The sequence below is a fragment of the Molothrus aeneus genome, chromosome Z, assembly GCF_037042795.1.
Source record: "Molothrus aeneus isolate 106 chromosome Z, BPBGC_Maene_1.0, whole genome shotgun sequence".
NCBI lineage: Eukaryota > Metazoa > Chordata > Aves > Passeriformes > Icteridae > Molothrus > Molothrus aeneus.
In genome coordinates this window covers 49,264,201-49,406,901 of record NC_089680.1, presented here as the reverse complement: position 1 = coordinate 49,406,901, position 142,701 = coordinate 49,264,201, and the positions used below count along the sequence as shown (strand labels likewise).

General features: G+C 42.1%; 6 protein-coding genes across 7 annotated transcripts in view; 3 read left to right on the top strand and 3 right to left on the bottom strand.

Annotated features, from left to right (window-relative positions):
• CHRNB3 (cholinergic receptor nicotinic beta 3 subunit) overlaps positions 1–12,735 on the top strand; it is a 13,094-nt gene extending 359 nt beyond the window's left edge. The window contains exons 2-6 of one of the 2 annotated variants that reach the window (XM_066568830.1): positions 2,889–3,040; positions 4,090–4,134; positions 8,626–8,735; positions 8,960–9,489; positions 11,134–12,735. In XM_066568830.1, the coding sequence (XP_066424927.1) occupies positions 2,889–3,040; positions 4,090–4,134; positions 8,626–8,735; positions 8,960–9,489; positions 11,134–11,381 (1,085 nt within the window). In that variant the 3' untranslated portion in view covers positions 11,382–12,735. Of the gene's footprint in view, positions 1–2,888; positions 3,041–4,089; positions 4,135–8,625; positions 8,736–8,959; positions 9,843–11,133 lie in introns of both variants that reach the window. The other variant, XM_066568829.1, reaches the window with a different exon arrangement.
• Positions 12,736–14,807: 2,072 nt separating this feature from the next.
• CHRNA6 (cholinergic receptor nicotinic alpha 6 subunit) lies at positions 14,808–25,742 on the bottom strand. The gene is made up of 6 exons (XM_066568921.1): positions 25,649–25,742; positions 23,225–23,364; positions 22,042–22,086; positions 20,298–20,407; positions 19,176–20,160; positions 14,808–16,219 (listed from the first exon to the last, which is right to left on the bottom strand). The coding sequence occupies exons 1-6, from the start codon at positions 25,725–25,727 to the stop codon at positions 16,097–16,099; spliced, it is 1,482 nt and encodes a 493-aa protein (XP_066425018.1). The 5' UTR covers positions 25,728–25,742; the 3' UTR covers positions 14,808–16,096.
• A 22,643-nt stretch (positions 25,743–48,385) lies between these two features.
• IDUA (alpha-L-iduronidase) lies at positions 48,386–94,434 on the top strand. The gene is made up of 14 exons (XM_066568672.1): positions 48,386–48,538; positions 51,677–51,817; positions 80,650–80,732; positions 81,327–81,434; positions 82,086–82,181; positions 82,737–82,939; positions 83,375–83,554; positions 85,224–85,440; positions 86,037–86,252; positions 86,861–86,982; positions 88,220–88,345; positions 88,945–89,021; positions 89,806–89,906; positions 91,489–94,434. The coding sequence occupies exons 1-14, from the start codon at positions 48,414–48,416 to the stop codon at positions 91,587–91,589; spliced, it is 1,896 nt and encodes a 631-aa protein (XP_066424769.1). The 5' UTR covers positions 48,386–48,413; the 3' UTR covers positions 91,590–94,434.
• Positions 54,093–67,708, bottom strand: SLC26A1 (solute carrier family 26 member 1). Its single transcript, XM_066568671.1, has 3 exons — positions 67,634–67,708; positions 60,256–60,907; positions 54,093–58,917 (listed from the first exon to the last, which is right to left on the bottom strand). The coding sequence occupies exons 2-3, from the start codon at positions 60,874–60,876 to the stop codon at positions 57,397–57,399; spliced, it is 2,142 nt and encodes a 713-aa protein (XP_066424768.1). The 5' UTR covers positions 60,877–60,907; positions 67,634–67,708; the 3' UTR covers positions 54,093–57,396.
• A 1,332-nt stretch (positions 94,435–95,766) lies between the features above and the next one.
• On the bottom strand, positions 95,767–102,775 carry LOC136569391 (purpurin). Its single transcript, XM_066569785.1, has 5 exons — positions 102,659–102,775; positions 101,074–101,210; positions 99,568–99,680; positions 98,344–98,556; positions 95,767–95,846 (listed from the first exon to the last, which is right to left on the bottom strand). Exons 1-5 carry the CDS (start codon positions 102,773–102,775, stop codon positions 95,767–95,769), a joined length of 660 nt encoding a protein of 219 aa, XP_066425882.1.
• Positions 102,776–115,805: 13,030 nt separating this feature from the next.
• PDE6B (phosphodiesterase 6B) lies at positions 115,806–136,461 on the top strand. Its single transcript, XM_066569386.1, has 22 exons — positions 115,806–116,216; positions 118,120–118,272; positions 118,606–118,695; positions 120,981–121,121; positions 122,271–122,345; positions 122,436–122,500; positions 123,472–123,538; positions 123,680–123,727; positions 123,927–124,076; positions 125,068–125,211; positions 125,781–125,846; positions 126,377–126,523; positions 128,062–128,169; positions 128,964–129,073; positions 130,078–130,165; positions 130,736–130,836; positions 132,233–132,340; positions 133,038–133,101; positions 133,857–133,931; positions 134,744–134,827; positions 135,110–135,266; positions 136,403–136,461. Exons 1-22 carry the CDS (start codon positions 115,806–115,808, stop codon positions 136,459–136,461), a joined length of 2,511 nt encoding a protein of 836 aa, XP_066425483.1.
• Positions 136,462–142,701: the final 6,240 nt, after the last annotated feature.

Genomic DNA, 142,701 nt, shown 5'->3' with positions numbered 1-142,701 from the left:
TTGTGTTGCAACCATGGTCAGTTTGACAACTAGGTTTTAATAACTGGTGGTGGGGCAATTGCTGGCTAGAAATTAACAAAAAAACCTAAGCTTGACTTCTGGCTGCGAAAGGGAATTAAGGGAGAATTTCTGTCACCAAGAGAAAACCTGAAATGCTTCAGGCAAACTGATAAAAGGCTAGGTGTCTTGTCTGTACTTATTGGGGTGTTTTGCATGTTTGTTTAGCAGACTTTCTGCCCCAGAGCTCCTGTCCTCCACTCATGGGGAACTGCTACTTGGACAGATCACGGAGAGAGACAGGAAACTGGGGGAGGGGGGAGATGGTAGACAGTGCATGAATGCTTGAATGCATGTTAACCTGCCAGGCAGCTCCCCAGTTTTTGCCTCTCAGTCCATCATATGGTAGATTCAGGAATGTATCTGTCCTATGGCTGCTTCTCTTCTTTTTTTCAAAGGCAGTGCTACTTTGTTCAATATTTTCTCCATGGGTTTATCTAGCTTAACCATAAAGTGGGGCTTGGTCAAAGGAACTGTTAGGCTATTTTCCCACATGATATTTCTTATTTCTCATTAATAACTTCTGCTTTTAAACTGTCTTTGTGCAAGTACTGAGGCTTTCTTAAAAAGGCAGCAATCTTCTTCCTTCTGACTTTCTTCCTTTTGAGACTCCTCAAGTATTTTTCACTTTTTCATGGCTTCCTCAGCAGATGAGATTCAACATATCTAGCCCCAAACCCAGCTTTACCACCTGTCTTCTATACCCCCTTGGAGCATTAGGTACCTGAACTTTATGTGAGATGTGGGCTGTGAAATGACACTCTTTTCTTTTGCGGGGGAGTCATACACACCCACAGACACAAAGGGTGTGTGGCTGCATATATGTGTGCAGGATGTCATACTCAGATGAAAACAGAGCGATGTATCCTGGCAGTAAGAGCTTGTTTTGATTGCGCATATTTTGGGGTTATGGATTTTTCTATTCACGGGCTTTTCTGTTAAATTTCTTGTTTTTAACAACCATACACCCCTATGAATCTCCTAAAGGGAAAGCGAAATGTCTAGGAGATAGAGGCTCTGCAAAGATTCTTAGAGTCAAGAGGCTGGACCTCTGAGGCTGTGGGTAGTGAGGGGGGAGAAATGTGTTCTTTCTCTTCCTTTGGTTGCAGATGCAATACCCATCTGCCATGTTTGGGCAACCAATCTAGTTTCCTAGGACAGACCACAGACTCTGTCCATTATTTGCTGTGGAGGAGCTAGGGTCAGCTCTGGCATGAGAATAAACCCTGGAACAAGCAGAAGGGGCATTTCTGGAAATAGCAGACCTCAAGGGCTTGTGACAAAGTGACAAGACAGAGTGTGGCCCTATAGAGGACTGCTATAAACTGTGCTGACAGCTTCATGAGCTATGCCTGGCTCTGGGATGGAACAGGTAGAAATGAGTGTGAAAGGTCCCTCTGATCAGCCAGCCTCTGCCTGCCCAGGGCTTGGCAACCCCACCTCACTAGTATTGCAGATACAGAGGACAAACACAGCTTGTGCTAGAACATCTGACAGTAAAGTTGTTATTTTGTGAGTGCAAGCACTAGGTTTCAGAGTTTATAGCTCCTTCAAAGAGGAACGGTATCTTGCTGTGTCTGGAAGTGGGGATGACAGTGTTGCTTGGACCTTGTGCTATCCTGAGAGAATCCAGAGAGCATTAAAGAATGATTTTGTCCCATGGAAAACTCTGTTGTGAGATCAAGTTTTTGCTTTGGGCAGTTCTTCAGCTGTGTTGCTTGCTGTGAGGTGTAGCCCTGTCTGCAGCTTCAGACAGACCCTGACCAAGGTGGAGGAGGCTGCACAGCCTGTCATGCTCAGGAGATGGGCAGCAGCTGCTGGGGAAGGGGACATGGGCAGAGATAGTGGTCTGTGGTCACATCCTTTCCTCCATGTAGAGGCAGAGCATGATCCTCTGCCTCCAGTTTTCTCTCTGGAAGGGCTGCTGTGTTTGATTGCCCTTTCTCTCCATGTGGTACAGGGTCCCTGCTGGGGGCTGCCTTAACTCTGATCGTTGATGCTCATGGTATGTGAGCATATTGACTGTGCCCTCCAGGGCTCTCCCACTGTCAGATCCTGGCACTGCAGATCCATGGGCCTGCAGACCCTCCCAACCTAATGCTTGGCAATCCAGGCACAGATGTTCTGCTCATCCTGGGACTGTCAAGGCACAAGCTCAGTGTCCTGTGAGGTCCCTTTTGACTGCTAACACAGCAATGTTGGGTGTGACCCCTGTTGTGTGGGGCCAGTCTTTTTTCCTTCATGGTAGCTTTGAAGAGAGATAAGATCCTTCTCACTCTTGTTTGCTGTGTTTGTGCACAAGGGAAGAGATGGAGATCATGTCAGAACCTCAACACCACAGGGAGTGGGCTGAAGTTTGGGAAAGGATGGATGGTCTGCCCTTCCCTCTTCATGGTAGTAAGTGGAAGGGGGAGAATGGTGTCAGTGATTGTGGGAGTCACAAGTCATGCAGGTACAGGCCATGATATCTCTGTGCTTGCCTGTCAGATCTAGCTCTGACTGCATCATCCAGCTCTTACTGCTGCCTGATGGGCTCTTTTTGCTTTGGCAAAAAGTCCATAGAAAACATAAACCTGGTACAAAGTCATCACTGCTCTGATCATTTTTTTTTAATGTGAGTTGGGCTTGGGCTTTCTTGCCTTTCCATTCACTTGCCCTGGTTCTGCTGAGAGTCTGTGCATCTGAATTCCTGCAGAATTTGCTGTACAAGACAATTTGCTGCCCAGAGGTGAATTTTCCTTACATCATTGCTCTGTCTCACTTTTTCAGGTCATGGCATTCTCTATGTCTGCTTTCTGGCAATGCCTCCACTCTGTGTTGCTCTCTTCCAGATGTGAATGCCTTCAGTTCAGTTGCTGAAAATGAGGATGCGCTCCTCAAGCACTTATTTGAAGGCTATCAGAAATGGGTCCGCCCTGTGGAAAACTCCAACGACACCATCAAAGTCCTTTTTGGGTTAAAGATATCACAGCTTGTGGATGTGGTAAGTGTTGTGTTAGTAAAACACCACTTTTATAGCTAGTTATGCCTCCACCTGGGAGGACTGGTAGTGTAATTAGCTTTTGCCTTCTGACACAAGAAATGCACAGTGATGGTTGGGCAGCAAAACACTGAGCATGAAATGCTGCTGGTGATACAACCTTCTCCCCGCCCTGTTCCCCTCCACCCACAGCATGGACTGTAGGACTCATTTGTTTTGAAGGAAATCTGAAGGTCCTTTTTCCCCTATTGTTCTTAGGGAATATGGCCTAATTTCCATAAGGTTTTGATCAAACAACCCATGCCAGACAGTCCTTGACATCTATGTTGCAATTTAATGACAAGACATCTGCAGGAGAGGACTGAGGAAGAGTAAGACCTGGCTGTATGTTATTCATTCCAAGCAAGCTAGCATTGATGCCAAAGGTAGTTCAAGTCTTAACCCAGCTGGTCACTAAGATAAAACTCTAGAGGCAACATAGCTAATCCGGTGTTTATTCCCTTGTGGAAATTTTCCCTTCTCTTTCTGCTGCAGTGCATGGTGGAATTTGCACAATGCCCAGAGGTACCCACACAACAATGTGCTCCTTACATCCCCCAGCCCCTGGTAACGTCCCTTTGTGCTGTGGAAGACACACTCTAATTTTGTGCTTTATTTACATATTTAGGGCAATGTTTCAGCTTGTATCTTCCCAAACTCCCTTCAGGCTGAGCAGTGTGGGGAGATGAGCCATCCTATGAGCCCACAAGCATGTGTAACCTGATACCACTTTCTTTCTGAGCCCTGGCTGCATCCTGGGTCTTTGGCATATGATTCCTTTGAGCTCCTGTGAAATGCTGGACCTCAGTTTTCAGAGGCTCCCAGTGGTAGCAGGGACAGCACCTAGCAAGTCAGTCACTTTCCCTTAGTGGTGAGTGAAGAGCCCAAGCCCATGGGGAAACAGGACCATAGGGATCTCCTCATCTTGGCACAGGGTTGGACTCAGCAGGCACAGGGGTCTGTTTCTAATGGCTGCTTTGGTATTACAATCCTCTCTCCCTGTCTCACTCTAGGATGAGAAGAATCAGCTGATGACAACCAACGTGTGGCTGAAACAGGTAAATTAGACTACATCAGACCTCCCTTTTCCTCATGGAAACTGCTGAGCTGAGTAGCCATCTCAGTTTGCTGCCCACTGTGCCATCCATCCCATTCCATGATGCTAAGTGGCCAGCACCAAGATACCTAACCTGAAGTTTTTCTTCACTCTTCTCCCTTCAGCCTATGTATGGAGACAGAAAGGCAGGCAAGTAGGCCTTTAGGACATAGGGTACCCTCTTCTCCTGACCTGCACCCCAGCTGTGTGCTCAAGCCAGTATTTATTTCAGGGAAGCTGGTATTGCAGTGGCTATCCCTGGGATGTTGTATGTCCCCTGAGGGACTATCCTGTCTCATACTTAGAGGTCACACAAGTACTGTCTCCCTGAGTACTGACACTCTACTGAGCCAAGAGTGGTGCCTCGGATAGATTTCTTCATTCCTCAGCATATGTAAAGAGAAAGAAGAGGCCAGTATGTTACACACACACACACACACACACACACACACACACACACACACACACACAAACACACACACACACCCCACAGACCTTTTCCCATTAAAAGCTGTAGCAAATTAATCAGATCTCTCTATCATAATTGCTTCTGGAACAGATGGTGATTTATACAAATGATGGAAAGGTGCAAGTTGAACTGTTTGGTCTCCTTTCTTCTTCACTCCTGAAGAACACTGTTTTTGGTTTAGATTACATTGCACCAGTTTATTGACCTTGTGACAATTATTTTAAGTCTCTCAGCCTTGTGAGTATCTGTAAAGATGTCAGCTGATCCTGGGCAGAGGACATAAAAAACAAACTGTACTTGAAATCATGCCATGAGGAAAAGTTCTTGGGGGTCACTGGGCTGGTGGATGAGAAATGTGACTCAATTTTTGTCTCAGTCTGGGTACTGTACTGCTGCAGTGAGTGTGAGATTCTGGCTGGAGCAAGACATCTAAAACCAATATGGATATTGCATGTAAAGATGATCTTTCCCTTGAAGAGGGAGAAGCTCAGCCTTTCCCTCACTGTGGGGAAGACAGGATTTTCCCCTTTTGCTGGAGAAATTTCTCTCTGGTCCAAATACAACTGCTGGGAACCTGCCCTGAATTATCTGCAGTATTACGATTTCCCCACCTTTTCTACACCTGCAGTTGTAGAGCCCCTTTTGTGCACAAGGCCACATCTTTGCTCCCTTTGAATACCCACTTAGGCAGACAGCAGAACTCATCTGCCCTCATCTGTCCTCTCCCCTTTCCAACCCACTCTCCTGCAGGCTGTAGGACCCACCTTCACCTGCAGATCCAAGCCCTGTGGACTGTAGACACACTGATTTCTCTAGAAGCGTTTGGAATCCTCAGATTTTAGCTAGGGCAGCTCAGGGAAACTCAGGACTGTGATTTCCCAGAGTTGGGCTCTCTGGGGTTGTTACCATTTCTAATACCACTTCTCCATTTAATGAGCTGAGAGCATCAAGACCCAAGGTAATGCACGGGGAGTGGAAAATGAGGCACTGGCTGTGGTTTTCACATGTATAAGTGCCCTCAGGAGCTCAGGCTGAGCACTAAATACCTGTTCCTGACCCAGGTATCCTGCTGTGGAAGTTGTGTGTTCATGTAGGCCCAGCTCCCTCAGTTTTTCCTTGTAAGAGGGATGATTCAGTCCCCTCATCATCTTTGTTACCCCTGGCTGGACTTGCTTTGTCCATGTTTTCTCTGTCCTGAGGAGCCCAGAATTGGACACAGAGCTCCAGCTCTACCTCACCAGATCTTCTGAGTAGAACTCCAGATGTGCTGAGCAGAGGGACAGGATCACCTCCCTTGACCTGCTGGCAATGCTCTCCCTAATGCACCCCAGGGTCCCATTGGCCTTCTTGGCCCCCAGGACACACTGCTGGCTCATGGACAGCTTGTTGTCCACCAGGACCCCCAGGTCCTTCTCCACAGAGCTGCTTCCCAGCAGGTCACCCCCAGCCTGTGCTGGTGCCTGGGGTTGTTCCTCCCCAGGTGCAGGACCTTGAACTTGCCTCAGTTGAGTTTCAGATGTTTCTTCTCTTCCCATCCCTCCAGCTTGTCAAGGTCCTTCTGAAGGGCTGCACATCCCTCTGGGGTATTGACCACTCCTCTGAACTTTGTGTCATGCTGAGAAGGCATCTGTGCCTTCATCCAAAGTTAAACAACACTGGGCCCTGTATGGAACCTTGGGGGACACCACCAGTGACAGGCTTCCAACCTGACCCTGTGGCACTGATTACAAGCTCTTTGGGATCTGCCATTCTGCCAGCTCTCAACCCACCTCACTGTTCACTCATCTAGTCCAAACATCCTGAGTTTGCCTACAAGGATGTTCTGAGAGAGACAGTGTTGAAAGCCTTGTTGTAATCAAGGTAGACAATATCCAGTGCTCTCTCTTGACCATCCAGGGAGTTGCTTAATCATAGAAAGCAATGAGGTTGGTCAAGCATGATTTACTTTTAGTGAATCCATGCTGATTGCTCCTGATCACCTTCATAATTTCTCAGCAGGAGTCTTAATTTTCTTGGATAAGCAAACCTCAAACACAAGCATTTTCTTTTCCTTTTTTTGTTAACCTGAAACATCCTGGTGCTCAAGATGGTGAGACTTGATACACAAGCAGGCTGACACACAAGGTTCAGAGGAGCCTTTAGTGGTTGCTGAGAAAGTGTCTGGATTCAGGCAAGCTATGACCCCCTGCTAGCAAGGGTCGAGAATCTGAATTTCATGTTTTTTGTTCCACTAGCAGTGGGTTAAACTCTTCAATGACAGCACAGAAATGGAAATTTGGTAGAACTGGAGGAAGGAGAGAGCGATTGCAATGTCTGGAGCAGCTTGGAAAAAATGGAGAAGAGAGGAAAGAGCCTTATACATCTGATGCTATGGTTTATGTCAGCATAGCCCACAGGGAGATTCCTCTTTTAAACTGCTCATCTTCCAAGTCTGCACTCAACCTATTTTCTGCTCTAGTAAGAAGAAACAACCATTTGCCTTGCAGACACGAAAGAGCACTTTAGCTGGGAGAGAAATCAATGCAGGGCAGGGAGAAAGTGAGGAGTATTGCAGATGGAGCAAATCGCCCAGGCCAAGAGGCTGCTCCAGTTCACCTCCAGAGGGATGATTCTACCCTGGCTCACAGGGTATTTGCTGCTCTTGTGTTAGGAGGCTACAAGATGACTGTGTTGGTTGCTGCTCGGCCCTGTCCATCCCCTTGCATGATGTATGTTTCCAGCCTAAGCCTCGTTGTACCTATGCAGGAAGTGTCCAGGACATAGGTGAGACTGTGACCACTTAACAGCCTAGGCTTCTGGAGACATCTGTTAGAAAATCATCTTCAGAGAAAAGATCATGCTAAAAGTGGTGTACTCTGTCCCTGATTCTGAGGCTATGAGCAACAATGGCCCCTCCTCTCTTTCCACACCTGAACAATAACAAATCTCTCTAGTATAGCTGTGAAAAGCATGTGGAGTCAAAGAAATAAGAAGGGAACCATATGGAGAATTAATAGACAATATTGCTTTTTTGGTTCATCCTTAAGTCATGAAGGAAATTATCCAGTGAAGGCTGAGACCTCTGCATCCCTGGAGATCTCTTAGTGCTGCAGCTTAATGGAAACTGGTTCATCTTCCACTTCTTGGTATTGACCACAGCCTACAGCTTTTGTATGACATTGCTGCTATTTCTGTGGGCAAATGAATATCCTCATCAATAATGAACAAGGATCAGAGAGCTGTTTTTCCATTGCCTTTCTGTGGAAATCTCCAGGTTGTTGGAGCCACTTTGTTATGACCTCCCTATCTGAAAATCCAAAAAAAGAGACACAGTTATTCTAGAGTTCAACGTGATGAAAATGGAGAGGATTCTCCCTGCTTTTGTAACCAAATATTTTACAATAACATCATATTATTTTTCCTGCAACAGTCTGCAGATCTTTCTGATTAAAGACCAATTTTTTTTTTTTTGCAAGGATGGTGTACAGATATTAGGTGTTGTATTACATTTACTGAAAAAAGCCAGGTCTCCACTGAAAAGTGAATTAAGGCCACCTCTTTGTCATTTGAGTGCTAGTACCCATATCACCTAGGGTCCATGGGATCTTCCTTGGGGTCTGTGCCAGCCAAAACCAGCTTGGGCTGGTTCTCAGAGGGAAGGAAAGCTGCTGCACTAAAAGGAAGTGGCTCCTTCATTCTAGACTACTCTCAGGTGGGCTGTGCAGGGTGGTGAGTGAAGTGAGAGTCAAGTGCTCTCCAGGAGTGCTGGCTTTGAGGTTGCTAGCCTAGGGATGGGTTCTTGGGTCTCACCTGTGTCTGGAGGAGCAGTGCCTGTGGGGATCAACGCCTCCCAGCCATGCCTGTCTCGCACCCTCTCTGCAGCTGAGCAGCCTCATAGCAGGTTCTGCCTGCTGTGCTGTGTGTGCAGCTGTTGAGGCACATGCAGGGGTGAGGAAAGAGGTCACTGCTTATGAGTGGGCAGAGGACTCTGCTGTTTTGTTATAGGAATGGATTGACCACAAGCTCTCCTGGAATCCAGATGAATATGGTGGGATCACTGCTATCCGGGTCCCCTCTGAGTCTCTGTGGCTTCCTGACATCGTTTTGTTTGAAAAGTAAGTAGCGTGGCTCCTTGCTCTGGGCTTGGGCCAGAGCTTGGGCAAGGCATGTCAGCTACTGTGAGGCTTGTGTGTGCTGTCAGAAAGCTGCTTCTTTAGGCTGTGTGAATGTTGTGCACCTTGTGCTCCAGGTGAGGGATAGAAAACAGAGTTCAAATGGGGTATGACTGGGGCAAACATAGTCCTGAACTTGGTACTGTTTCTTCCTGTCCAACTCCCAGTGCTGATGGACGTTTTGAGGGATCCCTGATGACCAAAGCCATAGTGAAGTACAATGGAGTGGTGACCTGGACACCACCGGCCAGTTATAAGAGTTCCTGCACAATGGATGTGACCTTCTTCCCCTTCGACAGGCAGAACTGCTCCATGAAGTTTGGGTCGTGGACATATGATGGCAATATGGTGGACTTGATTTTAGTGGACGAAAATGTAGACAGGAAAGACTTCTTTGATAATGGGGAGTGGGAGATCTTAAACGCCAAAGGTATGAAAGGCAACAGGAAGGATGGGCTGTACTCTTACCCATTTGTCACTTACTCCTTTGTGTTGAGACGCCTTCCGTTGTTTTACACTCTTTTCTTAATAATCCCTTGCCTGGGATTGTCTTTTCTAACTGTCCTGGTGTTTTACCTGCCTTCAGATGAAGGTGAAAAGCTTTCATTGTCAACGTCAGTTCTAGTCTCCCTCACTGTTTTCCTTTTAGTGATTGAGGAAATAATCCCTTCTTCTTCCAAAGTCATCCCTCTGATCGGTGAGTATCTGCTCTTCATCATGATTTTTGTGACCCTCTCTATCATCGTGACTGTGTTTGTTATCAATGTCCACCACCGATCCTCAGCAACTTACCATCCCATGGCACCCTGGGTCAAAAGGCTCTTTCTCCAGAAGCTGCCTCGTCTGCTCTGCATGAGGGCCCATGTAGATCGCTACTCGTTCTCAGAGACTGAAGAAAAGGGAACCACCTCGAAATCAAAGTTTCTGGGGAAGCAGAAATACAAGCAAGCAAAAGACGGAGAAAAAATTGTTATTGCCTTTCTGGAAAAGGCAGCAGACTCCATTCGGTATATTTCCAGGCACGTTAAAAAGGAGCATTTCATCAGACAGGTAGGTGGAGGGAGGGCAAAGAGGGAATCACACTTTCCTTGGCAGCAATGGCTTCCAAGTGCTTTCCTTTTCTTCAGGCTTTTCACTTTGCCTCTTTCTCCTGCTCTCCTCTGAGACATATTCTTCCTCAGACCTTGATAAATGTTTCTTGAGACAACCCATAGCTTCAAGGAGAAGCGTATTGTTCTCTGAGTCCCTGCTCTTTGCAGATGCAAGAGACTCTAGGAGCCTCTCCTGGAGGAATTCCTGGTTTGGGTTTATTTGAATAACTTTGTCCTGTGTAAGTTTGGGATAACACAAATCTGGAAGCCTCCAAACTCATACGCTCAAAAATGTAACTTTTATGCTTACAGGCAAGCTCTATGGCGTTTGCCAGGTGTCAGTCCTGGCCTCCTAACACATACTGTGCACTGCATAGTTGCTCATTTTTGAGTGAAGGTCTTCTAGATTTTCACTCACACCTGTTTAGATTAGTTCCCAACTACTATCCTTCACCTCTCAATGAGCCTCCTGGCTTTTAAAATAGCAAATTACTGTGTTTGCAAACAATGAATCTCATGCAAGGGTAGGACAGTAGAGCAATGCAGCTGACAGCATTTGAAAAAACGTCTGTTAGCATCCTCCTAGCAAGAGCTAGGGCTTTTTAAACTGTGCTGAGAGGACTACAGCAGAAAGAAGAACAGTAAATCAAACATGTAGTATGTGAACACATACTGTCCATGACTAATACCTGTTTGAAGCTGAAATAATTTTAATAAAAAGGTTCCTTGAATCACTTTAATAAATAGCACTTTTCTGTATGCATAGTTGTGCCAGCACTCACCATTCAAAATTCCCTTCCTGAGTGTACCCAATCTGAGTCAACAAATCACTTAAGCAAACACAAGTAAATCGAACTGCTTGTACTGGAATCAATGCCTGTGTCCAAGTGCTGTGCCAGAGCTTCATCCTGGCATTTACAAGGAGATGCAGATCTCCCTGTAAAAAGTCCAGTTCACTGGAAAGCCATCCTCAAGGTTAAGTCTGTAAATTTTCCTATATGCACTTAACTAAAAGCTTTTGTGCAGGCTGAGGAAGTCTCATCACCATGTGTGTAGAACCATGGAATTGCTTTGGGGGTTTGAGTGATTTGCAGCTATGAATGCTGAAAATGTGATCTCTATTAGGCTACCACATACTACAAATGTCTAATTTTAAAACCAGATTTGGGGAGCTGAAATGTATGTAGCAGTATCAACATGGTACAAGGCACTGTTCCCATTTATGTTTATCCTCCCTCTGTCCTTCCCAGGTTGTACAAGACTGGAAGTTTGTAGCTCAAGTCCTGGATCGAATCTTCCTGTGGTTATTTCTGGTGGTGTCAGTGACGGGTTCAGTTCTCATCTTTACCCCTGCATTACGGATGTGGTTGAACAACACTTTGTAGAAAACACTCCCTCAGTAACATACAATAAGTATGGTGCCAAGGGATGGTGGTGCGTTGGAGCTTGGTCTCTGCTGTACAAGAGGGGAAGCAGCAGCAAGAATGAGGGAAAGTGATGGTAACAGTGGGCATTTATTAGTAGTGCTTTCAATCTTAATAATAACTCTACCAGTTACAGATTTTGCTGAAATCAGAGAAGAGCTTGGTGGACAGCCAAGGCCTAAAGTGAACTGGGATTGCACAACTGGGTTATTATTTTATTGTTAGCTTGGTTGTATTACTATAAAAGCCAAGATTATTAGTTAAAATTGGAAATAGAAGGTGTTGCAGAATCATTGTATTTAAAAGGCAGATCTGCCAGTTCAAATGCTACATTGTAAAAGAAGTTACAGTAGGAACACAAATCTCTACTCAGTTTGTCTGTGTTTCCAATTAAAAAGCAGTGTGTCTACAGAATGCGTTATGTATGTGTCAGAACTGGCAATTGCTTAGCATGTGCATCAGAAAAAGTATAAATTCTTCTTCGATGGGATGTTCAAAACCTTGACTGTCTAGCCTCACCTTGCTGTAGAATTAGCTTGATGGGGCAGAACCTACCACTGCCCACCTGCTACCAGCCTTTATGGCATGCACACTTTTCTCTCACCTCAGCCATCAGGAAGCTACAAGGTATTGCCCACTTTTCAGGATTATTTGCAATTTTGCTTGCTGCTCTGTAGTGTACCAGAAGGCTGACAAAGTGAGGAGTTTTCCCCATGCTCCACATTTAGAAACTATTATTCCTTCACCTGCTTGTTCACAAGTGGAAGATCACCTAAGCAAAGGTGGCTGTGCTATTCCATAAGGCGACAGTGATATTCCTGAAATCTTCAGCTGGAGGGAAGCTGCAGACATCTCTTTTGGCAGATGAAAATTTTGGTTGTTGCAGGAGTGGAGCTTCTCTTGAGAGCTATGGGGTGGGCTGGTCACCAGGAAGATACATTTTTAGATGTTGGCTTGTCCATGTTTCCTAGGCAATTTGGAATTTCACTCCTTTGATTAATTTATTGTGGGATCCTTTTGCATGATTAGAAACAGCTCTTAAGAGTATTAAAAGTATTAATAAGTGAGATGTCACAGAAAACACCCAGGTGAAACTCCTGAACAGTTTTTGCTGGGGCAGTGTTTTCCAACATGGCGTGCTTTAGAAAATCCCATTCAGAACTTGCAAATATTTTCAGGGTTAGCAAGGGATTTGGAGATCCAATTTTTGACAATCTACATATGTGTTAAAATTTTAGCTAGCCTTGAAACTGTCTCTCTAGAGATGGAAGTTAGAAACTGTTAAAAATACATAGAGGTGTTCTTGTGCTTGGATTGTGCATGGCATCAGACTTCCATGAGTTAATGTAACCCCATCATGTTCTGTCAATGCAGAAACTTATGTTCAATTGTGCAATTATTATTAATAAAGATGTATTTAGTAAATGATTCCTGGGGTGTCCATACATTGGTGTTTGCTGTTGATTTGTTGTCAACAAAGCCAGACTGTAGCCCATTTTAAAAGTTTTGTCCCAAATGTATTCAAACAAAGGGGTTTTCAGGTTCTTGGAAAGTCCTTATTACTTTTTATCTCTCTCTGAGTTTGAGCAAGAAGCATTCAGATGTGGTTATTATATTGCTGGAATAAACTCATTTAGTTTGAGAAATATAGAGAGATATCTTAGTATAAGATACTGCCATAAAACTTGACCATTAAAACTGTAAAACACATACACATTGACCATTCTGTGAGTTGCTCCTCTCTTTTTGGATAAAGTGCATTTGTTCCCCTAGACAGTACTGTGAAATATCTGCAGGAAAAGAGCCAGGAAGCTCTTCTTTCCAGTGTTTCCAGACTTTTGAGGTCCAGTAATGATAGGTATTCCCAATGGGCACTGTGTCCAGGAGGCTGCCTGTTAGCCATGACAGATGACAACCTCCTCTCCTGGGAATCTGCCTCAGGTGTCCATCTGACAGATGGTCCTGTCTCCACCATGCAATACTTTGGTTGCCCACCTGCAGGCAACACATGGCTCTGTCTCACACGTCTGTGTCTGATGCCAAGCTGCTTTTTCTGGTTTATGCTGGTGAAGATTAGCAGAGCTCATGTGTTGGAGATGTATGAAAATTTCACAGGTATGGCTTCTGGCCTTGAGTCTTCCTAGCGCTGCATCTGGTACTGCTACATCTGTAGTGTCACTACTCATTCCCTTGTGCTGCCTGATCCGGAGCTTCTCTAAATCTCTTTGCTGCTGGCCCACAAAAGCATTCAACATGTTCCCCACAAAGGTCTGCCACTAAACACACAACCAGGGAGACAATCCTCCAGTTGGCCCTTCCCTCTGCTCTACCTACTCTGCCTGTGGATGACAATATTGCAAATGACAAGTCTTAACAAAAAACCAGTGACCTTCTGCCTTAATACTGTCTCAACCTGTGCAGCCTCAGTTTCTGGGAACTGGTTTTCTGAGACATTGGCACTGCTTTTGGCACTCACACATATGACCCACTCACCAAAAGACAAATACAAAAAACTCTTCTGGGCCTTTTAGTGGAGGCAAACTGGAAGAATGGTCTCCCCTTGGGAAGAGAATGTAAAGAGATGTTGACCTGTGGTTTCTGTGCTTTTAAAATTAATTCATAGATGCCATCACTCCCAAGGAGAGGAGAATTCTTGCTGCTACACTCATCACTGAGGCATATTAATAAGGGATGTTGCTGATGTGACTTTGAAGCTGATGGGGTGAGAACAGACCTTTTCTGTGGCTGTGCACAATGTGTGATCCCAAGTCAACATCTGGGATGGCACCGGCTCTAGTTGTAACTTTTCTTGTTATTTCATTTAGAAGGTCCCCCAACCTTCAACAAGAGCTGGGCAAGCAAAACTGTCATTTTTGTGTGGGCTCTTCCATGTCTGCTTGCAGGGGTACACCTACTGCAGCCTCCTTGATGCTGATATGCTTCTTGTATCCCCCATCTCCCCTCTCAAGTACTTTCACAAAGCTGGCAGTGCTATATTAGGCTCCCAGTATTGAATGTGTCAAACACAGCTGAGAATTGCAAAAGATGGCTCCAAAAGTTACTGAGTTGGAGAAAGTAAGGGTAAATAGTACACTAAATAGAGACAGGAGATGACTTTGTAAATCAGGGATTTTGCTGAAGTCAGATTATTCACTGTGGGGTTGTAGCTGTCATGCTTAAGATACCAATGCAATGCACCTTCAACCACAATGTTTTCATGGTTTGGATGGTCATAGAGTAACAGTGAATGCTAGCAGTCAGATGTCTTTTCTGTAGAAATGAAGTTTTTAGGTTCAGAATTCAGCTCTCCTCTTCAAATTTCCTTTCTTTTCCCTCACCTTCTTTCTGATTAAAGAGCCAATAGTAGCATCTATAAACACATTGACAACAAGAAATCTAAAAAAAAAAACCCCAAACCTCAAATTCTTCAAGGTGTATCTCAGGAGTGACATTTAATTGACAGGCTGACAAAATAAACCATGCTTTTTCATACACTTGTGTGTCAGTTGCTACATAATTGAACAACATTCAGGCAGATTACAGAAAATAATAGTTTCTTCTACTTGTTCTTCTACAATCATGACTGGGTGAATTAAGACTGTTATATTCTTGTCATTCTGCCTTTAACATATACACTAATTCATTCCTATTCTCTTTATTATGAAACATCATAAAAGAGGAAAAGGCCAGCCAGTGACTTCAGAAACAGGGAGTCTTACTTTCCAAGGATTGGTGATGTTCAGGGCAGAGACTGATGCATGTCAGACACTGAAAGCACTGCATTGACACTGTACAGTTAAATTTAGAGGTTCTTGTAAGAGACAAGGGCTTTGTATTCTTGGAGCCATTTGGTTTAATTGTAGTGGTGCCTTTTAAAGAATAACCTTTCACCACAAAACTTACAGGAATATAAACAAATGAGGGACTCAAGAGTAAACCACCCACATTTTATAGAAACCACATCAGGAACACATCTATGAAGTGTTTCAGGAGGAAGCACACTAGGATTGAGACTTGGTTACCAATCAGCAACCTCAGCCCCAAAGGACTTGGCCCTAAATTTCAGGTTTGCACACACAGCACAGACCCATGAGGAGTCAGGAAGCAGAACACTGCTGCACAGCTGTTTGAAACAGGGTGCTCAGCTTTGCAGAGGATTCATGGTATCCATCCTTCTCCTGCTGGGATATGCATAATTTAGGTTGGTCTTTGGCATTAAAAACACAAAACCTCAGATCAATCCAGTGCTGTCAAACCAATTCTGTCTATGGCAAGTATCTAGTCAGGAACAAACCCTTCTCTGTTGGGTTTATGTCCCTGAGCAAGCAAGAGTTTTCAGAGCAGAACCTGTGGACTAGGACCACTGTTAACCTGGTGAGATATGTGGCTTAGAAATCCTACTGAAGCTTATCAAGGTCTTGGTACTTACTATCAGGAAGTAAAGAGGACTTTGGTCCCCTTTTGGTGCCCTTAAATGGAAAAGTAAGTGGCAGATCAAACTAATTTAAAAAGATTTTAGAAGCATGAAGTTTTCAAATGTGTATGCCTCACACGGTAACCACATTCTAACTTTAGGTCCATTTGTCTTCAAATATTATTAAATGCTTAAGATCTGTCTGATTTCAAACATAAATGTAAACACATACTTTATTGTTCTGGGACCTTCTGTGGCTGGGTGCTGACGAGGTGGTGAGCAGAGGCATGATGTTAGAGGAGAGAAATAGAAGGCAAATTTCTATGAACCGAAAATGAAACAAGAGCAAAAGTGGACAAAAAGCAATGGATTGAGTTATGTTTCTGCTATTAGTGGCTGGATAAAGAGCCCTACAGTCCCAAACACACACAGGATTATAAATACCCAGAGAAATACTCTGTCTATCACCATAGCTACATATTTCCAATCATCTTCCACCTGCAAGAGAATAAAAAAAGAGAAGGATAAAATACATGTAATGTTACATACAATTGTGAGTTGACATTATGCAGTAGAAATGCCCTCTGTGCTTTTGAATGTAAGGAAGAACACACATGCAAGTCAGGAATGTGCTTGTCATGCTTATAGTTGCTCAGTTTTCACTCTCTTCAGAGGGAGCTGATTTTCTAATGGTATTTTACCACTTTTGGCTGAGAACATACAACACTGTCTGCTAGTCTGCTGAATTGTTCTAAATATTCGAGTCTGAGGGCAGCTAATCCATGGCTGTGGTGCTGATATTAACAAACAGGATCTGATCATGTGGTGGTGCAGAGTGGGATGGTTTAACAGCAGGCACAGCCGCCACAGCTGCACATCACTAAACCCTGTTGAAGGATTTATCCTGACAGCCTACACAAGATGCAGTTTGCTATTCTGGTCTGCTTTGAAACACTGTCTCACCAATCAAGCCCCACTGATTTCTGGAAACTGGACACGTGGACACATGGACTATGGTAAAGCAAGGGTTCCAGCAAACTGCAGTGTCGTGTGCTAAGCAGGACAGAACGAATTTTGCATGGCTGAGAGACAGATCTTAGAACCACATTCAATGAAGTTCCTGTCCTTTAAACTGTACCTTTGAACTTGTACTGCACAAGAAACACTGCATCAGAAGAACATTCACACATATAAACTAGTGACTAGTTAAGATCTCCCTGCTGAGGGATCTTCCACTTGTTTTTCCAATTTTATTATATTTGCCTCCAAGAAAATACTGGCTTTAGGATTTTGATCATGTTGAGGGTAAGGAATACAGCAGCAGGTATTGGAGAGTATAAGTAAAATTTAAGTAGGGTAAGTTTGAAGTTGTAGAATCTGATAATGGCAATTCAGCCAAGGTGAGAAACAGATAAATAAGGTAAGACTTTTCAAGTTTGTATTTAGTTTAATCCTATCCAACCTCCCAGGGCTACTGAGAGGACAGCTATGATAGTCATTAGTGTTGGGTTGAGTGTTAGGGATGTTATGAAAAAGAAGTTGGCCATGATAGTAACATGACCATGAATAGAAACATGCTGGTAGCCAGGGAAGAACCTTGGAGGACTTCTGAAAATCAGACATGGAAGCTGCACTTCGCATGAAAGAGCACTCAGGAAGAACTCCAACAGCTATAAATGTTTCTGCAATTTTTAAAGGGCTTTGATTTATTTAGGACTAGTACATAACACCACCCATTTGTATATCTGGCTGAAGCAGAAGCAGCCTCCAGAATAATTTTTTCTCAGTGCTTGCCTGAGAACAAATCCTGATTTTTCCCTGAAAAGGAGATTTTTTGTAAATGAAAAATTATGCTTCCCATCTCTAATATGTTCTGAAAGGTAAGATACGAAGCTGCTCATGAACACACGGGACTAAGAATAAAATTTCATGAGGCAGGAGAGATTTGCAAAATAGAAATCAGCAAAACTAGCAAAAGAAGATTTCCCTTGAGCTGTATAATCAAGACAGTAAGTTATTTGGATGACTGCATGGAAAACTTCTTTTTGGGAGACCATCAGAGAAAGTAGCTGAATCAGTACATGGATATGTTTTGTGCAGCTGGTGTGATAATGAAAGCAGGGCTGGTGTGATAATGAAAGCAGGGTGTGAGTTAAGCAAAGCACTAAGGCCATAGGTACTAAGCAGGGCTCAGCTCAATCCTCATCCTCCTCTATGGTAAAAGATTCCTCCTGTCTTTTGCTTCAGACTGGCATGTGCTACATTCTCACTCTATGAATTCAGTCACTGGCTTAACTCTAGTCCTTTATTCAGAAATGTATAGATTTTGCTTTCAGATGAAACGTCTTCTGCAGGGCATAAAGAAAGGGGGGAATAAAGGTCATCTTTAGGTTTTACTGAAGTTGTATGAATTTCAACAAAATATTCTGATAGAAATAATGCATACCAACATTTCCCTTATAAAGTTGTTGTGATTTTCCATATAAATACAGCAGTACTTAGCTTTAAGATGGATTTTACCATCATAGAGCATCTAAAAATTCAAAACCATAAGCAAAACTTCCATGACAGATCAAAGATATATATTGCATTAGTTTCTAAACACTTTTATAAATATCTTGAAGTGTCAGAGAACTTCTGCTCCTTATGAGTTCCTGGTGTCAGAAAATCCTTTTGCAGCTTCTTTTAGTTTGTGTTTACACAGGAGGATATGGCCCCAGAAACCCTTAAATTCCAATGTGCACCATTTTCTATGATAGTAATCCCAAATAAGAAAAAAATTCATGACCTCACACAAACAACCCATTAGATGGTCTTCTTCCCCAGCAACTTGTCCTACTGCTTCTATACCTTAAGGATTTCCTTTTTAGACCATGCCCAGCCTTTCTGGACTCCTTTGACCTTCAGGACTCACTCCAAAGGGACTCTAGAAATCAATTTCTAAACAGGCCAAAGTCTAGCTGCTGGAGATCCAGTTCTGCTGGCACCCCTCACAACTAAACCCCAAAATGAAAACTCTATCATTCTGTGGTTGCTGTGCCCGTGGCCTCCAACTGTCACATCTCCCACTAGGCCTTCTCTGTTCACAAACAATGAGTCCAATGGGGCACCTTCCCTGGTTGGCTTGCTTCCTGTGTCAGGCAATTATCTTCCACACACTTCAGGAACCTCCTAGATTGATTCTTCTCTGCTGTGTTATCCTTCCAGCAGCTTCCTGGCAAGCGGAAGTCCCTCAGGAAAACAAGGGTTGGTGATCATGACACTTCCTCTAGCCTCCTGTAGAATACATCATCTACCTGTTCATCCTGCCTAGGTGGTCTGTAACAGACTCCTACCAGGACAAGTGCCCTGCTGACCTAGCCCCTGATCTTTACACACAGGCACTCCACCTTATCATCACCATTGATTTCAATAGAAACAAAACCAGCCCTAAAGGGATGGTTATCTCCCTTACCTCTTTGGTTTCATTTTGAGATCTCATGTTCTCTGCGATGAACTGGACGTTGCTGATGACATCCTTCACCTCTGGAGAGTACTCCATGTGCTCTGCCATCCATCTCAGAGACTGATGGCTCAGCTGTCTTTTGGTGGTACGGAGTTCAGTTGCCTGATCACAGTGACTGCACCGCTGCTCCTTGTGCAATTTGGTGTCTTTGTGTTTGCTGTGCTTTGACTTGACCAACTTACTGTCTGATCCTTTCTTGGTTTTTCTGGAGGTGTTTTTTTTCTCCTGTTCTAGTGGCCTCTGCATCAACAGGACTTTGGGGAGCAGGCGAAGAAAGACGGTTTTTACCCATTTGGGCATTGTGTGTGTCATTGGGGTCCTGTAATGTATATTGAGGACAAACACTGTGATGACAATTGACAGAGTCACAAATATCATTGTGAAGAGTAAATATTCACCAACTAGGGGAATTACTAAAGAGGTGGATGGGATTGTTTCTGTGATCACCAGTAAAAATACAGTCAAAGAAAGAAGCACTGAGATGCAAAGATTAACCTTCTCACCACAGTCAGATGGCAGGTAAAAAACTAACACAGTCAGGAATGAGATGAAAAGACAGGGAATGATCAGATTTATGGTGTAGAACATTGGCAATCTTCGAATATAAAAAGAATATGTTATGTCTGTGTAGATCTCTTCACAGCAGTTATATTTGATATCATGTTTGTAGCCAGAAGCATCAACTATTTCCCATTCACTATTTTCCCAAAAGTCATTCATATCTACTTTGGATCCAATGATCAGAAGATCAATTTTGGCTTTGTCATAGGTCCATGAGCCAAATTTGAGTGAACAGTTCTGATGATCAAATGGGAAGAAAGTAATATCCATAGGACAGGAGCTTTTAAAAATAGCTGGTGGGGTCCAGGTGATCATTCCATCATAGCGAAGGAGGGCTTTGGTCTTGCCTTCAACTTGAAAATCTCCCACAGCACTGGAAAGACAAATGAGGCAAAACCAAAAAAATTACCATGAAAATAAAATGTAATGGGTGTTTTTATAGGAGCTGCAAGGGGATATTTTTGAGAGATTCAAATGAGTCAATAAAATGGGTAAAATGAATCATCGTACTTATTATACAAGACAATATCTGGTTTCCAAATTTTATCTGCTGGTACCCGAACAAATTCGATGCCATCATATTGTCTGGGATCCCATCGCAGTTTGTAGTCATTCCAAATCTGAAAGAAGAATGGACAAGGATTATAAAACTTTAAATTATCAACAAATATCTGTTTCTCAGATCTTCCTGTAAAATGACACACTGTAATGAAATGTAGCATGTGGAAAAGGGGACAGTGGTCCAAAAGAGAGGAAGGCCATGACCTGGAGAAACACTAGACATGTGTGAATACTGCTCTCTTGATTGCTACTCTCTTCTCTGTGATGGGATGGGGTGCCAATTACTATGAACTGCTGCCATGCTGAGATCTCTCCTCTGTTGTGGGACATCAGTAGAGAGCCTTGTCTGTGAAAGGTTACCTCCCCACTGCCAAGAGAAAATAGGGACCTTGCTGCAGCACCCCACAGGTGAGAGGAGGACAGCACCAGAGGAGACCAGCACCCCCATGTTTGGTCCACCTGCTCGCGAACAGGCAGCTGCTGCCAGAAGACAGTATTGGTTCCACAGGAGTACTGACATACCAGGTCAGGGCAGTGAGGGATGCACAGCAGCTCTCCTGCATTGCTGCCTATTGCCCTATCATGGGGCCATGCTCCATGGTCTCTCACCTATTGTTTTACAGAAAACTCTGCATGGACCATAACCAGTGCCTGAAAACAATGGTGCAAGTTAGCTATATTTTCTCAGCAGTTTAGGATCCTTATCCCTAAGGATCCTTATCTGTTGTGGTGTGATGTCATAGCCTGTCTCACTTATCCCGGTTCCTTTCCCAGGTGAGAGGGCAATCACCTCTCCCTTCCCCTCCCCTGCCCCCTTCTGAGCGCTGTCCGCCAATCTTGCATTCCAGCAAGGGTGTTGTGTGATTGGCAAAGTTCAAAAGATGCCTCTCAGCCCTGGGGACTTTGGGCCATCCAGGTGTCATTTGTCCCCTGAGACTTCCCCCCCTTACCTGGTTGGTGGGACCCCTACCCCTTCCCTCCCCCTCTCCCTGGGGTTAAAAGACACAACAACCACGCGGTTCGCTGTTCTGTTGGAGCTGTTGCTGCATTCAGAGGCCTGTGTGCCAGGAATAAAGCTCTGGATGGAAACCCTCCAGCAGAACTTGATTCCTTTCCTTCACCTCGCCTGAAGCCTTTCCACCAGAGATAAACCTGAGCTCCTGCATGCCTGGACTTGTCCCAAGCACCGAGCTGCAGCATCCAGCCAGCCAAAGGCATCTCTGAGGTGAAACCACCACAGTGCCGCCTTTGGTCAAGCAGCAAGGGCCAGACGAGCCCAGGCATGTTCCATCTGGCTATATTGGTATTTAATTCCAGTACTTATCTATGTTAAAATACTCAAAGCTATCAGGAACAATGGAGGCATGTTCCTTTTTCTAATAAATATTTTGATGGGGATGACCTAGAGTGGCATATTTAATCACTCTTTAAGGAGTACATCCAGCTCGATTTTCCAGAAAAACCAATCATCATGAAGTTGGAGAAGAATATATCTCACCGGAAAGAAAGAAGATGTAACTTCTAGGTACAAAGAATGAAGAAATTACTTTTTCAATTGTGGAGCTTCTCATTATTTTTTTAAAATCCTTGTTACAAAACAAAAACTATACTATCGTATAGATGTGAGTTACAAGTAACACACATTTAATCATTTCGATGCAAAATGCATGAGAAATGCAACACAGTCACTTACGTGTCTTAGCCACAAATTTGTTTCCATAATCTGATTGACTTCATCCTATAAAGAAACACAGGCATAAACAGTTTTAGTATCCTGAGATGGCCAAAACCTTAGCCCATAAAACTGGAAAATAGAATTTCACATTAATTTCACTGATAGCAGATTTTTTCTAGCATCTTTCAAGAGGTTTACACATTGTACATTGTTGTGTGCAACCCTACTGAAAAATGAATAAAACTTTACTGAAAAATCGTGCTCCATAAATATCAGGTATACAGAAAGCTGCACTGTTTTGCCAGACATTTGAGTATCTGGAGAGCACACAACCTGGAATTGCTCTGACCTGTACCAAAAGAATGAGATTCTTCTTGTGGCTGTGTATTTTGTTGGATTCAGTGTTTAAAAAACTCTGATTACACAGTACAGAATTGGTTGAGATTCAAGGAAAATGACATTTGTATCACAGCATTTTGAATTTCTATGCAAACCTCTAGAGCAGATACACTTGACTAGCACTAAATTAGGTAGCTGCCATACAGAAACCTTCTTTTTACAGTCACTTATTGCAATTGCCAATCAGTCACAAATCAGAAAGGTGATGTTTTGTTTCTTCCACACTGGCTCTGTCCTGCCCAGTATGTTTGCCCCACAGCCATTTGCATTCCAAAACATGCAACATTCATCCCCACCTCCATGCTTTCTTCCACTTTCCACATTTTTCCCTTACATCATTTTGAAAACACATAGATTGAAAAAAAGGAGAAGATTTTTCCCCTCAGGACTACTGGGAAATGACAGTAGTCCCAAAGCAGAATTGGTCACATGCTACACAGAACGTGGACACACTAGGTGTCTCTGGAGTGGGCTAGCCCTGTGAAGAGGGCTAGCCTGGGCTTGAACATTTAGTGCTTCTGCCCTGGGCTCTGGAGGCTGCTACCTGAAGCAGAGGGGTTTGATTCTATAGAAGTAAGGAAATGAATCTGTGTCAGTCAAACCACTTCTTCAAGCAACTGGAACAACTCATCTGACTAAAAGAACAGCAAAGGTTTCAGCAGGTGCATGTAGAAACACATGAAATGAAAGCTAGGAGAGTTGTAGGTATGTGCAGCCATCACAATTACATCTCCTGCTTCAGCAATTTGCATGTGTTTACAACAATCCCCAAAGCTCAGCAGTATTGTGTAGTGAGTCTTACCACATTTGTAAGCTGGGTGATGGCCAGTTCAAAATACACCGTGACAGGATCAGACACATTTTCCACCGGCCTAATGAACTGGTTGTACTGGGAGAAGAGTTTGTGAAATAACCGTTCCTCTGATTCGCAGGCTGTGGTATCTGTATTGGGAAAGACAAAGAACAGCTAAGCCAGAGAGAAGACAAAGGGGGAAGAAGGTGCTGGATAACATACTAGTCTGTGCTATATTTCTGGACCTTGTGCTTGTGACCATGTTTAAAGCTACCAGAGCATAGAGAAGAGAGGTTGCCAGTATGGCGTCAGTTGAAAGCATCCTCCTGCAGAATGTTGGCTACTCCTTGTTTCCTCAAATAGTAAGGTAATGGCTTCGGTGGTTTTGTCTCCTAAGCTGGATTTGGCCTATGAGCCTCCATTTGGCCCACCTTGGTATCATACCAAAGTAAGGTGGTGTGAAATATAAGAAGTAGAAATGTGACAGATTTAATCTTTGTGAATCTCCCCAGTAAAACAGGGTGTTCATGAAAAGCATACCTACTTAGAAATTAAAAGCTTGAGGCTGCAACTACTGTATCAAAATCTCTATCAGGTGATTAGAGGACTACAATGATGCCTCCTAATCTTAAACATGACTGAATTTTATCCTCACAATTGATATTTCCACTCTTTAGATAGCACAATTTTTCTTTGCAGAAAGTTCATTTATTAAGTTCTAAGAACAAGAAAAAAGTGGAAATATTAACATTTCTTATAGAATAGCATGCACCTATGTAATACAGAACTGTTCTTTGGGAACAAGCAGATCACAGCTGTAACCCCTCATTAATGAAGAACAGACCAGATGGCTTAGAAGAAGCAAGATATGTGACAGGCACTGAGCTGACTCACTGCAGAGTTAAGAATGCTCCTAACCTGTTACACATAGTCTAAACCTGAAACAGTTATTTTCACAGTGTAAAAGGCTATACACTTTGATTTCTAAAGGAAAATATAAAATTTTATTTGCTCTGGCAACAACAGCTCAGAAGAACAATTTTCTTGAAAAACTTTGCTATTACATTACTGTAATTTGGCACATAAATGAAAACATTTTATAAACTCAAGATTTAGAATTTCTGTCTCATGCTGTGCACAGCTGTGTTATCAAAGCTATATGATGATCCCAAAGATATTACTGATACAACTGAGGAAAAATTTGTTTTCGGACTCATTGTCATAAGTTTTTTGCATTAGTCCCAGATTGCACTAGAACACACCAGACAAGTAACCATGACAAGCCTTTATGATTGCAAATATTAAACATAGAAGGGGTTTGTACCAGGCAGCATGGTCTCTGGCACATAAATTTGCAATTTACCTATCCTTCAAGGGCCTGTGGATGTGCAGATGTCCTGCAGGGAGACACTTGGTCTCAGTATGCTGCACTTTCATGATTAGACTGTCCTTCCCCTGTTCTTGAAAAAGAGATTTCACCTCTAAGGTGAAATCACAAAGCATCCTGAAATTGCAGGGGATTATCATACTGCAAGATGAAATGCTGCCTACTGGTCACTTACATGTATGGAAAGAAAATCCTAGTAAAAATTTTAAAACTTGATATTTTATTTCATCCTTTCCGCATCATTCAGAGAAGACACATGAATATGTCATGAAGTTTGGATTCTTTTATATCATGTATTGTTTAATTCAAAAAAGAACTAAAATTTTTCTTTTCAGATTTCATCATCACCACCCATAGCGCTGTGATTAGAAGTACACTACTGTGGGAACATAAAGTAAATGCATCTAAAATCATCTTTCATTTGAAATTTTCCCACTGGCTTTGTAATAGATACATGCTTTAAAATAAAGTAATGAAACCAGACAAGTATTTAGGTTTTACCCTATGGTGCTGCTTTAAAACAGTTTCTTATGCCTTGCTAAGACAAGCAGTCTTAGCAAGGCACATCTTGGTCATCTGCAGAAGCGAGAGTTTCAAAATAAATGTGTCCTAAATGCAAAAATCGTACTAAACTCCATGAGAGTTGTGAACAGAAATGACTGCAGCATATTTAAAACACAGATCAAAAACAATAGTGAGCAATAGTTAAAGTTCTCACTTTTGAAAGTGTGAGTACTGACCATGCACATCCATAGCCTGCATTATTTAAGCACTTGCAAATTCAAGCATCAAATGAAACTACTAGGAACCCTAATCCATTTCCATTGTTTTCTAGAAATAGTTCTTCCATTAGTTATCAAACACAAATGAACAGTTTTACATTGGAAAACTAGTATTGCTTTAGCTCTTTTCAAATACTGTTGAAGTGTTAAAGATTTCAGGTTAGAAATAGCTGGTGGAAGCTTTACATTGAATTAGTTCAAGAAAACAGAAGCAGAGACAGTAACTAGAGAATATTCTAGAAACTGGTATCAAAGAGAGCCTACCTTTAATCAAGGATGTGAACATGAATGACCACACGCAGAAAGCAGGGCAACACCAGCATAGCCACGTCTTAGGATGCATTGCTAGCAGCAGAACAGAGCTTCCTTTTGAGAACAGAGGTTTGGGGGAAGGAACAAGAGGCAAGGAGACATATAACCCTCCTGGTGGTAAGTAGGCAGTAGAAGGATGGATTTCTGTTTTGCATCTGCAGCAAACTCAGCAGCCTGCTGAGCAGAGCAAAGCCTTGCAGAGTTGCTTTCACTACCACTAGGCAAGGAGAGCTTATGCCGCGCAGAGCGAAGGGAGTCAGGCAGCATCCTATCAGGTGACTTCACATTTCCAGTCACCCGCACCCCTGCCTCAGGGAACGTGCAAGAGTGCAGGAGAGAGAGGCAAGGCAAGACACAGGACAGCCATCATGGAGCAGGGGGAGCATTCACTCAGCCCCACACCAAAGGGTTAAGAATTCTCATCGTGCTGAAGCAGCTGCTTTATAGCTATTGCCCGATGATCACCTGAGTGAGTCCGTCACAATACGCAGAGGTGAAACAGCTTCATTTTCTTAGCTGAGGACTGATTCTTCAGGTGATAGAAATGGATGTTACATGGTTTTAACATGTCTACCAGAAGCCATACGAACCTTGAAATACACACAGCATCAAGTGATAGAATTGCTTGACAGCATTCTCAGTGAATAAATCCAAGGCAAGTAGACTTGTTATTGCCATCTGACAGGAGCAACTAAGCATGCTAAGATCATTCCTGACAGTCCAGTCAGCTTACAACATCAATTCTTCTAACTTTTTTATTTCCTCATGTGTGCAGCCTCCTGTGCCAGTATGTTAGTGTGAAAACGGAGGAGCAGAATAAAGAAAAAAACCCACCGGGTGCTGTTACAGGCCAAGTTCTCTGCAACAGAGTGTTACTCTTAATCACAGAAGTTAAAAAAAACCTGATCTCACAATCCTTTAGAGGTTGATGCATGTTCTCTCCTCAGGTGTTCACTACACATGTCCTTGCAACAGGAATGCCTGAAAAGAATCTGTAGGAAAAGGATCTGAGAAACTGAGGGTCCTGTTTCTCAGGAAGGGTGAAAGGCACCACAGGTGCCATCCAGCCTCCCAGAAAGCAGCTCGGACAGGGAATCTCCTTTATGTGTGCTCAATCCAGCATGATCAAGTCCGAGTGACTGGATGAATGATTTGATCAAAACAGAAATGCTGCTGCATTTTCAGGCACTTACATTGTTGTATAAGTGTAGAGAGAAGAAAAAAAGAGCTAGAAAATGAAAAAAAGATATCCTTCATACTAAAAAATACAGAGGCCAAGCTGCAGTACAGAATAAGAAAGTGGTTTGTCATTTATACAAATTGTTGAAGTATGGATAGAAAGCAGGAAAGAGGACTGTCTGGAAGAAAAAGGCTTAGGAATGAGTTGACTGAATAAAGAAGATCCCTGAAGTGGACCCACGTGGATCCCTGAAGTGGCTGCCCATGACAAAGTTTGAGGGATGAAAAAGAAAAACTTTAAAGATTACAGGCACCAGCCTTACTCCAGAGCTCATTAGAGAGAGGGAGCCTTCTGTAGAGAGATGAGAAAGCAAAAAACCAAAACTATGAGTGTTTGGATGTCTGTGAGTAATTTTGTCCTCTCAAAACAACAGTGTAAGTGTAGATCACAAGGCATGGCTATGAGGCGTCTCTAAGCTGAAGTTAGATAAAAATTCTCCTTGCAAATAATTTTAAGATGAAAAAGTGGGTTTCAGCATGATGATTTGTCTTTTAAGTTTCCATTTTGCAAACATTTTCCTAGGAAAAAAGTAAAAGCCACAAAAAATTTCTACTTTATGCCAAATTTTCCCAAGTTGCAATGTTTATTAGAATGGTTAATAGTCCAGGTTCATAAACTTGCAGTTTCCTCACCTTACCAAATGAAGTTCATAGATTCTTCTTGAATTGATGTGCCTGTGGTGCACTGTGGCTAACAGAATTACACAGCCATGTGGCATCACAGGATGCCTGTGGCTGGCTGTAGTCATGGCATATGCACTCCTGTTAAAGTCCAGTGCTTCTAGAAGGATGACATATGGTAAGATAGATACAATTTGAAAACAAATTCACCCCAACTTTAAATGTTTTGACATTTTCAAACTTTTTGCTCTTTCCAAAAATGTAACAGGCCAGGGAATCAGGTGGGAGAAGTTAACAGATCAGCACATGCATGTCTGCACACTGAAAAGTCTTCAGAGGTGAGGGTAATGAGTGTGCTTCCCCTCCAGAGAGGAGACTAGTGCAAGGCCAACTGGCAAAGATGATCCCTGCTGCCACACTTGAGGGAAAGAACTGCTTTGTTAGGGGGAGCAAGGGACTGGGGAAGCAGTCTGAATTTGGAGGCAATATCAGTTATTCAGGGAGCAGATGCCAGGGGGGATTATGCTGCTGACACCCTGCTGGAGTGGGTGCTGCCTTTGGGAAAGGCTGAAGAGGAAGGCAAAGTTCAAACCCAGCCATGAGAAGAGGCCGATGAGGCATCCAGATGGAGAATGCAGAGAGACCAGCTGATGCACTGCCTCAGCACAAGGATGGCAGCTGGAAGCAGAGCAAAAAGTTGTGAATCATTGCTGCTTGGGAAGGTACCTAATTTAATTTAACATGAACTGGCCAAAAGAGGTGTCAAAATGCCAAGCTGAAACAGAAAGCATATATACAAGCTTTCATTTTTCTTTTGCCCCCTAGGTGTGAAAGAAGAGGCTGATTTAGTCCTTCCACATGTACTTTTACCCCCAAGCATATATTCACTCAGAAAAAAAAAAAAATCTTTGGTTTCTTCAGTTATGATGGCTCAGGAAAAAGAGGACAAGCAGCTTGCAGGGATGCACAAAATCTGCACAAAAAGGTTTCTAGGACCTAGATGCACTACTTAACTGGAACTTGATGTTGTAAAAGCTGCATGGTACTGACAGTGAAAAAAAGAATGAGAGGACCCATTTGCAGGGTTGCCTATGCACCCAGGAGCTGAAGGCATGCTCCCTGGTGCTATTTGCAATCCTAATGACAGATCCATTTGGAGTCAGGCTCAGATTTGAATGGCTGATTTCCTCCTCTAGAGCCAAGCAGTCCTTTGTTGGAGAGCTGTATCTGAGTTGTTTGTAAGGATTGGTTAATCCAATGCAATGGATTAACCTGCAACAGGACAGTTACAAAGAGCTCTGTGACAAAAGCGTTTTCCATCATGAGATACTCATGTCCTGATCATCTGCTGAGAAGCCCCTGCATCCAGTGGAGAAGTTCACAGTCTGTCAACTCTGCTAACGACCACCAGCCAAGTTTGTACTAGGGTACAAACAGTACAGCCTAGTTTGTACTAGGGGCACTTTTCACCCTTTGCTGCTCTGGAAGCACTGTGGGGATCTGAGCCACTTCTCACTGGCTTCTTGCTCAGGTCTACCTATACATTTATTTGTGATACCTCCCCTGAAACAGCTGAGTGGGATCTCAGCACCATTTAATGTTAAGTCTACTCTGCTACTTACTGCTTTCACAAGCAGATAGCTATTAGGGACTCAACCAACTCATCTAGGGTTTGGTCCTCTTTGCATATTCACACACATTGCTTCCTTGGGCACAGGACACCTACTGCTAGTAAAAAGGGATGCCAGCAGAAGGAAACTGTAATGGAATAATGAAAGAATCGGTCAAGTCCTGCCATCTGACTGACAGTTCTGTAATCAGCCTTGGATATCTTATGCATTAGCTAAATTAAGGTAAACAGGAAACTCACTAAAGCTCACAGAGGGGAGATTTCTGAGAAAGGGAGGTACTAAAATTGAGCAGGCAATTGAAGGACAATCTCTAAAGGCTGGAACATTAAGCTTCTTAGGTTCTGAGTGATGAAGGAATTGTTTAGCTTGAAAAGTTTATATGGACTAGTGTTTTTTCCATGTCTGTACTGCATGGGCAATTCATCAGCATGTGAACGCTGATATTTTACCTGAAAATGCTCTGTTCTCATTTGTGGCATTTGGATACCATGAAAAGGTATTTCCAGATCTTTTAAGATAGTTGACTATAGAAATAATGCAGACTTTTCAACCATTCAAGGCTTTGCAGACATTAGGCAGGGAGGTAGAGGCCACCTGTGACAATCCTCTGAGGAAAGTATTTGATCTCAGCAAGCACTGGGCTCAAAGTAGGACTCCCCATGAGACATTTTTCACAAGTACTTGGGCAAAAAGGGTCACAAAGATTTACACCTGCTGGAGGGAAAACCAGAATTCTATTCTTCTGTGTTGTCAGAGCTATCCTTCACTAATAAGCGTACATCTATTACTAAGGCAGAGAAAATCATTGCTCTCTCTGTTCTCCCATCTGACATCACTCAGATGCTTTCTCAGCTGTTTTTCTTGGTTACTCCTGCTGTTTCTGAAATGCATTCTCCCAGCCCCATCCCTTCTACCCCACTTCAATAGACAATTGATTGTCTGATGGGCTATTGGTCTGTGTTCCACCTCTCACCTCCCTCACACAGCATAATTTCCTACAGCTTCATAGAAGCAATACTGACAGCAGTTGTACCTGCCCTATATGTGACAACTCTAGTCTCATAGAGCTACAAGATTACTATTAATCTGTGTAAGCCCTGCATGCTGTTGGGATCCACTGTTTTGTTTCAACTTCTGGTATTACTACAATAAATTAGAATAATAAAGCATTTATCAGAAGAATATTAGGAATCCAACTTTCACTGCCTTGTTGGAAGTCATTTGACTGTCACAGAAGCCCTTCCAGGACACTAACCTCTGCTAAAGTGTTAGTACAGTCCATTCTGCAAGTGTTACACCCTGAGCAATATGTTCACACCCCCTGCAGCAAGGCCTGGATCTCACCCATGTGTTAGTCCTGCCCTTTGGCTTCTCTCATGCTCTAGAACCTCATATGTCAACAGTGTTTGCTCTCTGATCCACCAGACACTGACCAGTGGCTTCCAGTGTGCAGGAGATGTGAAGCATGAGTGAAGATGGAGCTTAAATGTGTACTGTATGCAGAATAATGTGCTCATGCTTCAGACATGATCTTTTACACTAAAGCCTTTTTTTTTTTTTTTTTTTTGGTCAGTCAAATTTTAAATAATGTGTGGGAAGAGGCCTTGAAGCTTGTGTTGATTAGGGCATTTCCAAAAACTTAGCACAGGATTTCTTTAGTTCAGTAGCTTGCTTTGTGATTAAGTCCTTTCTTAATTTTTCTTTTGTATTGAAGAGATTGAACCACAGCACCTCTATGAGTCTGCCCCTGCTGCCCCAGCTATGAACTAGGCAGTCAGTAAGTCAGGCAGTCAATATGCACTGAGTAGCCAAGAACATGAATGGAGATGCCAATTCTCATGATCCTGTCCACTAAGGAGATGCAGTAACCAGAGTACAGCACAAAGATCCAAGCTGAAGTGTCACTGATGGCAACATCCCCAAAGCACCTTCCACTCAACTAACAGCATCACTTTTTTTTTACTTTCACTGACCTTCAGCTTGGACCAACTCTTCTTGTAACTCGATGGAGATTATATATATATATAGGCTGATAAAATCTGATCCAATTCAAGGAACTAAACATCAAACCAATCACCTCTGTTCAGCTTTTTAAGAATTTTCTACTAAAGCAACAGTTCATGGGAGTAGGTTTTGAACATGTAATATATATGTTTCTACACTTCCCTTATGTAAATACCTTTCTTTGCTGCAAGCATACTTTGACTCTTATAGGGGGGGTGCATTGGATATTTCTGTACCCTCTTTTGAGCTCCTCACCAGGGATGTCATTTCTCCTCAATCCCAAAATGGAAATCACAAAATGTTTTGAAGCAACTCTAAAGAGCTATAACAGAGAGAGGCCAGCAGAAATCTCTAGCTTTATGCAAACAGTTGTGATAGTTATTAGGAATAACATGCAGACCACACAAGTTTGAATAGGATCTTATGGAAGCAACCAAATTCTATCCTGATATATGCATTGCCTCCAGGGATGCTAGTATAGCCAACATTTTATTTCTGAGAAATTTAGCATATCTTTAGTAGGGAAAAAACCAAATCAAGCAGAAGTGTAAATGGGAATGCTCAAAGGGATGCTATGATGTAACTTACTGAAAATGTTGGATTCAGTGACTGTGGGTAGGGGTCTCCTTATGTCTTTTCCCTATAATAAGGATAATGGATATAGAAGCAGTATTGTTAGGGAAAATACAATAGCAATGAGTGTGATGAGTGGAAAGGGTAGGGGTCTTTAACAAAAGGGCCAGATTGAGCTAGCAACTGATGGGAATATGACTGCAATAAAGAGTTCCAGACTGAATGTCTGAAATCACCTAGCCTCAAAGGGATTAAGATCCAAATGCCCAGTTTTAGCCCTCACAAATTCATGAAATAATAGACCATTGGAAAAAGCAAGTAACTCAAGCACCATGTGAACAGAACACATCCAACAGTGCTCTTGTTGATCCAGCAATTCATGGCTGTGGTCATATGCTGGCTGAATAACTACTCTGAGGCTGTGGTATAGTGGATTTCACCCACTGAGATTTGTGGGTGTGTTCCAAAGAAATAATAAAATTCATGGAGAACTTGGTGGCTGGGGAAAGAAGAAAAAAAGGAGAGGTGGGGTGGAAATACACTTTAAATTAATCAGTGGAAAAAAATCCTCAACAATTGAAAAAGAAGAACAAAGTTGGCATTAGGGAAATGTGCTACTCTTTGAGCTGGAGGAGTGATGGAATCTTATTTTTTGTGTATGCATCTTTTCCCTCCAAACTTCCAGTATCTCAACAGCCACGACCACTCCTCTGGCTCACTTTTAGATCCCTGAGGGGTACAAAGCATCATGTGTAGAAGCTAGGTAGGAGCTACATGTATGTATGGTGATTAGTGAACTACCATATAAGTGCTGACTAACCCTGAAACTTCTCCTGAATGAGATACATAGTCTGTCTGTTGTTTCTTCAGATGGGAAAAATCTCATTTGAGTTATTCCCTTAATGCAGTTTTTGATTCACAGCAAGTTTGCAAAAACTTAATTTTCTTTAAAATTCATTAAAAATTTCTTTTTGGAAAGGTCAGTGAGTAGACAGAAAAATGTGTGACGAAAAAATATTGTTTGAGCAGGAAGCGGGAGTGAAATAAAGAACAGGTTTTTTCTTGCTTCAACCATTAGCAACATATATAGAGAACAAAACCATCAGGTGGGAAATAAATTAAGTACCTGTCCTATTTTTCCTCCAAAATCTGGAGTAGAAAGAACATCAGCTTGAAGATGAAGGATAAATCTTCTCATACAAGCTTTATCTCCTGGATTATTTGAGCCCAAACATATCCAAGTGCAGCAGAAATAACAGATGTTTGACTGCATGGTGATGAACAGTGCATCCATTTATATAATTAAATGTCAGATTCTACCTGGGATAAAAACCTCAGAAACACACCATGTCTAGACCAGGCAACTTGACATTCCTCTGGCACTAGACTTCTGACAGAGAACAGAACTTAGGAAAAGCTAGGTAAGGGAAAAGGTTTTGTCAGGTTGGATAATGAAGCAAACCCCTTTACTTTGCTGATGCTGGAGGAATGGAGGAAAGCCTTAGCAAAGTTCTGGTAATGTGAAAGTTGAGCTCAGAGCAAGCACCCCATCCAATTAAAAAAAAAAGGTGCAATTTGAGAGAACTTGTAAATATATGAGGTAAATAATCCATGTCTGTAGAAACTCTGCCATTCACTTCTCAGATTTCCCCTGTAATGAAACTAATCAATATTCCATTGAAAATATCTATGGTACCTTGGCCTGAAATCTGAAACATTTTCCCAGGTGATGAAAAAGTTGAAGGACACAGCTTCTACACATATCAAAAAGAGGTTGGCGAGCTTTGAAAGTTCTCAAGACTTCAGTCCTTACTCCTTATTTTGGAAATTATCTATTAATGTTTCTCTTAAAAATTCTTCATGTCCTACTCTCCAACATTTCCCAGGATATGACAACATTTTATGGACACTGCAAAGATGCTTGCACATGGCAAAAAGGGCTCAATATATTCAAGACCTACTCAAAATTTTGTCTGGGAACTTGCCTTTTTAAATGCAAATGAATGGAAAAAATCTGAACTGGAGCTGGAAGTTTAAGTATTCCTGGTTGTTTCAGAGTTTGTGAGATGCTTTTATTCTTAGTGTCCTGTAGATTTTGAAGAAACAGTCTTGTTTGGGATTATCTGTGCTTGGTTTTGTGAGCAATGTCCATCCCTTGTGGTAGGTGAGAATGTTACTCTTGCTAACTTAGCTTATTCCATTTTTGCTCCTAAAGACCATATCACTACTCTGGAACAACAAAAGTAGTAGTAAAAATTCTGAGAGAATCCAGTATTTCCCTCTCTGCCTGTTTTCCCAAACCATCACTAAAGGTTTCTGGAGTTCCTTAATGCCAGTGGGAAATGAGGAAATGAGGATGCAGTCATGTTATGCATAGGCAGTTGAATTTCAGTGGCAAAAAGGTTCCAGTGTCAAAAAGATTTACTTTGCAAGAGCTCTGCACAAACACACTGACAGGCAGACAATCTTCAGAGGTGTCAATTTCTAAACTGGAACAGGGGGCAAGGCAAGGAGGAAAAGGAGGTGCTCAGTGGTCACATGAACGACTGAAACAGCCAAAGCACTGAGCAATCAAGGGAGTCAGCAAAAACTGAATATGAAAATGTGGGCTTCAATGCACTAACCACTAAGACATACTTTCTGGAAAATGAGACATATTCACAATCATAATTTCATCTGAAAATAAGCCTTTTTTTCTCTTTTTCATCAGACTTCACTGGAAATTTGTCAGGAGGACCCCTTCTGGCAAAAATTATAGATACAAGTTCTTGAAAAATTTTAGAGGAAAATCAACAACAGAAACAGGCAGGAACTTAGTCAGACCTCAATAGTCCTGTTAAGATTCCATGCAGAACTGAGAAATAGTGTAAATGTTTTTCTATAGACTCCACAAAAAACAGTCAAAACACAAAGATTTAGAGCAGCACTGATGTCCTTAACATGCAATAAAGCACATTAAGTGTGTTTGGATTTCCCACCAGGTGAGACTTTTGTCAGTATTATTCACAGAGGACATTCTTCCACTCTAGAAGGAACTGGTGCAAGTGTCTGAAGACTTTTGATCTCTTTGAAAGAGAAACTTGTTATCTCAGTGCTAAAACTAAGTCTGCACTGTGCCATAGAACTTGCACTCAGATTGTGCTGACATGCTTAGTAGTGCTGTTTTAAATAGCCCAAAGCTATTAACCTACAGTTTATCAAAAAATCATGCAGATTCTCAGATGAAATTTTAATTTGCTTTTAGGCAAATTGCAAAAAATGAACTAAAGGAACATTTGGCCAAACCTAAACTTCCCTACCAGACCTCCTGGCAGGGAAGCATGCTATGACTGCAGTGACATACAACACTCTCAGAAGAGCAAGCAGCCAAGTGACATCTCTCATGAAATCTCATCATGATATATCTCCTCTGCAAAATATTTCAACTGCCAGTTGATTTATATGAGGGAGAGGGTGAGGACTCTTTTATCCTTAGAAAATGCTGCCATCCTTCTATAAACAGAACCACTCATGCAAAAATCCATTTTCTTAGCAAAGAATATTTTTAATCCTTTTAAAAACTAATTTCTGAACTCCCTAATTCTTTACTTCATTGATGGCTCTCAAATAAGGTGTGCTGAGAAAAAGAGTGCTATGGGACTGACAGAATTTAAATCGGCAGCAGCATTAAGAACGAAGACACCACAGTGTAAGTGACCGAAGCTACAGAGGTCCTGAGAGTTTTTTAACATTTTTGATGCTGGCTTAAGTTTGCATCTGGAAGGAGAGCACTTCAAGTCTGCCAAAGGAGACTAGCAGCCCATTCCAGTTAAATGAATAATGAATTAAGATCCAAATCTTCTGGTAATTCAGAAAGAAAAAAGGTAACACCTATCCTCTGTTATGTGAAGAGCAATCCTGCCAAGAAAACAGTAATTTTGTAACTGAAGGCACAAATGGAAGCATTTAGGTGAACTAAAAACTAAGTGGCAAGATCCTGTTTCTGGTAGGTCAGTGGACTTGTCCCTCTCTCCTTATGGACAACTTTGTATTAGTCCAGGAGGCAGGAGGCCATCAGCGAAGTTGACTGACTCTTCTTTATATAGCAAAGCTTTATTTTTGTTAAATTAATGTCTGACAGCTACAGAGTCCTGTACACTTCATTTAATGCGTGGCTTTGTGAACCTCATGCATTCTGACGTTTCTAGGACAGGTTGAGCCATCAATACCTCTTGTGCCTCTGGGCAAAAAGTCTAAGAGAAAGCCTGATGTCATTATGGTCAGAAACCATCTTTTCTTTTGTGCTCTGTTTGAAAAAGATTTTGGAAGGAGTATCAGCAACCTCATAATGGGCGTTGTGACTGAGAGAGGAAGGAAGTGGAAAAATTAATTTAAAACATCATCTGCTTTAGTTACAAAATTATTGCCACTGGCTACTATCCCGAAAGGCAGTGTCTAAAAGGGAAAGGCTTCAAGTTTTGTACACAGCCTTAGGATTAGACCAGGAGTGTTTGGTGATCTGTTGCCAGTGCCACAGTCTTTTTGATGAAATTTTAGGTTTAGGCAGTGCTGAGATATTCCTGTCTTTGCTTCAGGCAGAAGTAGATAATCTGAATAATGGGGATTCATTCCACCTATCTCTAGCTATACAGAAATGAGGTTTTCTCTGCTATCAGTAGAAGATTTGCCACTGCAGAGACTTCAGACAGAGACATCTCAGAGCCTGTTCTGCAGGGACTAGCTAACTCTTGCCTTCTGGGTGGTTTAGGTTGAGCTAGCTAGATCCCACCCTTTTACCTCCCATTGTTTCGTCTGGCACAATAAGATAACAAAGTTTGCATCTCAGATCTTCTCTAGGCTCTGAGACTGGCACAGAATCCATTCACTGTATGCTTGTACCACCGAACATCCTCTAAAATTTGAAACAAAGACAGTAACAAGGAAGACATTCAGATGGATAATAATCAGGGTAGACTTACATGAATAATGAGAATAATTTCTTGTTTTCATGGACAAAATTGGGTGACAGAAGTGAGGAAAAAAAAGACAATTCCTTTGCAGGCTTCCAGAGGCTGTGCAGCAAGTCCTACGTCAACTTTATATGTCAGACACCTTAAGGCATTGTACAAGTAATATTGTACATCTATGGTATTTGAGGTCATGACTCATCTATACTAGTATCTAATGAAGTAAAAATTGGTGCAAAACATATGATGACAATCACCAATAGAGTTGGGCAGCTGAGTGCTGTAACTAAGTATTGTGCTTTGTTTTTTGTCAGAGCATCCAGTATTAAAAGCATCTTAAATCATTCTGCATTACCTGCTTAAAGAGGGATGTAAATATGAAGATATAATTGAAGTCAGAGCATGTGTTGAGATGGAATGTACATAAAAGGGCAAATTTCAACTGTCATTCGTTTATACTACAGAAGATGCAGCAGTTTTGACTCAAAGGTGAAGAAGGTAAATTAAAATTGACTGGATACCCCCTGGATTCAGGGTGCAAATTCAGTTAAAATGTTCCAGGGCCACAAATGCAAACAATAGGGGGAAGACATGATGAAGAAGAAAAACTGACACACAGTGTCAACTGGGCAGCACAGTGTGTTGGTGCCATGTCAAACATCAGCACCAAGACAAGCAAGAATGTGTCAGTGAATGTCTGACGTATTTTACGTTGTCAATGAGCTGCAGCTTGACTAGGAAAAGCAAAAGGTGAAATTCCCTGAGCAGACCCATGAGAAGTGACCGGCAATGAAGCAATGACAGCTAACATCTGCTGGAACTAGAGTGTTGCTGGCTCAGCCAACAGGATCCCCTTGTTTAGAGATGGCTAGCAGCCTTGTAATTCAGAAAAGGTCAAAGTTTGCAAGAAAGCAAAAAATTAAATGAAACATATTTTTTGCAAAGAGCACCTCATTTTTCTTGGTCACCTCTGTGGCCAGCAGAAATTTTTCAGGTAAAATAATTTGTGTTTAAATTCTAATTTGTGGAGTTTTTTGAAGATAGATCTCTTGAAAAGAAAATGGTTAGTTTTAGGAAGGGTAAACTATTAAAATTCAAAGTCAGTCTCATAAGCACTTCTAGATTTTACTGCCTTGCTACCCTGTACCCACAGAATACTTTGTTACTTCTTACATAAGTAGCTATCAGATATTTGTCAGTTCCATTTTGTTTCTCTTGCTACTATAGTTTGTTTCATCCTTCCACCTTCAACCAAAAAAGTCCAACAACTGTAAAGAAATTTTTATCAGTATGGTTGAAGTTTGCAAAATACAAGCCAAAGAAGAGCATCTGGTTTGGAAAATACAATGTTTAGTCAGATGGAAATCTGGGAGCAGCAAAATATGCCCCATGAAGAAAAATTAAGCCACTATGCAGAAAAAGGATAATTTTGGATGTCATGACTCTAAGGAGACCCATTTGAAGACAGTAACCACTGATTGACAATAAACTGACAGTTGACTCTCTTGGTAAGAGGAGTATCTATCTGTGTATTTGTGTCTGTGCATGCATATACCTTTTTACTAATCATGTCAATAGATAGGGAAGGATGAGTGCAAGGACTACTTGAAATGGATGCACTGTGTTAATCTCATCCCTCCAATAGTGCTGTTCTGCCCAGATTAGGCTGCACATCAGAATGTAATGGTACAGATGCACACATCCATAAAATCCCAAATGAGTGTGCAATGCTCATATCTGCTGAGCTGCTAAATGTGCTTTGGGCTCTAGAGGAAAGCAGTTATGCTCCAGTTCAATGAGTTTACTAGTCCATTTTCAGAAGAAGGTAAAACTGGGAATTCTAACTTGTGCAGAAGTATTCACATGTTCTGTGTGGGAAGCAGCTGCAAACCCCCGAAGCTGAATGACCTTGTGGTCTCTTTTAATATGTTGTGTGATCTTCGAAAACAGCCCATTTTAACATGCATTATTTTAAGTGTTCTTTTCCCTGAAAAAGAGTACTCAGTTAACTTGAGCACACCCACTCCTCCACTGTGCAAATGAGAAAACCTTACATCAGAAGATTTCCCATTCATTTCTACCCACAATTGTAACTGACACCTGCTCTTTGAATGGAAACCCGTGGGCAAGCACAGCAACAATCTTTCAAGCCATGCAACAAGTCCACCTTACTTTAGCTTGGGTACCACTGTGCCCACATAATTTCAGGATTACTTGTTTTCTCACTGTGCATCAGGCTAAGCATGGCCATAAGCCTGAGGTGCAAACCCTGGTGTTTTCACATGACAGTGCTGTGCGTTTTAGCAGACTCCTGCCATTACAAAAAGCCTGTAGAGAGCACTGTATAAAATGGTGAAGCAGCTGGCAAGAGGCTGTTGCCCTGAGACTGGTCATTGCTCCTGTGGAAGAATGGGCTTCATGGAGAAGCTGTATGAACGCTATCCATGAATATTCTGCACTATCATTTGGAACCACACTGAAATGGGAATGTTATCACAACCTGTCACCATTTATTAATGGCTCGTGTAGACCTGTGACCACAGGTAAATCTATCAAGACACAAGGTCTTGATAGGTAGTGCAGGGGAGGATATATGTCAAAGACTTATTTGTAAGTACCTAAAGGAGATGCACAGCCATATCACAGACAGCTTGAAATTGCCCAACTCTGGAGGGCTTAGGGCATAGGTTTCTTCTGGTCCTGCAAGGCAATGCACCTGCAGAGTTGCCCAGCAGCTGAAATTGTTGACATATCTTCCTTCCTCCTTCTGGTGCCTTATCAGATGATGCCCAAACATTGGGAGAGCACAGAAAGGCTTTTACGAGTCTTTCACAGCGCACTGCCAAGGCCATGCTAACACAGCAGAGGTATCTGTAACCCCCCCTACAGCTTCAGAGGACTGACAGTTAGTGTGACTTCTTGATGGAGAAAACTGTGTAAACCCATGAAACAAAAATATTGCAAGTCCTGCACTACTGAGAAGATGTCTCTGAAGCACAGCTACTCTTCTAATGTACTAGCATTAAACCTTGCAAAACAACTAAAACAACATGATAAATTATTAGGCAAAGTATTCCAGTGGCTTTTCTGAACTTTATTCCTTCAGTTTCTAAGTATTACTTAGTGGCCTGTTACTCTGCTCTGTTCTGCAATTCATGACTAAAATAGAAAGGCTGCAAAGCTACAGGGAAGATACTGATGGACAGCTCTGCAAATTGTTCCAGCTGAACCATAAAACTGTCAAACAAATGATACATGTTAGTTGTGATGGCCCTGTGCCTCCCAGAAATAAAGTGAATCCTTAATGGAAGACTTTAGTAAGGAATTAAACATTAATTAGGACTTATATGAGATAGACATAAAAGGGATTAGAGACAAACCACAGGTTTGCTGTAGCAACAGTAGAATGAAAGAGCATTTATTTTTGAAATTTGGTTAACTGGTTAAAAGCAATAAAGCTGAGAAAGCAGAGGAAAACATCTTTATTCCTTGTTTTGAAAGTGGTAGTGTCTCAGTGTCTTTAGTTTTCTTTACTTGCTTCACAAGCACAGTGCTGTGAGATTACTTATGTTCTCAGTTATTGACATGGTTAATAACTGGAAAAGCTTCTAATGGGTTGACTCATAAGCTCATGTGATAGCCACAGGAAGTCTAACACAGAAATTACGGCTACACTTGGTGTTGAGGCAGCAAATAGCTTTGTAAAGGAGATATATTTTTAACTGAGTACATCTGGGTTGACTTGTTTAGACAAAAGTGCCAGTGTAAGCTTTACAGAGGACTCACAGAGTGGCTATTCTGATTTTTCTAGAGGACTCTGATTTGTTATTATTTTTGCCTCTGCCTCTCCACAGCCCACACAAAACATCAGTTACAATCCATGTCCTGTGGAACAAACAAGTGAGGATGTGTATATCCTTGCCTTTCCATTTTGGGGGCAGACTTCCAAATGTGTATTTATTAACTGTTGACTGGCATCTAACATGAACCTGAAGTTCCATCCATAAGTCATCTTTTGTACTAGCACAACCAGCATCATAGATTTCCAAAGCTTGCTTTCAGACTGAATACACCGGATTTTAATTCTAATTCACAAAAAAAAAAAAAAAAAAGTCTCTTGGATTCCGTTTACAGAGCATTAAGGTAAACGGTAAGTTAACTGATCAATTAAAACCAGATATATAAATAATAAATATTCCCATCTGGATCAGCTGCAAAATAAAAAGCTGCATGACTTGTAGCATTTGGGAGTATGTGGAAACTGTAACCACAAATGCCCAGCTACCACTTGTTTAGTACTGTGAAGTGTAATCCAGTGCTGAGAAAGGTCTACTTGTTAATGTTCTTTGCATAGTAGCACACAGCACTGCTGCTGCTGAACTACAGAATTTGAAACTTTCCCTTCTCGTCTTCAGCTATCCCAAAACATGCAGAAGAAAGGTGCTGACAGTGGATAAAATATCCACCACCCCTTCTCATCCAGACCCAATGCATTGAAGAGTTGCAGTGTGATCTTCTCCTACAACTATACCCTATATCTTTGAGAAGCCACAGTGGTCAGGAGATTTGCCTGAGGACAGAAAATCTCACCCAGTCTTCAAAAAGAGCAAGTATAAGGACCCAGGGAACTACTAGCCAGTCAGCCTTACCTCAGTCTCTGGAAAGGTGATGGAACACCTCATTCTGAAATAAGGCCATCCACATGGGTGACAAGAAGGTGGTCAGGAGCAGTCAGCCTGGATTCACTAAAGGGAAACCATGCTTGACCAACCTGACTGCCTTCAACAATGAAACAAAGACCTGGATAAAAAAGGGAAGAACAGTTGATATTGTCTACCCTGCTTTCTTTTCAGATGAGCTTGGCAGAACAAGCTGTGGAAATCAACTCCCCATGCTCTGTCCCCCCTGTGTACTGATGCCAGTTCTAGGAGCAAAGACAGTATCAAAGACTGTTGGGGTTTGAGGGATAAATCTGTTTTTTCCTCCACACTCAGCCTCCCTTCCTCAAAGCAAGTGGTGGAACATGCTCTGGTCACAGGTAAATATATGTAAATCCTCATTCCACCAAGGGGCCCTAAAGGAGTTGTAAAAGAAATGTCGGGTGCCACACAAATACATGGTAATTTTTACCCTGAGGAGCTGATGCAGCCAAAAAGGGAACTGAGGAGAAAAGGTGGCTTGTTAGAAGGATGCCAGGCAGTTTTTCATCCTCAGCTAACCAACTGCTTCTCTTCTACCTGACTCCAGTCATAACAGATGTGACTGCCATTAACATCAATGCCATTCTCTCTGGTAGCTCTACAACACTCTTCCTACATTCTAAAATAAATTTTGGTATGGGCAAAAGGGAATACAGGTGGAGCTCAGAATGTATTGTTAGTCTAATTAGGGTCTCCACAGTCTAACTAAAATACAGAAGGTCACTACCTTCGGTTCAGTTACAGTAAAATCAACACTCTGAAAATAAGAGTGAGACTGATACATATTAAATTCCTACTATCTATCCCTTGTCTCTGTCTTCAAGTTTAGCCTGCCATTGTCCTTCCGAGTCCTAAGGCTCAGGGAGGACACAAGCTCTCCCCAGGCAGGAAGTGGGTATCACACTGAGTCCTTGGCATGCCAATTTCTTCATCAAATGTAGGCTCTTGGTCACTGTAGTGTGCTTGCCTGAGCCCCATTTTGGGCTATTTTGGATCATTTGTTAATAAAATCTGTTTTGCTTTCAGTAGTTCCCATCTAAACTTTGACACTCAGCCACAGTGTTCCTCTTTCCTCAGAGACAGTGGAGCAAATCCAGAATTTTATAATTGGCAGTAAAATATTTCAGATTTATTTCTGCACCAAGTTAAGTGCAGATGGAATACATACTAGCCTCAGGCCCAACACCCCAATCCTCCTGAAGTGGAGGAACTGGTACTTAACCCAGTAGAGGAAGAGCATCTTTACAGTAGTCCCTTCTATCTATGAGAACTAAATAACCTCATTGTTTGCAACACAACTTTCTCCTTTCAGCCCAGGAGCCCCATTTCAGAGGGGCTTCAACTTACCCAAGCTATCTTGCATGAGTGTTGATCTCAGCACTGCCTACATCTGGCCACAGATCTTTGATCTACACTCTGATTCATAGTCTGACTTCCCAGTTTGGCCCCAGAGTTGTCCTGTCATGATACTTGCCTGGTACAATTTAATGACCTGGACTCTGGGCTGACCACATTTGTCACTCAGCACCCGCCTAGCTCCTCAGTTCAGAGGAGCACTGCTAAGTGAACAGGACTGGTGATGAGGTGCCAGTTTCCTCAGGGATAAGCCGGTCCTTGCTGAGGCCTGTCACATTTTACCCTGGATGCTATTCACAGAGCTAAGCTGAAAAAATGTAGGAAGCAGTCACAGAACTATCAAACAGCTGCTACCACAGCTAAAACAATCTCTGGCCAAGACAAGCCCTGAGACAACACACTGTCAGGCTGATGTGAAGCCCTCAGGCTAAGAGTCATCATGACAGAATTAGATGTACCAGGTTACATCTGATGACAAAAATAGTTGTACAGTAGTGAACTGCAGTAAAACAATCCCCTTGAGTCATATTCAATCATGGTGGAATGGATGGTGACATCTGGATGATAAGGTCCATGTCCTTGGAAAAATGAGAGAGCATTTAAGAAATAACTCTAGGCTATATGCACTGAATTAAATATACTGAGGTATCACAAAGGCAGGAAGATGTCAAATCCTGGCCTTGAATGTAGTCAGCTTTGGGATATTAGAGATATGCACATGGATGGTGTCTAGAATTTCAAGCATTCATATAATACTTGTTAAATTTGTTGTAATCAGCAGAGATGATATCAAGACTTCCTACCCACCTTCTTAGGTGAACTACATAACAATGAGAAAAGCACTTGTAAAGGGCTGAGAAGTATTTTCATCACTCTGAGTATGTTTGCATCAACCCAGACTGGTTGATGTACCAGCAGTTGGTCCCCTAAGGGCACAGAACACCTCCACCTTAGCTATGAAGTCCAGAAACTCCACTGGAAAAGTCACGAAACACTTCAGAAACTTGTCAGAATTGTACCTAGACCAAAAGTGGGAGATAGAAAAAAAATTATAGCATCCCACCAGGAAATAAGCAGAAACTAAAAATCTGAAGCCCTTGTGAGAAAACAGCACATTCCACCCTACAGCAGAGTAATGCACGCTGTTCTCTCCTATACAGATCACCAACCCTCAAAATCCTGTACAACTCTAGCATGATATGTTCCAGGCACCTACCAGCTTCCAGGCTCCTTCAGGAGTGCATCCACATTCCTGCATCATGCACAACTTCTGTCTGGGGCTGATCACTGCAAGAAAAGCAAGTCAAGCACAGGCAATCACCACCAGGGAGCAGGTATTACAACTGTCTGCAACCTGCACAGCCTGTGGCAGAAACTTAGTGCTACAAGTACTGCATGTCTGGAGGCAGCATAGAACTGTCCCACTGAGGGAAAAGGCAACAGATAGCTGCAGGCCACATCCAGTTCAACTACGCATCCCAAAAGCTGGAGATAAATTGAGGAAGAAGGAAAACTGGGGCTCACAAAGCCCACCAGGTCACGGGTAAAAGCTGCAACATCGTCAGAGCTAAGCTTTGTAAACAAGCCGCCCATAAGAAAAGCAGAACTAAGATCCATCCTGTGCTGCTGATAAGACTCCCGATGTGAGATATGGATGTCTGATACCTTTAGTCTGTTGCAGAGATATTATGAGTGCAGTGGCAGTTTGGTGATTGACATGGGCATATAGAACTGCCAGACTCCTGCAAGAAACAGCATCAATTCAGAGTTAGATTTTACAAGGCTGACCATGTTATGGAAGCCATTAAGATGCATGAGTTGGAGCACAATTTCTTGCTATGCCTTCTCCAGCCTGCCAGCAGGAAGTTCAGTCAGGGCTGGTCTCATTCCCTTATCCCTCTGTCCCTGTGCTTCTTCTGTTGTGTACTACCAGGCTACACAGTGTCACGTCTCTGCAAAAGAAAACAAACTGAATCAAAAAAGGAGATGCTTCCCAGGCAGTCAGCTAGATGAATTATCCTCCTTTTACCTTCCTTGATGTTGGACCTGACACATGGGAAACAGCAGCAACAGGCAAACAGTGGCAGGGAAGAACAGGACAGAAGTCCTGGTTAGACTGGATTAGTTATAACACGAAACTTGAGACTATTCAGCCAAGTCTATCTGTCCAAACACCAGCTGCCACCATGTGGGAATGTGAAGTCATCCAAGAAGCAAAGGCTGTCATAAACCTTGGAAGGCCTCACCAAGAATTAGTGAATTACAACAGTAGTTAGTTATTACAAAAAAATCCAGATAACTCCAGATGATTTTCTAGGCTTCAAGTTCCTTATGCTACAGCAAAAGTCTTTTTCCTGCCATGTGGCATGAGACGGCTGTGTGACAAAGCCATCCTGACATTTCCAGGGATGCTCTTTGAAGCCAAGTTTATAATTCAATTAAGTACTAAATTAGCTGGAGGCATCTGAACAGAAAAGCACACACATTCACAGCTCACACAGACACACACAAACCCCCTCAACACATACAACCAAATTTCCTGTGCATTGTGCAGGTACCTCTTCACAAAGAAAGAAAATGCAGCAGGATGTTACCAGCTCCTTCATGTGTCTGAAGGAGCCCGGAATGTCTATGTTCTCAGAACTCTGCAGGGATGCTGCTGGGAGAGCTGCTGGGGCTAAATGCCTTAAGCACTCTTTCTCCGAAGAATGATTCAGTTTAGGAGTAAGAGGTTTTACATCTCTCATCTCCCCAGTCTGAGACACTGGAGGATTTTAAGGTGGCCAGACAGCTGGGAAGGGTCAGTCTCAACATACTGGAAAGGGACAGTGAACAGTGCTGCTCTCCATTCCTCATGCCTTTGTGCCTCCTCAGGAATGCCTCAGTACAGGAAGAGCTCTCACTCAGTCTTTGCAGGGAGATGGGAGAAGGCTGTGATAAAATCCCCAGTGTACTTTGGATGGGAGTGACAGCTGTGGGAAATCTCACTGGTGAAATGCTACATAGACAACTGCTGCTGGGTACTTCCCAGCCCTTGGAGGAGCAGAAAGTCAAAGCAAAAAGGGGAACCTTTTTCACTTGGTCACCTTGACCAAGGTTTTTATCATGGCTCTGCCTGATCATCTCTAGAACCATGCTCGTAGAAACCTAAGCATATGGTTTAGCTATGAATCAGATTTTTAAACCTGGCAAACTGTGTGTTGGAGGTAATCTGAGGCAATCTTGGCATTTGTGCTGCCCCTGGAAGAGGACTGGGAGGATGGCAGAGCAGGCAAGGGAGTTTCACAGTGTAGCCTGGCATCTGACCTGCAAATGCTGCCAGAACATGTTAATTCAGTCGACTACTGCGATTGGGAAAACACAAGCCATATGCTCCCAGCTGCTCTCCCTGCAGCAGCCCTCAGATGTTTTAGGAACAGAGGTGTATTGGGCTCCTTCACAGGGTGCAGATAATTCTGATGGATTTTCTTTCCCTGGCAGGAGACACCAGAGCAGCTGTGGTGAGCAGAAAAGATTTCCTGTGGGCAACTGCAGTTCTTCAAAAGTACCTTAAAAATCTTATTAGCTGCTTTGTTGGACATGGAAGAGAAACCTGTGGTTGATGGAGCCTTTAGCAGGGGTTTTAGTTCGCTTCTGTCACCCAAATTCAGGCCTGGTGTGGCCAGTGTGCTACATGTAGCACTTGCCCATGCCTTGGCATAAATTGTAGAAAACAAGGCAGACATTCTCTTTAGCCCCTAGCCCAATCTCTGAGAAGGACCTTCCTGGAAATGCTCTGGACGTCATGTTCTTGTCAGACTCCCAGGGAACAGACTTTCCTGGAGCTCTGAGAGAGACTTCTCTAAAAGGTCAATACAGCACCATTTTACATGCATGGCTTTGTGGTGTTTCAGGACTTTATACAACATGCCTGAGGACAGCCAAGTTTCCTGGCCAAAAAGAGCATAGCATTGGTTTGACACCTTGTCTTCCAGATTGGACTTTGAAATCAGCCAAACTGAATGCAACAGTTCTGTTTTAGAAGTCTCTGAGGAAAAGTCAGCTTGGTCTTCAAGGGTCAAGCCTTACTTATGTCAATAGGAATGGTCTGTGGTAGAACCGATGGGCTTCAGGGGATTTCTCCCTTGAAAACGACTTTTTTCTAGAATTTTTGTCAAAGTCTTTGATTGGGGATGGAGCTGTTGGATCCTCTCCATGTCCATCACAGCTAGGTGCTCAAACTACTGGCATCTTGTGCTGGCCCCACAATGAACCTTCCCCACTTACAGAGAGAGGTGCAGGGTTGGTGTTAATAAGCAAAAAATCACAGTATGGTGTTTGGTTGTCAGGTGTTAATCTCCTCCAATCTATCCCTCTGAAGGGAAGGCTAACAAAAGAGCCAGCTTGGGTGGGTGCAAGGCCCTCCTCTAATGGATCACCCTTTCCGGCAGGCAAAGTGTCACCAGCCCAGACAGCAGCACTCACCCAAAGGCAAGCTGTTGTCCCAGCTCAGGGTGCAGCTAGCAGCATAGAACTGGATTCCTTGCCTGGAAGGCTTGGTAGAATTCCTGAAGGCACAATAGGTAAACGAGAATGATCCTGAAGACAACAGTCACACCTCATGGAAAACTCCTCAGGTATACATGGTAGCAAACAAGCATTTAGAGAATCAAGCTGCAGGCTGTGCGTGACCAATCACACTTAAAGCTCTTCATAGAATCATGGAATCATAGAATGTTAAGGATTGGAAGGGACCTTCAGGATCATCTAGTCCAAACATCCCCCTGCCATGGGCAGGGACACATCCCACTAGACTGGGTTGCTCAAGACCTTGTCCAGCCTGGCTTTGAACATTGCCAGGGGGCATCCCCAACCCCCCTGGGCAACCTGTTCCAGCATCTCACCACCTCCACAGTAAAGAATTTCTTCCCAATAACTAAGCTACACTTCTCGTCTTCCAATTTGTGTCTGTTATTCTCTACGACTGAACAGCCACGACTTTCGTATCCTGTCTGTGTACGGGAAGTTCTTCAGTCTCCTTGAAAACTTCACGGCCCTTTTCTGGACTTGCTCCAACAACTCCACGTCCTTCCTGTAATGGATCCCAGAGCCGGATGCAGGGTTCCAGGTGGAGTCTCACCAGAGGGGAGCAAAGGGGCAGAATCCCCCCGCTCGCTCTGCTGCCCACGCTGCTTTGGATGCAGCCCAGATGCTTTCTGGGCTGAGAGCGCACGCTGCTCTTCGACATACCGAGATCAATAAATTGGTTTACACGTAGCCAGCGGACATAGCTCCCACCCTGCCCCTACGCTTTTCCGGGGAAGGAGGGCGGTTCCTCTCCCGTCACCGCGGCCTTCCCGGGCTTGGCACAGGGAGCGCGGGCGTGGCGGTGCGCACCGCCCCCGTGTGGGGCGCGGGTGAGCCGCAGCCGCCCCGCGGCACCGCCGGCGGGAGAGCCCCAAGAACCGGTGGCGCCGCGACTGCGGCCACAGCGCTGCGCCGCGGGAGCGGCGCAGCGGGCAGGAGCCCCCCGGCCGCGGGGCTCCGAGGGCGGGGGGCCGCGGGGCTCCGAGGGCGGGGGGCCGCGGGGCCCCTGGGCGTGCCCTGGCGCGTCGGCGGCGGGCGGCGGTGGGGCCCCGCTCCTCGGCCCCGCGGCCCTCGCGGCGCCATGGGGCCGCTGCTGTGGCTGCTGCTGGTGCCACTGGGCGCGGGCTCAGCGGCGTACGAGGTGTACGTGGATGCCCGGCGAGCCGAGCGGCCCCTGCAGCACTTTTGGAGGAGCACTGGCTTCTGGTAAGCGCGCGCCGCCCGGCTCCGGGCCCCGAGCCGCTGGGCAGAGGCTCCTCGGCCCTCGCCTCGGCCGCATCCCGCCCTCTCGGTCCCCAGGGCGTGCGGACGCTGCCTTCCAGGAGGAAAAGAGGCTCTCCCGGGCTTACTGCTGTGGGATCAGAGGGCCCTTGCTGCCCCTTATCGCTTAGCCTGGTGCTGGACCAGGTCCACAGTGTAGGGGGGGATGTGGGATGTGGCAGTTAATGTGAACTGGCCAAAAAATAGGCCTTGTCTCCCCTTCTCTGACTTGCTTACTTACTCCCTCGAGCATGTAAAGTCCCTCTTCTTCCCCAGCACAGTACATGTGTTGATACTCAGAACTCATTTCCCTTTACTCTTCAGTGTTTCCATTGCCAGGGGCCCCTAAAGGGCCCCAGGAAAAACTTCGGAGAGTTCTAGTACTACCAAACAAAAGAGTGATAGTTCTAGGAGTTTGTTCTTCTTGACAGACGTTTTCCAGACGCACCACCAGATGAAGCCAGTGGGTCAAGTTGACCCAAGTTAGGGGGAAGGTGGTGACCATGCAGAAATTCCTGTATTCTGGTCGTGCTTTAGCTTCTCGGAAAAAGCCTGGTCTTGCTCAACTAACTAGGATTGGAACAGCCTTTAAGTTTAGTGAGACTACCAAAAGCTTCTAGCAGGCATGAAAGCAAGAGATAGTATATTCCACTGCCATGCTTATATCTTACTCTAAACTGATTATGATCTACTTCATTTAGGCATACAGTGGGTTAAATAACGCTTATGTGGAAAAGAGTTGCAATAGGGATGGAATGAGTATGTGCTTTGGAAAAAGGACTTTGTGCACTTCTTTTGTATAAAGCATAAAGGTCCCCTAAGAAAAAACTTAAAAGATTTTTCTTTAGGTTTCCAAGGGAGGGGGAACAGAACAGGACCTAAATACATTCTGATGAAGAGAAACGTTTGGGCTTTCAAGATTTTTTCTTCTTTCATTGTTTCTTTTCTTTTTTTTTTTTGTTTTGTTTTGTTTTAAATTTTTCTTGCAGTATTAGGAAACATTAATGAAAATCTGCCTTAAAAATAGTATGTTTAGCCCATTTAAACTGCAGCCTATGAAACAATCATGGTTTTAATTGTGTGAAAAACTTTGGAAAGCTGCAAACATGAAAGACATGTGAAGGAAAGACAGAGTAGCAGTAGCAGAGGCAGAGGCTACCCATGGGTCAGCAGTTACTCTTTTATAATATCTGGCCAATGCTAGTATTTCTGAAAATCCCTTGAAAGCTCATGCAGTGGCACAAGTGAGTTGCAGCTGCTAAAGCTTCTTTTCTGGGCAAGTGCCCAGCTGTAGATCAACAGCTGAGAAAACCTGGGAGCAAGGCTCGAAGTTCTTTTAGATGGGCACTTTGCACTCAGAACAGGAAAGGACAGATGCTGAAAGCACCACTAACAGAACCCACCATTCTGTCAGCTTTCTTTTGTATCCCATCACAGTTTCTGCAAAATTTCTCTCTAACGGGGTGTGAATTTCAGAATGTTTATTCAACACGGACTAAGCAAAAATAATTGTCTTTGCCACTATTGATTGGAAGCCAGTTTGAATTTCGGAGTAGTAGTAAAGCAATCCATCAGAATCTGATAGTTAATGTTGTCCTTATTTACTGGAACAATTAAAAAGATCAAAATGGCTGATACATTTTTAGTAAGAATGGAACTGGTAATTTCTCAGTATGACTTGTGTGACTTCAAACTATCTTATGGAGATGGTTTTTAAGTGCCTTGTATGCTGGTGAAACTGCAGAGAGGGGCTCATGTATACTGGCTGATTTGTAATAAGCATTATAAATAGATGTGGTTTGTGTAAAGACTTGAACTTTCAGGTAAGTTTGCAGGAGATGGGGTAATAGATCAGCAGTATCTCTGTTGTGTCAAGTTCTTGTCCAGGTGGGGTCAGGCATTTCTTCCTTTGTACACAGACAGTTAGGCAGTAGGAGATTCATTCAGCAGTGCCTTTGGTGGTGGGATGATTATATGGAAGGGTACAGAGTGGGCAGGGATGACTTAAATGACTCTTCCCAGCAGAGTTACAGTCAGCACAAGTCTGATCAATATCATAGGAGACAGACTACAACAGGCAAGGTGTAGACTACAACAGTTTTTGACTTAAACAGTTTGTATATAGTGTGTAGTTAGAGCACAGGTCATCTCTGCAGTGTGAAGACACATGGATGTATTTTACCAAGCCAGAGGCACAATATTATCCTTCTTGTCATAAAAATGCTTTATCATTCAGAATGTGCACAATATGAGGAGGCTTAATGAAAGTCCCTAAGGATGCCCAGACCCAGTGAACCATGCAGCATTCTGAGTTGCTGACTTGTGAAGGGTGGGGTTGAGAACTCCGTCTTGCAGTGTTTATCTGTGGAGATTGGAATAACAGAAATTTGCCACAGTGTAGTATTAATTTCAGTGGAATAAGTAGACATCAAAGTCAAGTTGATATGATTGTTGCTGTATAGCCCTGAGCCTGTTAAACTGCTTGCAGAATCAAACATAGAAGCCTCAGACTGCACACTCCTGTGCTTTCTAATGCTTAAGGGTTAGCTGAACATGGCTGAAGAATATGAAGGCTCTGAGCATCTAATTCTGCTTCAAAAAAGTGTAGTAGCATCCATAGCAGAGAAAGAATTTATGTCATTGGATGAGCTTTCTCAAGAAGGTCGAGCCCATATTTTTCTTGTGTTAGGCGTCAGCATGTCTGACTTCCACTGTAAAGCCTTAAAGACAGTGAGCTCCTTTATGATTAGTTCCTCAGAGACAAGGCACTTGTCACTGTATGGTTTCCTCTGGCCATGTTGCCTGAGATCACTGTCTGTGCAGCCGTGACTGCTGGCGGTTTTCCTTTCAGCATGGCACTGAGATGCACCCAGCTTGTATTCTTTGCCAAACAACGTGTATAGCCAGTTGGCCCCAAATAACCTGCAACTCCATTTTGCTTTTGGCTCGTTTTAGGCAGTGCTCCTCATGCCATGTAGGAACATGAAGGTGGTGTAGGGATGTAGCATAGGAATCTTTGCATGCCCAGTGGAGCTGCTATTTAATATTTCAATGTGTTTCTTTTCTGTCCATCTTTTTCTGAAGCCCTCCTTTACCTCACAGCCGTGCTGACCTGTTTGACCTGAGCAACGACCAAGAGCTGAACCTTGCCTACATTTCTTCTGTTCCACATGGTGGCATTGAACAAGTTCGGATTCACTGGTTACTGGAATTAGTTGCTCTTAGGTAAGCATACACCTCAAGTCGAAGTCTAGGAAAATGTGACGCATTAAAGGGTCCAACAGGCACTCACTTTGATGTTTATCTTAGCCGAACTGCAAGCTGGGCATATCTTTGCTTCTGTGGAAGTCAGCTAAGTTCCAACAGATGGGAATAATTCTGGAATTTTAAGAGATGAAGAAAAACACAGTTTGAGAATCTGAGGGATTAGAAAGATGGCTTACTTTTTAGTCCTTTAATGTAGGAAGTGTGATACAGTAAAAAAGTCCAACAAAGGTTGATACAAGCCTAACTTACTGAGAGGTCCAAATGAAAGCTGTGGCTAGCCCTTCTGCCTATTTCAGAAGTTACTTTTTGCCTCCTGAAGCCACGTGTGCACTGCATTAATTGACAGGTAGTGAGAATTAAAACAGGCTGGATTTGGGTAATACCAGTTAAATATCCTGTCCAAAAGGTTTTATATACAAAATGGCATTTTTAGTTTTAGGCAAGTATATGTCAGACTTTGGGAGAACACTTAGAATTCATTTCAAGTCCCTTTTAACTCAGCTTGAGCAAATTCATATCAGGATGCCTAGTGGGAGCAGCCAAATAGCCAGATGCCTAGAGCAGGAGCAATTGGTCTATGAAGAAAGACAAACCATAAAAACCCCATGAAAAATTGTAATAGCTCTTAAAAGTTCTGCCTGGCCCAGACTCTTGCTGAGCTGAGCGCATTTACAGTCCACATTATTGTTGCATCTACTGTCCCAGACACAGAAGAATTGGAATTTACTGCTTTGGGGAAGCAACAGGGATGGAGAGCTCAGACGCTGAAAATGGCATGTGAGCAGAGGAGTAGGGAGTTTCAAAGTGTGCATTAGGAGCAGAATTTTTCTTTCTCGATATTAGGGTGTGCTTGTGTATGTCAGCTTTTTATGAAGGTGGTCATAAGTCCTGCACACAGGTAAGCATTGCATCAGTACCCCAGGGTGGCCTCTGTTTGTTAATTCATCGGTGAGTATAGCAGGTAACAGGACTCCTCACTCTCTTCTTTCCCTCTTGAAGTTTCCACTAACACCTTTTCCTGTGGGTGTCTCCCTCTCTCACTGGACTGTGGAATATGTACTCTTGGAGTGAACCAGTGTCAAGGACAACCATCCCTGCTCACCGCTTAAGGAGTCCCCGTCTTAGAGATTTCTCCTGGGAGGTGAATTGGGTCTTTCAGGTTTCTGTAACCAATTCACATAAGAAAAATCAATGAGTACCTTTGGAAAGAAAGTAGCCACATCTACACTTGGAGCCCAGAATCCCTTCTGGCAGCCTCTCTTAGCTGTGTCATTGTGTTGAATTGGGTGTTCCACATGACTGAGGGAGAGGAATGCATCTGTCATGGATTCTGCTCAGCCTTTGTGGGGACTGAACCACTGAGCATTTAAAAAAAAGTAGGATACAATCCTTGACACAATTGAAATTCTAGGACTGTGGAAACATAGCAATCAATCAAGAAGTCCCCAAAAAAGCTTAAGTGTCTCAAAGGTAGGATTCTACCCTACCAGCCTCAATCTTTAGCCCACCTTTAACATGTAGAATCTAGAAACTGCTACTGTTTAGAACCAAGCTAAAACTTCTCATTTTACAGAAAAATGTTGGTTTGTCAAGGACAAGAAGACATGTAAGTTGTGGGAGGACACCCAGTGGACTAAATGTCAGTACTTTTGGAGGGTGAAGGGGCATAGAGCCTGCAGGCAAACATTGGGACTCAAAAAACCAACAGGAGCAGAAATGCAATTCTGAGCAGAGAAGTTGAGTGCTGATGCTTAATTTTGTGCATGTGTAAATCTTTTCCTGAACCAGTGATTTCCAGAAGGATGGAAAGAGGCTTTGAGTGCAACCATCTGAGTGCAGAATTGTGTTATGTCATGGGGTTGATGAGTAGAGAACACTCCTTGGAATGTAGAGATGGGCACTTGACTGAAGAAGAGCCCTTAGGAAAAACAGAGGACCTCTGTGGAAGTCTAGCAGATAGAGGCTTTGCTTTTCTTCACAGCTGCCACCATCTTTAAAAAAGGTGCCATAAATGTTTCTGCCAAGAAATAGATGTGCTTAAATAAAAGACTGCCACCTTCCCCTTCTCACTTCTGTAATGGTCTTTCTCATTATGTTTTTTACTCCCCCAATACCAAGTGCATCCCTTTATTTTAATTTTTTCTAGTACAGCAAGCCCTCCCTCTTCATATTTGTCTTTGTTCGGAGTCAGCCCATTATTTTGCCACTTGTGAAAGGATACCACAAGGCCAAATGTTTTCAGATAACTCCTAGTTTTATTTTCCAGCCAGTAGCACACATTTGTCTCTTGGTCTTGGTCTTGTGACACAGGAATATTCATGATTGTGGGGAAATCCAGGATGTCTTTCATGGACTGGACAGTTCCCAGGTTGTTGGTTACCAGTGCCAGTAAAAAGAGCTATTTTGACACATTCTGGCCATGCTTCACTAGTCAACAAGACAGGACACTTTGAGCTGAAGACTCCGGCTCTTTGCCCAGTTCCAAGGGACACACACGCAGTCTACAATAAGAATCCTTTCCCATTTTTATGTAGCAGTACTACAATCTATTGAGTACATGATACGTAGTAAATCACAAGGCATCACAGTGAACAGAAATACAGTCAACCTACATGAAGCATATAACATTTCTTAAAAGGCATATAACAGTTTTTATTTCAATATTAGTATTAACCTAGTTGGAATAACCAGCCTATCCCCAGCTCCTCTTCAAGACATGATAGCTAATTTCTGGTAAATGAGAAGAGAAGAGAATCAGTAGTTTTTGTTAATTTTCAATTTTCATATCTTTAATCTTAGTATAACTCAGTATAGCAAACATAGATGTACCAGAAAAAGGCTTGCTTTTTTAGTTACCTTTTACATACTCCTTAGAAATAATTCACAGTCTGCCAGAATCCCTACAACATAGCACTGAAGCTGTTTCCATGCTTTGTTTGTCCAACACAGTTGATTGTGAGCCAGCTCTGCCAGTAAAACCAAAACAGGAAATTGTTCTTACAGTTTCTTCTGACCAATAGTTTATTTCTTCATATATAAATTCTAAAGTTTACCTTTCCTCTTATGTGTAGTGAAGTTTCTTTACTTAGGTATCCTTTGGTACCTACTTAAATGTGGTGAAAAAGAGACTTCCCACTCTTACTTTCTTATCCTCTTCTTTATTCTCCAGAGACTCTTGCAAGGATACACCTTCCACTGGAATTTTTTTTTCTTTTAAAATGAGGTTAATCTAGAGTTAAGGGTGTATTTGCATTTTTTTTGTGTTCTATGTTGGTAGCTGGATCCATAAAGCTAGAAAAAGTGTAGGTTGGTAGGATGTTTTATTTGACTTCCAATGACAGCTTGTTTTGGTACAGTGTCCTAAGAATGTCTATATTGATACTGTCTGGTAGTAATTCTTACCAACCCATTTGCCTTGTTAGGCCCAAAGAGGACTTTAAAAGAGGTATTCCCTGATCAAAGAATGGTTACAAACAAGAGCAGGTACTAAGCAGTTTTTGTCCTTGGGCCCTGCTCACTTCCTGTTAGAACAGAAAGAAGCTAATCATACCAAGTCAGCTATTTAAATAATAATGTGGATTGTTTTATGACAGGAGAATATTGCTAATGGTCAATCTTTTAATCTCGTGTCAGATGTTTCTGTCAGGTGTTGCAGCTTTGGCAGTACTAACAGCGTGCAGCTGATAGGCTTCCTACGCAATGAGTGCATGAAAACGCCAGCATTGAATAACCTGATACTGTGCTAGTCATAGTCCCCCTGAAGATATTTTTGGTCTTTTGGAAGTGCACTGCTTTTCCTCTAAGAAAATACTTGTTTCTAAGAGCCAGACAGGCTCTGGAGCACCTAGAGAACCTCAGTTTGACTGTTCTTTCATTCAGTGAACTAAACAATTGAAATAAGTCATATGATATATTGACTTGACTTTTTTTTTAAATGGGATGGCAAAGAAATGGCTTCTGTATATATGGAACCTATATCTAGAGTCTGTTAGTTTTGAGAGGCACAGCTGTGATAGAATTTCCTTCCATGCTTGGTGGTGTGTGAACCTGACATGAAAAAGGAGAGAGGGTGAGCACAGCTGTCTTACCTTTTGTGCAGATAATTATAAACTTGAGTATGAAACAGAATATTCTGCCCATGCCATGGGCCAGAACACTGCATACTATCTTAGAATCAAAATCCAAATGTATTCTTATTTGTGAAGAGAGAGCATACATATACAACAATACAACTATGACTAAAGCATAATGAACAGCAGTTAATGCAAATTATTATAGAAAGTAACCAGCATCAGAAAACATGATCTAGTAGACCTCAAATCAAAGATTAATATGATAGGAAAAAAAACACCAAGCAAACAAAACCCCCACAATATCTGTTGTATGTACAAACAGTGGTGTAAGTTTTTCAACATAGAGGGATCCACAAGTTACAAAGCATTGCTCCGTTTACTTGACCCATGTATGTTACTTGTAATACTTCATTAGCATTGCATCAGAGAAGACCAGCCAGGCAGTTCTGACTGATCCATCAATCCCCTTCAAGAAAACTCGCAGATTTACCTTCCCACCCTACCCTTATTTTCTCCTGTTTTTCTTTGAACCCAGGCAGGCATTTGTAGGAAGATAGGGATGTGCTGCATCACAGCTCTGAGGTTTTATGTTTGATGGTCCTTTTGTATCCCTGAATTATAGATGCATCTGCCCACCAGAGGCAGCTTATTTTACAGGATGGTACAACTAGCTGGGTAGCTGCCTTAACTGGCATTAATTTTTCTTAATGCTGTTTATCCTTTTAACTAGTTACAAATTTGCCCATCAGAGTCATTTCTTCCAGCATGATTAGGGGTATCACAGCCTTCAGTAACTAATTATGACAGATTTAATCCAATAGAACGGATGACTCCTGTAACTCCAAAGCCAGCAGTTTTTGAAAATGGTCATTTTGAGAGGAACCTGTGATGGATCATAGTTTCTTCTTCTGTGGCAGATTATGCTATTAAGTGTGTGTGATCAAGGAGGAGAGATATTCTACATTCCACAATATTTTATACATTTTGTTTTTATGCAAACAGTGGGGGCTTGTCTAGGAGTGCACCTGGAATGACTGGAAGGAGTAGGGCCTTGCAAGCCACAGTTCAAAGAATGATGTATCCAGAATGCTGTATTGATCGCTTTTTGATGGAAGTGGCTTAGCCTTCTTGACACAAACCAGTCATTTAATCACTGGGAGAACAGCACTGGGCAGGCCTTCCACCACAACAGTCCCCTGACATCCATGTTGGGTCACAGAGGATCATGATATGATGCAAGTCAATCTCAAACAGCCATTGCCTGGATTTTAAAGTGAAGGTGGTGGTCTAACCTTTCCATGCTTGTCCTGGACTGTGTCCCCTGTGGCTGCCCTTTGTAGCATATGACATAAAGTGGAACTCTTTGGGGGGAGTGGCTTTATGCAGCCAACTGTGTGTCTGATTGTTGCAAACTACCCCTCCCTATCTGTCACTTTGTGGCGAATCATCAAGGAAGAGACAGGGTTAAACTGAGCAGTCTGCTGGAAGCTTTTGGTCTTTTGCAAACAGCACAGCATTATGTATACTGTAGAACAGCATTTCCTGCATACATCCAAAATCCTTTCCGAAGTAACCCCCTCTTTTCAGAGAGTCTATCACTGAGGGATTGCAGCAAGCCAGGAGAACAGAAATGTTTAAATTCTTGTAGTCTTTCAGGATTTCCTTCAAAGTATTAACTCCAGTGGTGTCCAAAAATGAGATGGAAGAACAATCGACAACAAGGGCTTGGAAATCAATTTGCTTAGGAACTAGTTGCAGAGTGGTTTCTCCAATGCCCAGTCCATTAGCAGTTTTGTGATTTCCCTTTTTCAGATGCTGCTTTTCCTTCTTCTCATATTTCTTCCTCCGAGCAGCTTCTAGGTTAGGATCTAAATTGGTCAATCTGTACAGAGACTTTAGGAAGTAGTTTCTATTTGCATAGTAAAGTGGGGCCTCAAAGCGAAATATTTTGACCTTTGGAACAGTAGAGAGATTTTCATATTCTAAGTCATCCTCATAAAAGCTTGTGTCTTGAATCTGACCAAGCAGGGCTGTCCGTGGCCTCTGGGTCCGAACAATGATGCATAACATGGAGAAAACAATGCCAACCAACAGCCCTATTTCGGTGCTGACCAAGGCAGAGGCAGACATGGTAACTACCCAAACAAGTGTGTCCACCTTATTCACACAGTACCGTGCTGGCACATCTCGGAATTTCCTCAGGGCTCCCCGAAGGCTCACAATGATGATACAAGCCAGGACACACTTCTGCAAGGAGTAGAAGAGGGGTGCCAGGAAGAGCAGCACCAGCAAAACCACCATTGCACTAATTACTCCAGAGATTTGAGTTTGGCAGCCTGTAGATGTTTTGACGAGTGTTTTTGCCAAAGCTGCACTGGTTGCAAAAGAGTGGAAGAAGGAAGGAATGATGTTGCAGAACCCCACAGCAAACATTTCTTGATTGGCTCGGATGGTGTAAGCATATTTCTTTGCAAACATTTCAGAAAGGGATACAGTGAAGACAAAGCTGACTATGGCAAGAGGCAAAGCATCTAGAGCAACTCTGAGCATTAAGTTGAACTCTGGTACCTTTGGAGGGATAAATCCTGTTGGAATAGCTCCAGAAACACTGGATGCATACACTTCATTTAACTTACCATAGTGTGACACCAGTGTTGCCACAACAATAACTACCAGCTCCGTGGGAAGAGGAAATTTCAGTTTATGCTTATACCGATCTCCAATTTCCTTAGCAGTGACCAGCACCACAATACAAATTGCACTTGTGATGACATCACAAAGGTTGGCCTGAGAAATGTTCCGGAAAATGTTAATCCAGGTAATAACCAGCATCCCATGCCCTTGGCTGCGTGGAATTTTTATTCCAATAAGATACTTCACTTGAGCTGTTAAAATGGTTAAGGAAGCACCAGTTGCAAAGCCATCTAGTACGGACTCAGATAGGTACATAGATACAAAACCTAGACGGAAGATCCCCATTAGAACCTGAGAAAACAGAAGAAGGAAAAAAAAAACAACCCATGAGCTGTAACCATTGCTGCAAATAATTAGGTACAGATGAGGGAGAGCTAGCTGGAGGCCAATAATATTTGGCTATTTCATTCTTGAAACAGGAATTACCCTTTTTTGTTTCTAGTCTGCTTTTAAAATGTGATTCCTTTTACTGTTGTGGAATGCTGCAAACCCAAGAGGTGAATGAGGAGTTTTAGACAGTGTGGTCAATCAAATATTTGTCTGAAATTACTTCACTGAAGTGGCTGGCCTGATTTTTATTCCCCATGCAAAAGAACAGTGGGTCCAAAATACTTCTGTTATACCAAAGTCAATTTTCCTTTTTTCTGTCTTAAAGCAAATAAAGTTAACATGTATGGCCTTTTCCTTGTAAAAAAAACTTGACTGACAACAAATCAGATCCCTACTTTAGCTTTTGCATTAAACAGCTTTTAATTTTAGCCCTGTGGACAGAAGGGAAAATGGAGCGCAGATGGCCCTTGTTGCATGCCTAAAATCACAGGTGTCAGAACAGCTCACAGACTCCACGATTCTGTCCTTAACTAGTTGATTCTTCTTAGATGGTTTTGGAAACGTACAACTTCACAAGGGCATTTTTTTGTTCATATATGTGACCTGAAATTTCTTACTACAACTGAAAGATAGCTAGTTCTTTCTGCAATCATATATATACATGGATACATACATACACACACACAGTTAATCGTGAAGTATGTTCATGATGCTTCCTTCTGTGCTCTCTTGATATCCTTGTTGACAAGTGTCAAGGAGTCCAGCACAGCCATTTTCTGAAAAATGGGTTAGTCAGTGTATTTCTCCTCTTGTCCTTTCTTTGAATTATCTTTTGGACACCAGTTTGGTGGAACACAGCACCCCCTACCAAAAAACTGAGCTGCTCATTCTGAACCTGTAGAAGTAGTTGAGTCGGTATACACTTCTATTAAAAATTTCTAGGGAAAAAGTGATTTCTTCATTTTTAAGTACACGGCTATCTGGGAATTTCCTGTATCTGTACTGGGCCTCACTGTCCCATGAAAGCAACGAGGCCAAGAAGCAGAAGAGTATCAAAACAATGTTGATGGCCTTCCAGAAGACTCTTGTTTTACCTGTGTTTACTAGCCACTAAAAAAACTGCCTCCCTCATGCTGTTTCTGAGTTGCCTACCATTAGGCTTCCTGGAGAAAACAGCCCAAGGTACATTTGAATGAACTGATGATGTATCTCATTGAAGGACAGTCAAGCCAAAGCTTAGGTCATGAAAAACACTTTAGGAAGTTCATACCTTGCCTCTGGGTGTCAGCAAGCACTTACCTGATACACTCCAGCCATGAATGTCAAGGCTGTAGCAATGCCAATAGCGTAGCACTCTTTCCCACACTCGGCATTTATCCCCGCAATGGTAAGGTTGAAGGCAGTTGTGTTGGACAGATTGTCATTCTGCAGAGAGCCGTCACCTGAGGCTGGTGGGGCATCATCATTCAAGTCAAACCCAGCCAGGAGAAGTTCTCGGTCCACAACTTGTCCCACCATTAAGCTTATCAAGCTGAAAATGCCAACTGAGACATGACGGGATGTGCCCATTAAGAAATAGATGATGTTGGCAAAGAAAGATGTGTAAAGGCTATAAATAGGCTTCAGACCTGCCAGCAGTGAGTATGCAATTGCTTGAGGCACCAGAATTATCCCAATCACTAACCCAGACATAATATCCCCCCAAATGTACTCTTTGCATCGGTACTTGGGAAGCCATCGCAAAACAGGAAAGAAGTCCATAAGAAAGTTCTTCAGCTTCTGTGGTGTGCAGGAGCAGGTCTTTCTCAGCTTAGCTACCATGATTTCTTTCCTATTAATCTTGACACGAGTCTTTCTTTCCATGAGAAAGCAGGATGAGGTGTTGTTTTCCATTCTGGTGGCCTCAAGTGGTGTTTCCATTTTCCCAGTGCTCACTTCATTTAATGTGTTCCTGCAAAGTGAAGAAAACCTCTGTCAGGTTGCAATTTGTGAAGGTTTTTTAACACAGTCACTTAAGACTAAAAGTTTGTTCCCAATTTTGCTTTTAAGGAGGCATCATCCCAACAAAAACACTCTCACAGGGCTCCAGTGACACATAAGGCTAAGAAATAAATCTGCCCTTTCTTGCACACATTAAGGAGTACTTTGAGTTGAATCCAGTTTGTTCTAATAAAGAAAAATGGGTTTAAATTAGCCATTTTTTGTTATGACAGAGATTTCCATCATCTGTTCTAAATGTTCTATCATAAAGGTCTTTGTGACTAGAAGTAGGACTTGATGGTGTGAAATAAATGTGTGCTAGTGAGGTGGGTCATAGTGTTTCTGTAGAGTGAGTATATCTTGTAATCATTGATTAGTAACTCTCGTGGGGTATGATCTGTCACTGCAGTTGACGTCAATGCAGAAGAGAAAAACATTCCTGATAGGACCTGTAAAACAAAGTTTTCTGGAGAGCAGAGCAGCAGTTTAGTCTAACAGAAAAGATATGTACATAAACAATTGACAGACTCTTTGTAGCTGCTACATAACATTAACTTGTTGAATTGTAGATTGTTTCGATGTGCAGCTTCTGGTAATAAATGCCTCCTCACAAATACCACCACGTTGGTAACATACAGACCAAGCACCATGACGTTGCCACATTGGAAGAGTGCTACATGTTATTATTTTCAGGTTTAAACCCATAGTTACCCAACTTTCGTAACTATTCCAGTAATGAGATACAACAAATAATTATGTGTACAGCAGAACAAACACAGCAGTATTTCCTATGGTTCTGATTGTTTTCTAGTATGTAATGGCTGGGATAATTTGTATTCCCCTGATGGGGGGCTTTTCATGTCTCTTGCCTCAATGGACACAACTGTTTTCACCAAACTTGACTTCTGCATTTTTACTCAATAGTCAAATTAAATTGAAACTAGCTTAGTGCATTGATAAGTAATTTTGGGGTAGGTGGGAACATGACTAAGAGGCAAAACATGCAGATGTCCTAACTTACATAGCTAGAAAAATTAAATAGGAACACACAGATGGAAAATGTTAAACAGGCTATGCCAAGTGGCAAATCTTTTCTGGTTAGCAGTAGAGAGAAAGAAGAGACTTCCATATGAGGATGCCCATATAAGAGTAGTGGGAAATAAGGAGTGCCTCGTACTGATCTAGATGAAGATAGTATGTCCCAAATAAAACAGTATGCAGAACTTTTAGGAAAGCAGACCTTCTCTAGGCTCAGCCTCTCCCAGTGTCATTAACAGCCAGGATTTCTGCATCAGAGCTATTTGGTGCCAGGAGTGACATTACCATAGTGTCAAAGCTTATCTTCACTTACAAGTTAAAGTTGTTTCTTTTTTTAGTGTTTAGAGACAGACTCTGTACCATCAGTTTCATCAAACTTGAAGTAAACTTACTGGCGCAGTATTCTGTTGGTAAATTTTAGTGGTTTAAACAATTAATACATAGTTTAGATGCTACTGACAGAATTCTCAGTAAATTTAATGGGGTTTTTTGTGGTTAACAAGAACATTATGATTTGTTGATGTTAGGTAATAGCCTGTTAAAGTGTAGAATTCTGAATTTAGAAAAAGCATTAATGAGTCCAACTGGAAACATAATAGAAGAGCAAAAGAACAGATTAGCAATAGCCTGTAAGCCTTTGTCTGGAGCAGTCCAAACTGAGAGTGGCTTATTAGAAAGTCTTTTGTCTATCCTGCTTAGAAATAGTTTTCAAGATTTTAATAATTATGTTTTGCCACCAGATTGAAAATAATAAGAAGATGATTATATATCTGTAACTAGAGCAGAAATTTTAAACTGCTGTACTGGATAATCAGAAAAACCAGGTATTATGATACAGCATAGAGATAAATGATACAGCATGATTTCTAAGGCTATGCAAAGTTTAACCACAATTCAAAGCAGGATCTTCAGGTGTTATAGGTAATTTATAACTTGGTAAAAGGCAGAGTAGTGATTCTTGCTAGAATGTGTGGACTGATTGTCCAAGTTGAAAAGAAACTGCATAGCAGTCTAAACATATGTTTAAAAATTAGTAGAGTTTTATCCATCCCAATTACATAAACCCATTTTAGCTCCCATTGTATACATTTCTTTGTAAGTTTATTTCCATCGTAAGGGAACACTAATTACAACTTAATATAATTATTTATAAAGATCCATGTCCATTCTTTATCAATGCTAAGTTTACTTTAGACCCTAATGTACTCCACAGTTACGCTAGCCAAGATCTGCTTGGACAGGAAAATAGGTTGGATCTAGTCTTTGTTAGAATGCAAAGGTTACAGAAAAGATAAATGAAGTTGCAACACCAGGTGAAGTACTTAAGAGCATATGAATAAAGTTTACCAAATACAGAATGCTAGCAAGTGTAATAAAGATGCTAATTTTTAAAAGGCAAAATCCCAATACTTCCTGTCTTACCTAAATTAGTTTGGAGAATGACACGCTTGTACATCAGGACAGCAAGTCCTTATTTAAATGCCACTCACTTCTTACAGCCTAGTGAATTCAGCCTGCCAGGAAATAAGTATTGTGCCCTTGCTTGACATACTTAAAAGCTAGTGGGCAGTTCAATATCCAATGAGTGCTTTTTATAGGCTACATAAAAAAGATTGCATCAGCTTCTGTACACTAGGCTCATATATTTAATTGCATAGTTGCTGTCTGCCTTTCTCTAATCTCATACAATTTACCTGGAAGTAATTTGATATTTACAAAAAACCCCATTACAATTCAGAGGTGTGTATTGTTTGAGCAGCTCCCTGAGGGATAATAGTGATTTTTATTACATAAGATGATTTGAGCACAATTTCTTTGGAAATCTTTTAAGAGATCTTGTGTTTGAATGATAGTTTACTAATAGATATATTAACTATACTGCTGTACTGGATAATCAGAATAATAGCTTTTTGTAAAAAACAACCAAGCCTTCCCCACCTGCAAAAAAAAAGGTAGTACAGTAAACTATGTATCTTCTGTTTTCAAGCTGACGTAAGTAATTTTCTTCAATTTTTTTTTTCTGAAAATAAAGACTTCCTTCCTGTAAGTAAGTGTTTATTCTGTTATATGTGCTTTCAGATTCCATGTCAAATGAACGTGGTAGCTGTTAAGCAGTCAGCTCTCAACCTAGATTGGTACCCAGAAACTGTTAATGTTTAAAGTTTCCTTGTTGCTTTTAGAATGCAGTAAAGCCACACCAAATAAGGGCAGGGGCACTGTTATCAGCAACCCATTTTTCAGCTGTGTAATCCAATAATTGTCAGGCTATGATGCCTGTAACTCATTGCTTCACCTGAAGGAAGTGTGATTCCACCACAGATGGGTGCTATACCCTGTACACTTATGCAGCCTAGCAGAGCTTGCAGCTTCCAATGTTCTGGCCATCTCCAAAGACAGAATGGAGAAGAGGAGATCTGTCTGCTGTTGTGCACATGAGCAGACTCCAGCCTTCTGATTCTGGCACTGAGATCCAACACCATTCTTCCAAAGTGGTAATACTTGAGCAGTGTGCAGGAGCCCTAGGGGGGCAGAAGGTGGATTCCTTTACTGGTTCACCAAATGACCCGTTTTCAGCTTAGGCCACACTAAGAAATGGTGATTTTTGTGTATTTCTAATTAAAGTCTCCCTTTCTTCCTCCAGAGCTCCACAGAACATAATGTTTGCATTTTATGCAAGTCATCATTTGCTGGAAGAGCTATTCTTAACAGGGCTGTGCAGATGAAGCAGCACGCAGCATAAAACATGTTAGTTCCTTGCACTTGACTTCACTTTCAGTGGAACAGTTGGAACAACTGTTTAAACAAGTGAAAGTTGACTGGTGTGCACATTCATGTATATGTGTAACGTTCATATAATTACAACAGAAAGTAGTCTTGGTTATTTTTAATTGTACTTTACGTTTGGAATCTTCACAGTGAAGTTTTTTCAAGTTTCCCTTGACCATATGAGCAAAAAGCAATTGAACAGAGACTTCTCTGAACCACTCATTCTTTCAGGTTAAATGCATTGACTCAATTTATTTTGTGAAAAATAAAAACAAGAGAAAGAACCATTTAAGCCAAAGTAACTGCTAACTTTCCAGCTGGCCTTAGTCCCACCTTTCTTCCTGTCTTTTCATCATGCCAGTGACCTGACAAAATCTCTCTGCAGGGGAAGAAACAATCGTCACAGTATGTTCATGTGGGATTTCTATTTGCAGCTTCTTTGGCAGACAGTTTCTCCTGATACATGTATAACCATTCTAAATGGGTAAGTTGTTCTTTGTGAAACAGCACAACCTCTAAAAACTTGATTCTTTTTCATCCTTTTGCCTCCCCATCCTGGATTGTCCACCAAAAAGTCTGAAGCTGTATCTCTATAAAGCCTAGGAAGGAGTAGCGATGGTGAGCCTGTCTCCCTGTGCTGAGATACTTTAAACACTTTATTTGGAACAGAAGTCAGATGGTATCACAGCTTTATATTATAATTGCTCACTTGCTAAAATAATGATTTCAAGTGTAAGTTAGGATAGAGCCATTTAAAGAGTTTAAGCCAAGTGATGTTTGCTATTTTCTCCATGTTTGAACTATGAAAATCCACTAAAAACTAATGTGGTTAGGGTGGGTTTTGTATTTATTTGTTGCATAAGTCACTGAAAAACATGAGAGACATCAGTCTAGTTAAACATTTGATTGGAAACACGGGTGGTAAGTTGCTAATGTTCATCTTTCATATCAGAAACCTTTTCTGTCTCATAGAAACCTTTCTTGGCTCTAATGGCTATGATTACTGTTCTGGTTTTGAGCAATGACACGAGTTTGAAAAAGCTCCTTGGTTAGGCTCATTTATGGTGCATAGATTTAATGTACAGGGGTGTGTTATTCTTGCAAACTGGATTTTTTTTCAGAGGATGGCACCTAGAAACTATGCCCCAGTGCACTTTGACACTTTATGGTGGCATAAAAACCTAAGCTAGCAATTGGTGCTTTGGACATACTTAAACAGATGTGAGGAATACATTTAGTTTGTGAGAACTGACTAGTCTGAAATAAAGTCCCCTGAGCTGCATATAATAGAAGACAATACTGCTTTAGCACCTATTGCTTTGATTTATTAATGTTTTGTTCTGCAGGGTTGCTTAGATATGTCAACATAACCTTAAAGTCTTAGAAGTCATCAGGTACTAAAACAGAACAAGTGAGAGGAATGTTTCTCTCTGTCTTACATTAGCTATTGTACTTTCATCTTTAGAACTAAGCTGTACTTGGAAGCAGACTTAAGCAGACTTAAGGCGCCAGCAATGGAAACCATTTATTTATACTCTGACCCAGCAAGCTGTCAGACTACAGGCACAGAACATGGCAATGCCTTGTAGGAAAATCATATGAAACTTGTTAGGTTTAGTTAGTTTTTCCACTATAAAGGGGTAAAATATTATTGCTTCAAAGCATTTTTTGTCTTGAGTTTCAATGTTAGCTAATTTAAACGTGAAAGAGGAAATAGCATTCCAGCTTAGTGGTCTCTACAAGTCAGGAAAGTCAGATCATGTCTTCTACAAATTAAACTGCTATACTAAGGGAAGATTTATTCTGAGAGTCTTTCAGATTTGTGTATTTCTAATTAAAATCTCCAATTCACAATTTCTGTTTTCAACTGTAAATTGATTTAGGACTTTCCAGGCAAGTTAGGCTCTTTGTTAAGTGTCTGCATTGACCAGCAGCTGTGATTCAAATCTTGTTTTCCCAAGAATTCTCAGTTCTATATCCCAGTGAGTAAGGTGACAGCCACTGACAGGTAACAATCCCAGAGCTTATGAGAAGGCTTCAGTGGAACTTGTGCAGTTGGCCAGCACCTGTTGTTATGGCTGGCCCATCAAGATCATCTCTGGGAATAATCATTCATGCAGATACATGGTCAAGTAGTTTCACTTGTTCTGCAGAGACAGTTTTTGTGCAAGGATTCCAGAAATTGCTGATCTAACTCTTGAAGGCAAGACAGCATTTTTCTTCTGGAATGACCACTAAAAAGGCATTTCCTGTGGATTCAAAAAACGTTCCTAAAAATCAGATTTCTTACTTTTGGGAAAGTAGTTGTTTCAAAGTGAAAGTCTGTTATTTAAAATAAAAGAAATCTTTCAAGATAGCTTTTCAAGACCGTGGTCATCATTCATGAAGTTAAATACTAAGCTCTGTGTTCTGCCCTGTGGTTTTGCTGGATATTGTTTAGCCATACTAAGCTGTCACAGAGAAAACCAAATTGGTAGTCCATTCTCGTGGTTTTTCCTGTTGTTTTTGGTGGCATCTTGTGTTTACTACAGTCAATTAAGGACATTATTTCTCAGTTTCAATATCAATTTAGTACTTTGAGAAACAAAGATAAGCCTAGTATATGCCATTTTCTTAAATAGAAATAAAAACTAGCCAAATGGTTGAACTCTTGGATGAGGGTTGCAGGAAAGATAATTGCTGTGCCATTTACAGCGGACTATATGTTTTACAAACTTTTGTCCAATGTCTACCGTATAAGCAATATTTATGAGCAGCAACATAATAATAAACAACAAAAAATCCACCAGCACAAGCAAAGTAAGTGAAAAGAGGCAGTTTTTCACCTTTGAAAACAGGCAAAGAACAAATTAACCTGAATTCAGAGGCACTGGAAGGGAGACAAATCTCTTACCTGGATAACTTTTTGACAGGAATGTACCAGCTCTGTTTTTGCACGTTGGAATGAATGGAAGTCTTCAGCCAGACATCACTCTATTTGCATAAAGGATAATTATTAGCTAAATATTCCTCAGGGTAGGAATGGGCATTTATGGAATCTTGAGCTTGGTGTTTGGTAGTGTGTTGTCACTTGTATCACTTTGTAAAGCTGGATATATATGTATCACTAGCTGAGGATTTGAGTTTAAATAATGCATAAGATTATTAATTAACTAGCACTGATCCAAAAATTGTGCTGAGTTCAAGCTAGCACATGTCTGACCTTTGAAGCTGCTTCCCTTCTGAGATTTAATCTGGTTTATGCATCCTCAGGTAGCATTCGCTTTTGATTTTACATGTTCAAGCTGTATGAATAGAACTTCTGTCTTGATTGAGATTTGTGTCCTTTGCAGGCTGGAGTAAGTCCTGTTCTGCTCAATGCATAGGATGGGAGAACTAGAGGTCAGAGTTCTTTTTCTACATGTCAGCACATTCAGATCACAATACTTTTTGCTTCTGTGTAAACCAAAGACTTCATAATGTAGGCAGATCAGAAGGACAAAGATAGACTTCTGTTGAAAGTCTACTTCATTCTTGTGAGGTATATAAATGACCAAGTTCCCGCTCAGTTATCTTAAATCTTTGTATAAGTGCAGACCTATCCAAGTGATAAATAAACATCCATCTCCCCCCCTTGACAAAGGTGATAGGTAATGTTTAATGGTTACTAAGCAGTGCAGATTAACAGGTTGGGCACAAGGCCATGACCTGTAGGGACTGTATTCAGCTGGCCTACAAGCTAAGGGAAGAGCAGATGTGTCTATTTCTCAGCCAAGGAAGAACATGAGCTGGCATACAGTAAGTATCTGAGATGGGAGTTGAAAGGTCACAAAAAGACTGCGTTGTTGGCACACAATCATGACTAGAGAGGGCTGGGTTTCAACATTGTCTTTTATCCCTGTGCAAAAAGTTGCTTGCTGCTCTTTAGAAGTAAGAAGGAAACATAAAAATTATGTAAATGAAAAGTCAAAACTTTGGCAAGGAAGGAGTAGAAATAGAACTTCTGTGATGTTAAACTGGTCATGGATTCTTAAAACTACTGGCTACTACTAGGAGCTTAGACTTGGTAGTAGTAGTTGTGGTGTTCTAAATCCAAAATTTTAAGAAGATAATTTCACTCTTACCAAAATCCTGTTGCTTGCTTCTTTGTTATGGAAGGTCTTGTCAACCACTCCTATCACTTTCCCCTTTGCTAAAGTAGCTCCTAGAAAAAAGGGGATGCAGTAGTACACTTTTTCTGCATAACAAATTTTGCACACTGGTCACAAAGATAGTGTGTTTCTTTGGTTTTGTGCTCTACAGTATAGAAGATTTCACTGCTTCTATTAATTCAATTTTAGCCTTGAGGTATTTCTTCATTAAAAATAAAATGACTTAAACTAAAGTCTCTCATATTCATCCATCCTTTCATCCATTTTATTATCTAATTCTTAGAACCTAGAGTTATCTTGTCTAGTGACCTCCAAAAACGCGTGTGCCATCTGCTTCAGTACCTAAGTAAACTTTTTCTCCTTTTCAACTCCTGTCCAATATTTGGAAACTCTGTTACTTCTGGTATTTGCAATCTTGGAATTTGCAGAATAATTGGGGTTTGCCTATTTCACAATTTTTTTGATAGAGACCCGTCTGCATTTCTCTCCAACAGCACTTTTCCCAATATCAGGCTCCTAAGAGAAAGGAGGATATTATTCTATCATTATCACTTGACCCCTTCCATATAAAGTTGGCTATAACTTTGTTTTGCCTCAAGCTAGCCTAAAAATAGCGCTTTTTGAAATCTAAAAGAAAGAAACTTCAAATAATTATTCTGAACATTTTTTTGGTACAGCACAGTGCCAGTGAGGCTAAATGTCTCTGGACAGAACAGTTTCACTTGGGAAAAAACTGACAAAATGAAGCAATCTCTCATTCTGTCTGTAGAAATTTTGAAAATTATGTAATTTTGACAGAACTGTGTTTTATGATGAACAATTTTACTTTCCATACAAAAATACTGACAGCAGAATGTTCGTTAATGGATTATGGAGATGAGAGTTCATACTCCATTACATGAAGTCATTAATCAAGGCTTCAGTCCAGCAATAATTCTGAGTGGGCTGCTCCTGGCATCCTGGTTGAATTCTACTGACACTAACACTCAGTTCTAAAAGTGCTGTCTTTTCTTGTGAGCTGCTGAGTAGTGAAACAGTGGTAACTGGCAAAAACAGCCAAAAGAGATACTACAGTGAAACACCTATCTCTAAGAATAGGGACTACAGTAGAAAAGAATGATGATCACTGACCATTAATTTTGAGTCTACAGGTGATTTTTGTTTGTATGATTTACTGTTTATCTCTATGAACAGAAGCACAGTTTCAATTGGTTTAAAAACGGCAAAGGGTTAAAAGCAGAATTGAACAAAAGTATTTATGAAATAAATGATGGAAAAACAAAATATATTTGACATTTTGGACACATTTACTTGAGGATTTTCAGATGATCTCAGAAAAATTCATGGCATTGCTATGTACAATTCATATCTAGTAACCTAACTGTTAAAAAAATTAATGCTAAATGAGTCACATACAGACAGTTAATCTCAGAATCATAGTTAAAGGTGTTTGTTTACTGGGTCATGGTCAATAATATAAAATCTTCAAAAGTACATAGTCCATATGTAATAGCCACGTTTTCCTTTTGTGCAAGTGTTGGAAGTTCAGAAATTCAGTGAATTAAAAAAACTATTAAGCCTAATGCCTACATTGTTTAAAATGCCCTCAAGCCTCAATTACTCTGTAATTTACCTTTATGTCATAGCAAGCAGGTGATGTGCCTAAAACCCAACATTTGGTTGCATTATAATAGGAAAGATGGGCACACTGAAAGTAAGCATCCACTCCCTTCCAATCCACTATGCGCTGCACTCCATATTCCTTCTCTAGCTGTGACAAGTGCCTGGTGCAGCTGAAAATGGTGTATATATGCGGAGAGTCATGTTATTGATTTTTTTTTAATGAAAAAATCTGTAGTTCCTGTTGTACAGTTTCCAGGAGAAACTGAGATCTGCAAGATTGAATGCAGATTTGTATATTCAAAATTGAGGAAGGCTGTCATTCAGCATGCAAGCCCCTTTCTATTTCCCACTACAAACACACAGCAAATGGATTAGCACTTACCAAAGGCACAAAGTAGCTGCAGTAGTTCCACAACCGTTCTTGTATCAGCACCCAGTAGCACAGTACCTCAGGATCACAGCTTTCTGTAAGAATAGATTAGAAATTGTATCATGATATAGTGCAGGCATTTCCAATCGGGTATTGCTCTCATAATGCTTGCAGTGAGATAATATAAATAAACACTAGCACCTGAAAAATCTTTGTCCTGTAGAGTGTAATCACAGATAAAAGATAAACTTTAAATCGTTACATTACAGAAGCTGGTAACCTCTGACTTCTTACTCATCTCTGCTACTCTGCTGTAATACAGCTGGTTACACTGTGTGGAGTCCTGATAAAGCTTTTTGCAGTCTTTTTAACTAGGGTTTTCAGGGGTTTTATATACTAACTTCAATTAGATGAAAAAATACTTTTAATGTGTTAAATAAGATTACGAAGTATGTGGAACTTTCCTTACACTTAGTGCTTAGTTGTCAATGGTCTCTAATCAAGATTTGTCCTTTGAAAAAGCATTTTTATTGAAATAAATCATGAAGGGGGTCTAGCTGATAAATCTTATCTATATATAGGAAGAATTTACATACATCAGCTGACATTGTGTGTAAAATGTCTGGGCTTTCCTGCCTTCTAAGAAAAACTCCTGTTGTTTCATCCCCAGACAGCCAGAACTGTAGCACTAGAGCCTGTCTATTCATGAAGATGAATATTACTACTGATATTTATATATCACAGAGGCAGATTTAAAGTAGCAAGGATTGTCTGGACTTCTGAAGCTTGTTCACCCATTCCTTGAAATCGTATGTAATCTTAACTGGATATTGAAAACCGGCTTCTGGGTGCAAAGATAGATGATTTCTTACTTCATTGTGAAGTAAATTTTCATGTTTCATAAACACAGAATTTAATGCATCTTTATATTGAAAGGGGAGATATTTTTGTATTAGTGGAAGTTTTTCAGGATGGGGGAGGAATGGAGGAAAAAGAGTAATACATTAACATGAAGATCATAGAATGTAAGACCTATCCATACTGTATTTAATAATACACCACTAGTCTAAATTGTAATGCCAAACCCAGGTTCAAAATAGAGTTGTCAGATCTCAGTTTGTAGAGACTTAGAGACTTTTAAGTTTGTATCTCATAAAAAACTATCTATAGATGCAACTGGCTAGTTTTACCTCCTTAATTGTAAGAGGTTTAATATGTTTTATATTCAAGAGTGAAGAACAGACACTGGTATGCCATTTAAAAAGCTGCACTCTCCAGATTGTCTTACAGTGGTCATTTGTCAGTTCTGAAGTACACAGAAACCACTCATCACAAAAATTCTTCAGGATTAAGAACAAGATATGGAAGGCATATTCATTGTGCCTTTTCACTGTCAGAAGTTATTAAACACTAGTAAGTTAAAAAATAAACTTGGTCTCAATTTGCAAACAAGTGACATATTCAAGTTAGATATAAAGTGGCCCATGGGAAATCAAGGATCGATAGAGAAAGACACACCTGAAACTACATCTGATAAGCAAAATAGATCCAGCAGCTGTGGGACTTCATCAGACACCATGTGCTATCTGTATTTTAGATTGTAAAAGAAGTACATCAGCTGAGAAATCTAGCTGCAAATCTTCACACCTTCAGTTTTTATTTACCTCCATGTTTTTCTTTTCTTAGACTGTTTGTCCATTTATGTGCTCCTTAGTACACATCTTGACAAGTGGAAAAAAGTTTTCAGAATGGAAAAAGTTAAAATATTGGGTAAAAGTAGTACATTGTGCATTAATGCAAAATTTCAGGTCTAATTACAGTATGTACATGACCAAGCAAAGTGCTTGCAAGAGCACACTAAGTAAAGCACTACTGAATTTGGTTCTTGTTGCATATTTGGCAGCAGGGAGGGCAATAATTCCCTCTCAGTGTTATGATTTACACAACAGTAAATAAGCTATTTTCCATTATATAGTTGAAGTCACATACTTTTGGACTGTATTTTCTTGTACAGCTAGCAGGCAAAATAATAGATGGAGCATAAACAGCAAATAAAGATGTGATCATGAAGAGATGATAATAGCAGCACTGTGAAAGGAAAACAGGAAGTCAAATATGTGTCATGGAGGCTTATTTCAGAAGGTGCAGTATTGTGTGTACTTGAATTAGAATGCTGGATGCATACAGAGAACTGTTCTATCACTGCTTGAAGAAAAGTTCAGTGACAACTTTCCCAGGCAGTGCCAAAAGGAGTTATTTGGTTAAAGTAAGCTAGTTTTAGCATTTGATCATGTTTTCTCCTCCTCATGCATCTTCAGGTTTCAGTATTGATTTAGTCTCCCTGTCACCTCATTTCAAAACTTTTGCTTACAGATGACTTTATTTGGAGTTTGATCATCAAGGGCAGCATCAAACCACTGAACATTTTGCTGATTAATCAGTTTCATACATCATACTCAATCAGAAAGGTATCCTCTAGAAGTCAGCTCACATACAGTGACTGAACCTTTCAGTCACTTGCAAACCCTTTAAATTTGTAGTGAAGAATCACCTGAAAAGCATTTTCTGCTTTATTCACTTTATTATTTAATAGCTCCCTTTGCAAATAAATGTGAACATAGCAAATCTGAACAAGGGATCACAAGGTCTCATCACACTGAATTGTCCATGCCTAGGTGATCTGATTGGCTATGTTCACATGTCTAGAGAGGTCAGATTCTAAAACAGAATATACCTTTGCCTAAATTGCTTCTACGGCCTGTTTCCCCTTTTACATCTGGAATTTGTTTTAAAGGGGAAGAGGGGTGTGGGGGGGAGAAGAGACACAACAGTCTTAACAATATTTTCCGAGGCTAACTCACCTCGGCACAGGAAGCTCTTGGTGCTTTGTCTGCCTCTCTCTTCCCCCCATACACAGCACGCTGACTGCTGAAAGAAGGACTGAGACTATGCTCACAAAAGCAGGCTGAGTAAGAAATGGAAAATCATAGGCTGTGATTAGCATCAGCTTGAAAACATCCATTGTTTGCTTGCAATTCTGTGGCTGTGAATTTCAGCCAGATCACAGCAAGGATTTTTTGAGTTGCTTTGCAAGGTGAAGCTCAAACACTGCTGATTTCAAAGAGCAGAGATGCTTATTAAGATGCTGTATAAATGAAAGTCAATTCTATTTTTATGTTTTTAAAAAAATAGAAAGATTCAGCTGAATGCACAGCCTCGTGGCTGGCTTGTAGAAGAGGCAGTGATTTCCAGTAAATAATAGCTGATGAATTCTCCATTTTTGAAGCGGTTTATTCCTAAGCTACAAGGATTCATACCCATCCTTCTTTTTGCGCATGTACCACGCTGGTTGGTTGTGTGGATGGATTAACTGTGACAAGCTGTGACATCAGCAAAGGCTGGATGCTGCCTGGCTCTGTGATTTTGTAATGCATCCTCCCGTTCCTGCTGGGCTGACTCATTCCTGTTATAGGGTGACTGAATTGTGCGAAGTGTGGGCCAGCACCGACTGAAGTGTTGGGCATTGTGCTTCTGTGCAGAGGCTGTGCCTTAATTGTAAAGCAGGCAGATTTTCCAACTCTGCTTACACAAATCATAGTGCTGAGAAGCAAATGCAGAAAAATATTAATGCTAATCAATAGGCACAGAAGTGATAAAATATATGGGTTATATTTAGTGTGGGTGTGATAGTCTTTGGACTTTAAAGAAGCCTCTGATTTAGGTTTTTAGTCAGCAAGGTGTGTGAAAAGAACAGGCTGTGTTTTGCTTGGGGACCACCAGGGAGGAAGAATCAGTGTTCATCAGCCTGAATACTATCAAGTTATCATGGTTATTTTGGATTATGGATATTTTGTGAACAGGAGCCAATTTACTTTACCTGTAATGATCATAGGATGCGAGAGCAAGTTGAGCAAGAGCAGGGTAGAACCAGTTCTAGTGTGAATGAGTACTATATTGTTAGCTTCCACTCAATTCAGGAGGGGGAAGTGTTGTTTTTAATAACCCAGGAGTGTACTGATTTCTTAGTTATTAACGATCTTGTACTTAAACCTGAAATACCACAGTAGGGTTTTTGGTTGACACTGACTAGACCTGAGGAAAACTGCTGTGAATTCAGCCTCTGGAAAGGTGAATGTTAATGAGGGCTATTCAGCCCTTTGTATAGTCAGAGGTAACATTTCAGTAGTGCTCACAGTCCCTTAGGATCTGCTTTTAAGGTCCAGAGGTTTCTTAAGTATTCAACAGAACAAGAAGCTTATGTAGACAATTGGTGGGTTTGGAGCAAACAAAGTCCTTGTAGAAACCTGACCTTTAAACTGGCTTCATTTCATTCCTCATAGCTGCAAAAGTAATTAGAAAAACTAAGGAGGCAGGATCCTTTTGTGTTGTAAGAGGCACTTCGGAGGGCTACAATTTCCCCTCCAAAAAAAAAATTAACTTGCTGACATTTTCTGTCCAGAGCTTTTGACCTTCATCTTGTAGATGCTCTCCTCTTCAGCTTACATGCTTCCTTGTCCATTTAACAGCCTGTTCTGGCTAAAAGCAAGACAGGTACTTCTGAAGATCATTCCTTCTGGAGTACCGTGTAGCAGCAAGAATTTGAAATGGCATAGATTACTGTTGTTTGTTCCCCCAACAGTTACTGTTGTGGAAACCCTTAGAAGTTTATTGTTTGCTTGCAGTGAACAGCTTGATTTTGGACACTAATGTCCTTTCCAGGGTAGATGGACTCCTGTGTGTGTTCTGGAGTTTTACAATCCCTAGAATGGCATCATGGATTCTAGAAAAGTGGATAGCAATTTCTTGGGACACTATCTACAGACTCTCCTTATAGTAGTCACTTAATTCAAGAGTTGTTTTCACTTCATTTAGTCCTGAGAGGGGGAATTTAATTATCATGCATATTTACCCTCATCAGGAACAACGGTGATGGTGTTACCATTGGTCCACATCCTGGACCTGGACACTGCGGACAAGAGTGTATGATTGCAGGAACCCCCTTACAAGGGTGGGCAAAGATGGTCTGGCACAGCTAAGGATCTTTATCAGATGAATATGTGGTATGTAATATGATCATTATCTCAGCAGAGGTCCTAGATACTGCCATAGCAGGGCGGTTTCTTAGACTGCACTGTTGTTTTTCTAAGATTGTAACACAGAAAGCCTTCAATGGAGAAAGGGGTTTTTTAGGAGACTCCTTCATGGAGTCCACTTTCCAGGTGTGAGGTTGGCCAATAGCCTGCTGAAAAATTTTACAGGTGTGAGTTGCATCTTTCCTCTGCTAACACCTTGTGCCAGTTTTCTGTCCCTGCTTCTTGACTACATTTGCAACTAGGTGAGCAGTCTTTACAAGTAGAGGCCCCCAGTGAGGATGTCAGCAGGCTATGCTGCTGTGGGAATGGTGTTAGCCAGCCACTATGTCCAATCTGCCCAAAGACAGGCTGTTCTCAGATACTTACGAAAGTAAGCCAGATTATGTCAGCTTTTGGTGTGTGTGGTAGCTGTGTTTGCGAGAATGTCAGGGTGAGGATGAGTACTATTCTAGTATATTGGTATTTCCCAGCCATCCTTAATCCTAGGCTCTCTTCAACAGACTATCTCTGTTGATGGTTACCCTACATGGTACATTTTTATTCCTAAGCAGGCTGTGACCTACTGACAGGAGTCAGCCACAAGGCTTCCTATCCCAGGAGATTTAATTCAGTACATTACAATAAAGTCTGATAAAGTTAGCTTGACGTGTTATCAGAGATTCAGTACTTGACTGAAGATCACCTGGAATGGAAACACTCCCTGCCTGTGGTTTTTGTTCTCTCTTTTCTGTAGATAAGATATTTGGTCCAATGTCTGTGTGTGCACATATTTTCCAGGGCATGCAACTATACTCCTGGACAGGATCAATGCAGGTCAGAAGAGAAGCAACAGATGCTGGACACGGGAGGGAAGCAATAGCTGTAGGCTAAGGAGTAGTATCTGAAGCCGTGCTAGCTGTAGCAGATCTGGCTGTAATGCAAGGTGTTGACAGCTAGAGCTATCTTACCTCTGCCTTCCCAAGAGATTAAGTTTGTGAATGACAGTAAGCTGAAAGTCACATGGATAAGAAGCGCAATGTGAGTATTTTAAAACACTTTTGCAAGCTGTCCAGTGCTACCTATGCATCTGAAAAGAATTTCCCTCCATACTTGAAAAAACGTTTCTTCAGTAATAAGATGTAGTGGAAAGATGTTAAGATAGGCCTGTAGCCTTTGATTCAGCAAAGAATTCCCCATGAAGCAGACCTTTCCAAGGAAGGGAGCAACCAGATTTTGTGACAGCCAGCAGACACTGCTCTGTACTCATCACTGCTCTTCATATTTACAGTGTGAATGTTGCTCCTAAGAGACAGCACGTGGGTCTGGAATAGAGACCATGATACAGAATGGAAAGGTTCCTCACCAGCAGGCAACAGTCTCTGGAATACAGCAGCCTCAGGCCTGGTGCTTCTATGGGCATTGGTGCCAGGATGCCAGTAAATTTGCTTTAGTGTAGTTGTTTATAATGACTGAAGATGAAGAAGGTCTATCTGGCAAGCTTCCTGGAAAAATCCCTGCTGAGGAACAGTTGAAAGCCAGGCACAGACAGGATAGTGATTGCTGCTTGACATTGAAAATACCTGACAGCAAACAATGAACAATCATAGTCTTGCGAGCACTCAGAAGAGATGATGAGTACATAACCTTCTGAGTGCTTGTAAATGAAGGCAGTTGTGTCTAGAAACCATGACAGAAGGATTGGAAGAGCAGGCAAGAAATTTGAGCTTGCAACCAAGAGCCCAATCATAGGTACATGATGTTCCACCAACAGTTTAGATGGAGAAAGATGCTTTGAACAGCTTTGGCCATGGATTTATCTTCCACCACTGATTAATTCTTGACCACGAATTTACCTTGTCATGTGCCTGTAACAGGTTTGATCTGTTCTTCAGTGTCCTAAAATTGTCTTCAGAGCACTCCTGGCAAGGGCCTGGCAGCTGGGCCAATCTTGTCCATGCAGAACATTTGTAAATAGTACCAGTTTCTGTGCCTCAAGTGCAACAGTCAGCATGGCTTCCAATCACTACATGCAGGCAACCCTGCAACCCAGATTCTAGTGGTACTGTATGTGCTGTAAAAAAATGCATCGATCTCACATCAGGAGTGTAGTACAGGTAAGGGTAAGGTCAAAATCTGAGCAAGTGTCAATCCTGTCAGTCAAGTAATCATTTTATTAATGGGAGCATATTGTCTGGTTCACTTGGTAGGAAGAAGAGATCCTTATAAAGTGGCAGATCAGCCAAAGAACATAAGAGGTGCCTCTACATCTATATGCATAACAAAAGATCTTGTGTACCATCACTCAGTCATGTTTGGCAATGGCATTCTGTTTTAAATGGTGCAATTGGAAAAATGTAAATGTCCTGGGATCTTAAGTGTACAGGCATCAAATACAAGGATTTATTTATGGTTATATTTTATACGCTTATTTATGGTTATATTTTCAAATAATACTGTGTAGACCTTAGACTGAAGCCAAGAAGACCCTGTTTTCTTTGCTTTTGTCTGTATGGCATTATTAACCTTTTACAAGACAGTGTAGTTAATAATTCTTATGCATACTGACTGTAAGTGTGCATGTAAGCAAATTATTCAATAGAACACAGGGTACATCTGGAAATAGTTAATGGATCTGAGGGAGCAGAGCTAGTTTTAGCAAAAAAAAAAAGTCTTTGAACTTTGGAAGAGGACTTTTTTTTCAAACCGCTGTCTAAGCAAAACAAACCCAGGTTCCAAATGGCCGTTCTTTAGTTCAACAGTGACTTTTAAAATACTTTAAAGAATGCTAAAGCAAATAAATTTCTTTCTACTATTTGCTTCTTTTACAGCTGTGCCATTTGACTTGGGCAGGAACCCCAAGCCCATCAGTGACTGCATACATGACAATTTTTGTCATGGGGGTGGGACATACTCTAAAAAGAAAAAAATCTGCTGCAGATCTTTGGTAAAAGAGTGTGACCAAGCTGGGGCTAAGACTGTGTGCCATGTTACATAACACATGGAGCTGGCTTAGTGGATATGGTCTATATTACACTTACTTTGCCTGCCTTTCTTCCTCTTCTAGATCCTGGTCAGAGATTTGTCTTCGTATTGCACAGTTCACTAGGCAATTCTGTCAGCGCTTCTTAATTCTCTGAGAATTTGGAACTGCATTTACATATGCACTAAAACCTTTCCTTGACAAGAAAGCACAGAGAAAGAGCCTCCATCAAAGAGGCTCAGGAGAAGTACAGAAAGAAGCATGAAGTACAGAAAGAAGCAAGTTGTCACTCTGAGCACAGAGCCCAGCACTGATTTAAGAGCTCTGCTGATGGCCCTCTTCTCATGTCTAACCCTGTTTGCTTGTCATGCTATGCTAGTACTGATCAGTTGCAAGAAGTGTGATTGTCTCTCCCCCTTCCATCATACCAGCAGCATTGCATTTATAGTTCACTAGTATAGCTCTCCACCCAAGCAAAGGCAAAGTGCCTAGGAAAGAGCAGGCAACACTTCAGGAGAGGTGGTCAGGCTGCACTGTACCAGAGAAATTTGTTGTAGTGCCTTGGCATGGTTGGAGAAATCAGCTTTGAGAGGGGTTGCCAAGGCTTCACTCAGTGTCGCTGTGTGACCAGGGCTGGACTTATGTCAAGGGTGCTTAAAAAGCCTTTTGCTCAGGTCATACTGAGGCCAGAATTTGGCCACCAGGCCAAGGCTGTTTCTTAGGCCAAACAGCAGTAAGTCACACTAACAGAATGTTCTCAACAGAAGTTCATTGTTAATTCTTATTTGGCACTTCATACTGGCAAAAATTCTTCATCCCTTTCAGATTTCAGTTAAATCAGGCCATAAGTTGAGAAGTTGTGGAAAATTGACCTGCATAGTACCTTATATTTTTTTCTACCGGATGCCAGGCAAGAAAAGCCCTTCAGGAATTTAAAGCAAATCTTCTAGTTTATCACATATAAATTGCAAATGCCATTTTTCATCCCCTGGATAAAAGAATTCCGGTGTTCCCATCCATATGCGTGTCCACATTTTGGTATCTGTGTTCCTGCAAGATTCCTTGACACAAAGGAATGCATCATAGGGTGTTGAGTCTTTGAATGCATTTATTCAAAGCTGGATGAAAGATTTGCAGCCCAAGATCCTGGGAGTGCAGGAGAAATAGTAAACAAATGCTTACAATGAGGTAAAAATTACAGACATCTTGTGCATAAATTCAGCATTCTTTGAAAGATGCAAAGTTATTTTTCATCTGGACCTAAATCCATAAGGAGTGCTACTAAGTAATCTATATTCTATACTGCAGATTCAGAGTACCTTAAGACAAACTGCATATGAGGGAGCATGAAAAGAGCTGGCCTAGCAGTGGGTAATCCAATAGAAACTGAAAAAACAGCTTAAGCCAAAAAAACCAAATCTATGTAAAATTTGCTTCAGCAGAGAGTTAAAAATCTAATATTCTGTGAAAAAACATAATTCAGCAAGCAGACCCATATATTACATTGTTTCTATTGCTGCTGAAATAGGTAAAGGGCATGGATTAGTCAAGAGACATGCTTATGGTGAACACCTGTGATCACTTTAGAGGAAGGAAGTTTGTGTACAATTCCAAGAACCCCAGTCTTACGCAGATTTTGAGAAGAAAGCCATCAAACTCATTATCTACTTACCTAAGTCCTATCTTTGCTATAGTATTTACACTTGTGGTTTTTTTATTGCCTTTTTTCTTCAGAGTGGTGAATGGCAAACTTAACTACGATTTTACTGCCTTGGATAACCTTATGGATCGGCTGTGGGAAAATAAGCTGATTCCAGGTAAGGGCAGCTCCCTGCCTGCACAGCTTGATATATCTGTTCATCCATATTGTACAATCATTAGAATATTCTTAGAAAGCTTTTCCAAAGCTGGTTTTGATAAAAGATTTCGTTATTTACCTATTTGCCTTTACATCATGTCCCAGTGTGAGCAAAATGATATTATAGCAATTAAGACAACACAATTGGTTTTAGGTTGCCTTTGAAGGCAGTTTCAGATGGTTGTACTTGTAAATGAGATCTCTTGAAGAGAATATTGTACCCATTGACAGATACCTAAAAGGGCCAGAGAAGCAGATACTCCAGGTATAACTTCCCATAAATTTATGCAAACATCCCCTGTTTTAAGTTTCCTCTGAGCCCTGCATTTATGTTGACAACTAATAGCTTGACTACTATAGTCACTTACAAGTAACAAGTAAACAACCTCAAATCTGAAATATTTCTGGTGGGAATATGTGGAAACAGAAGAGAAACCATTTAATGATGCTTCTTCATTAACAAGTTTGTTTCAGATGTTGTGATAACCCTTCATTAATAAAAATGAGATAGCATTCACAAAAAAAGGAGACTTATTTCTTATGTCTCTTTTAGGATTTGAATTGATGGGAAATCCATCAGGATATTTTTTAGATTTTGAAGATAAAGAACATGTGGTACAGTGGAGAAACTTAATTACTGTTCTGGCAAGGAGATACATAGGTAAGTTAAAGAAAGAAAAGCATTGTTATTTGTTCTGTTGTAGTCCTTTCTAGCTACTTCAGAAAGTTCTGTGTGTTGTGAGCAATTTCTAGACCCAGGATTTCAACACAAAACCAGAAAACAAACATGCCAGAACAGACCATGGAGACCATAGGATAATAGTCTCTCTTTTTACTGATCCATGGCCAACATCCAGAATGAATAGAGTGTTCTGTGTAGCACGTTTGGCCTGCCTTGAAGGACTGACCTTTAACCTTGTTATATTGTTGTGGTTGTAAAATACCAGCTTTCACTGGAGCATGATAACCTGAACACTTCTCGTATGCCAGCTTCAAATATTTCTAACACGGCAGAAGGCTCAACCTGAATTAAGGGTAGGTGAGTGCCCTAATCACAAAGCTGTAAGTCATCTCCCTCTCACCTTGCATCTTTTTCAAATATTGCTGTATTTCATCAAAAATGAGAGATCGTTTTGAAACTCACAAATTACATTTACCTCATTATTAAAAATAATGAGGGAAATTATCTACTGATAGTTCTGGGTGCTGAGCCTCACCTGCAGCCTGAACTAATAGTATTGTCTTTGTAAGTCACTTATTGATAGTATTGTCTGGATATGCAGCTCACTGATAAATGAGGCCTCTCCTACAGATAGGTATGGATTGGAGCATGTTGCTAAATGGAATTTTGAGACCTGGAATGAACCAGACCACCACGACTTTGACAATGTGTCTATGACAGTAAAAGGTGAGCATGTTTTGGAGCATTTTGGAGTGTGGTGAAGTGAGACAGGTGTATGGGGTGAGCAGAGGGGTGACAGTGAGATGTAATGTATACTGACAAAGAAGTAAGCTAGACAGCAGTGATAAGGAATGTGACAGGTACGTCAAATCTGTTTTGCTAAGGTCATGTTACTGGCTACACTTTATTCCCTACTTGGGTATCAGGGGTTGTGACACAGAAAAAACAAAACAGGAGTTACACTAAGAAGAAGCAGTTCATTAATTGTATATAAAGTACAGTTAGTAGCAGTAAGAGGGAGAAGGGTGGAATAAGAGGAAAACTCCTCACTGAGGCTGCATGCTTTGGGAACATGCTCATACAAGACCTTTAGAAGAACCTTGCGGAGGCAGGTGAAGTTTTGATGTCTTCCTGTGTTGTCAGTGCATAGGAAATGTAGTCCCAATTTGTGAAGCCTTGCAAATAAATAAAATAACAGGGTTATAACATCTCCTTGTAGATTTAGATCCAGTTTCTGTTTTGAGTTATCATCTTTGATATATTCATCTGCTTGGACTTCAGGGTTTCTCAACTATTATGATGCTTGTTCAGAAGGATTAAGAGCAGCCAGTCCTTTCCTAAAATTTGGAGGGCCTGGGGATTCCTTCCATCCCTTACCCAAGTCACCCATGTGCTGGAGTCTTCTGTGTCATTGCTACAATGGGACCAACTTCTTCACAGGGGAGACTGGTGTAAGGCTGGATTACATCTCTCTCCATAAAAAGGTTAGTCCAAGATTTCAGTTTAAAGCCATTTTTTTTTCAATCAGTTCAATCAAAATTATGTTTTATTCTGATTTACAAAGTTGATGACAATGATGAGTGTCCAGCCTATAGCAGGAAGCACGGCTACCTATTCTTGCAAAATTTTGAAGATGTTCAGTTACAAGACTTTAACTCAAAGCAAATTTGTCTTTGCCTAATTCCCAAAGGGAAACAATTCCTCTACTTCTTTTACATTTTATATTCTAGGAGGAGCTCATGCAACTAGCGCGTGCTGTAGTAGATGAAGTAAAAATACTAATTTTGTTGGTCCACAGCAGCTTGGTGACCAAGGAATATGTTTTCAGAATATGTTTTATGTTTATGACTTTAGGTTAAGTCTGTATGTTTACCACCTTTTTCTCATTACCGCTAAGCAGATATGAAATATTGTTGCAGGGAGGTGGGAATTCTCTCTACATCTTGCAACAAGAAGTAGAAGCAGTTCAGCAAATTCAGAAGCTGTTTCCAGGTTTTTCTTCTGTTGCAATATATAACGATGAAGCGGATCCGATGGTTGGATGGTCCATTCCACAGCTCTGGCGAGCTGATGTGACCTATGCAGCAATGGTTGTAAAGGTAACAGTTCATTGGTAGTTTTGGCACAGTAGTGTCCCCTGATGTGTTTTTGCAGTTGAAAAAGTAGCCTTAACAGTTAATTTTTAAGCAGCTACTCAGACTAGATCAGAGTAATAGTAGTTACTATACTACTATAGTACTGAGCAGCTACTCCGTAGATCAGACCAATAGATCCTAAAAAAGGAGATGTCCCTACTGGTACAGTGGGGGCTTCCCTGAATAGTCTAGTTTTAGTAGCTTGATTTAATTTGTAAATTTAATTTAATTTTAGTTTTCTTCATCTTTCTTTAAAAAAAAAAGTCCAACCCAGAACCAAACTGAGAACTTGACAGAGAAGTGCTAGAGAACTGAGAATGTATACAGTCCCCCAGTTAGATCCATCTGATAAGATTACTCCCACACATAATCTCTCCATGTAATACTACTGATCTGGTGTCAGTACTGCTAGCTGTCATCTCATATATGTGAGAATTATTTCCCAGATCCTTCAGAATTTTATCTCATCAAGAGACATCAGGTGTAATAAAGAAGTGCCTTGAGCTCTCAGCATAGTCCATTCTTTGGTTTGGGATACTGGCTGTACACATGATCTTATTAATTACTGCTAGTAATTACTGATGTTGGCCAGAAAAGCAGAAGAAGAGAGTGGACAACACTCCCAGCTCTGCAGTAATTGCACCTTGGCCCCAGAGCAAGCTCAGCCCTTCCCCTGCAAAGCAATAATTTCCATTGCAGGCCTAGTGCTTTGTGAGCCACTACCTTAAACAGCACATAGAGTCCAAGTGCTCCTGTGCAAAGGAATAATTCCCAAATGCGAGAGTATGTATGTCACCCAGAAAAATGATGCATCTTATCAGCTGCTCCTGAGGAGACAAAGGCTCCCAGTTCCCGGAGAGTGCATATACAAGCTGTCTTTGCTAAGGCAACAAGTCATTGACTGCATCGCAGACAGTTTGCAGGACAAAGTAGCAGTGTTTAGAATGATGTGGTGGTAAATTAACACTTGGTTGTGTAGAATCTGAAGCACTGTGTTTCTTCAGAGACACAATTGTGAGACTGTTCAGTTGTCAGCCTTCTGAAGTTCTGCTTAATTCTTATATTCAGGCGCAATGTAATAAGCTGAGAACTTGGGAACTTGGATGTTTTTTGGGAGAGCAGCACAGCAACCAGTGAAACACCAGGAGAATTAATTCCAAGTTAGCACCAAGTGGGAAAAATGACTAATTGAGAAACAGAATCCAGGACCAGCTCACAGACACTGATGTAGTGGGTACAAAGTAACTCTGGATTTGGAGAACCATTTAGATTTAATTCAGATGGTAAATCCTGATTACTAATTAAGTATTCAAGACAGAGAGGCATCATTTGTAGTGCAATAGACAAGGAGATGTGTTCATTATCTGTGAAGAGTTCTAGTATTAATTATTTCAGAGACTTACTACTTGCAAAACTATGCAGGTGCTTCAGATTTTACAGTGATTAATGTAGTACCTAAAGTGCAGGTTTTCCAAGACTTATGATAAACAGTTATTTTCTTCAGTCTTTTCTAAAAGGCAGAGGGACAGTTCTTTACAGAATTCTGTAAAGATTTTTAAAAAAATACAAGGACTACTGCATGTTTGTTAGTTTTTCTCCAAGGTGAAGGTTCATTTTCTCTATGACTTTGCAGGTAATCATCCAGCACCAAAACCTGCTCATTTCCAAAGCCAACAACACCATCAACTACTCGTTGCTGAGTAATGACAATGCCTTCTTGAGCTACTACCCCCATTACTTCACCCAGCGGACTCTGACAGCACGTTTTCAGATGAACAACACAAAGCCACCTTATGTCCAGATGGTGCGGAAACCAGTGCTGACTGCCATGGGCTTGCTGGCACTGCTAGGTATAGTAAAGAGCATGTCAATAACCCCTCCTACCTAGAAGTTTCCAGCCTAAGAAAGATAGTTCCAGCCATCTTGCTATTCATAAAAGCAAGAGTTCCCCTCACTGTTTACTAGCTGTGTTAAGAAAATGAAACTTCATTTCCTCAGACAGATTGATAGCTCAGAAAATATTCCTGAGAGTCTGTTACCTGTTTGATTTACCTTACTGCTTTGTTTATGCCCTCTGTGTGCCAACCACTCATTTTTTGTTGACTGGTACTTTCCTCTTGTGATGCAAGGGGTACATACCATCAGGCTACAACTGTCTTTAAGAAATCCCAGTAGCTGGAAGATTCATGCAGCATATTACAGGGAGAACTTCATTCACTGTCACCTGTTTGCATGTTGCTAGCTGAACTGCTAAGCATAAGAACTGCTGTAATATGTATTTTACAACACTCTACTATTGTGAAATACATCTGACTGAAGGCTGTAACTGGTAAAATAAGGCAGAACATAGCTCACTTATGCTCAGTCTATTTGCATGCTTTGACCCTGCAGCTTCTGACACAGGACTGACTAACAGTGATGCTAACAGTTGTCACGTTTTTTAAAGGAGAAAAGCAGATTTTTGCTGAAGTGAAGATCAATGGAGATGAAAGCGCTCAAAATAGCACAGTTGGTGTGCTGGCATCTGTGCACAACCCAAGTGAGACACAGCCCTCAGATAGCTGGCAAGCTACAGTACTGATGTATTCAAGTGAGGATAACAAGACTTCATCCAACATCAGCACTGTCACAGTGAATGCCACCCACTTCCCCAAACATAGAGGTAAACAAATATCATGTAGACAGCTCATGTTGAGTGACCTTTAAGACAGAATGCCAGCTGGACAACTTCTACTGAACTGCCTTTCATTGGAAGAGTGAATTTAATTTTCTAGCTTCCTCTGTGATCTTTTGTGCACTTGTAGATTTTCTGAGATATAATGGTGTCCTCCTTTGAAAGGTTCATTCCTAATGCCTACACTTTGACCCTGCCTTTAATGGCAACTGCCAAGTGCTACCTTTCTGGAAAACTACTGATCTCAGTGTACTTGGCTGGATATTGCCAAGCAACAATTCCCTTTATGAGATGACTCCAAGACAGCCAACACAAACACACAATTGCACACCTGATTGAGTTACCCAACAAGTGCATGTGAAAAGAGAATTTTGGTTCTAGTTGTGGAAGTAATAGTTTGAAAGGTAAACTTGGCAAATGTAAATTGTACAGCCTCATGAGAGTCTTAGCCATGGGACTTTCCAGTGGAAGTTAAGCTCCAAAGTGCTGAAATCACTTTTGAAAAGGTAGACTTACACAGCTGCTAAATTTATTCTTGTTAATCTTTAAATCCAAGTAAAGAGTTTACTTCTTTTGTTTGTTCTCATCTCCTACAGAAATGGTGTATGTGACATATTACATGGATAACAATGAAACCAATCCCTATCTGAAGTGGAAGAACCTAGGAAGCCCTGACTTTCCTTCTCCAGAACAGTTCCAGAAAATAAGGGATGCTGAGGTATGATTATGTGTTTGCTTGAAGTGTTGTACAGGTAAAGTGCTTGTGAAAAAGACAACAAATCAGGCCTCTAACAAAAATTTCCTTAGCCCACAGTCATTCACTTTTTATATACACACAAAAATTCACTTGCAGTCCTGCAGAAAAGTGTAGGTCACGCACAGCTTATGCCTTGGTGTTTGTGTTATACAACCTCTTCACTCTGGGCCTACCCATAAAATAAGAAGGCACAGTTGCTCCTGGGGAAGTTCTGCCTTCTCTCTGAATATTCAGTGGGCTTTGAGGCTCTTTCTGTTCCATCTTCCCAGGTAAGTCACATGGCCCTGTGTATATTACAGAACGGCCAAATTGCTGCATTAGAAAGTTGAAATGAACACCATTAATAATAGAAAACAAACACCTCCCTGAGGTGAAAACTGCCCAGTGCAAGTTCAGAAAACTGAGGGGCTCACATGGAGATTGACAGTTTTCCCTCATGCTCACTAGGGCTGAATGCACCATAGAGATAATTAAGGAGTCAGTCTTCTCTGAGAAGTCCTCTCCTCCCTATGGATGAAAGCCATGCAGAAATTACTGTATGTGAGCATATGAGAGCAGCCTGTCACTTCAGCTCCCCCTCCCATAGTTTCCCCAATGCATTCAGACTCCTGGGTTAAAAACAGAGGTCATCTTCATCCCCTTCAGGGCCCTCAGACAGTACTCACTTTCTGACTTCAGTATAGAGTACTGTGTCTTCTCTTCCCAGTCACAACTGACTATTGCTAAGGCCTGTGGGACATTGTAGGAGACATCAGATCTTCCTTAAACAGGGCAGCAGCAAGATTTTAGATGCTCTTAGCTATCTGGTACATCCCCAGAGACCAGCCATGTAGCTGTTGTAGCTAGCAGTAGCTTGTTCTGCACACTGGGAAGAGATGGGGCCATGGTTTGTAAAGACCTCTAGCCTGAAAGGCGTCCATGGGAGGTTACAGAAGTGACAGATTGTGCCTAAGGGCATTTGTGATCAACCCAACTTGTGAGCTGGACAAACCCTCTGTTTCCTGAAGAGCTGGAAAACAGGTGAGTATAAAGTCTCTGAGTGTGGAGAACTTTGATGCCTGTGAGCATTAGCAGTACCAACTCTATTGGAAATTTAGAGTCCTAAAGTAAATACACAGGCACTTTACACTGGTTTAACAATTGGTCTTTAGGTGCTGTAATGAAAGATTGTTCACAACACTACTCTTTGGCTCCACAGGACCCACTGGTAACAGGTCCATTCCCATTTCCTGAAGATGGCATCCTGACACTGAAGCAAGACTTTCCAGTTCCCTCAGTCTTTCTTATCCACATCTGTGCAAGACCCAGATCAGCTCCTGATGAAGTATGTGTTGTATTCTACCATTAGACACATCAAAACTGAAACTGCTTCTTGCCTTAAGTCTTAGAAGAAGACCATTGAGTTAATTTATTGTTAAAAGTGTAAGAATTAGTAAATAAACAATTCTTCTCTTTTTTGATGAGAAGGCTCTCAAAGATGTAATTCAAGATAAAGTACTACATAGCAAGTGATAGGAGCCATCACTAAGATGAATGAAAATTCCCATGGTGAGAAATTAGTAAAACAGTACTGAAAAGTGCAGTATCTCTTTAAAAAGCACATGGTATGCTACAGGGATTGACAAGTTAATTGACAGCTAAAGCTAAAATGGAATCATGGCCTCCATATTAGATGTCTGTATCTGCTCATTCAGTCTCACCCATGTGCACAGTGGTACCCTGAGCCTCTGATGGTCCTCTGAAGGGTTGACGAGTGGGAGACATGGACTGCAAAAAGCTACAGAGCCAAGAATTTTGTTTTTACACCTGATGTCAATGGAAAAAAATCAAAGCAAATAATTAATATGGAAGGATGAACACAGAAACTTGACCTGGCTGATTGGTTTGTACAGTTTTTTTACATGGGCTTGTGTCTTTGGACAGGTGACTGGTGTTCGTTTGATCCCTCTCACAAAGGGGCAGGTCATTGTGCTGTGGGATGACGACTGTGTTAAGTCAAAGTAAGTAGCTTTTAAATAAAATTGATACAAATGAGTTACCAACATACTACTCCCTAAGTTTCCACAAGCTCTACAGAGTAAAACAAGGTCGAAAATTAATGAATTGTTGCTCCTTGATAGATGATACAGTGCATTTGTCTGAAAAAATGAACTGTAGGACCTGTGTGCACAAACTGTGAAAAGCAGCCCTGCCTAATTTGCTGGTCAAAGGAATCTACCTGTTGGTCACTAGCATTCAGTGGCATTTCTGAGGGGATTCTATTCAGCATAGCAGACAGGAAGATTCATGGTAAAAGTTACATTATCAGCAGATGCCTAAGTGGGATCTTAGACATCTCTGTAAGGGATGTGAACTGGAAGAGAAAACCTCAGGTTGCTTTCTTCAGCAAGCTTGACTCAACTGGAAACCCTCGGTATGTGAACTCTGAAAGGGGATCCAGTGTACAAATAGATTACCTCAGGAAGGTAAAAGGACTTAGGTCCTTTTCATGCCAGTCTCCCTAGATTCTTAATAACCCTGGTGTCTGAGTGAAAGATGCGTGACATTTTGTGATGCTGCAAATACCCAAAGCAGCAAGTCAGTCTAGGTGTTTTTCTGAGGCTGTTGGAGCCCTGGTTCTTCCTAATAGTGCCAATTCACTTCATCCTACATTTGGTAGGAATGAATCAAGTGAACATTTCTTATTTTTGTCCTTCTTGTTGAAATAGCCCTGATTTTTCATAGTATTTGATAGTTCATGCATTGTCAGTTGTAATTACAAACCTCTCTGGTTCTCTTTTCTAGGTGTATAAAGACATTTGAAGTTGAATTCTCATCAGATGGAAAAGTGTACCAGCGGATTAATGCCAAAGACACAATATTCACTCTCTGGGTCTACAGTCCAGGTATGGCAAGAATACTCATGTTAGGTAATCTGTCATGTGATATTGCCACTCATGAGTTTGTGAACCATTGTTTAGTAACCACTGAAGGTAGGTAACTTGCAAGTAACACACAGTCTCTCGCAAATAAGAGCTCATCCCCTCCTTTAGGATTGTATTCTCAGTAAGAGACTTATTTTCAAGGACAAACAGAGATCAACAAGTAGTCGTGAGGACATTATTAGTAGTATGCCATGGATAATTCCTTGTCACAAAAGCCAGTCACTGAGCTGCAGGCCTGGCAAGGTTCCTGAGAAGTTAAGTAGCAATTTGTAGCTGGTGTAAAAATACGCAAAAATGATAACCAAAAACCCCACAAAAAACCATGACCAGACCTTGCAATAGAAGTTTACTCAGATGAAACATCCAAGTGAAGGAAGATACTGATGTTTTATTTGGGTATTTTTTTTATTTATCTGCAGGTGGAGGGTGGTGGTTGTTGGTTTTTTGTTTGTTTGTTTTGTTTTTTCCCTTTTTAAGCAAATGCTGTCTAGTCTGCAACATGACCATCCAACAAATATTGATGGATAAGCACTGATGAGAGCTGAGTTAAACACAGACAAACCTTGCCTTATAGTGATACTATTAAAAGGCAGTTGAGAGATGTTTTTACCAGAAACAAGGGCTTATCTTACCCTGAGAAAGCCTTAACATCAGCAGTGATCGCATAATAAAAGTTCAGAGCTATTTATGCAATGTTAGGCAAGCAAAGGCTTTAAATCTTGGCTATGACCAATCTCTGAAATTATTATTCATTATTATACTATAATATTATATACCAGTTTTAATAGTTTGTTTCAAAACCAACAGCGACAAAAAAGACTACTTGAAAAAATATCATGTCTCAGCAGTCCTTATTGCTAGGAACTTCCTCCTCACCCATTATTTCTGGCATTCTTTTTTTCCTAGAATAAAAACACTAAAACACATATAAAAATCAATTAAATAGATAAAATACCCCCAAATTTATATTGCTTGTGTGTTCAAAGATTCTGCTAGGGAAAGCTGTGTTCTTTGAACTGGATCAAGGATAAAAAGCAGCAAAACCACAGAAGATCAGTTCACATACCTTTAAAGTAAGTGGTGCTGCATCCACTAGAGCAGAGGGTTTTCAGTCAGCCTGTGTGCTTCTTGTTCTTCTTTTTTGAAACTGTCCCCACATAACCTGTTCCAAAGGCAAAATTCAGGCAGAAAAGTAAGTTGGAAAAAAAGGAAATTAGTAATTTTTTGTTGCAGATGTTCTTCCAAACAGCCTTCTTCCAAAGGAGCTGCTGGGATAGCAGTCCTGTAGCTCTACTTGCTAATCCTAGTAAGTAGAGAGGACTTCCTTGGTGAAACAAGATAAAAAAGTCAGTACTTGGCCACGAGGAATTTGTTATCATTTTTAATCAGAAAGGCACAGACACACTTACGTAGGGTGCAGAACTGATTTCCCCAGCCTGTTCCATGAACCTAGATTTTACAGGAGTAGTGCCTGCTTCACATCCTCCCAGTCCCACAGGTGCCAGCGTTTCACAGTGACCATTTCTAACCTTTTCATTTGCAGGAAGCTCAGTCTCCGGCTTTTACAGAGTGCGTGCCATTGACTACTGGGGGAAGGCAGGCCTGCCCTCTCTTCCCGTGGGATACATTGAAGCTTTCAAGTGACGCTGAAGAGTGGTGCCTGTCTTGGTGTCAGAGTGGTGTATGTTCCTTGCAAATGACAACTCCCCAGAAAAATAAACTCCTCCCAGGCTGAGGAGGGCGTATGGAAACGACCTGATGAAGTTAGGAACGCAAGTTAGAAGCAACTGCCCCTGTTAACTCTTCACAGCACAAAAGACAACATTATCAAACAACCACAACTGCAACTGGTAAGAGGCTACCGTAGGACAGGGATTCAGCCTGGTAACTAGGAATTATGGGAATACATATTTATTATTCCCCTTTTTTCACTGAGCTAACAGCCAGGACAAGCTAAGATTTATAGAGGTCACAAACTGTAGCAGGAACAGAACCATGGCTTCACTGTGTGGGTGAGGATGGTAGCAAAAGCACATGGAGGACCTGTCTGAGAGTGAACTGGCTGCCTGAGCTGCCAGTCAGTCTTGACTTAACAGTTTGACGGAAAAGTGCACAGCAACAAGACACATTCAGAGCATGAAGTAAAGGATCTCTTAGTTCCTTTGGCTGGTTAGTCACAGTGGGTTATTTCAGAATGCTTGCCACGTCTTCAGGTGTATGAGGTTTTTCACTCTCTCACAGAGGTGTTTCCACCCAGCTCTCTGTATTTGTGACCATTACATGGGTGCCAGAGCTGCTTCCTGTAGGCAGAAGCAGGGGTATCAGCTCATTCTCAGAGGGGAGAAGGCACAGAAAGCCCTAGCCTCCTGCCTTTTCTCTTTTGTGCTTTTGCCCAAGTCACCTGTTTGCACTTTGGCCACCAGCTGCTGCCCGTTTGTGGTAGAGGCTCTAACCCTGAAAGTCCCTCTTTCTCTCCATTGCTGTCACCTAGCCTGGTGTCCTTCAGCCCTTACAGCTGACACGTCCCCTCACAGACTGTAAGTGGTCACTCAGCTCTGCATAGCCAGGAGAAAGCTGAAACACTAGTTAGAGCCTTTGTATCTTTGTATGACAGGACAGCACACTCATGAATGTAGCAGGGCTTCTACTTAGGACACTTAAGAAATTAACAAAGAACAGTTTGAGCTCCTGTGCTTTGCAAAGCATGTGCACAAGCGTGTGATAGCCCAAGATCATGGGCTACAGATCACCACTGGCTGTGCTTGCAGGTGCCGAACACTTTATGTAAACAGCAAAGTTCCCTGACATTGCAGGGGTGCTGCTTTATTCTTCTCTTTTCACAACTGGCACAGTTTGAGCTGTGCCTTTAACAGGCTTGCAGAGAGAAGGATAATGCCAGTGAAAACAGCTGGAGTGTTTTCCATAGGAGGAGTGACTTTGTCACACAAACAAATCCCCTACTGCTCTCTTTGCTGACATCAGCCACCTCACCAACATAACAACAAAAAATACATATTTGATGAAACATTCAGGTCTCAGAAAAAAAAAGTGCCCAAGTTTGCACAGTAGGAGAGAGCTGAACTACCTCAAATACCCTCAACTCTTACAGCACAGAAAAGAAACATATGCAAAAAGTCAGTGCGTGTGAAATGTGGCCTTATATCTCCTTACTTGCTGATTACTTGTTCAAGTGCTTTTACTGAAAATTAGCCTTAAAAGACTTATTCTGTCACAGAATTCAGATGAAATATTTCTTGCCTCATTTGAGTTTTAATAAGGGGCACTTATCGCATCCTAGTCCTCCAATTCCTTGTCCATACAGGCAGAACAGGAAATGGCCATGGGTCCTACTGAATTTGGTCCTCTAAATTTAAGAAAAGTTATTGAGACATTCTACTTGCATGGAGATAGTAAAAATACATTTTAAACTTGTGATAATTTCCCCTGAGTGAAGAACCATTGTACACAGTTAAGTAAAATCTAGCGGATAACACATGTTGTTTTGCTAGCATGAGGTGGAGCAACAAATAAAATTATTTAGAGAAATACTAAGTATAGGGTCTTGAGAGATTTTAGTGTGTCTGGAGCAGGGGAAGATGTAGGAGCTTGAGTGGACAGTTTAGTGTGTTAAGATGTCCTACCTGAGTAGCCCTTCTGCTTTAAAATTTTCCCACCCTGGCAATCAGAATATAGCAGTCTTTATCAAACCAAGGACTATGTACTAGTTACAGGTGTATTAAAAAAAAAAAAAAAAGGAAAAAAAGAAAAAAAAAGAAGAAACATAGCTGTAGTGAATAGTATTGATTTTGTTATGCAGGGATGAAAATATATAGATGTGCAAACCATGAAATATAGAAGATTTCTTCTGAAAATCTTCTTTGCTGCTATGATATAAACTCATTCCTTTAAGAAATGAGCATGTGTTAAAAATTACAGAGAGAAGAGAAGTTGGTATTTCCAGGTATGAGTTTATTTCTAACAAATTATAGAACTTTTTGAAATGGCGTTTTCTTTTTTCATCATTTAATGTCTACAGAAAAACGCTATTTAGTACTTGAAACTAAAGATTTCTGTAACCATCTGTTGCTGACTCTGATAGTGTTTCCAAAATTGCATGTTTAACTAATCTCCTCTGTTACATGTAGTGGTCAGCCCCCCATTACCGTTTGAGTTTTCAGAAGTGCCAAGTATCCATAGCACGAGGTGTGAATAGCAGGTGCTTAGTAGTTCTGTAGTATCATAACCAAAGCAAGGCTGCAGAGCGCTCATGTATGTCTTTTGCTGTTCATTAATCCAAATAAGAATATGTAACTGCAACATGGAATTATTTGCCTGCGCTTGAAACAAAAGCTTGTGAGGCTATATAACCATTTTGCAACTGAAAGAACCTTTCAGCTGAGTATTTTACATTGTCTAATTGTGTATATGCTACATTTGTTACCATCTTTTGTGAGAGCAAATAAAACTGGTTATTAATCTTTCACATGAACCATGTAAAAACAAGATCTGATCATTGTGTTGTAGAAACTGCTTACAACTCTACTTACAACCTAATCTTGTAAAGACTATTCTCAAGGACTGTCATATTTTAACTCCAGCCAGCAGCCAAGTACCATGCAGCTGCTCACTGTGGCTACCAGTGCAAGGGGTAAAATAGCTTGACTTGTGGAAATTCCAACATTACATATAACTGAAACCTAAAAAATGTTGAGGCTGTAGTAGAAACTTAAATGCATAGATTGTCTCAGTTACCACAGCCCAGGGAAAACTGGTCAAACTCAAGGTGGTATCATAGTGTCTGATCTCAGGACTCGCAGTGTCCTTGCTGGAGGAGGTTCACTGGTGTGTGAAGGACAATATCCTTGCAGAGTCCCTCCTGCTGTTGAGCAGTCATAGTCTTTCTGCCAGCACTAAAGGACCTTCTGAGGACAAAACAACAGTCCTTTTAATGTATAAACAATTTTTTTATTTTGTCTTGTTAGTGGAAAGTTTGTGCAGGACAGAGATTATGACTTGGGACCTATACACACACTTAAAACCCAGGAATAATAGACTGCTTTTCATCAACCAACTCAAACAGCAGACAGATGTCTGCCTCTAGATATACCTGAGGTGTTTCATGTTGAACTCAACAGAATTTCAAGAGTAGTGTCTTATCAGCATACACTCATTACTGCCTGCCCTATCCTACCTTGTCTTTCACATTTCCTGCAGTCATTAGAGACAAATGGATATGATGTAACTTCCGTCTGTTCATTAACTTACCACATCATACCTTGAGGACTTGCTTGTGGTCCTGATGGAGACATACTCCCCCAAGTACAATTATTGGGGCACGTGAACTCAACCATAGTGTATTCAACCAGAATCACCTCTATACTTCTGTGATCCTGCTGGCTTTGCCTCGTGTGGCTAAAGAGGAATTTTACTACTTATCTTGTCTGGACAGACTACACCAAGCAGATGCACTGGGTCCTGCATATTGATTGTATCTTCTTGCTACAACTCTCATCTGCTCTGGTCATACAATTAGTATAACCATAGACATTAAAAATCCCACTTCTCTAAGACTGGTAGTATTGGTCTGACAGTTTTGGCCAAAGGCCATGCTTCTTCAGCTAAGGCTTGGTGCTGTCTAATCAGTTGTTATACAAGTCCTAAGGTCACAGATTCCACCCCAATACTTCCTGCTGGGAGAAGGGTGGAAGTGGAGAACATTCAATCAATGCACTGACCTTGCACTTAGTCCAGCAGAAAAGGCTGATATTTTTTCAACACTGAGTAGTTCTCTGTCTGTGTGGGGTTTTGTTGGCATTGCCTGCTAGTGCTCCTCTGTTTCTGTCCTTAGCTTTAGGTGGTAGCTCCCAATCTTGTTCTCTGTCAGGGTAACTTTCCCTAGACCTGAGGAGCAAGGACATGTTTGTCAAGCGGGTTGAGAGCCTTACGAGTATTGCCAGGAAATCCTGGGAAATAGAAGTTTGAGAGACTTCACTGCATCCCTGGGATAATGTCTCTGGTCCTGGAGAGTGTCTCTGGTTTCTATACTCTTTCTGGTTACTGTGGGTAAGATTGTGCAAGCATCTTGCAGCTGTTTAACAGTGTAGTGCTCTGAAGATCTTCAGTCAATATCAGCCTTGTTCCACACACCTTTTTGAAGCCTTAGGAGTAGAGGCTGTTCAGCTTGGTCTTACCTCTGTGCTTGGTAATTATAACTTGTAAAAATTTGTTTAGTTGATAAACTGCAGGGTTCATCAGGATACTGGGGTGTTCTAGACTGGATTTTTATTATTAAGAAACACAAGGTGAATGTGATTTTACTAAAAGCAGTGGGAAATGCCTGTAAATAATGCTGACTGAGGTTACTCTTTTTCTACATGGAGATTTCCAGGTACTTTTCTTTGGCTTTCTCTATCTGTGAAATTCTTGGCCATAAACCCAGCCCATTCTATATCTTTCAGTTCTAAACCTTTCAGATACTGAAAACTGGATAATGAAGGCAGAGAGGAGCAAATTGCTGTTAATGCCATTAGAAATGCAAGCACCTGCTCATTTAAATTATTGTCCACTGTCATTGAAAGTAGCATCTGTTTTATTGCATTTGTGGTTCTCCCCTTGGGAACTTTGCTGCAGGTAGCTCTGCCTCAGATGTGCTCTTAAGTCCTGTTTTTGGCTGGAGCCATCTCAGTGATGTGCCTGCATACTGCCCTGTGCCTTGCTGCCCTTGCTGGCTGGACTTTCTAGGTGAATCCCAGAGTTAACCCAGTCACCATGCTGCTGTCTGACAATCAGCCCTGTCAGGGGATGTGCCCCTCTCACCATCCTTGCCTTGCCCGCCCTGTTCAGAGCTGGGGAGTGACCCTGCCCCATGTGTGCTGGGAGCACCCTTGGCTGCTGTCTCACTGCTCCTCGGTGAGCATCCTCAGTGCTTCTGCTCCCCAACAGACAGGACAACAGGCAATAAAAACCAGTTTCAGAGGTGCCTTTTTTTCCAAAACATTTATTGACAAATGCCACATTAGGTATTCTCTTGAAAATTCAAATATCACTATTATATTGCACACTGCTTAAAGATCCCCCAATATTTTCATGTGTTTTTCAGGAAAAACACACTATTCCATACTATGATTTTTTAAAATTATCAGTTGAGTGGCAACTTCAAGACCAAGAGGTCTGGTTTCTGTGCTTAAGGATAGGATCAGAAGCGTACTTTTAGCAGGCCCCTGGAAAGAAAGAAAAGTAAACTTTAGTCTGTGTAAGTAAATTTGCAAAGGGCTTTAATAGCCATGAAGTCTCCGCTGAAGCTGTAACTACAACCCTCCTGGGGTACTTCTGAATCACAGTATAAGACTAGGATGCAGGGTGCAAAAGTTTGCATTTCTCTCTGTCTATTGGCACAGACACAGGCAGCCTTTCCTAGCTAGCCATGGGCTTTTGGCTTTCCTGAGGACCAATCCATGACCCTGCAAACCAGCTGCCTTCCCTCTGCTACAGGGAGCAGTACAGAGCGCTGTGGGGCAGGGATGCCCGTGCCATGGCCTTGGGTGATGCCAGTACCTGCTCTGTAGTGGAGGACTGGCTGACACAACAATGTGCTGTTCAGGAGGTTTTAGCTGCCATTCCTTGTGCCACAGTGCAGAGCACATGTGCTGTGTGGCTTAGTAAAGGGTCAACTTCCGGGCCAGGTAAGTGAGGTTGTGCAGAGTGTGAGTGCTCAACTGCCAGTAAAGAAGAATTTCTACCTTCTGCAGAGCCCTAAAAATGTGTCCGCCTATTTCATGGGCAGCATTTGAACTAGAAGATCAATTCCTGTACCTCCAGAAAAATGTTCCCAAAATGGGCTTTAAATGTGGTCTGTTTACATGTATGTGGAGCAACTGCTGACTCCCACTGCCAGCTGATGCAGTCAGAAATGCTGCTCAGAGCCCCTCATCCCTGCTACTCAGACCACACAGGACACAAGTCATGATGGAACTGAGGGTGAGAATGGTCCTTCCTGGAGGCACCTTTTCGTCTTTTCCTGGAGGACACTGCATGGACCCACGGTAAGATGCTATTATGCAAGTGCCAAGGCCAAGCATTTCCAAGTGCAGAAACCCCGGCTTGTTGCATCCATCCCTGTACTGTCTACTACAGTAACAAGGCTGATCTTCATCTGGTAGTGTACCAGGTTCAATACACAGGATTCTGGTAAGTAGCAATCTTAAGGCTGCAGAACCAGCCTGTAGCAGGCTCTTGTTCTTTTATGGATTTCCCTTTGTAGCTCTTTTCCTACTAGATCTAACATGAGGAAAAGGTTGCTAAAAAAGAACAACTGTGTTTGATGTAGTTCTGTCACATGAACAGCAAATGCAATCACCTACTGTGCACCTCAGTGAGTTTGCTAATTAGGCTGAAGTACCTGACTGGAGCACAGGCTGAAACTGGCCAGACATGCAGATTTCCTCCTGCTTTTGGCGCACAATGCGCTGGATGGCTGGGGGGAGGCCACGGGGATTGCGCGAGAAGATCAGGGAGTAGCCATCGTCACAGGAGCCATCCTCCTTCAGGCTGCGGCAGGCGTAGGTGATGGCATAGTTATCATAGTCAGTGTCAATCACCCAGTAGTTGTCCCCTGAAACAACAACACACAGGTTTGTCACAGTGGGTGGATCCTTCAGCAGGAGGTGGCAAACTCATGTTAGGGATAGCTTTCCAAATGATCTATAATCACATCACACATCCAGCTTATCTCCACACCATGAGGGGAAGAACTGGGACAAGCACAGGGCATCTTGAGACCATAATTTTCCCCACAAAGGCTAGAGGTACTAGGAGGACTAGGATTTTCTAGGTTTTCAATGAAAAAATACCTCTTTATGTTGCTTGCTCAAGCATGGTAGAAGGAAGGACATACAATATAGATTACATTTCCTATACAGGAAGCCTCAGTAAAACATTCCTCCTGTTTTCTAGCCTTGATATACTTAGTTCTTTTTGGTGTGGCTTATCTGCCAGTACTAAGGGAATGTACTTCTTTCTTAGAAGTCCTCCCCAACTTCCACAGCTGAGGAACTGCAGGTGTGGGAGGCTTGGGCATGAAGGATGGGCTTTGAAGGTTCAGCATGAGCAATTTCTGCAAGGTACACTTGAGTTAACAGCTCCATTTCTTTGAGTCCAGCTATGTCTATCTGAAGAGAAATGTGTCTTGTTGTTGGGGTGCAGCTGTGGGTCTACATGTCTCCTCTTTTTAGCTATGAGGAGTACAGGGGCGACTGACCTCAGCACTTCCATAATGCCCACAGTGGGCTCCCAGAAGAATGGCTTCCCTAGGTTGAACACCACAATTGGCTGTACAGAACCCATTGTGTGTGGCCCAAAGCCTGTAAGCCTCCTTGTTAACATATATAGTGTATGAGAAGGATGTGTGGGGAGTCTCTGATGCTGCCCGTTCTGTGGAGATAAAATAAAATGCACTGCTTGGATAAAGCATGCTCTCCCCAAAAGGATGCTTCAGGGGGAACTTGGAGCAATCCCAGCTGAACTGTTTTTCCTGCTTATATGTAGATATGCACATCTGGACAGCTGTAATTGACAAAATCCTCAGCAATTGAAAAGTGTCAAGGGCCTGGAGAATTTAACTCACCACCACTGGAGAGGTAGCTGGCCAGTCCCTGGTAGGTCATATACATTTTTGCTGGAGTGGTTGGGTCAGGTACCGTGTATTGAGCAGCCATGTCAGCACAGATCACCCAGAAACTGCAACGAGATCCATAACATTCAAGGTAAAACCTGGCAGCATGAGAACTTCAAATGGGTGTCGTTCTCTCAGGGCTTGGGCACAACTGCCTCAGGCACGGGGGCATGGCCTTTCTTAATGCAAAGTCACTAATTAATGTCATTAAGTAATGCAAATCTGTGACACCCCCCAAACACACATCCATCACAGCCAGTGATTGCTGCTGCCCTCTGGTCCCCAACTGCTGTAAGGCTATGCTGTGGCTGGGGCAGTACCCTCCTTCAGTTCAGTAAGGTTTTTGCCACCCATTTCTGTACAAGAAGACAGACACCAAGCACAATAATGAACGTTGTTTCTTGACTTCCTCCTAGCAGTCTGCAGGGTGAGCTCACTGCATTTGGGATCTTTTGGGCTCAGTAGCTGTGCCCCAGGAAGAGGCAGGGACTTGGCTCTCCCCTGTCTATCCCTTCCTGGCAGTATGGGCACAGGAATGTCAGGAATGTTACAAGCACAGTAATAGTTACAGCTCCTCTGCCAAGCTAATGAAAAATGAAAAGCTGTCACAGAGCCTTTGAGAACCCTGTGGATGTCCATTTGTTACAATGCCCTTCTCTGTTTGGTATCTGTTTGCTTTGAATGCCATCCACATTTCAACACTCTTTGTCAAGCATTACCTGGATTAGTGAAACAGTGGAAGGGTCTTCATTCCCTTCCTTGCTCAGGCTGGGCTTCCCCTTATCCTACCTTTACAGAAATAAAATTTGCAGCAACCTTGAGATCCCATTTGTTTTCTGAAGAGTCCTTTCAGGCATCTTCCCCCTTGCACAGTATGGCATGCCTGCAAAACCTCATTTGCCCATTCCCAAAATATCTTGGAGTGCTGCACTGTTAAGATGTTCAAGGTTCATAGCCACCTGCTGGTGCTAGCATATTGGAAGCCACAGATTTTCTCTTTTGCACTCAGAAAGCTATTTAATCTCTTTACACGCTGTAATTCCTTGTAGTAATCATGACCAACAGGCAAAACTCTAGCTTCCTGCCATCTGTCCATTCAGGCATTGGAATTACATCTAAGAGTTAACCACAAGTTTTTCTCAGAAATCTTGCATCTTGACAGCCTTCATTAGCTCCTTTACTTGATTGCAATTAATTTATCTAACCATTCCATCAATCAAGATTTGACTTAATAATTAACTTTATGCAGTAGTTTTGTGACAGACCCAAACCTGAGCCAGGCTGTGAAGAATCTCAAAGGTGTCTAACCTCTAGCTTCTAATCTGATACTTTGGCTAAACTTCCCTTTTTGATGATGAAAACCCAGCCATGTTGTGCGTTGAGGGTTGATCATCATCCATGTCCCCCTCATACAGTGCCTCACACCAGCAGCTAGAGTTGAAAGTCAAGAGGGCTCACCCAAAAAGCTTCACTCGGCCTTTGGAGGACGCCGTCATTGTGCCATCTTCCTCCACAGTGTATTCAGCAGAGATGTTGTCCTGAAGGAAAAGGCCTTCTGGATCCTTCTTGGCCAGGGCATACCATTTCCCTGCATACTGTCATGAAAGTGCATTAATAACTGCAATAGCTACCATGGCAAGATTAGCACAAATACAATTTTGTGAATCAAAGTGCCTTTCTAACTCCCCAGTGCCTGATAAATGCCAGTCTGAGTCTGGGAGGGAATGTAGCACACAGACGCTGCAGTGCTGCCTAATGAACCTTTGCCTCTGTGCCAGAAGAAGTGGGTCTGGCAGCTTTGCACTGCTCTGTGTGTGTAGTCCTTGTGAAGTGAGACATTCCTGTCACAGTGACCCCACACCAAAAGCATCTCCCATCCGAACACATCTTCTGAGAGTCAGACTGGTTCTTCCCTGCTCCTGTTCAAGCCCCTTCTCTTCCATGGAATACCATGCCAAGTTCAACAATATCAAATTGCAGGTACAGGGGCTGGAGCAACCTGGCAAGAGACAATCTTTGTGGCTGCCACAGGCCACAGTTGATCTCTGATGGGGAAAAGGGCCTACCCAGCAAATCAGAAAATGATGACTATATGCTCAAAACACGGGGAGGGTGTTTTGGGGAGAGTAATGGCAAAGAGAAATGGACTGAGATTAAGAGAAAGAATATGTCCGTGCAACAAAAGGGTCCCTGAAAATGTACCAGAAGTATCTAGTAAAATAAAAACAAGATCTTAACAGGTGACTGACAGAGAGGAGGACCCTTAAAAGTTAACATTATCAGTAGAAATGCTGAGAAGAGCAGGAGCTGGCTGTGTTAAAATTGATTCTGCAGTGAAGCTAATGACATCTGCTAGGCAAGTTATGTGCTTAAGCCTGCAAGGCCGTGACTCCCAATACAGGAGCCCGAGCAAAAACTTTGACTTTTTAAACTGGGATATTCCCAAAGCTCTCCCTGGATATGATTTGTTACCAAATCAAAGCCAATCTTGTATAGACAAAGCACTTGCCACATCCCAGATGCCCCTATAGCTGTGGTGTTTGCTGACCATTAGTTAACATAGGTACTGACACACGTCTGTACACACCTTTCCAACAGCAGATTAGCCCTCATTTTCCCCTCAGAAGCACAAATGATGTGTTTAAACAGGAGTCAGTGTTCAGCATAGGTAAGAGTTCTATTTGCTGTAACTCCCAAGAATGACTAGTGGTGGGTGCAAGTAGCCTAGGGCTTGTGCTTGAGCTTCCTCTCTGATGTAGATCTAAATTGTTCCTTTTGCAGAACTGCCCGAAGCTCAAAGTTGTGCCAAGCTAACAGAATATGAGCTCTAGTAACATCCCTGGCTTTCAAGGCCAGTTTTACTATAATGTTCAGCAGGTTAAACAGTACTGAGAAAACTACAGGAACAGCATCAGCAACACGGAATATGAAAGAAGTTAGCTTTTTGGTGAAGAACCCTTTTAGATGAACAAAACTCATAATCCGGAAAAGCAGTTTGTATGTAAAGCTTCTTCACATGTACTATTGAAGTAACCATAATTACCCTTTTTGGATCAAAATTGTCTTTCACAGAGAAAGACTCCACTGCACAGGTCTGAGCTAGGCTATATTCAACAGTGTAGAAGACCGAGGCCAGGAAAACATACTGTGTGTATTTCATTCTGCAAGACAAAAGCAAACACGGGGGTTTATTTCATGCAGTAGATGGAGGTAGATAGTGCTACAGATGCATTTCCATCATTTAAGACTAGTTTTTTTCCATACTACTATCCATTGATACTGACAACCAGCTCTTCCATTGATACTGAGTCATTGTGGTACCTAAATTCAGCCAAAACTGAACATCAATGGTAATTACTTTGGAGGAGTATTTTGCTTGCCAGAAGTGGTAATGCAATTAATTGTATTTTTGTATTATAAATCAAGCCAGACTATGGATAAGGTCAGTAAGATTTGGTAAAAAATTGAAATGTTTTGAATTTTGTTTTCGCAGCAAGAAAAATGTTCTGATGAGCTCTGGTAAAGCACTGTACATAGTAAAGATGTTGTTTCTAATTATTTCACAGTGAGTGTCCACTTTGCTTTCAAGCCAGCAAAGCCATGTTCTTTATCTCCAGTTCTGCTCACCAAAACAGGCCTTTCCTTGGTGCCTACTCTAATGGCATAACACACCTTGGTATTGGCTGCCCTCTGACCATTCCTTCCACAAGCATGATGAATAATATTAATTTTCTAGAGGCTTGATCTGTCATTGCACCACAACCACTAGGTGCTCATGGCTATTTTTCTCCTGGGGTATCCCACCTCATCCATATGCCAGCATATTTGTTTCTCAGACTTCAGGAAGAGAGAACCTTCATTACACATTCTTGCAGAGTATTTGACACTGAACACCTGTCCAGATGCCAAGATAAAACAGTTATCTAACACTTGTCAGCACCATTCAAGCTGAGCTACCAACCCAGAGCCCAAACACCCATGCAGCTACACTAGGCTGTTCCTAGCTGCTGCCATGCAAGCTGCATTTCCCTGCTGCAAGATATGCCGGTCTCATCCACCTCTGCTGAAGAGAGACCTACCTGCTGAGTGGAGATGTTGGAGATCCTTGAGACTACTCTGCTTCAGTCTTTGGACTGCAGGTAGCAGGAGGGTTTTGTGTCAATTGCCCTCCAGCTCCCTTTAAATAAGGAATCTACAAAGTCACTAATTGGTTAATTTTGCTCGTGTGCCTGAATAAAACACTTAATCTTGGATAATCCATTATGTAAAAACCAACTGTAATCCTCACATTGGTGGGTCTGACTGCTATACTAATACAAACACAGCTTTTACATAATGGAAAAAGCTGCCCAGAAAGCTAATAAATCTGATGATTTGATTGTGCCACTGCTTTGTCTTGTTGAAGTCTTTCTGCCTCTAACACATGTTAGGAGAATAAGAACAGAGCATTAATTAGAGAAACACTTGGGCTATACACACGCATCTGCACAGGCACGTGTTTTGACAACTTGCATGGAGCAGGTACATAATTAGCTTTTCTCATACCTGCATCATCAAATTAAGGTGATCCTTTCAAGAGTAGGAAGACATTATGCATTACCTACATGGGGGAGGGGACAAAAAAGTGCGAAAGTGCAGTTTAGCCTTCATGTTCATATCAGAATCTTGAGAGTCCTCAGTTCTCCTGTGCAGTGAAACATTTTTATGTAAATTCTTCCTAGCTAATTTTGTCAACATTTCCAGTTACAGAAATACTACAGCTCTCTCCTTCCCAAAATGTTCCTTCTAGTAGCCTCTCATAGGAATACAATACATCAGAAAAAGACAAGATGGCAGAGATCACTAGAAGAGTACTTTTGACAGCAAACCATGCCTACCATTCTCAAGTGCCCACATAATTTCTTTAACTGCAGAGGTTGCTCCTGAACTCTTTCTCCCAGGCTCACCTGGAAGATCTAAGACTTCAGACATTCAAGTAGGAGTTGATGGTACTAGCAGCTATTCCTCACACTGGGCGCGAAGTGCTGAGGAGCCTTGGACATAACCACCAGGGACAACCCTATAATTCCTATGGAGTCAGCCCAGGAAGTCCTGAAGCTTTTGATTCTGATCCAACAGTCTGGACTTCTAGAGTGAGGCCAAAGCCTTCTGGATGTTTTGGGTTTGCTCCAGTAACCACTTACTGCCTCTTGCCCAGGACTCCTTGAACAGAAGTTCACAACTTTGCCCTGTAGCTTATGTGAACTCTGTTGCTTTCCAGGCAGCTAGTCTAGGGCTGCCCATTGCCTGGAAAAAGCTGTCCCTTGCTTGCTGCCGGGGGCAACTTTGATTTGGCCTCTGTGCAGCTTCCATTTACACTTCAGAGGGAGGCAGTGGTACTTTGCACGCAGAGCAGTGACTGAACCTATCCTGTTCGTGCCATCTACATGTCCTCAGAGGCAGCCTGGGCAAGCCCACACAGCAATGAGCTCATGGCAACTGGGACTGCTTGGCCACTTAAAGAGTCGCATAAAAAGTAACTTAAACTGCACTTCAGGTCTAGATGCCCGTTAGGTTTTAAAGGGACTGACACTGAATATAAAATACACTCCTTCACCCTGACACGAGGATTTGACAGAGAACAAACTGCAGTGTTTTCTGTAAATTAGGAGGCTTCCAAACACTTATCACTTCATCTGTTTCCAACAAAAGAGATTAGTTTATGTCCATGTGAGACATAGGTGACACTTGAAGCCATGCTTAGATGAACCACTTAATCCCCTGGAGATTAGACACATGCTAATAATAGCTAATCACAGCACAAGATTTTGGTTGGTGAGCATAACATCTGTCACTACATTACTTGCTGTTTAGAGCAAGAAGAAAACAAAATTAAATTACCTTCATTTTTGCAGTATTATGGCCATTTGTACTGGGCATAGGGAAAAAAAAAAGGAGGAATCAAAGCATTGGAACATATTCCTGGGTTTGTTGAATTTGATGTAACATGAAACAGATTTTATAAAACAAAGATGTGTTTGGCTGTCAAAGAAGATACCCAAGAGCCTGTTCCAGACTTGCTCACCAAAACCAGCTGGTTTTTAGTAGAAGAGATGGCCCGACTGTTCAATGTACTGAACTCAGCACAAGGGTAACTTTTAATGGTAGTTTTAATGACATGCAGCAAAACAGGTATGCAAATGAGATGATTAATCTTATCTTTTTCCCTATCCTGTGAAATACATCACCAGCAGTTTCAGATTTCCTGCACCTAGCAGATCCTCCTTTTGCCTTATTATTGGAATAAGCATTGGGTAAACTGCTCTGGGAATTGCTGCAATTGCACTGCAATCTCAGATTTAGTAATTTGTGCTGCTAGCTCAGCAGCCGATGTCACAGGATGAGAGCTCTGAATATGCTTCTGCATCGGGTGCTAAGTTCCCTGCTGTCCAGCAGGTGATCAAATTGTGGGTTTGTTTGCCAAGGCACTGGAGAACAGCAGGTGCATTCTGAGTTGCCCCTGACAGCTTCTGCAGTGGTTATTGCACCATGACCTGTGGACACTTCATCCTCCCATTTTCCATCTAATTCGTGCTGCTGATGCCGGGCTTTTTTTCAGGGGTGTCACACGGCAGTGCCTGCATTGCTGAGAACACACATCCCAGTCCCAGGTTTGCCAAGGGCTGAGAGGGCAGTGATAGTCTGCTCCACTCCGTCGCTGGGGCAGGACACAGGAGAAATAAGGCTTCCCCACAGTGGGACACTACATTAAGGCTGCGGACACAGAGGTTTTCAGTTTCTGTGACTTCCGCTCAGAAATGTGGACCTTTTCTAAGGAAGTGAGTGGTGCAATAAAGGTGAAGAGGAAATTGTTTGAAGTTTGTTCTTCTATGGTTCAAGGGTAAGATTCGTGGGTGTGTTATATGATTAGGTTAAAAAGGCATCATAAATCACTGCCTTAGGACCTTCAAGTCAATATTCAAATACCTCACTGTTTTAAATGACAGGAATTGATGTACATGTTTCCCTTCTGGAAAATGATAGTGTAATTCTTGCTGAATGTATTGACTGACAATTGGCAGAGCAGGGCCTCACATGCTCCTGTGCACACAACACATCTCAGAAAAAGGCACACACTTTTCACCCTGGTTTTAAATGAAACAGGGGGGCTGCTCAAAACAAGAGAAGTCAAGAAGCCTCAGCTTCTCTGTCGTGATGGGCAGTCAGCCTGGAGGGAATGGTTTTTTCAGAGCCTTGACAAGAGCCTGCCAGAAAAATTAAGTTCCAGCCTCTCTTCCAAACCCTCCCATATCTTGCTGCCTTGGTAGAACAGGGTGAATGCAGAGCTGGCTAAAATCTCTCCTTCAGCGGGATTTGACCACACAGTGATCTGCTGGCCAAAGAAGCAATTTAAGGTTTTGTGCCATCTGCTGGTTTCTGCACAACTGTGCAGATGGTGGTTGCAGCTTGATCAGTGAGCGGCTGGATTTCCTCCCGAGCCGTGGCAGTTTCCCAAATGGCCCGCTGCTAATCTCCACCAAAAGACAACTCAGGCCTAAGGCAACCTCATGAAAAAGAGTCTATTTGGGGCCCTCAGATAAAAATATGAACTTTTTGTTCGTAATTTTCTAGTACTTACTATGAGGCATACTGTTGACATATCTCTATACCTATCTACAGCTCCTTTCATAGCACGCATCTCAAGGTGCATTACAGAAGTGATACTCCTGGCACAGAGCTTGAGTAGTTATGGGTAAGCCAGGATGTCCATGCCAGCCCTGATGATGGATTTAAAAGCTAAAACCAGAAGCACAAATTACAAAAGCCAAGGAAATCTGTATGGGCACACAGTCAAAAGCCATTGGCCGGGCGCCTGGCCTTAGTGGGTGTTAGAGGACACAGTTTCCTTGTGCAACAGAAGGTGCAAGGAGGGAAGGTTTAGGTCAGAGCACCTTTGGGCACTCCAAAGGGAGGGTAGCTGTGAACACAAGGCTGATTAGTGAGGCACAGAGCAAAGAGAATAAGCAAAGGCTTTCACATACAACTGCACTTCGGATTTCTATATCTGCTTCTTCTGCAGGAGAAATGGATGGAAATATGGAGCAAGGGGAAAGAGAGGAGTCCTCTAAACTGTCAAAAATGATAGAATGACTTTTTTAATGGAGGATTTGCTTGCTTTATGTTTTCAGCAGCTGATCTTTAAAGCTGAAAGACCTCAGAGAGCCTAAGCCTTCCATGGACGTGTTTTCACCATGGCACACTTCTCATTTCTCATTTCACCATGGCACATTTCTACACACAAAAATTATTTACTTTACAGACAAGCCCAGAAGTTCCAGTCAAATCTCAGAGTCCCACAGTGTTACCACCTCTGTAAATTTACAACTGGAGTACTCAGCCTGAAGAACAAGCTTACATCTGCTTCAGACAGTGTGGTGGTGTTCACAGGGGTTCCAGGAAGAGAGAAGAGATGAGAATGTTGACTCCATGTTTCAGAAGGCTTGATTTATTATTTTATGATATATTAAAACTATACTAAAAGAATAGAAGGAAGGATTTCATCAGAAGGGTAGCTAAGAATAGAAAAGGAACAAAGGCTTTTGACTGACTGAGACAGTCTGGACAGCTGGGCTGTGATCGGCCATTAATTAGAAACAACCGCATGAGACCAATCACAGATCCATCTGTTGCATTCCACAGCAGCAGATAATCATTGTTTACATTTTGTTCCTGAGGCCTCTCAGCTTCTCAGGAGAAAAAAGCCTAAGGAAAGGATTTTTCATAAAACATGTCTGTGACAAGACAGAGCAACAAACTGGAAACACTGAAAATTTCAGAGCTGCCTCAAAGAGAGAGGCCCATTAAAAATACCACCACAGCAGCCGCCTCTGCCGTAGGAACTGGACACTAAGCATCCCTCTGCCGACAAGAAGAGAAGGAAGAGGGGGCAGGCCACAGTGTGGCCCAATATCACCAAAACCTCTGCAGGACTCCCTGCAATCCCGTGCCTGGAGGCCTAGCATGGGGAGCCATGGCTGCTCCTGTGAGGACCAGTGAAACTCCTGTAGGACCATTCCTGCTGCTGGTCACTGGAATGTGAGCACTTGCTTCCTCTCTGCTGCAGCCTTGCGCCTGCCAGTGCTGAAAACCTCTTTATACTGTTCTGATGGTGCATGGATATTGTACAGACACTTCCAGCTTCTTCTTGTGATTTTTTGATTTGAATTCTTCTCACCCATGGTGGCTATGCTTGTTCCCACCTTTCTGGTTTCACAGCTTTTTATAGACTCAGTAGCTCTTTTTAATTCCTCATTCCTTGCTCTTCCATTACTCTTGAAGTTAGAGTAATTTTCTGCACTTCCTTCCTTTTCTCCTGACCATCCTGCTGTCTGTCTTTTCCCCCCCATTGTGGCCCTGTTTCCCACAAATAATTTCTCTCTTCTGTCATGCTTCTTCTTGTTCTGCAAACTTCTGCAAATCTTTCCTTAGAGTGTCTTCTCTTTTTTTCATTGCTTCCTCATGAGACTGCATAAGCAAACTTACTTCTGGGTACATCTGAGCACATATTTTGTGTCATTAGTGTTCCTTCTGAGAGTTTTCGTATGTCCTACACCACTGTGCTTTCCTTAATTCCATGCCCAGATCATTTTGGGAAGAAACTTAAGAAGGAAGTATTTTGTGCACATGGCTTAGTTTGAGAAGGGTTTAAAGATGATTTTAGTCCTTCATCTTCATAGTACATTTGATGAATGAAGTAATCTTCTTATTCAAGGTCCAGCGATTTGTGCTAAGAGCTTTGGATACAATCTGTCAATTGAAACACAATAAACTCATGTACACTTAGGGCAGAAATTGCCACTGCTACGGTATTGTTATATTTTTTAACAGAGCCACCTCTCCATCAAATTAAGAATGAGATAATCTGTGCATATTTACAACATATAGAAGGAGGAGGAAGTCGTGAAGGCACATACAGGCTGTGGTGACTTACAGGCTGAGTAACATTTCCAGTCTTCTAGCAGAGATACATTTCCTCATAAATATCTCTCAGAATAGTAACAATCAGACTTGACAAACACCAAACTGACCTGTGTGCTCTCATGTCCCTTCTACAAGAACCTCCAGATGGAAATCCCTAATTCCTGCAATCCACCAATATAATACAAAAAAATTGTATGCTACTTCTAAGATTATTCTCCAAAGGAATTAATAAATTGAGGCTGATGTTCCTTTGTCATGACAAGGTGGAGTCAACATTATTGCAAACATTTCATGCTCTGGCTACAACTCAGCTATCCACTGTCCTGCAAGCAAGGAAATACAGCTCTAGCATAACCAGCTACTGCTGAGCTGCATTTTCTGCAGAGCTAGGGTGTGCTGCTGTGCTCCTGTGTGTGATAGTCAGATTGCACTACAACAAACACATCTCAAGCTGTGCTCATGCATGTGCCCCAGCTGACACTTGTTCCCATGGCTGCCAACCTGCACCTCTGGTGGGCTCCAAGCAGCTCCAGGGGCAGGACTTGGTGCCTGCCCAGGCTGGAGGAGGTTCCTGTGATGAAGAGTGGCCCTAATCTCTGCACCCCCAGCCTGGTCCCATCCCCAGCCAGGTGCCATCCCCATGTCCCAGGTACACTCTGTCCCAGTCTGGCCCCAACCAGCTTGACCATGTGTGTGGACAGGGAAGCTGAGGCAGTAACCCACCCACTGGTGGCTGCACTGCTGGGACCACAGACCAGGACTGGGGCCCAGCAGAGTCTGGGGTGAGATCCCAGATGGCAATGTTGGGCTGTTGTGGCATCTAAAGGTCCCTGGAGAGCCACAGGGGGGAAGGACAGGGGGAGGATGATGAGCAAGAGCCATAAGGTTTTGCATGCCAGTCTTCCATGTGACAAGTGACAATCCATGTGCACCTGAAGGAGGGGGTCAGACTTTGGGGGACAGAAGAAGACCCTGGCCCAGGAGAGGCAAGGGAAATGGCTCTGATCCTCACTGGGCTCCCATGGCTGCAGGCAGGAAAGCTTATTCTTATATAGAAGCAGGTGGCATGAGAATATTATGTGGTAAATCAGATAAGCTGCAATCTCGTTATGCCAACAGATGAGTGAGTCAGAAAGGTTTGAGTATAGCTGTCAATAGAGCATCCTGTAAGGATAATGTCTAATCAAATTAGATTAGACACTTGCAGCTCCCATCCCCACAGCTCCTTGTTTAGGGGGAAAAACACTGTTCCCATGTAGAAGGAACACAAAGCATCTTAGCAGCCTGAGCACCCTCAGCGCGTCCCATCCCTCTTTTTGCTTCCATGCAGTGTTTGCCCCCACTGCTTTGGACACAGTCCCATAAATGGCCCTAACCTTGCTGCTTTTCCTGGGCAGTATGTTTTGCAGCACATCAGCCAGATGATTTTACTCCACAAATTTTCAGTAGTTTTCATGCTAGGGAGAGACTGTCATATGAGTTGTTGGGAGGGGAGGAATTTTAGTCCCAGAAACTCCACCTTGTTTTCCCAGCTACCAGGCAAACCTTTGTGACAGCTTAAATACTTGAGATTTCTAACTGGAACACCGTTTCAATGACATCTACCAATATGTGACATAGCAGGGGTCTTATGCCAATTCTGCAATTTGTGTTTAAAGCTATTGAAAAAAAGTCTGTGCAAACACACGTGTTCAGATGTTGTTATGCTGTGTGACAGCCTAGTGCAGGTTTCCTAAAATAGCAGCCTCATCCTCCTCCAAAATCCTCCATTGTCTGCCTAAGGCTATTCAAAGAACATTATCCTATTGCAAGCTTAGACTGTATCTACTTCAGTTATCATTGTTATGCCAGCAATGGCTGTCATGGTGTTCCTTGAATATCCCTAAAAGCCTAGGGAACACTTATACCTCTCTGAGTCATGCTTTTAATTCTGAGTACATGAGCCCACCAAAGGGTTGCCCTGGCTCCATTTGCAAAGTTGCTGGCTCCAATTGCAAAGTTCATTTAGATTTCCACCTGCCATTCCTCCATGGTTTCAATTGCACAGCAATTACATGGCCCTGGTTTGCCTCAGGAAGTACTGCCTCAGTTTCTCCAACTCTGCAGCTATGAACACCAGTATGTTAGGACCTTCATTCTTCCTCCTTGTTAAGAGGAATTTTCTTGCTAAATTTCAAACCCTGGGTGCAGAAGCAGGAAATTATCTTGGATCTTTCATATTTGGAGCCCAGAGTATCACTGTTGGACACTGTTTTTCTTATGAATGATTTGAAACAAAAGCACTTATCTTGAACTGAACGTAAACTTTCATACCAAATGAAGTATGAATATCTGGAAGGTTTGGATCCAAAAGAGTGCCAATTTTGATTCAATATGAATAGTTCATGCTTTTGCAATTTTTCAGCTCCCAAATCACAGCCGAAAAGCACATACAACAATTTTCATAACCCTTAGTGCATCCACAAAACCCTTTTTTTTTTTTGTCAGGAAAACACCCCATATTACCAAGCCCAAAGGACCTTCTGTTCAGACACAGGCCATCCTGAGTACATCCTCTTACTGCATAGCTGTGTCCTGTGATACCCACTTCATATCATCCTTGGACATTTGATCATTCCTATGATTCCTGGACTTCTAATAATTTCTGAGAAAGGAGACTATGAGCTCCCAGGAGACTTTCTCTCCTTTGACAAATTTGACCTGGCACAAGGAGGATCCAACCGATCATAAAAACTGTCAGGCAACAGTATGCTGGACTTTAAGAAGAGCTAAACTTCACTTCAGACTTTCGTCAAAGACGTGGTGAGAGGAAACTTCATTTCTTTGGGATCCAAAATACGTTAGTCCCCTTGAAAGATATTAAATTGGTTTTACTTTAACCTTTTTTCCTCCCTGCCACCGTGGGATGAAACAAAGCTTGTATTTTACCAAGTATTGGAAGGGCCCAGATTGCTACTGGAGGAGAGACACTGAAAGGCAGAAGGCAGCCTCCAGCTTTCCTTTGTTAGTCATAAATAAAATTACTCCCAAATGGGAGGTTTACACAGCTGCAAATGAGTTCTTTTACTGGTGTACAAGCAATGGTTTCCTTACATATAACTGGCCTGACAGGCCATGGGCAGGAAGGCTGGACCCACAGAAAAATATGTTTCCCTCCAGCTCTAAGAAGTTGTTTGTCTATATCAGTTCCAGCTGGCTGGCCTGCATCTCTTCTGACTAGAAATGCTTCCTGGGAAAAAGGATGATACTCCTATTTCTAAGGGTATCTTGCACAAGGTGAGAGCAATCTCTTCCAACTGTTTTGGAAGGCTGTTCTCTGCAGGTCTAAAATCTACTGTCCTATAAGACTGTGGAGAACCGACTGTTCCTTTTTCCTTAGCTGTAGCCTTTTATACAGTTGGGGACTGTTTTGTTAGAAAAGAGATGACTCAAAAATAGACATGAGAAACCTGTCTTTCCTCAAAGGTCGCATTTTCCCAGTGTATTTCAGGTGAGACATCTGTTAGAACAACATGGCATAATCTGTTATGCAAGAGAGGGCTCATCCTAATGGATGTACACCTCCTTCTGCCTGGAAGTATTGACACATTGTGCAGCCTTTGTTAAGCTGAGGTAGTGGCTCATCCCCAGGAACTCACCAGGTGTCTGCTCTCCATGTAAGTAGGACTTTCCGTGCCTCCTTGCTGAATTCTAGTCCTCTCATCCTGAATACAAATGTCTTTAGTTTTAAGATGGTGTTCAAACACATTTACAGACACCTGACCATGGCTTACTCACTGGCTTAATATTTTTACACCTATCAGTGGAAATACTGATGTGTTCTACATCTGTTGAAGCCTGCCCAGAGAATCCTCCTCAAGAAATTATACATTTCATTAGTGAGCTTCTAAAACAAACTATTTGTCTTTCAGATTCATTTGCCACCACTTTCTCACTGTCTTGTCTAAGCCCTCACTGTAAGACACAAAATATCTATTATGTTATTTCCTCATCAGTGAAGAGTTGTGACAGACATTACTTTCCTTCTGTCCAGACACTCCTGACTCAGCCACAGAGGAAACTATGCTGTATGACACAGTTTGCTCTTGATAAAGTCACGCTGGCTGTTATTTGTCTCCTCTAGTTATGTAGATAAACAGGTTTGGTTTTGTGTTTTCTTAGAAACCAAACTTTCAAAACTATTTATTGTAGAATTATCCAGTTCTTTATTTTTTCCTATTTTGCTGAAAGCATCATTGCATCTACTTTTCCCCAGACTTTCAAAACCTCAGAAGATCCTCCATTAGTTGTCAGAAAAAGTCATCAAGAGTTTAGAGGTTACTTAACACAACCCTCTAAAAACTACATTTCTTCAGTACTTTTCTTGATAGTCTTGCTTTTCCTTATATGATAAAACAAAAAATATTCATTGCTTTTTGTGTTCTTAAATTTAACCTCGTGTTTGATCTTGAGTTTTCTGACTTTTTATTTTTACTTGTTCATGGTATTTTTATACACATCTTCAATAATTTCACCACACTTACACATTTTCTGCCTGTTTTTCTCTTGTTTAAGATTAACAGGAAGACATAATTTATAAAATGGCCTGTTTTTTCCAGTTTGAAACTTTCATTTCATGGTCTCATTCACCTGAGCTGTCTTCCACCTTCGTTTCTCTGCTAGTTCTTGCTGTTGTCTCAATTCACAATCAAAGAAAATTGCCTCTTGCTCTTTCTGCAACTCTTTGTACACAGAAAACTGCTGCAACATGTGAAACCTTGCTGAGCTGGCTGCAACCTGAAGTGCTTCCGTCCATGCTAAAATTCCCTGTTGCCACCAAGTCCTGTGCTTGGGACAGTCCTGCCTGTCCCAAAAAGGCTCCATGCACCCCATGCTGGAGGCCTGGAGCAGCCCCTCACCATGCCAGATCTGAGCAGGTCCTTGTTCCTCTGCTAGAACATTGCTGTGGAAGGCAGTGTGGCACACATCACCTCCTCCAAGCCTTTTTGAGCAGTAATTCTATTCTAATATCCTGGCTGAGAATTACCACAACAAGCCACCTTCCCCCCAGGCAGGATTGGACCACTCCTGGGAGAAGTGACAATATTCACAGACACAGGCAGCCTGGGCCCTTAGACCCTCACTCCTTGAGCAGGTGAGGGTTGCTTATTTTCCAGCAATGTAGTAGATGGGATTCACCCATGTTCTCCAGTAATGAAACCTCCTGTGTGTTGTTGAATTCTTCTGAAGCAGCGTTTTGCCTCTCAGCATCACACTGACCCAAACCTGCTGTTTGCAGTGCTGTGGCTTCATTGATGTGAAAAAACTCCTTCTCCTCACAGCCATAATTCTCCCCCTTTCTCCACGGGTAGTAATGAGGGAAATTTTTCTACCTTCCCAGATTGCTTGGTGTTTGGTTTTCATTTTGTCTGCAGGGCTTCCCACATTTCCTCAGAATGCCTCAATTCAGCAACCCCAAACAGAAGTTCGTCATGTTCCTTCTTACATGGATGCCACTAAGAAGCAAGTTTCCTGTCGTGGCTCTTACTAGCTAGAAGCAAAGACCATAGACCTTGCCAGTTCAGTACAAACCCTGGACTAAACCATTCAGGATTGGTGCTTCCCTTAGAGAACAACCTTACAGGAGCTGCTATAGAGCTAGGCAATAGCAGAAAGAGTCCTAAAAAAGCAGTGTTACTTTACTATTTTTATTTTGGCCACTGACTTTTGTAAAGAATGCACTTCCTACTATTGCTGGGAGCTGGGAGAGCAGAAATAATAAGATGGTCACCTTGTTAGCCAAGGATTAGGCCCAAGCAGTATATATTTAATTAGACTTTAAAGAGCTTATTTCAATGTTAGGAGATACACTCCTTCCCTTTGCTGCTGCCTCAACGGAATTGTTTCAGTAAGTCTTCTGTTTATCAAGAGACAGGAGAGTGTTTTCAGACATTGTGAGCACTCAGTTTTTGTTTGCAGTTAGATTAAGAAGAGGAAAGTTGACCCAAAGCTCTTGAAGAGCTCATCTAATCTCTTTGGTTGAGAAGATCTGTCCTCCCACAGACTCACCTTCAGCATTATAAAGGAATACATCTTCCTGATGACAAGCTCTCTTTGCAAGGATACCTCAAACTTGGTTTATCCAGAAGCAGCATCTTCAGTTACAAAATTTTAAGAGACACATGAGAAATTAGAGTGCTGCTTGCACATCTTTGGACTACCACCTACGCACAAGGTCGAGGGCATCCACAATGAGCATTAGTGAAGACGACGTGGAGAAGTTTCTTGATGGCAACCCTGCTTTTGCCAAGCAGTATTTTGAGAAGAAACTAAAAACGGAGTCCTGGGATAACAATGAGAGTGAAATACTTTTTGAGTTGATTCAAGACATGCAAGAAAGCATCAACATGGAGAAAGTGGTTTTCAAGACCCTGAGAAGAATCAGGTCCCTTATTCACGCTGACCGCTGTAGTCTCTTCATGTACAGGCAGAGAAATGGCACTCCTGAACTGGCAACAAGGCTTTTCAACATCCAGGAGGGAAGTACTCTGGAGGAATGCCTGGTGGCCCCAGACTGCGAGATTGTCTATCCACTGGACATAGGCATTGTGGGCCACGTTGCTCAGACCAAGAAAACCATGAACATCAAGGATGTCCATGAGGTATGCTTGATTTATTTGTTATCTGGGTAGAAGAGAGGCTCACAGGGGTCAAGAGGCAGTGGCACACCACAGAGCTTGGTGAAAGCCCTTGTGGTGTAACTGGAAATAAGTAACAAGTCTGAAAGTCCCTTCCAATTTCATTTATGGGGTGAGGTGAAACTAAGCACATTGATTACACTAGGTATGAATGCTTGCAAACAGTGCACTGCTACACCTTGCCTGGCTAACTAAAAAAAAAAAAATCACATTAGTCCAGCAGAGGAGAGTGAAGTTGTCAAGTTGTCAGATCTGAAATGAATGCACACAGAATTTTCCATGCAATTTTATATTCTATGAGTAAATGGCAGAGACAGAAATTCTTTACAGTGAATCCAAAGAGGGTTTTCCATGACAAAAGAACTTGGAAAATATGTGCTGTGATGAAGGTTTAGCTAAGGGCATTTAGAGGCACGACGAGCAAACAGATGGAGTGGACCCCAGAGCCGTTAACTGCAAGCTGTGTACGGGTGATCTTCATCAGAAGCAGCAAGAGACAATCTTAGACTAAAAAAACTCTTCCAGCAAAAATTGCAATCTGCAATATCAGGAGGGACCTGAGGGATTTTAATGTTTTGTGTTTACGCTTTCATGACAGTATTTATTCCCCATACTTCTGGTTCAATCATGTGAACCTGGATGGCAGGAATAACAATCTGCTTGTTCTAATCATAGGTATAAAACTAAAATCCACGTGACCCAAATATGGCATTTGGGATTACTCCATCTATTGTTTGCTAGTTACAAAGAGACCATCTGTTTATTCATTCATTTGTTGCTCAGTGTAGGCATATCTCAATCCTTCAGCAAATCTTTGTCTTCTACAGAACACGCTGAGACACTGTTTTTGTTCTGCAGCCTGGGTTCTTTTTTGATGGACATATTGTTGGTGTTGGGCAAAGCATCAGAATGTGATTAAATCTTAAAGTTTTTTAATTTCTGACGTTTCTCCAAATACGGGGGAGGATTTCAGATCTGTGAGCCAAATGCTCTGCTCCAATTCTGGTGCTTTTAGACATTGTCATAATATGATTCCTTTGAAGAAGATCCAGAGGCTAAATGCTTGGTCTAGCCCATTTGGCAGAAAAGGCCAACAATGGGGAATGTATGGGGAGAAGATTCATCAGGGAGTGATCGTTTTTTCTGGTGCAACCTTCTGAATATGATCAGAGTTGTGTGGCTTTTTCTAACCTAAATAGAATGACTTATAGATGACAATTTATTCACCTGAGCTGGGAGAATATCTTTGGTAGCAAGACCATCCCTGCACTCCCCCATGGCAGGTGATGATGGTATCAATAAGGCCCTGTAGGTGAAGTGATTGGCCATCTGCTTGCCCTGGACTACTCTTTCTCCACTTTTTAAGAGAAACTAGGGGTAGATGCTGCAGTCTGACAACAAGCTTCATGGTAAAAGTAGAAGAAAAATGAGAGTGTGTGAACTTGCCATTGAGTGCACTGGTTTATACCCTGTTGCTATGCAGTGCTACCTGGCTCTACCCACTCCGCAGTGCTAGCAAGAAGTCAGAGGAATGGATGGAGGAAGCACCATGAAGAATGCCATTGATCTGAGAATAACCAGTGGAGTTGACCCTGTCCTGAGAGAGTTTGACATGTTAAAGCTTATGATTGGCAAGATCTTCACAGAAAGTTAAACGTGCACGTGTTGCAGTTAAAAGCCACATCCTCTGCTCTTGATATTAGCTTTATTATCTGTACGTGGTCCAGTTTTCTGCTAACTCATTCCTTTTCCTCAGTAATTTTTAAGCAAAACTTTCTTTAGGCAGCTTACTTTAAGGGGTTGTGCTTGGACTTGGTTTCAAGACACGTTGTGAAAAATGTTTATTTGTAAATTGTCTATTAAACAGTGTGCCCAGTTCAGCCCATTTGTTGATGAGCTCACCGACTACACCACAAAAAACATCCTTGCGACACCCATCTTGAATGGCAAAGACTTGGTTGCTGTCATTGTGGCTATAAATAAGCTGAATGGCCCACACTTCACCAGCTCTGATGAAACAGTAAGTGGTCAGTAGCTGAATTCCTATCAAAAAGCTTTACTTTTGTTGTGTGATAGAAATCCTTTTATCCTAGTGATGCCTGCTTTAGTGAAGATCCACTGGTGTGAGTTTCCCTTAAGGGCACTCACACACTCATAGAAGAGGCTTATATTGAGAATGTTTATCTCAGATCTTTCAGGGAAGGTACAGTGGGATAAGTCTCATGTCATGGCAGTGCAAAGCAAAGCATTTATCCTTGGAAATTACCCTGATGCTTGTAAAGCAGTGTTATAAAATACAGTACACATGAAGTTGCTACTGCGTTCAATTCAATCCCACAATTTGCCTTTTCAGCTTTTTCTGAAGTATCTGAATTTTGCATCCTTGAACTTGAAAATTTATCACTTGAGTTATCTTCACAACTGTGAGACTCGAAGAGGCCAGGTAAGAGTGAAAATGCAGTTTGGCTATCTCAAAATCAAATTAAATAATTCTTCTGATTTAAAGGGTGAATCTGATTTTCTTCAGAGATTTGTCCCTGAACAGCAGAAATAAAGAGATACCCTCAACTGCTTTCAGATACTGCTTCTTTCCCAGAGTCCTTCATTATTCTCTCTTCTGCTATTGGCAAAACTGCAGGACCTCAGGCAGTGGCACCACTTTCAGCAGGACTGACCTCAAGGTGTTTTGCTTATTTGAGGCTGTGAAGCACTCTTGGATCATTTCAGACAGCAGCATCAAGACACTTTCTGAAACACTTAAGAATGTGGTATTTTTCCCTCCATCTGCTCATTATAAGTGCCACTGAATTTCCTCTTAGAGCCAGTAAAATTGTTGTCATATGCATGTTGTATTGGCCTCCATCAGTAGAAAAGAGCATATGTTAGGGGTTTAGTATATTCTGGATTGAAATTCTGTCACCATACTTTCTTATTAGTTGGGTTGCAGTAGGACTGTCAGATTTATTATTGGCATGGATGTGAATCCTTGCAATCACTTTCTGCAGCAGGCAGTAGATGTCACTCAGGAGGACGTGGAATTGCATCTGTGCTTCATGGCAGCCACGCTCTATTCTCCAATGGGATTGCCATGGGGAGAGAATAAATGCCTATTTCAGCAAAGTGGATGCAGAATGAAAGTTAATTTTGGAGCTTTGGATGGCACCTATACTTTCTAATTAATTTATTATGCTTTGCCTAATTTTTTCATTTACCAAAAACATGAATGATGGTCCAGTAATACCAGCAATGATGAACTGTTAACTAAGGTAGAACTAGCGAAGTTTTTTTTCTGTGGAGAGCTTAGCAGTAGGACTAGTCAGGGTAAGAAAGGGGCTAGAAGACAAAGTGGAGGCCCATGAGGTGAAAGCCTAGTACTTCTGGTCTGGGACTGGATCCAGGAGTCCCATGTTCATCTATTACTGCTGTCTGAGCAGGTCCCACACAAAGGGAGGAAAGCAAGAAGGAGATGCAGGATGCACTGCTCTAGTTCTGCCAATAGCTCCATTGTCCAACCTCTGACTAATACAGGTCTTCAGGGCTGTGTGAAAGTTATTATAGTTCATTGTGTGGGATTTTAAAGTACTGAAGTACAGAGTGAGCAAATTACATTCTCAAAAGTGGTCTAGGATTTTAATATTGCAAATCCCAACAGCAAAGATTGAGTGATACTGTGGGTAAAACAGCTTGTGCAAAGACAGGTCAGTCTGCTTGTGCTCAGATACTGTGCAAAAGTCCTATTAGAACACCATATAATAATTTTTTACCAACTTCTTTATATCAGTCAGATATATTTCAGCTGTTTCTCTCAGTCCTTCTTACGGGGCTTGTGGCTTTCAGTATTTATTGCATGCTGTAAAGTGCCAAAAGGCTAAACTGCTTCTCATGTTTATCCGATGGTTGGTATGACAACACTACTCTCCTGTTTGAGGGATACCGACACCGAACTCAGACTTCATACAAGTGGCAGAGTTATCCCAGTTTATGGATTAGAAACAGAGACCAGTGCAGCTCAGAATTGCTAAAAAAAATCTACTAGTGCCCAGTGAAGAGGTGAGATGTACTTTTTCCAGTTGTGGCCATGTAACAGTATTTCTTGTTCAAAGCACAGGTCCAGTCTGCTTCAAGTTGCAGCTTCAATGCTTCAGAAGCATGGCTCCTCATATGTCCTGGGCTCAGAGAGCCAGACACACACTGGGAGACAGGCACACATGCATTAACTAAGCTAAGCAAGAGTGTAGATGGATTACTTCCTTACCATTTCAGAGCAGTATTTGTGTAATCTCTGCTTTTACAAATGAAAAAGCCTAATAGCAACAGCTTTCTTGAGGTTGTTACATTCTGTAGAATGTACCAGAAGATGGGAAAAAGCATCACAGGCTGTTGCACACATGAAACAGCTGCTCAAACACTTTCAGGAATGTGTTAACTCAGATATTTCAAACACCAGCCTCTGCAATGGCTTTTGGTGTTAACTGGTTTTGGATGCAACATTTTACCAATGGATATAAAATTTAAGTGGGGACAGCTCTTTGCCTGACACCGCTACTTTTTTAATGCTGTATTGGTAACATTTGACTCCTACACAACACTGTGATGACCTGACTCTTTCTCCCTAGTAATTCCCAGTGAGAACAAGCGGGTAGGTTTCCTGCACTTTTCAGGAACCATAACCCAACAAGCCCATCTCTCCAAGAAAGGCTGTGCTTACATTTTCATTATATCCTGCAGGTGCTGTTGTGGTCAGCTAATAAGGTTTTTGAGGAACTGACGGACATTGAGAGGCAGTTCCACAAGGCTTTTTACACGGTGAGGGCATACCTGAACTGTGACCGATACTCAGTCGGTCTTCTGGACATGACAAAGCAGAAGGTGAGTGTTCACATGTGTGCTGTGCATCTTTCTGCTTGCTGCTATCCACCGAGGGGTGATGCAGGCAGATAAGACTTACTGCGTCAGTAAAAGTGCGAGCTAACCTTCAGCCACTGTTCCTACTTTGCTTGGCATTTTTTTACTGTACAAAGATTAAGATAATGGGTTAATGAAATCAGAGGAAAGGGGAAGAGCTTATCACTGAAATGGGAGAGTTGGAGGCTGGGAAGACAGAGGAGGGGAAGAGGTGTCTGACTTTGGCAATCCTGGTCAGTCTGCAGCACAAACAAAACCTCACAAAGTCCATGGGTATCAGAAGTATAGTGAGACACTTGTGGAACCATCAGCAAACAAGGGCCTATTTATAACAGTACACCTTTGCCTGGAGTGGCATGAGATCTGGAGAAAGCTGAGGTTTTAATATTAGCAGAGAAAAGAGCTAGGCCATATCACAAAGTGACTTGTGACCAGCCACCTTCCTCAAGGACTCATTCATGCTCATGATATCCAGGTTTTCAGATGAAATTTGGCTTCATGAAAACAAGCTGACAGAATTGAAGTTACCTCTGATTTGGTCTGATGGTTTGCACCTTTGGCAGACTTTGTGTGGGGGTTACACAGCATCCTTGCCAGTAGAACCCTCTTTGTCCCATGGCCAGGCTGTCTTGTTGACAGAGCTCTTGCAGCATATTGTCTTGTAAAGAGGTATATTAAAAGATCTTTTGTAAGCTAAAGGCACTTTGATCAATATTATAATGTAGCATAAGAAAAAAACCCCAAAATAAGTATTTAGCTTCTTCAAACTGGCGAGTAGTAGGTCAGGCAATAGTCACACTTTGGAAAATTAAGAACACAAAAACATTGTTGAAGCCGTTTGCTCTGAGTACAGCCAGTGCTCACAGTTCACTGAATGAATCAGCACTCTGTGTATAGGCAGTATATGGTAATATGCAGCCATATAAATGCACCTGACACGTCAACATTTGGATATCTAGGTATCATTCTGCTGCCTAGCATTGAATTAGTTTTATTACTTCATGCCTTGTTTACACAACACCAAAACCAGCATGGTAGAGCAATGGTTGCATTGAGGGTCAAGACAAAATGCAGTTTTCTACTCTAAACATACATTTTTAATTTTAAAACCAGGAGTTTTTTGACCTGTGGCCAGTCCTGTTGGGAGAAGTACCTCCTTACTCAGGACCTCGAACCCCGGATGGCAGGGTACGTGAAAACAAGATTTCTTTTACTCTCTCTTCTCCAGATGGATTGCCTCACCACTCATTTTAACACCACTCTTTTTTTCACTTGTAGGAAATAGTCTTTTACAAGGTCATCGATTACATATTACATGGAAAAGAAGACATTAAAGTCATCCCGTAAGTGCCCAGTCCCTGGATGCTAGGTACTGTCGCAGGGTGTAGCTGAAAACAAGGTTCCCCATGTTTTAAAGACATCCATGTGGAGAAATGTAAAGGACTGATAGAGGATCGAGAGTCAGAATGTAAGTTGGTACCTCAACTCACATTTCTTCAGGATAAAGATTTCCTCAAGGACATCGGGATCCTGACTCAGAAGTTAGGCTCCAAAATTCACTGCAACCAGTGATTCTTTTCAGGTGGAGAAGTGAACTGCCTTGATTGCCTGCAGTTTTCTGCTGTCCTTGCCAGGTAGAGGCATCACTCTCCTCCATGCCTTCCCTGTGTCTGTGACTGGGACTCATCCAGGATGCTCTTGTGCTGAGGTTTCCTTGCTTTTCTCCACTCCTTCTATCACTGACCCCATTTTAAGGCTACCTCTGGCCTTTTCTCCCATCCTGACATATTGGGACTCCCTCTTTCTAAGAACTGCTCTCTCTTCTTGTCACTGAATTTTTCAGAGGAGCCTTGGGCAGCTTAGGCAAATCTGACATATGAGAGGTTTTCCCCAGTTCTGGTAACACCACTTTACACTAGAGTTTGTGGTGCAAAAAAGGTCCCCATTTCTTGGGTACAGCAGTGTTCAAAGTTCAGGCTGGCAGGCATCCTTAGCCAGGAATCTCCTTTTATCATTCTCTGTGTTGAAGGTCTGAGGCATGGCCTTCACTTCTAGGAATGAATTTTTATAAAATATCTGCAAACCGATATTTTATCAGTTGTTTAGTTTTGAATCCTTGAAGCGAAAGTATTTACTTATGTAGAAAATTTTTGCTTGTGCATATGGATCCTTTGAAAGTAACAGAACCAGTTATGAACTGGGGGTTCCAGGTCTAAACCTGGATTATACAATCAATGGAACGCACTTCAGCTCCATGATCTGTTTTCAGTAAATATATACCTTTAATGTCCCTTATACATTTTTCTTTCATTAGAAATCCTACCCCGGATCACTGGGCACTAGTTACTGGACTGCCAACCTATGTGGCTGAAAGTGGATTTGTAAGTACTTAATCTGGGATTTCTCAAGTCTTTCTGACATGAATAATACTCATGCAGCTTTCTCAGCAATTCAGTCCTTTGTTTTGGCAGTCAAACTTCTCATTGACCATATTGTAATACTTTTTCTTTGTGATCCCCTAGATTTGCAACATTATGAATGCTGCTGCAGATGAGATGTTTAACTTTCAGGTATTGTGAAAACTTCCAATTCTATCAAGGATTCAACTTCATTTTTTTGCAAAAAATGTAATGTAGAGTCAATCTTGGGCATATAAATACTTCTTTTGCTTGTAGTCTGAATGTAAAATTGGAGTGCTCATGTATTAACATGAGCATAATACGTAAAACATATTAAGTTCATGATGTCTCTGCTTGCTGTTGCTTCAAGGAAGGTCCTCTAGATGAATCAGGATGGACTATCAAAAACGTTCTCTCCATGCCAATTGTGAATAAGAGGGAAGAAATTGTTGGTGTCGTCACATTTTATAACAGAAAAGATGGGAAACCATTTGATGAACAGGATGAAACCCTCATGGAGGTATAGTTTCTTGCTGGAAGAAATTAATATAATTGATGAGGTCACTATTTTTCCATGTACATCTGCAAAGCATCCTGAGTGTTATGCAGCTAAATGTGTATCTTTGTTGCTTAGAGAGGTGTTATACATCAGCTTGAACATTGTGTAGGCAACTGTTTGACATACTGGGGGAGTTCGGTATGAGAAACCCAACTATGTTCTTGTGATTTTTTTCAGCATTGTTGGATTGTACTCCTAGCCATGAGCATCTACTGTGTGCCAACACAACCATTCTGACCTGTATTCACATACCTGCCAGCTGGCTCTCACTGGCTGGGCAAGTCCCACAGTGAAATGACACAAAAATTATCTATACAGCTAGGATAAAAAAGAGAGGCCAGCTATTAAATCTACCACAGTGGCTGTGATTAAAGACCTTGCTCCTTAGAAATGTTCCTATGGTAGTTTCAATGAAATATAAATATTTAGCTCTTGGCACCTGTTATCAATCAGGACATTTCCTGAAATAGACTTTTTTTATCAAACAAAAAGACCATGGGGAAAAAAATCAGTTTGAATTGGCCACTGGACAGCAAGCAAGTTTAAAGCGAGCACAGGATGTGAGTAAATACATGTGAAAGGTGATGAGGCCCCTTTGCTCTCCTTCGATGTGAGAACTCCTGATCTGCTATCACCATTGTGACAGAAACATTTCCACAGACACCTGCAGAAACACAGAAATAATTTTCTGTACTCTGAACTGGACCGAGAGTCCTTCAACCTCCACAGAATCGATGCCGTCAAGGCCTGGGCAGATTCAACAGCAGGGGAACTGCTTTGCTGAGGAGCATGTCACAATTGGAAGCAAAGATGTGGTTGCTCATTGCTAGAATTTTGGACAAAGTCCAGCTTGTGTTTCTTTAAAAATGTATCACACAGTGTCATATTTCTGTGTCTTTGAGGAGCAGATGTTATGGCTATTTCTCTGTTTCCTTCTCTTCCCCTTACCAAGTCCTTGACACAGTTCCTGGGCTGGTCTGTACTCAACACAGACACATATGATAAGATGAACAAGTTGGAGAACCGTAAGGACATTGCTCAGGACATGGTGCTCTACCACGTGAAATGTGACAAGGATGAAATCCAGGAAATTCTGGTAATACCTCGCAATGTGGAGCTCACACCCAAGTGTACTGGCCTGGCCCACAACCTGTGGCACAGACACAGGTCTCCCATTTCACAGAGATGCTTCCAGCCACCCTGATGTGGGGGCAGCACCTGGGCCCTAGTAACTGCACAGGGACAGAATGAATCTTTCTTTTTGTTCTGTGGCCTGCCCTCCTCCTTGGCACACTGTGCCACTGTGCTCTTTCTAACCTCCTCAACAAAGCCAGCCTTGGAGGTGCTACTCAGGGAAGGGCTGTAGGAGTGGAACAGAGACTGATTTATTCCTCAAAACCTCCTCTGTGCTGAGAATGTGAAGTTAGAGGACCCAGCTGTGACATTGGCTCTAGGGGGATATTTGCAAGTGAAGGAAACACAAAACAAAATCTAGGAGGGGGAGAACGCTACCAGAAAAATGTGTTGAAAGACAAGAAATTGAAGTAAGGTCCAGGAAAGAAGCACAATTTGGATATGAGAATTGCCCTAGATTGCCCCAAAGCTGCCCAGTGAGAAATCCAGGAGGGTTCAGTTGTCTTCTTAACACACCCATGCTTTTTGCAGCCAACACGAGAAAAGCTGGGGAAGGAGCCAAGTGAGTGTGATGAAGAGGAGCTGGCAAGCATTCTGGTAAGAACAATGCACTGCTGGAAAGAACAGCCCTGGCAAGCAAATTCTGCCTGCATAGATGTAGGGAAGAGTTCCTAGTGTTGGCATGCTGTTACTTGGCAAAGGGTGAAGGCACAGCATACCCGGCCCTCCTTTGCTGCCTGAGTTTGAGATTATCATTAGTATGTGTCAGCACGTGCCTCCCACAGCTCCTCTGCCTCTTTATCTCAAGGACTTCAAAGTCCATCTGGAAACACATCAGCCACCTTGGCTTCTTTTTCAGAGTAATTAAGGAGGGCTGTAATTCTTCCCCCAGTTTGAGTCTTCAAACTATATAAAATCAAATGCTTAACAGGAAACAAACAATGTTTCCTGCACAAAACTGCCCTCCCTCTTCCTCCACTAAGGGGTTATCATGAAAAGCTTCATTTCAGTCTATTTATGTGCTATTTTCCAAAAGAAAAGCAGAGTCAGACTGATACATTTTTATTCAGCAAAGCGTAGGAATGGCATAAGCAACACAGCAATAAACCAGCCCACCTCTCTTACAGAAAGAAGAACTCCCGGGGCCCACTAAGTTCGAAATCTATGAGTTCAGGTTCTCTGATTTTGACTGCACTGAGCTAGAGCTGGTGAAGTGTGGCATTCAGATGTACTACGAGCTTGGCGTGGTGAAAAAGTTCCAGATCCCACAGGAGGTATGAGCTGGCAAAAGCGAGTACATCTCCTGCCTTGGATGTACTCGCCCATGCTGCAGCTGGCGCTGAGGTCCCCGTGCGTGCCGGCACGGAACAGCCGCAGGACCGGGCTCACGGGGGCTCGCAGGGAGGGGGTCGTGCGTCCTGGGCCCCCTCGCCCCGCTGAGGGCAGGGAACAGCCTCTCATAAGGGATTGGAGCATATCTTCTGCTCTCTTCTGCTCCTCACTGCCTGCCACAGATGTGGTTTGCCATGAGATCTATATGGGTGAGTGGTGGACTCTGCAAAACGCTTCTGGCACGTTCTGTGTCCAATGCCGCTCACAGCCGCAGTGTGAAAACACAGCTCCCGGGCACGACATGCGGAGTGCCTTCCTGTCTGCCCCTTGCCTTTGACAGAGCATGCAACCTGCAGCTTTCAGCCAAGATAGGCTGAAACACACTCTGGCAAGCCCCTTTGTTTTTCATCCCCATGCAAACATGGATGTGCCTTCATTTGGCGCAGCTGGCGCCAACCTGTCGACAGGAATGGTGTGACCCCCTGGGAATAAGGACCCCATAAACCCTGACTTGCCAACTCACGACTTTTGCAGTTCAAAACCCTGCAGGAATTGCGAAACTGGCATTTCAGCAGCCCTGCTGCTCCCGATGGGATTTCTCTGCACATCGTGCGAAGTCGATTTCCATCTACTGGGATCTGGGGGTAACTGCAGGAAGAGTTTTCACTCTGGAAAGTCAGGATGGCGATCGGGAGGGCAGTAAATGGGAATTACCTCTGTACTTCTTACACGCAGAATGCCAGTGTCAAAAATATTAAATATACCTACTCCGGAACAACTAACCTCTGTAAGAGGTGTGAATAGCAGTGATTCTTATATTTGAGATTTTAAGAAATGAATACTCATTAATAAATAATTGGCTCTTTAATGAGAAAACTGCATAGCTACAAGAGAGAGTACACACGGAGAAGTAGACTGCAGAGGAAAGAACAGTTTTATATTTAATGCCTTATATTGTAGATCTTTAGGTGATATAAATGTCATTCTCCTCTACATCTATGGATCCATATCTCTTGAAGAGAGACATGAATTTTAATAAATCACAAGAAAAAGGGACAAATCTTATAAGTGATAACCTAGATAAACAGAATAAAATCAATACATTCACAAACAGTAAGATGAAATTGCTTTTCCTCCAGGTGGTGCTGATTCTTGTTTACCTCAGAGGCATCTCTGTGAGATTTTTTTTTTTACAAAAAAAAAAAAAAAAAAAAAAAAAGAGAGAGAGAGAGAGAGAGAAATATTAGAAACTGGATATATTTTAGTGTCCACTTTTGCTCTCTTTTGCTCTCTACTAGGCTTTACTCTATCAGCATTGCCAGGGTAGCCTGATGATATATGAACCTTCTGATCCCTTTCTTGGCCTACCTCTGCAGAGCGGGTTTGAACCTTATCCATGATTTCTGTACATGACCCTTATTGCAAGATGAACAGGCAGCAGCTTCATTACCCACACTAACATCCTCTTCCCCCCCGGCAGGTTCTGGTAAGGTTTGTGTACTCTGTCAGCAAAGGCTACCGGAAGATAACTTACCACAACTGGCGTCATGGCTTCAATGTTGCACAGACCATGTTCACACTCCTGATGGTAAGGTAGCACCACCCTGGTTAATTCTGCAGCACAGCTTTATTTACAGCAGGTCTTCTGTCACACCTGAGAAATATGCAGGGCTCCCTTTGAACCCTGGTGCAGGAAAATGTTTTGTCACTCCTGGCACAGGTCCTGCTAAATGAGGTCTCCATTTGCCTGAAGGGACAGTCACTGCATTGCACATGAAGGAAGCTTTGGTCAATATTGGCCAATGAATGGAGAGCTTTAATTCTCATAGATACAGATGTGCATGGTGTTAAATAGATTGCAGATTAAATTCTTCTGCAGAGTAGAGGAGAGAGACTACAGGACTTCCAGTCTTCCAGTAGATTCTGACAGAAAGAATTGGGATGGACACAAACTCATGCTTTCCATTTCCATCCAGAATAAACAAGGTGTGGACAATCTTTTGTATGATTCAGCTTGACAACCACATTGCCCAGAAAGACACAGAGCCTTTTCAAAGAGTACTTTGTGTCCAGTGACTGGGAGGGGTGCTTCTGAAAGCCTGGGTGAATCCTGGGGCCAAGGCTTCTATAACAGTGGGTAGCCAACCCTGCACATATGCATTAACCACATAAACAGCACAGATGTACCTGCCTGGTCTGAAATATTTTGTTTCCAGCTGATTCCCCATTTTAACCTAAGTCAGCCGTGTACTGCATTTCAGTTCACAAATATTTTCAGTTCTCCTGGACTGTCCCAGGACATCCCCAGCACAGAGCAGTCACCGCTCAGTACCTTTTCCTGTCAGAGATGTTAACATATGGAATACCAATTCTCTCCCTCAGACTGGCAAACTGAAGCGTTACTACACCGACCTCGAAGCCCTTGCAATGGTAACTGCGGCTCTGTGCCATGATATTGATCACAGGGGAACCAACAACCTCTACCAAATGAAGTAAGCATTTTATTACCACTTCAAACCATTTTCTGTTGCTCCTGCTTGGCTATGATCACACCCAACTCCAGTACAGCTCTGTTTAACACACAAGGGTGACAACCTTCTTTTATAAGAAAAAAGCCTTGCTTTTCAGCTTGCTGCAGTGTTTGGGCTTATGCTTTGGCCAGTGGGGACAATTTGCTATGCTCTCTGGGGCTTTCTTTACCTCCTAGCAAACTTCCCTGAGTTAAAGCAGAACTCTACATTACCGTTAGAGTATGGAGCAGGTGCAGAGCAGGCATTCAGTGTCCTGAGCATTACAGGAGACATAGGATGCCGACAGAACCATCCTGGATGTAAGATGAAATTTTCCTGTATCTATGGAGAAAGCTCCATGTTTGGCATTGCCCTCACTACCTACAAAGCACCTATGAGAATATTGCTCTCAGTAGGTAGTCATTAGCTACAGATAAACAATTGCATAATTTTGTTGCCTAGTCAAGGCTCTGTTGCTCACTTAAAGGAGTCAGATGACAGCTCTTCTGCAATGCTTGCTGCCTATATCTTCTTATATATCCTGGAGCTTTGGAAAAACATTAAATAAAGTTTTTGATAGAAGAGGGCCTTGATTTTCAGCAAGGTGTCCAAGGATTGCAGGTGTCCTTGCTTTTTAGAAGGTGTCCAAGGATTGGGGGTTTTTCCGTTCCTATTACCAGATATCAATATGTAGTTATTCAGGATTTAAACAAACTTACTAAGCTGAGTAATTACACTGCTGTCATAAACAATATTTGGAGTGAAATTTGTAGTTGGAATACTATTTTTTCACAGTGTCTAAAGAGTTATAAGCAATGTCACAAGTGTCTTTTATTAGACTGAAGTAATTACTTATTAAAAAGTTCAACTCATAAGCCTTTTTTAAAAAAGGGAACTTATATGTGTGACAGAAATTAAATACAAAGTTAGACACTTCATTTTTAAGTGCTGCATTAATGTCTTCAATTTTTCCTTTACGCAAACAGATCTCAAAATCCTTTAGCTAAACTTCATGGATCCTCTATTTTAGAGAGACATCACCTGGAATTCGGAAAATTCTTGCTCTCTGAGGAGGTTGGTAATGAACTGCAGTATAAGGGTACGAATAATTTCCTTTTACTGATGTTTTTCACTAACAACAGAGTTGTCAGCACAAGACCTTTCTCTGGATTGGATGCCGAGAAACTGCATCCTTTCCATCCTTGGATGCCTCATTTCCAAAGGACTCCCTGCCCGCCCAGGACTAAAGCACATAGGCTTCCTAAATGCATGTCTTGGTTTCTTCAACAGACACATTTTTATCCCTATAGGAACATGTTAAATACAGTGTTGCTCTCCTGTAGCCCCTCTGATAGGGCCAAGGCTGAAATATTCCCACAGTTAACTTTTAATTTCAGGCAAATTTGCATTGGAGTCAGGGGATGGGGTTTGGGTAGGCACTGTGTAAGAACCTTCCCCTGCTCAGTGAATTAAAGGGGAAACAGCACTACACGTGGTGTACGGGCTCACGCCCCTTGCACACGAGAGGAGCAAACTGAACTACTGAAAGAAAAAAAAGTGACCATATTTGGGAAAGGGAGGTGGCCAGGAACTCATAACAACATAGAGCTTGGATTTTTCAATGCCCTGTCCTTTGCTTTTCAGTCACTGAATATATGTCAGAACCTCAACCGCAGGCAGCATGAGCATGTGATTCACCTGATGGAAATTGCCATTATAGCCACAGACCTGGCACTCTACTTCAAGTAAGTCAGTCATGCACACCTTGTGTGAAAGGCAGAAAGCAGCTGGCACTTTACAAAGGCCAGATGTGATGCTTTACTCTGAAAGCCCCCACCAGTGCAGCAGCTCTCTTCACAGACACTGGCTCTGGGAGGCTGCCTTTAATACTCACCTCAGACCTGGGGGGAGAACTCAAATAATTCAAAAGAATTTTGAATGTCTACTTAATCAAATCATATACATGACTTTTTAACCCTAGATGGCCAACAAGGCAGGGCTATTTATTCCCTATAGGAAGAAATGTCAGGATTTGGTTTGGTTTTATTTACCTAGCATTTCAGATCTGAAAATACTCATAAATGACAAATGGGCTGGCCAGGACTGTACTAACTTCTCTGTGACAGCAGAATGACACAAGTAACAAGTAGTTCATTGTAGGTGAATGTCCAGCTCATAGTCTATTCCACACACAAGGGCCTAAAAAGCCAAAATCTTCGAGCAGTGCCTGCTTTCTGGGACATGAGGCTGAAAGTCAATGACATATAACTTCCTAATTAGCAAGGAGCTTTCAAAATGTGCTTTCAAAATACAGTGTCAAGACCAGAGACTGCTTCTGTGTTTTGCACTGCAGAATAATTATACAAAATTTAAACAGTCCAAAAAAGAGAAATTTGAGGGGGTTGTAATACCCAGAACACTTACTCTGGAGGTACAATATCTGTATGGTACCATCGTCTATCTATATAACACCACTTCCTCACCACTTGGGAACAAACTGGTCCTTGCCCTCCTTGGTCCATGAACTGCAAGCAAAGGCTTGGCTGAGCTAAGACACAGGATTATTATGATAGAACACATACACAAGTCACTTTGTGGTATGGCCTAACTGTTTTCTCTGCTAATATTGAAACCTAAGATTTCTCCAGATCTCATACCACTCCAGACAAGGGTGTATTGTGTATAAACCATTACTCAGAATTCCCTATATGCATTTAGATTATATAAATAAGGTTAACAATGCCTGACTAAGTACATAAAGCCAGGTAGCTTTAAAAATACTCCAGGTAGCTCTAGGCTTCTGCAGTTCGCTTCACATGTAAGGAAAAAGATTTCTTTTACTGCAAACAAAGGTGTAAGCATTTCTCAGCTGACATAACTTGCAGTAGCTCGTACTTTCAAAGACCTGCTCATACCTCACCACTGTACTCATCTTAAAGGCATTTACAACAGTTAAGGGAGCAGATGATGGTGCTTGGTTTTGTTAGGACATAAGAGTCAGGACAGCAACTACTGGAACCCTTCTGGCAGAGTTAGCAATACCAGTATCAGCCACCTGGTTTTGGCATATTTGTTTCTTTGTTTCATAGATTTTTCTTCTCTTTTTTTTTTTTTTTAACCTTTCCTCCCCACCCCCCAAAGAAAGCGAACGATGTTTCAAAAGATCGTTGATGAGTCTAAGACGTACGACAGCGTGACTGCCTGGACTGAGTATCTGTCTCTGGAGACAACAAAGAAAGAGGTTGTCATGTGAGTAATTGGCTCTGGGGAAAGGTTAGTGATGTGGACACCAGGTGAGAGCTCCAGGATATGCTTTGTGCTGCAAAGTCAGCAAGTGATACATTACTGGCTACTCAGATTTGATCTTCTGGAGAAGCAGGGAAAAATACAGGGGAAAAAAAGATTAAGGTGGTTCTTCATCCAAATAAGTGTCCTGTTGGTCATATACTCCCATGGAGATGCAGGACCCCTTCTGGCTATATACTCCTACCACATCACCCTGTAGGCCACAAACAGGGACATCCAATCCATTAGCTGTTCTTCCCAGTGGCAACTAGCCTGAGCTGCATGATGCTGCTGCTGCGGCCAGACAGAAACTTTGCAGGATGCCCTGCTCTCGCGGTGAAGTGCTCTCACCACCTCACTGCAGACTGCACTGCTACACACCCATGGGGGAGCCAAAGGTGTTACTCCAAAGTCAAGGAGTTCAGCCCAGCAATCACTAAAGCAGCAAACATTTTAGCTCCAGAAGCAAGTAGTTCCCCATCATAATTCCATTTTATTCAAGAAAGCAGCCTTTGATGAGTGTCCCAGTCGGAACCAAGGCAGTCACAGCAGCACATCTATCAGTTCAGAAGGGGCCATGGGATATCTGATACAGTACTGGGGTATGAGGGTCCTGATCCTGAAAAAATAGGGAATAAATTAATTTCTTTCCTGTTTTTAGGGCGATGATGATGACTGCCTGTGACTTGTCAGCTATCACAAAGCCTTGGGAAGTCCAGAGTAAGGTAAGGTGCTTGATATCCTGATGGATTTCTGTAGCTTACACTTCAAAGTAATGCAATTTCTAAGCTGCCTAGAAGCTAAATCAAAGTCTCCTACCAAAAAAGGAATAGCTGTGGTTTTGATGTATTAACCAATCTTTCAGACTGTAGTTGTGAGTTCTGTACAAAATTCATGTTTACAAAAAAAATCCCCACCAAAAAAACCCAAAACAAATCCCTCAGTTACATAGATTTTTAGGTCACAGTGAGTTTTTTTTACATGTAACATATACATTGGCTTTATTATAGCAATACCTACCTGCAGTTTGCTCAGTTGTTTGATTTCCTTTAGGAGTTCATTCCTGAACTGTACTTGAGCCATTGCTAAATAATAAGCACTAAATTTTGAAGGAGGGTAAAAGAAATAAAACCTACCTTCCTGTTCAGCATGAAGAAAGGACAACAGGAAAAAAAGAAAAATAAACACCCACAAGGTGACCAGTAGGCAAATCCTCATGGGGAACACATTGGAAATTTCTCAATAGATGAGCAGTGGTCTAATGAGATGCAGTGCAATACGACTGTTGAGCTGTCACTAGACAGGTGAAATCCTGTTGCCACAGCTGCCCTTCCCAGGAGGAGGAGTGAGGCTATGGTTGGACAAGAAGAAACAGAAGGATAAGAAGTGAGATTTGACTCAGAATGGAGACATTAAGTGCATCAAGTTATGGGGCTGAAGTTGATGCTGACTTTTCTTTTTTCCCTCTATGTCAATGTAGGTAGCTCTCCTGGTAGCAGCTGAGTTCTGGGAGCAAGGAGATTTGGAAATAAGCGTCCTTCAGCAACAGCCCATTGTAAGTAACATGCAAGAACCAGGCAGTTCAGTTCAGACAGAAAGTCTCAGCACAAGCAGTGCTGCCCTGAGTGCTCCGTGTCTGCCTGAAATCACAGTGCTTGCCAAAATCCTTTAGAAAAGTATGTTCTGAGATAGTGAAGAGCATCCCTGACAGTGACAAGTGCCTCTTGTCCAGCTGTCCAAATATTTAGATGGGTTCAGTGGCTGTGAAGCATCAAGGGGTGATTCACCCTGGAGATTTTTGTGTAGGTCCCCTGCAGAAAAAATTATTAACTAAATAGACAAGTCACAGAAGAAAGAAGAGTTTCTAATAAAGAGGAAAACTGCAAACACAGATTTCACAGAGTCATAGAATTATTGATAAATGGAAGAGCATTTCTAACATTTTTTAAAATGAATAAATTCAGCATTGAAAGAGGCAGGAGTCATTCCTGTAAGTGTCCTCCACCTGTGTGGTTTGGGGATTTTTAAAGTAGACTTTCATGCACCCCCTCTACCCACAGTGACACCACAAATTATATAGTAATCAACAAGATCTTGTAAAAATATGATTTCCACAAGGGAAAAACTTGTTCTCCTCCCCATCCATGGACACTTGAATTGCAGTCTAAAATTTCTGCTAAAATGGCAGTGGAAATGAGCCCTCTTCCTTCCTCTGCAGTTGAGGAGGAGGGCTGTGATGGGTGGTCTTTAGGACAGCATGACAGAACTGCCAGGCTGACACAAGAAAGCAGTTTTGGGGGGAAAATAGAGGTGTGTTTTTCAATTAAGTGTTCTCATAAACCAAGGTGAATTTGTGTCCTCCCACAGCCGATGATGGACCGAAGGAAAGCTGCTGAGCTTCCGAAGCTTCAAGTGGGTTTCATTGACTTTGTGTGTACATTTGTCTATAAGGTAAGCAAAGTGCGCCCTTACACACCCCACCCTTATCAACAGGGGTTCAAATCCCAGCTGACTGAGTCCTGGTGCAGCAGCACCACTCTTGGGGAGAGGGACAAGTACACAAGTGAAAATCTGCCCTTTTCTGAGGCATTGCAACAGGCTGCCTCTTTCTGCCATTGATGCTTTCTGCAAAGCATCAGCTTTGGATGTGAGGTGTCAGGGTCTGTCTTGGGGTATGATGGACAAGCATTCCCTCTGCACACTGCATTGCACTGAGAGATGTGTTTTGTTTAGGAGTTTTCCCGTTTCCATGAGGAAATTCAGCCTATGCTTGATGGGCTGCTGAACAACAGAAATGAGTGGAAGACCCGTGCTGATGAGTATGATGCAAAAGTTAAAGCACTGGAGGAAGAGAAGAAAAGAGAGGAAGAGAGAATGGCTGCAAAGAGAGGTCAGAAAAAGTAATTAGCTTTTCATTCCTAGCTTTTCATTCCTAACTCAAAAACATGCTTATGAACACTCTCACAGATTACAGCAAGTTTTGCTCACATAGCAGAGCAAAGAGTAAGATTGGCTCCACTGGAAAGGCTGAAAGCAACTTGCCTTCAAACCTGGCACTATGACAGGTTGTCAAGAAGGCCACCAGTTTAAAATCCCAAACACTATTATCTGAGAAACTACTGAGAACACATTTAGCATGAATTCCCATGCAGCTGGGGAAAGCAAAATGTCATGTACTGTCCCTGGAAAATAGCAGGTACACAACCCTTTGGCTGACCTGCTGTCCCATAGGTCATAAAGCAGAAGCTAAGAAAAGCTTTATGAAAAGTTAAAACGAGGTCCTAAATATTCCTAGAAGAACATTTAAGAAATAATGGTTCATCACATCACATTTCTAGCCCAGGTTAGGTACTACCTAGAAGCAAACAGTAGTGGCAGTGCCCAGTAGCATTTTATTTTGGTTGAACATGGTTTTCTTCAACTGTGGGCCCAGCCTGGGCAGTACTGAAAAGCATCAGCAGTAGTGGGTACTGGTTGAAAGTTTTTCTGATAGCCTGAGGATGTGTTTGACTCTCAAAAGGTCAGAAGCAGAAGGTTCTCCTGGCCTATTCCAAATGTCTGATCAAATATTTGCCACGACTGGGTGCCTTCACTCCACTGAGACTGTATCTGAAGTCTTCTTTTGTTCTAAACTGGACCAAAATTCCAACAGCCCATGGTGCGGACATTGCTCAAATGACAGTTTAGAAATTATTAGAGCTGTCTAGATGTTTTATCTCAGTTTGATTCACAGTAGTTAACTTAAAATAGCAAAAGGTAGTGTTTTAACTATGATCTAGAAAATCTCTGAAGAATTATTTACTGAACAAGTAATTGATATTCAAGCAAAGAAAATTTCCACTAACTCTGCTCTTTCCAAGCAGCCTTACATGTACAATCACTTTGCACAGCAGACAGCTCTATACAGGATGCTATAGTTAATGACCTAAGCTGATCATTGGATAAAAGTTCTAAAAAACTTCTGCAATGACTGAGAAGGAAATTTATGACTGTGTGTCTAATTCTATGTTTCTTTTTATATGACAGGTGAAATAACCTGTAATGGAGGAACAGCTCCAGCTTCCAAAACCTGTAGCATACTTTAGACCTATTCTCACTGAAATATATGCCACACAAAATGAGAACACCCATATAAAAACAACAACAACAACAACAACAACAAACCAAAACTAAACAGCAACAACAACAACAACAACAAAAAAAAAAACAAAAACCCAAAACCCCCAAATGCCCCAAAAGCAAAAAAAAAACCTAAAAAAAAAAATCATGGTGTACAAATACATTCCTGATTGGACTATTCTGATAATTTATTAGTCTTGTGACCAACCAGGGAAGGGCTAGATCTTGTTTGCCTTAATTGCATCTCTTCCTGATGGTAGGGAGCCAGCTCCGTCCTGTCTCCTGTCCTCCATTTAATGCATCTATGTCAGATGGCATGTGACAAGTCAAGACAACATTTGGCCCAATAAATCAGGTTGTAAGATTATGGAAGAGCATTTTTCCTGCACTGAAACACTTCTTATCCCAAAGCTGATGGGGATAGTCCTGCTCCATAAAACCTCATGAGACTGACAGTGAATGCAACCATAGCCTGCACAGTGGGAAAAATGAAAAAGAGATAAAGTTATCATATCTAAGTCTGTATCTGTCAGGACATCAGAAGGAAGACTGAGGGTAAGGATAAAGCATGAAAACTGACCACAGTAAATCTTTGAACTGCTCTAAAAGCTTATGATTCCATTTAAATCCAAGAAACGCTCTGACAGATAATACATCTGCATTCACTTCAAGAATCTGGATAGGTTGCTATCCCAAAGCATGGAGCTATTCATGCAACACACAGTAGCTGCCTTCTCCAGGAGCAGGATCAACATTGTATACTAATTGAAGCTTTATTCCTTCATGAATCATTTTAAGAAGACAGTGTTACTATTATCCATTACAGTTCCTCTTACAATTAGCCAAGCAACCTGAGTTGTGAGATCTCATAAATTTGTTCTGTTTTGCCTCATAATGCTGTTACTTAACACAATTGATCAAAACTAACTGTCCTTCCTTTCTTCCTCCTGCTCTGAGATGTCTTGTTTTTAGATAACACGCCAGACTTGTGACTCTTATTTCAGATGAAAGTAACTTTTCATGTTTATTCATGCAAAAATAGAACATTCAATTACACTCTTGTAGTAATAGACACAACCTCATGTCCTGCTCCCTCCCCCCGCCCCCCTTCCTTCTTTTTTAAACTTGTTTGGAGATCTGTTTTGCTGGGGATTTTCTTCTTCTACTACTCCTGTTACCTTCAGGATTCTTACCCTTCAGTATACTGTTTTGCATTACAGAAATACTGCAAGTAAAAGGAAAACTAGAGCTGTGGTGGTACCTGGTGATCATTTACCTGTCTCAATGTAGTAAGCAAGATGTAATCCTCAATCACTATGCAGCAATTCTGTGAGAAGCAATGTGTCTTTCAGGAAAATACAGAAACTTGTCCACTTGCACGAAAGTTAAAACACAACAGGTAGTGACTCCATGTTGTATGTCTCATTTTATTAAGAATCATAGAATGTCAAAGGCTGGGAGGGACCTTCAGCATCATCTAGTCCCAGCCTCACTGCCATTGGCAGGGACAACTCTCACTAGACCAGATTGCTCAAGGCCTTATCCAGCTTGGCTTTGAACAGTGCCAGAGTCAGGGCACCCACAGGCCCCTGGACAACCCATTCCAGTATCTTGCCACCCTCACAGTGAAGACATTTGATATAAATTTCCCTTCTTTCTGTTTGTACCCATTACACCTTGTCCTTTCACTACAGTCCCTCTCCAGCTTCCCTGTAGGACCCTTCAGATACTGCAGGTTTGCCAGGAGATCTCCACACAGCCTTCTCTTTTCCAGGCTGAACAGCCCCAGCTCTCTCAGCCTGTCTGGGGGACGTACTCCAGTCCTCTCACCAATGTTGTGGCCTCCTCTGCACTTGCTCCAACAGTTCCATGTTTATTGCTTATGTTTGGGGCACTGGAAGTAGTCTCAGTACTCCAAGTGGGGTCTCACAAGAGCAGAGGACCATGTGGGAAGTTTTATCATACAGCAGAAGTCGTCAAATAAATTCTGTTCTTTCTTTTATTTTTAAGCAGAAAAAATGCCAAAGGTTATTATAATGCACAGTGGTAAGTAGTGTGATTTTGATGATCACCACAAGACACCGAACACTTAAATACTGAGAAAAGCTCCATATGTTCTCATATGTTTTCTGGGAAATAAAACCTGGAGGCTAACCTTCCTGCTCCCCAAAACCAGTGTGAAGCGCTAGGAGAACTGCAGGGTGCTCCAGCAGGGCTGCTCACACAAGGAGCATGGTGTGCCTGCCCATCGCACCCTGTGAGCTGTGGGTGACTGTGCCCTGGCTGCCCACATACACTTGGGAGCGCAGCTGGTCCTCACAGCCTCAGGGTGGGCGTGCTGCCAGGTATTTCCAAATGGGAATATGCATGTGTGCATGCAGGGGGTGTCCATGGACACTCAAGAGTGGGGTGCCAGTGGAGGAGGCTGTTTCTTTGGGATGGACCTTTGCCGTGGGAAGAGTAAGTGAGGGCCAAGAAACAGATTTGTCCACTGTTTTCCCAGGTGTGATGGACTGAACTTTGTTTGGGTGGTCTGGTTGAGCCAGTTTCCATGTTAACCTGGGACTGATGTCTTAAACAAAGTGTTTTCATATCAGATAGGGAAAAAAGGCACATCAGAAGCAGATCCTGCAGAGGTAGGGTAATGCTTTTTATCATGCCAATCTCCTTCCTTCTGGTGAGGCACAACTGTATCGAACAATGCAAAACTCCCTCCAGGGCAAATCTGGGAGCAAACCTCTAAAGAGGTTCCTCTAGAAAGCAGATTCAAGTGGCCCCTCCCCCAACTGGTTCAGGAAAATATTTACTTGGAGAAAAGTGGAAAAAACTGTTTATTTAACAGGCAAAGTATTCACCAGCACAAAAAAAAAAAATTTAAAAAAATTCCAATAATAAACAATAAAACCTCTTGTCACTCTGAAGAGATGACAAACTCAGAAAGTCCCCTTGGTGGGCTGTAGCTCAGCTCACTCAGTGTCTGATCAGTCCCTCAGGCACTGGAAATGCCACGGCCCAGGCCTGGCCCGGTGGGCCACAGGTGCAGCTGCCAGTGCTCCTCTGGGTGTTCAGTCCAGAGCAGGTTTAAACAGCTCCAAGAAAGAGGGAAAAAAACCCCACAGTCCAGGGAACTTCTCTGTCTCAGCTAGCTAAAAAATAACTAAAAAGCAAAGGAGAGCTCTGTCCCACTGTCTGTGCTGCAGACAGCAAGGAGAAGGACGTGGGGGAGCAAGTTCAGTTTCTGGTGACAAACTGCGCACTTCTTCTCTCCCCCTTCACTCTCAGAACCAATCTTAAAGGTGCAAAACTTATTTCTGGGCTAAACACATGAATGGGGATACAAGCATTATAAAGTCACCCCCAGGACAACATGGGAGTGTTCACACATATGCCTGAGGGTATACCTTCTTTCTGATAAGGCACAACTGGCAGAACTATGCAGCTGCCAGAGCATGGCCAAACAGCAGTTGTGCCATTAGAAGGCAACAAAAGCCATCAAAGAGAAGTGGGGGCACGTACAAGGCCTCTGCTGCTGGCAGAGCTGTGAGGGTGGCAGTTCTGGCAGAAAGGGAGGGAAAAACTGACAGGGAGATTGGAAAAAGTCTTCAGCCACCTCCTGTATATCTGAGAGAAATGCTTACTATCGCCTTTTCTGAGCTGGCCACAGCCTGACTTGAACAAGCCTGGGAGGTGCTCCTCTTCTCCCAGGCAGGAGGAACAGGAACAACTCAACATTCAATCAGTTCTTCAAACAAAGAGATGGTATTGAACACCACAGGGAGGGTATGGATCCCAGCTCCACCTTTCGGGTAGATGGGTTGCATGTCTTGGTGCTCTGTAAAGGGGTTTTGTCCCACCAGCATATCCAGATCCTATACAAGGAAAGCTCAGAGAGTACTAGATCCAAGATTTTAGATTCACTTGGTCTAGGCTGAGTGTTGTTTCCATCCTCTATCATAAAACTTGCAAGAGGAAGATCTTTTTTCTCTGTACCTCTTCCTCTACTCCTTCCACAAAACTATAGGAGTAGAAAAAACATTCATTAGATTCAGTAGGAAACCATTCCACTCCCTTTCACAAAGCAGCAGAGTACTCAGGAGTCACACAAATGTAGTTCCAGCAGAAGAACACATAGATGTAGTGTTTTCCAGAATACAGAAAAAACATGAAGGGTCTTCCCTCTAAAACCCTTTGAGAGGAAAGGCTTATTTTCATTGCTTCTGTCCTTTTCTTGGCCTTTTTTTTTTTGCTTGAACCTAGACAATCATCTATTGTCTATCCAGAATGGGGTGGCAAAGAACTAATTTGGTCCCTCTGGAATGGCTGTAAAGAGATACATGGTACCTTTCCCACCCCACTTGAGAATTCTTCCCAGTCTAAGAGGAATTACAAGGACAGCTTTCTTGCCTGAAGCCAGTTCATGGAAAATGTGTGGGAAGCGTGGCAGACCTCTCTTGCATAATCAGGATGTGCAGCAGGACACTCCTTATGAAAGAGACACATTACAATTTGTCTGTAACTTAGTTTTGAGGAATATCTGTCCATCTGTGTTGTTTAGAATATCTGACTAATGAGTCAGCACCAATTCCTCAGGTCGCAACATAGCTTGACAAGCCAGAATCAAACCTGACTGCTCTGCCACATGAAAGAATTGAGCAATAATTGAGCACTGTGATAACGAAACTGAAAAAAAGATGACATAAATGCAGAATTGTGATTCACTGCTCATGGTCCATGCAGACTGGTGACAGGTGGTGTCCCTCTGGGGTCAGTACTGAGGCCAATACTCTTCAACACTTTTGCCAGCAGCACGTACAGTGGGATCAAGGGCACCCTCTGTTTGGCACCAACACCAAGCGGTGTGGAGCACCACTGGCAGGCAGCAGTGCCATCCAGAGGGGCCTGGACAGGCTGGAGGAGTGGTGAGTCAAGGGGTTAAGTTAGAAATGTAGTTAGTAAAGAACAAGGAAATTAATCAATACCAGGTGGGGATAACTGAAACAAGGCTGGGGATGACAGGTGATATATGAAGTATTGTAAGAGTGCAGGAGCCATAAATACCAATGGCTTCTAAGAATGAGAGGAGGTTTGGACTGTGACCTGCAGGCCAAGGAGCACCTTGACACAGGTGAAGAGCTTACCATGAGGAAGATGTCTTACTCCTTCTTCAGAAGGCCACCGACCAAATAAAAGAGGACAATTGGGCAGATGTAATGGATATTCAGCTAATTATAATATTAGGTGAGAGCTAATGTTTTTATAATAAGCAAGGTAGAAATCTGGAAGCCATTTGAATATGTAAAACTTTTTTGGATAAACAGAGAGCAGGTGTTTGTGACTTTTTTACACATGCATTTGGAAATTACTCCGCACGTGTCCAGCACTGTAATTAATGCACCCTCTTTTCAACTTTAATTAGTTGAAGAGTTGTCTATCCATGCTGCAGTGTGTCTGTGCAAACCCCATGAAGGCCAACAAGGCAAAGTGCAGGGTCCTGTACCTGGGTTGCGGCAATCCCAGACACAGCTACAGGATGAGTGGAGATTGACAGCAGCCCTGAGAACAACTTGGGGGTGATAACTGATGAGAAACTTAACATGACCCAGCCATGAGCATTCCCAGCCCAGAAAGGCAATGGGATCCTGGGCTGCATCCAAAGCAGCTTGGGCAGCAGGGCCAGGGAGGGGATTCTGCCCCTCTGCTCTGGTGAGACCCACCTGGAGTACTGAGAACAGCTCTGGTGCCTCCAGCAATAAACATGGAATTGTTGGAGCAAGTGCAGAGGAGGCCACAACATTGGTAAGAGGGCTGGAGCACTTCCCCCAGGCAAGCTGAGAGAGTTGGGGCTATTCAGCCTGGAAAAGGCTGTGTGGAAACCTACTGGCAATCCTGCAGTATCTGAAAGGCTCTACAGGAAAGCTGGAGAGGGACTCTTCATCAGCAACTGTAGTGAAAGGACAAGGTGTAATGGGTACAAACTGAAAGAAGGGAAATTTTTATCAAATATTGGGAAGAAATTCTTTTCTGGGAGGGTGGCAAGATACTGGAACAGGCTGCCCAGGGAGCTGTGGGTGCCCTGACCCTGGCACTGTTCAAAGCCAGGTTGGATAAGGTCTTGAGCAACTTGATGTAGTGAGAGGTGTCTCTGTCCATGGCAGGGACCAGATGATGCTGAAGGTCCCTTCTAACCCTTGACATTCTATGACTCT

Bases quoted from the DNA above. Each gene is read 5' to 3' on its own strand.
- PDE6B (XM_066569386.1), top strand. From the start codon at position 115,806: ATGAGCATTAGTGAAGACGACGTGGAGAAGTTTCTTGATGGCAACCCT. The intron at 125,212-125,780 runs GTAATACCTCGC...TGCTTTTTGCAG, and splicing joins ATGAAATCCAGGAAATTCTG to CCAACACGAGAAAAGCTGGG. The intron at 125,847-126,376 runs GTAAGAACAATG...CCTCTCTTACAG, and splicing joins AGGAGCTGGCAAGCATTCTG to AAAGAAGAACTCCCGGGGCC.
- IDUA (XM_066568672.1), top strand. From the start codon at position 48,414: ATGGGGCCGCTGCTGTGGCTGCTGCTGGTGCCACTGGGCGCGGGCTCA. The intron at 48,539-51,676 runs GTAAGCGCGCGC...CTTTTTCTGAAG, and splicing joins TGGAGGAGCACTGGCTTCTG to CCCTCCTTTACCTCACAGCC. The intron at 80,733-81,326 runs GTAAGGGCAGCT...TGTCTCTTTTAG, and splicing joins GGAAAATAAGCTGATTCCAG to GATTTGAATTGATGGGAAAT.
- SLC26A1 (XM_066568671.1), bottom strand. From the start codon at position 60,876: ATGGAAACACCACTTGAGGCCACCAGAATGGAAAACAACACCTCATCC. The intron at 58,918-60,255 runs GTAAGTGCTTGC...CTGTTTTCTCAG, and splicing joins TCATGGCTGGAGTGTATCAG to GTTCTAATGGGGATCTTCCG.
- CHRNA6 (XM_066568921.1), bottom strand. From the start codon at position 25,727: ATGCATCCTAAGACGTGGCTATGCTGGTGTTGCCCTGCTTTCTGCGTG. The intron at 20,161-20,297 runs GTACGATGATTC...TTGTCTTTCCAG, and splicing joins GATATTGTCTTGTATAATAA to TGCTGTGGGAGATTTTCAAG. The intron at 16,220-19,175 runs GTAAGGGAGATA...ATTCTCTTGCAG, and splicing joins CTCAAAATGAAACCAAAGAG to GTGGAAGATGATTGGAAATA.
- LOC136569391 (XM_066569785.1), bottom strand. From the start codon at position 102,775: ATGAAATACACACAGTATGTTTTCCTGGCCTCGGTCTTCTACACTGTT. The intron at 99,681-101,073 runs GTGAGCCCTCTT...ATCTCGTTGCAG, and splicing joins GGCCGAGTGAAGCTTTTTGG to TTTCTGGGTGATCTGTGCTG. The intron at 98,557-99,567 runs GTGAGTTAAATT...TTGTTGTTTCAG, and splicing joins CAGCTACCTCTCCAGTGGTG to GGGACAACTACTGGGTGATT.